This window comes from Cupressus sempervirens, chromosome 8 (assembly GCF_028749045.1).
Source record: "Cupressus sempervirens isolate cs-2001-9-10 chromosome 8, ASM2874904v1, whole genome shotgun sequence".
NCBI classification, from domain to species: Eukaryota; Viridiplantae; Streptophyta; class Pinopsida; order Cupressales; family Cupressaceae; genus Cupressus; species Cupressus sempervirens.
This window is the reverse complement of record NC_143125.1, coordinates 259,179,973-259,324,151: the sequence shown is the minus strand read 5'-3', so window position 1 is coordinate 259,324,151 and position 144,179 is coordinate 259,179,973. Positions and strand designations below refer to the sequence as shown.

The 144,179-nt window shown below is 35.0% G+C and overlaps 2 protein-coding genes across 2 annotated transcripts; both read left to right on the top strand.

Annotated features, from left to right (window-relative positions):
- Positions 1–48,571: 48,571 nt before the first annotated feature.
- LOC149542450 (pentatricopeptide repeat-containing protein At5g27460-like) lies at positions 48,572–121,090 on the top strand. Its single transcript, XM_089797394.1, has 3 exons — positions 48,572–48,766; positions 48,862–49,174; positions 119,245–121,090. Exons 1-3 carry the CDS (start codon positions 48,732–48,734, stop codon positions 120,481–120,483), a joined length of 1,587 nt encoding a protein of 528 aa, XP_089653520.1. The 5' UTR covers positions 48,572–48,731; the 3' UTR covers positions 120,484–121,090.
- A 4,843-nt stretch (positions 121,091–125,933) lies between these two features.
- LOC149542449 (uncharacterized) lies at positions 125,934–126,604 on the top strand. Its single transcript, XM_089797395.1, has 2 exons — positions 125,934–126,428; positions 126,511–126,604. Exons 1-2 carry the CDS (start codon positions 126,132–126,134, stop codon positions 126,580–126,582), a joined length of 369 nt encoding a protein of 122 aa, XP_089653521.1. The 5' UTR covers positions 125,934–126,131; the 3' UTR covers positions 126,583–126,604.
- The last annotated feature ends 17,575 nt before the right edge of the window (positions 126,605–144,179 follow it).

Here is a 144,179-nt window from a genome sequence, read left to right as displayed (position 1 = left end):
CTACAAGAACATTCTTGGAGGAAAAAATCAAGGCAAGATAGCTCATATAAAAATAAGAGAGGGACTATAGTTGATTAGATAAGTAGAATACTCAAGATAGATAAATGCTTATTAATTTAATAATGTCAAATTTATCAAATCTCTTTATTAGATAAAAATATATTAATGATATAACGACCTTATGTAACCTATTTTATTAGAATGTGAAAAGAAAACTTTAATAATATACCATTACTTACATTACAAGGTTGGTGTCCAAATCCTTACCTTACTCTTGCTTGGTATTTGTTTTATATTATAATATGAACTTCACTGCCATTCATTCCTTATGTTCTATCTGAGACACTTCTGATTGTCTTTTTATTCTTATGCCATTTGTTCAAATATACAGATTTGATGGATAAAAGGGAACTGAGGTCTAATCTTAATTGTTGTCCATACAAATCTGGAGGTTCTTATCTCCCTCCCATTCAATAGACATTTGATTGTCTATGAAAATGGATCTGCTGAATGGGTATTTAAACTTATAGTTGATCCCACTATGTAGTTCTGGGATTAGTTTCAATATATATGTTCTAATGTATATTCTCTTGCAGGTATATATATTGTATATGTTTCTATATCACAATAGAATTATGCATGTTTTTTATAACACTGTGACCTCTATTGTGATCTATGAGCTATTGCCTCCAAAACTGGATGTAATTCATCTGTTCCGATCTCAATATCTTTAGATATATATGCGTGAATTGTTCACAATATAATCTCTAGCGTCGATGCCCTTTATTGATCTCAATGCTCAGTTTTGTTGTGTTTGTTATATGCAATACAAGTTCAGGTCTCATGATGTTCAACAATGACTGCATGAGAGACTCTACAATGATGTCAAATATGACTATGTCGAGTTGGACAAATTTGAAGAGCTATTGACTAGTGCAGAATGAATTAAGACTTATTAATTGATTGATATCTTGACTTGTACGGGGTTCAATTTTATCTTATTCTTGTAAGATTAAAGACTTCCAATGCATATTAATTCCAACTCAGCGTTGATGTCATTTTGTCTCCTCCACTGAGTATATATAGTATACACATGATAAATATTGTTGCAGACACAATCATTGGTCAATGGAAGGTCATTGTTTTCTCCGTTAGGAGATAGTTCATTCTTCATCTGTTGATGGCATGATTTTGTCTCGCCTTGCAACCCGCAGTATTTGAAGTGCCACCAATGGTGCCACCATCTATTTGTAAGTCCCAGTGTGGCATTATAAACTAAGACTCTCTTGTCTTTGTGCTTATCTAATCTTGGTAAATTTGATGATAGTTGCATCCTTTCTTCGATGGGAGGATAGACTTTATGTCTTAATGTCTTGTTTGCAAAAGTTATCCTATCGATCCAAGTATACAACATAAATTCTATTGACCTTCGTTCACATCTTAATCGTTTTGAAGCATCATTGTTTTGATGATAATAATTTATCGATGATTATCAAAATGATTAAATGTATTTCATTGACCGACAGTCTTTTGGTGTTTCTTCTACTTTGTTCCTCTTATATTTATATGCCCTGTCGAACTTTGACCTGTGAAGTTTTACAAAAGAGATTTAGTTTGACGACACTATTCCATACGCTTGAAAAAAATTTCATTCATCCAAATGTATGTCCTTCCCTATTCTGTTCATATCTCCCTGCTTGGACGTCGGTGTTGACAATAGCTATCACACTCTTGTGTACATATAAATGTAGTGATGATTCTTGTACTCGATGTGAAGTAGGGTTCATTGATTACTGTCATCGATGGTATTTGGATTTCCTTCTCTGCCATCTTCCTTTGATCAGTTGTTCACGCCATTCCTCAGCTTATTGTCTCTTCTTAATATCAACCTTTTCTACATTTGCAAGCTTGCTCTGATACTATGTTAGTTTTATGATCTCTGCAAATGTAATAACATTGTCATTGTAATTGATGTGTTCCAATTGCAGATTTGCTTCTCGTATAAATATGAGAAGGATGAGACATGTCTCATAAAGAGACATGTCTCTATAGTTAATCATCATTAGTTAGTATATTTAATATAACTAACCATATATATATATATATATATATATATATATATATATATAATTATATATACAATATAATATGTAATATATATATTATATATATAATAATATGTATCTATAAAGAATATATATCTAATGATGATTTACCATTTATAATGAATCTTATGATTATATCAATCTGACTGAACTACAATTTAACATAATGTGCTATCAGCAATTTGATTACATACAAACTAATTACATTACATAGATTCTTAATATAATCTAAGTATATATGCATATGTATAATATATATATATATGTATGTATGTATGTATGTATGTATGTATGTATGTATACAATTAATGAATCAGTTATGTAATATTAACTTGAGGATAGACGTAAACAATATAGATTCAATTTCACACAAGCTAACTTCTTAACATTGCTCACTACACTTCTGTAAGAATAATTATTACAATGGCAGCATCCAAAGGATGGAAGATACATCAAATGGATGTCAAAATCGCATTCCTAAATGGTGTCATAAATGAAGAAGTATATATTGAACAACTTAAGGTTTTTCTATAACAGATGAGGATAAATATGTATATAAACTCAAAAAATCTCTCTATGGCCTCAAACAAGCACCTTGAGCTTGGTATGAAATGATAGATAACTATCTCACCAAACTAGGATACTAAAAAATGAAGCTGATCCAAACATATACTTCAAAATTTCTATCAATTACATGTTAATACTTGTTTTATATGTTGATGATGTGTTCATAACAGGTAATTATCATTTGATTGAAAGATGCAAACAAGATCTTATAGCTGAGTTTGAATGAATGATCTAGGCCTTCTACACTATTTCTTGGGCCTAGAAGTTTATCAAAAGAAAGATCACATTTTTCTAAATCAAGGGAAGTACACTCAAGACATTTTAACTAAATTTGGAATGATGGACAACAAACCTCTAACAAATTTGATGGAAATCAATCTACACAAACTAAAGGATGAGGCTATGAATTCGGAATCTATTGATCCCACTCTTTACAGACAGATCATTGGATCACTTATGTATCTTGTAAATATTAGGCCTGATATATGCTATGCCATAAATGTTTTAAGTCATTTTATGTGTGAACCAAAGAAGATTCATTTGATGGCTACTAAACATATTTTGAGATATCTACGTGGTAATGTTGGTCTTGGGTCGAAGAACAAAAATATAGAGATCAAACTTGAAGGATATATTGATTATGATTGGGCTAGTTGTTCCATAAACCATAAAAGTACCACAGGGTGTTGCTTCAGTCTTGGATCAGCAATGATATCCTGGTTCAGCCTAAAACAACCTACAATTGCCTTGAGTTTCATCGAAGCTGAGTACATTGCAGTCTCCATGGGAGCATGTAAAGTAGTATGGCTGAGAAAGATTGGGCTCTTTGGAAAACAATTAAGTCATACATTAATTCATTGTGATAACCAAAGTTGCATCAAACTTTCTACAAATCCTATTTTTCATAATTGATTGAAGCACATCGAGACTCCTTATCATTACATAAGAGACATGGTTGATAGACATATTATCAAGCTAAATTATATCAGTGCAAATGAGCAAAATGTTGGTATTTTCACCAAGCCTCTTGCAAAGTTGAAAATAGTGTACTTCAGAGGTAAACTTAGTATGACAATTTTGTAAATGCAATGGTAAATTATTATATTCATGAACAAATTAGATGTTTACAAACATGTGTTATGAAAGGTGACAACTTTTCCTATGTGTAAGATCACTATTGTGAGGTGACAACCTTATTTATAGTTGATCTATCTTCTAACACCAAAAGTGTTGAAGTATGTGTTACCATTGTTCTTCGGGCCAGATTTTGTCGGACGCCATAATTTGGTTTAAACCATTTTTTCTAAATGGTGCATAACCTTGTATTATATTTTCTTCAATTGCCTCATTGCTAAAGAGGGAGTGTTAAGAAGATTAACTTCATGGAAATTGAAGTAAATTATATATATGTTTTTATATATTCAATTAATATATTAAATCTGATTGTACATACACACACACACACTTTGCTTTCCTTATAAATATGAATCAAATGCATTACTGTCAGAATGCCTATAATGATTTAAATATTGATCTTGTAATAACGTTTGGAATTTGAAAATTTGAAGAATTAAACGTTTGTAATGTGATTGTTCATATCAGTAGAGATAACCCAATACATTCATGGGTGCAAGTCTTAGTGAAGACTAATGTAATTGTTATGAACGGATATGCATATGTTTGGTTATGTTAAGGGAGTAATAATATAATTAATATATATTGAGGTATGGTTATGTAGGGTCGCAACCCTACATAAAGATATCTCAATGCATATATATATACACACACACACAGTTGAAATAAATCTAAACATAGTTATTAAAGAAGAACAAAAATCTCACATAAGCTTCATCATTTTTTAGTTCAAGTCTCCACCAATAAATGATCATAAAACTCTACAATTACAAATATGGTATACCTCCTATGCTATCCACAAAAATGTGAACCACACTCCCATTGCTCCTTGATTTCAGCCAACTTTTTGAACCAACCAACCATGAGAAGTTCAACAAAGGCAAATCCCCCATTGTATGGACCCAAATATGGATTATGAATATAACTAAAAGTTAGGCCTTGGCTTGCAAACTCAAAAGAGTTCTCTAACTCTTGCATTGGAAATATTGTTGTACTATTGCTTAAAAGATTAATCAAGGAACCATGGAGATGTACTAGATAGAAGCTCTGATTGAGATGGACAAAATAAGGGTGCGAGAGAAGAAGAATCATCATGATATGGCGGAAAATGAGATACATCTCTATGAAAGGGATCCATAATAAAGCATTCAGGTAAACAATGCCATAGAAACATTAAGGAAGCATGGAAGATCAATATTGATCTTAATAACATGCCAACACTTGTACTACTTGAGAACAACAAATTTAAACTCAAAGTTACCATAGTGCTCAAATGGGATGCCTCCAAAGGTTGATTACACTGAAAATAACACCCAAATTCTCATTTGATGGAACTTTTATAGGTCTATCAAGGGATTTCTTGAACTAATTTGATTTGTGTCTCATCAGAAGTGCCAAAAAATGTTGTCTAAAATGTTTGCACTCAAGCTTAGATGTTGGTTAGAGATCTAAGAGACCTTGTGAAATATTGAAACAATCTCTGAAGTGCAGGATGTGACTAGAGAGATTGAGTCTCCATAGAAGATTGACTTCTTATACAATCAATATGCACCTATACTAATTGACTTGAAGGAAAAAGGGAAGAAGGATTGTACAAATGGAAAGAGGGGTGGTTCACTAGATTAATTATTGTTACTCATTTTGCCTATAATTGTGATTAACAACACAAAAGACTCTAGCTACACTAATCTCAAGTTTAGTCTATCTCCCCCAAAATTATATGTAGATCAAAACTAATGAATGCTATGAAAAAGATGCACTCACTTTATAGCATTTATAACTAGATACAACATACAATTTAAGAAAACGTAAAAGAAACATACAACACAAGGCAAATGATATGCACAAAATGCCAGAATGGTCAGAAGAGGTAAAAAATAAAGGTTTAATTACATGTATAGAGCATAAGACTATTTTTTAGAATCAAAGAAGAACCCCTTAAAAAATGCACAAAATTACCTTTTAAAGAAAAAACATAGCTCTAAGTGAGACACTAAATTTCAAACCCCTACTTGGGTTAAGCTTAAAAAATATCACATGTCAATGAAATATAAGCTGCAAGTTGGACACCTAGAAATAACAGTTTGAGTTGCCGCATAAATGAAAGCCCCATCACTCTGCAAGTAAATGATCAAATTAGAATAAAGCTCTGATGGCATGTAGAATTTGTCCCTAAGGCCAACTATGATTATAATGACCATGAAATGACTAGAAATCAATAGTGTGACCAACCAATGTCTATTCCATATCAATGCAAGATCCTTTAATGAATCCCTATTTTGCACCAAAGTGGCTTCTTGGTCATCAGATATGGCTTCATCAATAACCAAATTCTTCTGTAGAGTGTAATGATCTTTTGTCCAAAACCATTGATAGTCTCCACCAATCACAACCTTCATGAATCAACACTCAAAGACCATTAGCAAAACCCCCATCAATGCCATTATCAACTTGCTCTTTAAAAACACCATCATCAAAACCTTAGCTGATGGAACACATTGTGTAGCATATACCATCAGGCCATGGGATTTGGTGTCTTCTGAATGCAAATGAACCACTTGATCAGAAAGACCACATTGGTATAATAAGTTGGAGGCTACAATGATGTGCCTAATATGAGGCATTACATAGGATTAACACTACTATCTGCTCAAGTAGAACCCTATGAAGAAGAGCCAATCTAAGGAACTAATGGTGAGAAAATTGTCAATATCAATATATCTTAGTACTTGCACAATATGTTTAATGAAGGAGAAAACATATTTATCAAGTACAAACATGTTAAAAAAACTAAAATCTTCCAAAAAAATAATGAAATTGTTATAAGTTGGAAACATTAATAAGTAAATATTTTAAAAATTAAAATACAAAATTAGCAATGCTAGTTTTCTTACATCATTATGGACCATAAATTTTCATTGAGGAAATTTTATTCTACCTTTTCCTTTCCATATGTTTGCTTTGATCAACTATCCTACTCCTTATCCACAACATTTAGTTGTTAAACATCTTGGACAAATTAATTCCTTAGAAATTTCTTGAACAAAGAAAGTGGAGTATGGTGGTTGTAAACAAACATTTGTACTTCTCGCCTTTGACACCAATGACCTTCATTCAATCTATCCTTCCAATGTTCTTTGTAGTTCAATTCGTGAAATAACATGAGGCCTAAGAATATATTTATAATCATCCTCCATGAAGCTAGTTGACTTACACACATGTTCTAAATTAGACATTGCTTATAAAACATTAGAGGCTCTTGCTTCTTTATGACATTTTTCAAAATTTAAAACAAGAAGTTTGCAACTAGTTTTTTTTCTCTTTGAACAATCAATAGATTTAAGAAAATAAAAGCTAATTGAACTTGTGAAATACTATTGATTAAAGATTGTTGCTTGATATTGGTCCACTCATCCATAATGTTGAAGCATCTATCTCTTATCCAAATTTGACTCATATATTCAATCAACACTCACCTTGAAATAATTTGTATCAAGAAGTGTAGTAGCTTATGTTCCTTGGGTGGAGTTTCCATATGGTATCCATATTTCCCCTATTTCTATGTATTTAGGAGAGTATTGAGATGGTGGTGTAGAGGAGGAAATGGTACACGAGCAATGTCCAATTCCTACCTCTGATAAAGAGATTGAAGCAATCTTGGAATTTCGCATGGCGGGGGTGGGGCGGGGGGTGTACTACAAATATGTAGTATGAGGAGTACCTAGTTAAGTGGAAAGGATGACCTATGGAATACTCCACCTGGTTATCCAAGGTAGAGGTTTACTATTTGGATTTTCTTCAACCAGCTGAGACGTGACGATGTCACTTCTCAAATTGCCTTAGATGTTTAATGTAGGAGCATTTAGCGTTGTTAGGGAAATCTTGTATCACCCAAAACAATGTCTATTGATAGTTTTTTTCTAATGTTTTTGCATTTCTAGAGACCCATTTGGGCAAATTAAAGACTCCAACTCCTAGATTTCTACTTTTAGTTTTTAGAGTAATCTTTTAGGTCCCTGTGATAAAACTTGGCACACATAAAAATGAGTTATTTCATAGTAGGGTCATAAATATAAATAAATGGGGGTGTTAGTTCAATGAAATGTGATAATTGAAATTTTAAGAACTCTGGAAAAGGAATCAAATCAAAATGTTTCACAGTTTGAATTTTATGGCATATCTAAATTTTTGAAGACATCCTAAAAACTCCTTAGAGCCAAATTTTAGGCACTGAATGGTCTCATACAACCCCAAAAAATGGCAAACAACATTGGAAATTATCAATGTTGTAGAGAAATTAGAGAGATTTTTGATATTGTAAATGGTGTCAATCAAATTCACAGATCAAAATTTGTGCTTCGCGAAAGTTGGACCACTTTTCCAAAACTTTCTGTTTTTTGTACTAACTTCTAATTTGAATTTCAAATCATCTATTTTGGTGCCCAGTCGCCAAATTTCAAAATGTAACTTTAATTCTTAACTCTATTAAACCCAAAATAGGCTATTTAAGTCTCATCATGGTAGTAAAAAGACAATTTTTTGGGAGAAGGCACTATGTGAATGGTTTATCTCTTGAATCTAATAATATTGTAGTCCATAGGGCATGTAATTGAGTTCGTTTGGATGGTATGAATGTAATAGATTCTTATTTTAGATAATAAAGAGTTTCCTTGTCTATTGTGTTTATTGTGTCTTGAGCTTTGCCCTAATCAATTTGTGAAGGTGAAGTTGTAAGTTATAGTTTGATGTTCAATTGTGTATGAAGATAAAATAACAAATAAATACCATTTTATAATTCTTTATATTTTTGATAAACTTTTTGATCTAATGAATTATTTTGATATTTAAGAATTTACCTTTTAGAGCATTGTTGTTAAAAGTTCCCCAACTTGTTTTTTGGTTTAAGTATAAGAGATTTTAGTTTTGTTATTTTTTAATCATAAGAAGGTATTTGTGCTTTCCAAAATAAGTAGAGAGTTGTTGTAGAAAGATCATCAGATTTGGCTCAATGGTCTGTTTACATTTCCACTTGATGGACACATTACATTGGAGAGTTAAGTGGCAAAATCTGAACTAACACAACCTAATATTTATGCACTCAATTTATAAATGTTGGATTCCATGGGGAAGATTATTCTACTTCTTTTATAGGAAAAAAATTTTACTACTATTTTTTCACGTATGTTTAACATATAATCACAAGATGAGGTTGATACATGAAATATATGTAAAAAATGACATACATAGAAAAAATTATACAAAACATATGCCCAATAATGCCATATAGGTGTAAAATGTACATCATTAGATATATACTCTTTCCAACTAGGGGAACAAAATAAATCCCTAATTGTCTTTAATTTCCAACAAGTGGGAGATGGTGTATATAACGAGGTCTTCCTAACATGCTCACTAGTCCATTAGTCTAGAATCTTCTATAACTCGACATGTTACAATCAAAATTATATATGAATTTTATATTGAATTTCAGTACTAATGAAATTTTAATGTAAACTCTTTCATACCTTAGTCATTGGCTTAGAACTAGTGAGTGCAATAAGGACTCGTTGATCAATACAATGATGAAGATGTAAAGGAATCTCTGATGTCAATAGCTGAAAATGATAATACATGAGACTTAAATGCAATTATGAAGAATACACATTTTCTTTTGTCTCCATATCAAATAAAATATTTTGGTACCTCTGCGAATGTAGTATGAAATCCTTCATTTTATAGTGTTGATCCCAAAGCTACAACACTTATTATTTATTACACATGTATGTAAATCTGTTAAGCATCAAATTCAACACCTTTGTGTGCAAAATAATGTACTATATGTTAGAGTAATAAATTCATTTTCTTAGTAATTAAATTATATTGATATAATTACTAAGTTACTTATTATATTGATATAGTTTACTTATAATTCCTTTCGATTCACAACTAATTGAAATGATTTCCCCAATTTTCCATCTAGTCACTAGAAAATTGGATTTGTTTTCTCTTTCTCTTAAAGAACCGGATCTACTAGTTCCTTTGGTCTAGAAGCCTTCCATTGAGATTGGGGTTTTGAAAGGTTCAAGGGTTGAGGAACATTTTATAGAATATCTTGAAGAAGGAGAGGTCATGTATAATGGTTTTGAGGAAGGCTAGAGTTCCATCCAGATGGTGTTGCAAAATGGCCAAGCGGAGGAGGAGGTAGAAGAATAAATAGAATAAATACATGAGAAGGAGGGTCATGAGGGCAATGGAAAATTTGGGGAGGGAAGCAATTAGGAGAATGGGTCAAATATTCTTCTCAACTAGAAGGAGAGTATTGCATTGGACACTGATACTAGTCCACCTCATAGCAAGATCACCTTGTTAAGGAGATCACTATCAATCAGAATTTTACCTATAAGCCTACAAGACTTCATCCCTTGATATTTTATAGAATTTCTTCATCCTTATTTTTTGTAGGTGCCCACTGGAAACTAATCTTTCCTCAAGTATACCATAGCTTATTCCCCAACTTGGAATTCATTATGCCTCCTCTTTTGATCTGCCTTAGCCTTATACTAAATTTTCATTATGGTGATATGCATGTGAACTTCCTCATCTAGGATCTTGAGATGTTTAGAAAACTCCTTTGCCTCCGACTAGTCCTGCCACCTTGATCCATCTTTCTCAATTCTGGTGCAGTCCTTGGAATACCCTCATACACAATATAGAATGGTGGCCTACCAATACTTCTATTCACAAAATTATTGTAAGTGATAGAATCAAGTTCCATCCCTTGGGCTTATCACTTACTAAGCACCTTAGAAGGTTTCACAAAATTTTGCTTCACTACTTCAATATACCCATTTGTTTGTGGTTGATGTACAAAACTAAAATTCAATTATGTCTTCAATTTCTTCTACAAGTTTCTCCAAAAAGACCCAAAAAACATGGTATCACGGTTGGAAACTACACTTTGGAAGACCATGTAACCTTACTAATTTGAAAAATAAATCAACAATGTGCATTGCATAATGGGTCTTGTGTTAAGGAATGAATGAGTCGTCTTCAAAAACTTTTCAACCACCACAAATATTGATTCATTGTCCCTTTGTGTCCTCATATAACCAAGAATAGAATCCATACTTATATCTTCTAAGGTTCTTGATGGAACATGCAATGGATGAGAGAATCTTGTATTCTAACTAACTCCTTTAGTTGTCAGTCACACTCAACAACTCTGCAAAATTTCTTTATGTCTTGTGACAAATGAGTCCAATAATAATGTTCAGTGACAACGACCATGGTTTTATCTTGACCAAAGAGGCATGTCAGTCATCCACTATGTTTCTCTTTGATCAAATTCTCCCCCATGGAACTCCTTCGAATGTTCATCTAACTCTTTCTAAATAGCATGCCATCTTGGATCATGTAATAGATGCCACCTTGTCCTATCTAGAGCAATAAGTTCCTTGCATGTCTTTGCAAAATTAGGATCCCTAGGGTAAAAATCCCCAAGTTCATTAAACCCAACCACCTAAATCTAAATTTTTGTCATTATTATATGTATCCTAATTAAGACATCTACAACCTTGTTAGATCGTCCACTTTTGTACTTCAATGTAAATGTATTGCTATGCAAGAGATCTACCCATTTATAGTGTCTCTCATTTAATTTACCCTAATTATTTAGGTATTGCAATGTTAGATGATCAATATACACAACATAATCTTTTGGCAATAGATAATGCCTCCATTTATTTTATGCTTGAACTATTGCATATAACTCTTGGTCATAAAAAAAATACTTTGCATTTGCATCATTAAACTTCTCACTAAAATATGCAATACCCTTACCTTCTTGGCTTTACACAACTCCAATGACATTGTCACTAGCATCAAAAATAACCTGGAAGACCTTGTTGAAATTATGGATTGCTAACATAGGTTACTTCGTCACCTTATTCATTAGAAATTAAAGACTCATTTCATCTCCTATAGTCCATTTGAACTCTTTTTTATCCCCCCTCATTTTCTTAGTTGGGGATGCACAAATGCTACTAAAGTTTCTAATGAATTTCATGTATAAACTAGCCAAACCATGCAAATACTTTATGTCAATAGCAAACCTTGTAGTAGACCACTCTAGAATGACCTTTACCTTCTTTTGGTCCATTTTGAGACCATCGGGTGAGACAACAAACCTCAAGTAGACTAATTCCCTTTTTACAAAGATACACTTTTTCAAATTAATCAAAAATTTCTCCCCACTTAACTTGTTAAATACTCTACAAATATGCAATAAATGCTTATCTATTGCCTTACTAAAAATCAAAATATCATCTGAATATACAATAACATTTTTTCCTATAAATTTCTTTCATACCTCATCTATTAGCCATGTGAGGGTTCTCAATGCATTAGTCAGTCCAAAGGTCATGAATGACCTTCCTATGTATTAAGTGAGGTCTTCCATTCATTTCCCTCTCTAATTTAAATTTGGTAATACCCACTCTCAGGTCTATCTTCATTAAGTATTGAGGTCCACTCAAGCAGTCCATAAGATCATCCATCATTGGCAAGGCAAATCTATATTTGATGGTTATCTTGTTTATGGCCTTCTAGTCTATACACATCCTCCACTCTCCATCTTGCTTTGGTGCCAGTGTTATAGGTATCGTGCACAAACTCAAGCTCTCCTAAATCATAACCTTCCTTTGTTATTCCTCAACTTGTATGTTCAAATCCTCAGTCTCAGTAGGAGTTTATGTTTCATGCCATCCAAAAATCTTCTCCCTTAAAAAATACATACCCTAGCAGTACTGCATACCTTTTCTTCTTCCTTCATCAAGGGTTTCATCTTGTGAAAAACTCTATCCTTTTTTAGAGATTAGGTGTTTGCACGACCATAATGTATAACACGCTTGCCATACTACCACAAACTTCCTAAATATATATGGCATGCATCCATAGGTATGATCTTATGTAGTACCTCATCATAGTAGCTCCCAAGCTCTCTCTCTCTCTCTCTCTCTCTCTTTAAATTTGTGACCATATCCTCTAATACCAAATCACTAGTGCTTACACTGTCGATAATCACATCACAATACTTATCCTTACACTTGCTCCTAGTGAAAAATAGGCTCTGATCTAACTCATTTTCTTCATTTATCAAGGTTCTCCTAACAATGAGAGTCTTTCCCCTCTCTGCATCATCTGCATTATCATCTTGGGCTTTGTTATCGATGTTTACCACTCTTGTGTGGCCTTCAACTCTCCTATTTGTTCTTCCTTAGCATTGATGACCTACATATGCTCAATGCCCTTATTCACATCAACGGAAACAAGGTAATCTAAAATCTCCTCTCCTCAATCCTTTCTAGGATTTCATCTTCTTATGCCTCTTTGGTCTGCATTGTGTTGATCACGGAAGCAGTTATAACCTTCATTCCTCTAGTTCTGGTTGGTATTCACATCTTCATTTTTCCTATCATCCTTATTTCAACTTCCAATGGACTTGCCACCACCCCTTCCTCCTTGGTCTCACCCTTTTTTCTTTCCTTCAAACCTATTATTTAGCTTCTCCCCAACCATAAATGTATATTGGTATGCCTCTTCAGTAATTCTAACTATACTCAAATCCTCTTGGATGCTCAATCTTAACCCATTAAGGTAACATACAATCTTCTCCTTATTATCTTTTGCATGACTTGTCTTAATAAGGACTCCATAGAACTCATTTGTACATTCTTGGAAAAAAATTCCCTCCTTCAACCCTTGCATCTTCTTGAACAAATTGAGCTCATAGTCAATGAGAATGAATTGTCTCTTTATTTTATCCACCATCTAATCCCTTCTTGTTGTCTTCTCCTTTCCTTTTCGATTCCTATCCTTTTGGACCTCTTGCCACCAAATTTTGGCATGACCCTTCAATTTGACATTCACAAACTTGACCCTCTTAAGATATTATACATCTTCATATTCAAAATACTCCTCCATATCATTGATATAATCAATCAACTCTTTTGGATTAAGGTTTCTAGAAAATGTAGTCACTTCAATCTTGGTTCTTTTCCTATTTTAGAAATAACCCTCAAAATTCTATTAGTCTCTGGATCTGTATCTTCTTCTTAGACTTGTTTGACCTGCCCCTCTTCTTCATAATTTCCCATGCTTTCATCTCCTTCCCTAATATTAATCCATGTTTACAATTCTTTTAAGGCTTTCACTTGCCTCTAAAAGGCTCTAAACACTCTTATGTAACACCCACATCTCATCCAACATGGTTCCTTGATGGAGGCATTTAGCCCACAACCACAGTCCTGGTATAAGATATCTTATAGTTGGCAATCTATCTTCACAATTAGAAACTCTTGCTCTGATAACACTTGACCAGGGCTTAACTCGAGACACAATGAACACAAATGAAAAGGAAATTTTATATTATCTTAAATAAGAATCTATTACATTCATTGCCATCCAAAAAAACCCAACTATATGTCCTATGGGCTACAATATTATTAGATTTTGGAGAAAAACTCTTCTCATGATACCTTCTCCAAAAACTCCCAAAAAACTACCTTTTTACAATAATGGGCCTTAAAATAACATATTTTAGGTTTAGGGATAAGAATTAAAGTTACATTTCAAAATTTGGCAATTGGGTGCCAATATAGAGGATCCACAATTCAAACTAGAAGTCAGTGTGAAAAATAGAAAGTTCTAGAAAAGTGTTCCAATTTTTGGTAAGCATAACTTTTGATCTAGAACTCTGATTGATGAACCATTTACATTGTCAAGAAGCTCTTTGAGTTATCTATAGCACTATGGACTACCTAAGGATGTCCCCAATTTTTTGGGGTCATACCAAACCATTTAGGACCTTAAGTCAGACTTTAAAGATTTTTTAGGAGGTCTACAAAAACTTACAAATGCCATAACTTTAAAAACAATGAAACTTTTTTACCTGATTATTTTTCCAAAGTGTTTAAATTTGAAGTATCAATTATCCTTGAAATCACACCCTCCAAGTCTTTATAATTAGCCCTCCTACAAAATATCTCATTTTTATTTGTGTCAAATTAATTTATGTGTGCCTGAAAGATGACCCACAAAAGTAGTAGTGGAAATCTGAGAGTTAGAATCTCTAATTTTCCCCCGTGGGTATCTAGAAATTGAAAAACGTCAAATAAAAACTACCAGTAGACATATTTTTAGGTGTTACAACATTTCCCTAACATCGTTGGATGCTCTTGCATCACAAATCACTTCCTTGCATATCTAATTGATGACATCGTTCAATAACTCATTCAACGTAGGAAGAATGAATCCCAAAAATTACAATGAATTGTTAACAAATTTTAGGCTTACTTTCAAATACTATTTTATTAAATCATGCAAAAGGCTTTTATGTTTTCTTCATTTCTATTGTCTAAACTTAACACCAAAATAATCTAGTACTGAATTAACATCCAATACCTAACTTTGGTAACCACCAACTTATTTAGATATTAACACCCCATAGATTAGTCAAAGTATTAACATTAATCATAAAAAAAACTAAGGCTTCAAAACTTATAATTTTTAGATCAATATTTTGAAAACTAATCAATTTTCATTGGTTCTTTTTCTTCAACTCCATGGGCTTCAATTCCTTGTACCACATGTCCTCCTGTATTTGCTTGTTGATCTTGAGCTTCTTATTCTTGTAACTTTGTCTAGTAAAGCCTATACTTAGTAACCACTTCCATTAATGTCAATGATTAAGGCTTACCTATTATTCTAATTTTTACCCTATATTTTTCCATATTTCATTCTGCTTAAATGATATTGGGGTAAAGCTCCAACACTTTTCTTTAAAGCTAGATATATGATCTACCAAATACAAAAAATGATCCTTTGCATCTTCATATGGATTTTTTTCTTCCAAGAGACACTCATGTACCTTATTCCTAAATTCACAAATCATTGTGCCACTTTTATTTGATTTCCCACTCCCCTCTTTGAAAACTTCAATCTCCAGTAATATGGAACAAGATACTAATTAATAATCATTTTTTTGTAATTGGTCCAAGGATTCCCTTATGTGTTGCAATTATTCTTCATAAATTGTCACTTTCCATTCAAATACATCTACCCAGGTTATGAACTCATGATCAACAGGTTTATTTGGTACTCCTTCCCTTGTTGTAGTTTTAGGGGATGCATTAGGATGCTCCTTTGATTTCATACAAAAAAATGATAGAATCCTGCATTTCCCTTTTGGAGTTTGCAATTCATTCCTCCATTTCTTAGCAATCATAGTATAAATTTGCATTCCCTCTTTAATAGAGAATATGGAATCGATTGCAAGTTCCCCCACCTACTTATCTCCTAGTACAACAACATTATGGGTTCTTTTAAATTTATTGAATGTATTAAAATCTAACCCTTAAATGTGGGGTGACATGCTCAATTGAAAGCTAAATATCCCTAATGCATAATAGACTAAATGGAAGTTACTAGAGAATTTACCTGCCTCAATAACTCTAGGTTCTTTTGTTATTCTTCTTTTACTTTCTTAGCCAAAGCTTCAAAAAATAAGTGGATTGATAGATATATCCTTCACAAGTGAGTGCGCCCATGTCTTTTCTATATAGGGTGAAGTATTTATCAGCAAATTTAGTCTCATTCTTATGTCAATGGAAACTATAATTTCTAGGAATCTCTAATTGATAACTAAGTCTATCACTATCCCAAACATTCTTCTAGATATTTTTGGTTTGTGACTCCCCAACACCAATTTAGTAATAGGGTCTACTGTTGCCTCAACCCTAGATATATTTCTCTGTTTCTTCTCAACAACCTCTTTAACCTAGGTGGAAGAGGTAGAAACTATGGAATTAGGAACATTAATGATGACATTTACTTAGTGGGCGAGCACAAATTGGGTGAGACAAGAGCTACTAAGTACATCAAATTGAACGTTATAAAAAATAGAAGTAGTAATATCATCCCCACTATCATAGTAGAAGATTAGGGTATCATTTTATTGGGTATTGACAATGGTGCAAGATATATTAGGAAAAGGAAAGATGAAATAAGGGAATTTTCAACTTTACTCTTCTTTAGAGAGGACGAAGTGCTTGTACCTCACGCCTTGATTTCAAATTTTATTTCCTCTCTGCTTCATCACCATTACAAGTCAACTTGGAATCTCCTTCTAAGGGTGCACACACTAAAATTAGGAGTGTCAGTAGGGATGGAATTTCATAAGGCACTTTGTTTAGTACTTGTGAAACCCTTGGGAACTAAAGAACCAATACATTAATTAGTCTTTTTATCAATCCGTCTTTTATTTCTCTTCACCACATGAGGATTTATTTTCTCCACATTTGTATCTTGTTTATTATTCTAAGTTAGCATAAACATGTTGGATAGTGAAATATTTTAATGTTCCTTGTCAATCCATTATGAGCCAACATTAGCCAAATCATTCGGTACAGGGAGTGATAACTCAAATCTTCCAAATTTTTCGAAAGTCATCCTCATAAGATACTATTTTCATACTTAGATTATATTAATACATTCTATCCAGTAACCTTCAACATAGGGTTAATGTAAATAAGATTTGCCTGCATAAAAAAGTATTTTGTAAATCACTTTTTTCTACCAAAGGGATCTCTCAAGGGTGTGGACTCAATTGTATGTATGCTTAGCCAAAATCCTTTCTATGGTGGTGGCAACATTAAGAATTTTACAAGTGATAAATGAGAAAAGACAACCCTTTCTTAGCCAATCTGGTGACATATTTGACATTTATGACTTTATTTTTCCTACAAAGCTTCAAGATCACACAATAATTGGACACGTGCCTAGAGAGTTTAGAGAGACTCTATTCAAACCCCTCGATCTTGACAATAAAAGAAATTGTCAAATTGAATGAAGAATCCATTTCATCGCATAATGAGGTAAAAACACTATTGTATAAATTATCCTTTTCAATAACCCTTCAATTTTCTTAATTATTAACCACATGAAGATCTAACACTTTCTAACCCACTTCTATAGTTAAGGAAAAACTTTGAAGATCAACAAATTTTGTTGTAGAATTGAGGGTTTTGAGATTTGTCCATGTAGCTTGAGTCATTTCCATTACATATACCAACATGAAGGTGTCATCTCACCTAGAACATGCTAATTGGTCATACAAATTTTTTTGATATTTATCTCCCCCACAATTGAATTGATTACCATAATACATAATAGTGATAAATTTGTACATCCATCCTAGAAACTCTTTGATTTTATAGTTCCCAACAAGTCGGGGGAACAAAATAATAGAATCCTTGATTCCTTCAACAATTTTTTTTTCTCCTAAGAATTAATGGGAGATAGAATTGACCCTTGTGCTTAAAGTTGAACTAGGCGACAACAATTTTATTCAAACACTAGTCTTCTTTATTGAAAATATCTTCAAGATCCACCAATAGATACACTCACAAAAAATTCCCACTCTAGTAACCTTGGAGCATGAGCTATGATTTCAAAATTGAAAGCTCGTCATGGGATTCAAGGTCATCATGATTTATACGGGTGAAATAGTTCCCAATGATAGATTTCTTTGGGAAAACTAGCATATTATAGAAGACCATTGACAACAATTTTCTTTGAAATGGGTGGATTAGATTTCTCTCCAAACCTGTCAATAATTTCCTAAATGTCTTCAAGAATCACTTTTTTATCAAAAATACTAACCAAACCATTATCTATAACTATAAACATGATGCATGTGAGGGCTTCACACCATAAGTACAGGTAAAAGACAAATGTGATCTTCCAATATCCATATTTTTTGGGTATATAATGCAAGATATAAGCATATAGATGTCTAGATAAACTCATAAAGGGGGAAATTTTGTTGGTTTACGACAAATAGAAAACTACAAAAATATAGAATTGCACTTTGAACTATTACAACAAAATAAATATTTGATAGCCTAACTTGGATTTCTTACCCACATGCAACTTTTTATTCTTCCAAGGCTTGGGTTATATGAATTGTGCTCTCTAGGTTATACATAATGAATGTCATCTATGCCCACACAACCTTTTTAAAAGATAAATTTAATCTTGGTTGAAGTTAGCGATGGTAGTGGATTTAGCTAGAATTGCACATCAAACTATCAAACAAAAATAAATATTTAATAGCCCAACTTGGATTTCTTACCCACATGCACCTTTTTCTTCTTCCAATGCTTGGACTAGATTATACATAATGAATGTCATTTCTACCTTCATCACCTTTTTAAAAGATAAATTTACTTTTGGTTCAAGTCAGTGATGGTAGTGCATTTAAATTCACATGAATTTGATTAAATGTCCTCCACAATTTGAGGAACATTTAATATTCTACATGTGCCAATTTTGTTCCCATATATCTTTTTGGAAGTTGTACATCATTCATGGTTGAGTCATTGACTAACCCAAAGCTTCACAAGACTTAGAAAATCTTGAACTCTGCTTGACTTATCTACTACAAATGGGTGAAAGAGGAATGGTTAGTGAAGTCAGGGACATGGTAAACTTTCTTTCCAAGTGAAAAAGTAAGGGAGTTTGGGAAAACATAAGACATTGACAAAGAGAGACTTAGATGGTGAAACACAAGACTCATTTAACATGGTCGAACAAGTTGGCAATTATATGAACTTTATAAAATGTGAAGTCAAAAACTAATTTTCTCAAGAGTAATTGGCATAACATGTGGATAGACAAAAATGAATGACTTTTACTAAAATATATGGTTTCGGTGAAGACAAGATCAAGGGTAAACATAATAGTGGGGACATGTCTATGAATATATGAGCTAGGAACCTAATGTAATAGTAACAATGCAAAAGAAATATACACAAACACTTCAAGTATACATATACAAACAAAGTACAAATATATGAGCTAGGAACCCAATGTAATAGTAACAATTCAAAAGAAATATACACAAACACTTCACGTATACATATACAAACAAAGTACAAATTTCATTCCTTGAGGGTTCCTTTGTGTTGAGTCACATTTAAGAATTATTAATTAATTAGTTTAAATCTTAAGTGCAATGTCATGATCACAAGGAAATAACGAATAGATCATCTCATAAGAAAATGCATGAATACTATTAATACAATGAGATACATCTAATGAATAACATCCACTACACATGTCGCAGGGTATGTGAGAATAGATACAAGCACATCTAAATGCAAGATGGATGTTAACATATATACATCAATTGAATAGGAAGTATCCAAGATAAGAACAAAAATGATAAAGGTACATTCACATCAACGAACATCCAACATCAATTTCAATCCATGGTGGACCCAATTGGTAAGAAGTCACTACCTCCCAACCACATGGTTACCTAGTTAGGTTCCCACTCCCACCATGCAAGGAAGATAATGAACGATTCGCATATGGATAATCAAAACATAAAATGATCCTAGGCAAGGAATCTTGATGGCCAATTCTATCTCAAGGGTAACACAAACTACTCAAGAAGAAAATATAATCAAAATTTAAAAGACACTCATTCCAATACCAACACCGCATACAAAGTCAAGATACAAATAACATGTATTTATCAAGTATCAAAACCAAAAGATACAATACTAAAAGAATAACCATTTCCAAACTAAGTACCAAATGTCAAAAGTGCAGTAACCAACAAATCACCAACTGACATCAATGAAAGTAAATCACCACTTAACAAATACAACAGTTAATACACCACCAGAGGCAAATGCCAAAAAATTTATGGAAGAGACTTAGGTTACATACTAGGGAGTGTCATTGCATGGTCAAACTAGTTGAGTTACCATAGACTAGTATCTCATTAGACCCCAAACCCTCAAGCATTGAGTTACCCTAGACTAGTCACTCTAGACCCTGAACCCTCAATGTGACACATGGAACCAAAATACCCTCTCATGAAGAGAAAAACCAGTCATACCTCTCACTAGGTTTCATTTGATTCCCATCCTTAGCATATACAAGCACTCAAGGCATGGGCAAGACAACATCTCTAACTTATCTTCTTAGTGTGTCTCAAGGAAAGGTCTAGGCAAGATATATTAATTACCATATTATCACTTGTTACACAACTTGCAATAGGTTACCTTGGTACTAACCACTTTGGGTCTTGAACCCCTAATGAAAGCCACTCCCATAGACATGTACCTAAACAACCTCCCCTAAGCACATAAACCATAGTTGTATCCCATACCACAACACCCATAATGATCTAACTCAGTTCCTTAATAGGCAACCTGACAATAAGTTGGTTCTGAAAACCCAAGTCATCGTAAATGCTCATAAAATGAATCTCATAAACATAAGTTTCAATTTGAATCATAAAACACATCATGATATATAGTCAAATAATCATAAAAGAAAATCAAAGATGCCTCTGGTGCACATCCTAACCTTGCCAACTAAACAATCAACAAAAAAAACCATCACAAAAATAAACATCTCAAGACTATAAAGAGAATATAAGAAAATACATAGCTTTAAAGTTGTATGGTTTAATTCCATCATTTTCTACGTTTAGATCGAGCCATAAAGATGTGTTTAGAAATAAAATAAGAATATACATGTTTATATAAATTGTTAAGTTAATATACCTATTTAAATGTCAAATCTTTTTGTGCATATAAAATGTCATACAATTTTATTAATTTAAATAATTTTATATCATAAATGAATAAATTAATAATATAAATGTATTTAATTAGATTTAAATATTACAATCAATTTCATTTTTAAAATATTAATATGACTTCTATTTAGGTCTAATATTAATATTTACTTTTCCATTAATTCATAATGCAACTAGAGACAACTCAAACTTAAAATTAGAATTTAATTTAATTATTTATAATTTCTCTTATAATAATAATAATTATTCTTAACTAGATGATTGCATAGTTAACTCCACTACAACTCCTCTTAAAAATATAATTAAAATCACAAATATTTATTAACTTTCCACTTGCATTAATAAACATATAATCACTTTATGCAACTAATCGTTTAACTAGACTTAAGAAATCATTAATATTATCATCTATAGGTAAATGAGTAATATTTATTTAATTTTTGAAATTTAAAAAATGTATTTTTCCAAAATAAATATATTTTTTTAAAAAAATGAAAAAATGAATACATATATTTGTTTAAAAAAAGAAGAAGCTTGCATGCCATTTTTTTCACGTCTATTTAATCTTAAACATGCATTTATTCTTTTTCATGTACATAAATATACTTATTTATATTTATTCCTTTGCATGAATTACTACATTGATTTACATGCATATCTTTATACATATATATTTTTCTAAAACATAATTATTTTCACAATAATATATGAATAATTTTTGTCATATAATTATCTCAATTTTTTAAGTTTTTTTTTTTTTTTTTCAAATATTAAATTTAACTTTTAACTTGCATAATAATGTAATAAAATACACATACATTCAACAAAAGTTACCGAATGATTTTGGGAAACCTGCGAGAGTGAAGAGAAATGGTTGAAGATCTGGTGAAAAAGGCTAACAAAGCCTTTGTGGATGAGTATTTCAATAAGACCGTGGACCTTTAGTCATAGGAAATATGTCTGGACTCTTCCAACGTCGTGTCTTTCGTCAACAGAGTGCAAGCTAATATTAAGCTTGAGAATTTTACAGGTTAGCGAAATTCAATGTCATCCAGAGCAAAAATTAAAGGTGTGAAATATGTGAAACAAAAAAATCAATTAAACACAAGGGCTCGGATAAAACCTAACCTGCAAATAGCTTCGCATTCATACCAAAACCCTAGCAAAAGAAAGGAAAAACAAGTTGAAACATGCGGTGATCCTCCTTCCTGCAAATACTCTCATCCCACAACATGCATTTATGCTATCAAAAAAATGAATTCATTCTTTGTCTTAGATAAGACAAATAGCCTGATTTAATCGGTCGAGAAGTAACTAAATGTCCAAAAAATAGGGGTCATTCAGGAAGAGAAGTCGGTAAGAGGTGCAGAGAAGACAAAGCCTCAGATTCTGTCAAAATCTAAGGAAAATAGTAATGCCCGAGTAATTCTGAAGTCAAAGCAGGGTTTTTTCAGCTCTCGGTTGATCATTTTCTCTACTTTGAATCTTGACAAACAAATTTATTTCTTTAACCTTACCAAATATGCAGATAAAAATAAAAAGACTTTGTTCTCCCAACAGACAGGATCTCTATCAGATTCCTTCTCAGAGCCCCCAAATCTACTTAATAGTCTCCCTCCCTTGCCTTCTCCTAAAGTCTATATACCACCTCATCACAGGAATCCTGCCTCAAAACATCTTGTTCTACCTAAGATACAACCACCCATGGTTCCTAAACACATCTCACCTAAATTTGAAAAAAGATCATTATTATTAGTAATAAAAATAATGAAGATCGATGGCAGGAATGCCAAAATGTTGGTATCTTCGCATTCTGGAATGGGCTTAAATCAGAAATGTTCAATCTCATTAACTGGTTAGAGGAATTCGACCAAAACTAGGTAAGTATCTCTCACCATTCTGATAGATTAGTGTATCTTCATTACATTAATGAAAATGTTTAAAAAGATTTTATTTATGTTTATGATTGTTACTTCAAAGGATTTGTTGTTAAATTCTTTGAGTGGATTCCAAATTGTAAGGAAGAAAGGCTAGACTTTTTAATTCCAACTTGGATAGCCCGTCAATCTCTTCCTCCAGAATTAATGCATATAGAAATTATCAAGAAGATAGGTTTTTCTATGGATGATTTGATTGGTATAGATGCATCTTTTAAATATTGTAATAATGTTAGACTTTTGATAAACTATAAAGTAAATATCATGGAATTTAAATCTATTAAAGTAATAGCAAACACAACTATCTATAACTTAAATTGCCTCAGAACTAAGAGTAAAATTTCAGATATAATTAGATTAAACAATGAGAGGAAAATAATTTTTAAAAATATTCAACTTACTACAAATCTTGAAGACACCTTTCCTATGATAAACATTAGAAATCATAGAGAGCACTAGAGGAATGCCATTAATGAGAAAAACCTCCTGAAGACAACTCTGGATTTAGTAGGGATAACAAAACAAAATATTGAAGATGGTATAGCAAGAAAAGCCAAGTCTTCTCGATCAAGCTTTCCCACTAATACTAATAATAGCTCACTTCCTATTCCCAAGAAAGATTTGGAAAAAGTGGTAGAGCCAACACATGAGGGTCTATAGAAGACAGAAACTGGGAAATCAGAAAGTTCATAAAATAGCAAAGGATCTAATAAAATGTTATGTGTAGAGGTCAGCAAACAAATCAACCCTAATGAATAGAGTACTAGTGAGGATCATAGACCCAAATATCACTCCAGAATTAAAGAAATTCTTATACAAGATATGGATAACATAAGGCAACAGAGTACATGGATCAACAATAAAGAGGTTAAAAAAAGAACAAAGAAAGTAAAGAAGGGCAAAAGCATCAAATTAATCAATGAGGAAGGCAAATCATTAGGTAAAAAGTCAAAGGCCCTGGATAACTCGAGCAGTAGTATTGAAGAATTAGAAAATAACTTATTGTTCTCTAATGAAGGCTCTGAATTGGTAAAGCCCATATATTCAGAAGGAAAATTGGAGACTCTAGAAAGAAGAACATTTGTGGGACAAAATAATCCCCAATAAAAAGGAAAAAGGAAATAAATAAATTCACAAAATTTTGGCAAACTCCACATTCTAATAAAGAACCCCCCAAGCGTGACACTAGTGAGCAAAAGGTAAAGGAAAGTGTCTAAAGCAAGATTACTGGAACTATAACACAGGACTTTCATGACTTTCTGAACAATGATATGATCAGGGATGTAGATTTGGAAAAGGAAATTTCAAATGAGATTGAGAAAGAAAACTTAGAACTATTAATCGATGAACTAATCCAAGTATTCAACTGTGAGAATATAGACAAGAGCAGTGAATCACAAAAAGAGAGATTATTGCAAAGAGTTATAAAACTTGGTGGAGACGATTATACTTTTGAAGATTTAAAAAGAGATCTATTAAGCATAGAAGAGGAAGACAAGAATAATAAATACATACAAAATTTCAAGTATAAAACAATGATAGAACAAGGCAACGGGACCGAGGAAGGTAGTGTCAGAAAGATTCTAGATAAATATGATAAATCTATAGAGGATCAGACGACCATTACAGAACAATTATTGCAAGAGCTGGAAAATGAAGAAAAAAATGAGACAGAAGGAAAACAATCTGAAATCATCTTAAATACACATGAGAACATAGAGCAGTTGGGTATTTTAATGAACCAAGAAGGGATAAATGTCCCTAGATATGGTAAATTGAAAGCTAAAAGAGGTAAGAAATCTTTTAACTAAGAGAAGCAGATGGGCTAGCAAAAGAGCAACAAAAGATCAATCAATTATTTAATCCAGGGAAGGGGAAGATCCTTCCCAAGTCAGCATGAAGATCTCTACTTGGAATGCTAAGGGTTTAAATGCTCCTAGCAAGAAATGACTACTAATACAAAACCTAAAACAATTTGAATATGAAATTATTATGTTACAAGAAACAAAATTGAATAAGGAAGAAGTCAAACTAGATAAGAAATTAGGCTCAACCTACAAGAATCCAGAGGAGCTTCAAGGGATTTAGGCATGATATGGAATATTAGGAAAGTTACCCTTAATATATTAAATTCAAATAATTATTGGATGAGCAGCAGAGTAAAAAGCTTAAAAACTAACATACAGTTCATCTTAGTAAATGTATATGGTCCAATCTACAACATAGACAAAAAAATCCTATGGGAAAAATTAGTTCATTTATTAATGAACACAAAAATGAAATCATTCTTTTAGGCGGCGATTTCAATACTATCTTAAACATAGAGGAAAATTTTGGAGGCTTACAGCAAACCACCCAAGCAACTGAGGATTTTAAAAATTGGGTCGAAGGTAATAATCTAATTGATGTTCCTGTAAATAATGGGAAATACACTTGGAATAATAAAAGGAAAGATTTTCTCCTATAAAGCTAAGAAATTGGATAGATTATTTATCAAAGGAGAACTCGGAGATTTTAATTTCAACATTCAATCCTCAATTCTACCATTAGCAAGATCAGATCACTACCTTGTTCGAATGGTTTTATCTGAACCAAATAAACCTATTAGGAATCCTTTTAAGTGTGAAAAAATGTGGTTTTTAGACAAAAAATTTATGGAACTTATTAGAGATTGGTAGAAGCAAGGCAATTTTAAAGGTTCTAAAATGAATATCTTTGTTACCAAGATGAAAATGATCAAAGAAAATATACTTAAATAGAATAAAGAACATTTCAATAACATATTTAGAGAAAAATTAGATATTGAGGAAAGATTAAAAGAACTAAATATCGAAGTAATTATAAAGGGGATGAATAATAATAGCTTTTATTTAGAAAAAGAATTACTTGCTAAGCAAGAAAATATATTAGCAAAAGAAGAAATCTTTTGGAGACAAAAGTCAAGAGAAAAATGGTTAGAAGAAGGAGATCGAAACACAAATTTTTTTCATAATAGTACACTTCATAACAAAGCAATTAACAAAATAGTAAAAGGCAAATATCCTTTGGGCATAACCATAGAAAATCCTGATAAAATAGCCAAGATTTTCATGAGTCACTTTCAAAATATTTTAAATAACTTTGATAGCTCAAATATGGTAGCTCAAGCAAAAATGCTTGAAGCTATACCTAAAGTGGTCTTGCCAAAAGAAAATAGAATGTTAAACAAACCCATCACTATGGAAGAAGTTAGATTAGTGTTATTCAACATGAATCCTAACAAATCTCCAAGACCTGACGGATTCTAGACTTCCTTCTACCAAAAATGTTGGGATATAATCGGTCTAGATCTCTAGAAATCCATTGAAGCTTCAAGAAATGGTGGCTCATTATTAGCTGAAATCAATTTTACTTTTCTTACATTGATACCTAAAAAAGGGGATCCCAAAAATCCAGGGGACTTCAAACCTATTGCTTTATGTAATATTATATATAAAATCTTATCTAAGATCTTAGCTGATCGGCTTAAACTTATTCTTTCTAAGCTTATATCCAAAGAACAAATAGGCTTTGTCCCAGGCAGATCAATCATAAATGGATTACTAATTATTCAAGAAACAATTCATTCAGCCAATAAGAATAAAGTGGCAAGCATGTTCATGAAACTGGATATTCAGAAAGCATATGACATGGTTGATTGGAGATTTTTATGTAAAACCTTAGTAGCCTTTGGTTTCTCACATCAATGGATTAATCTTATCTACCAATGTATTTCTACAACTAAAATTTCAGTCCTCATTAATGGAACACCTGAAGGCTTTTTTGAAACTTCAAGAGGTTTAAGACAAGGAGATCCCTTATCCCCGTTTCTATTTATTATTATGGAAGAAGCCTTTGGGAGAGCAATAACCAAAGCTCATTCTAAGGGGAAAATAAATGGTATCACTGTAACTGAAAATGTTCCCAATAGATGACACTATTCTGCCAAGCGAAAGCTCCATAAAAGAGGTCGTAAATAGCAAGTCAATCATCCAACTGTATATGGAAGCATCTGGTCAAAAAGTTAGTGCAACAAATTTGAAATTTATTTTATTAACACCAAACCTGATATTGAAAAACAGATTTGTAACATTTTGGGTTATAAAAGAGGCACATTTCCACACAAATATTTAGGAATAGAGTTAGAGAAAGGAAGTAAATATAAAAAGGAGTGGAACTTGATTCTTCAAAAATTGGATGCAAGGATAACAGGCTGGAAAGAAAAATGGCTGACAAAAGCTGGGAAAGTCACTAAGATCAGAGTAGTTTTGTCCACATTGTAGGATTTGAGCAAAAGCACATAACAAATCCACGAAGCCCAAGAAAACTTGCATGCAAAAAACCTGTTACAGAGAAGAAAAAGACAAGAAGAGGCAAGGGTTTGATCTAAAAAACTCAGACGAAGAAGAAAAATATTATTCAACGAATTCAATAAATTTACAAAGAGATCAATCCTTATAAAGGAGATCGAAACTCGAAAAGGGTAACCTAAAGCCTAAAAAAGCTAGGGTTACACATTATAATTAATAAAATATTAATTATATGCACCTACAAGATAGCTTAAGCAAACTAGAGCAATAAGCAACTTAATTAATTAAATCAAAGTGATTTAATTAATAAGTGAAAACAAGTAATTACTCTAACACCCCCCCTTAAGCGAAGCTCAGGAGGAAAGCTAACCTAGCATAGCTATGAAAGTAGAAAAGTGGGTCCCAGCAACAAGGCCTAATCAGGTACCCAATACAAGGAACAAAGAGAGATCATGAAGAGAACCACTGAAGCATGAAAAACTGCAAAACTCTGTCAAAAGGTATTGATCTAAAGAACCTCCACGAAAATAGAAGGCATGAAATGAGCCTGTCTATATGGTAGATGATCCATCTCACCGAAATGCATAGGTAGCCAGCCACTACAATCGCCTAGTATGTAGGATCAGGTACTAAATACATAGCTCACACTAATGAACCATCGAACCAAGGAAGCATTAAAACCAACAATATAACCCCCCCTTAATGCAGATGGGGTGAGGTGACAGGCAATTGAAAAGATGGGCCAAAAATCTCCTAAAACACAGGAACCAAACACATCAAGAGTGAGGTATAGACACCTATAAAGGCACGTGTCATCGATACATCATGGGGCTAATGTCATGGAAGGGACACTCACTTGACAAAGAAAGAGGGCCTAAATGGCTATCAACTATCCCCCCCATGGCACTTTATAAAATAGTGCGAGTACAACAAATCACAATGATGAAAAGAATCTCGAAACGCAAGAAGTGGCACTTTATCTCAGTGCATTTGCATAAAGATTCTTACAATGAATATCAACAATGATTAGAAAAAGCATAAGACTGATACAACAGAAGGTACAACCCAAAACAAAGCATCTGAAGCAACAAAATCGATCCCCGAACTTGAAACAACCATGATATCCACCAAAATGCAAAAATGCATAAGACTAAATAAAAAGTTCTTAATGCATAATCTGGAACAACAAATAGCATCGCTAGAAAGAGTGCAAAAACAGCTTTCCAACGATATAAAGAAGTCCAAAAATGGAGATCGGATGCTCAAGATATGCCTCCTGGAGTGCAAAATAGAACATCCAGCTTTAACTACCAAAATAAGCAACCAAACTACATCAAAATCCAAAAACACCTATACCAACATCTCTATCTTGGAACTAGCTTTCCGACGCATTTTTCAGATTGAAAAAATACATTCGTATGCTCGAGTTACAAAAAAAAAAACCTCCAAGGCCTCTATAGATGCATTACAAAAAAAAAATTATTATTATTTTTAATAATAAAAATAATAATAATAAAAATTTCAAAAAAAGGCTAAGCCACGGCCGCAGTGGTGGGCGGGAGGAGGTCTGCTTCGATGGAGCCGCCATAGAATCGCAAGTGGAGCCACCGACGGAGCTGCTAGTGGTGGCCGCTAAGCGGGCCGCCAGCAAAGCCGCTAGCGGTTAGCTAACCATGGCAGGCTCAAAATGTCAAAAATCAATTATTTTCTGATTTTTTTAGCAAATTTGTGTCTTGAAGTGCATGCAGAGGTTGTACGACCTTGCTCGACAATTTTTTTTGCCTCCCAGATCAACTTTTTCCAAATCGGACAAATTTTATATCAAACTAGGGGTTTTGACACCTTCTGAATCCATTTGTGACGTCCGTTTGGCCTCAAACTGCTCCAAAAATTGGTGACCCCCCTATTTTTCTCAGAAAAACTCAAAAAAAACACCATATATGATCCGCCAAACCCTTGTTCTCCCTTTTTCTTGAAACACCGAACAAGCTACAACAGATCTGGCTCTGATACCATGTAGGATTTGAGAAAAAGTGCATAACAAATCCATGAAGCCCAAGAAAACCTGTCACAAAGAAGAAAAATACAAGAAGAGGCAAGGGTTTGATCTTAAAAACTTAGACGAAGAAGAAAAATATTATTCAATGGATCCAATAAATTTACAAAGAGATCAATCCTTATAAAGGAGATTGAAACTTGAAAAGGGTAACCTAAAGCCTAAAAAAGCTAGGGTTGCACATTATAATTAATAAAATATTAATTGTATGCACCTACAAGATAGCTTCAGCAACTAGAGTAATAGGCAACTTAATTAATTAAATCAAAGTGATTTAATTAATAAGTGAAAACAACTAATTACTCTTACACACACTTCCAACATATCCATTATCATGTCTTCCTCTATCTAAACACATCAATGAGAAGTTTGAGGCAAAGCTTAGAAATTTTCTCAGGAATGACTTTGATGATTCAAAAAAATTAGCTCTCATAAAATGGGATAATATATGTAAGCCAAAGGAGTTGGGAGGCCTAAGGATAAAAAATTTAAGTTGGCAAAATAAAGCATTAGGGGCTAAACTAACCTGGTGCCTTTTGAAGAAAGGGATCATAAATGGGCTAAAATCATGTATAAAAAATACCTTAATGTTGATGATCCTTACTCAATATTTAGAATGAGGTCCCTTCCAAAAGGATCTAAAAGATGGAACTTTATAGGTAAAAGTTGAGCCCTTATTAGTAAATTTCTCACATGGGATGTGGGTAAGGGTGATGAAGCTTTATTTTGGGAAGATTCGTGGGATGGTTATCACTCAATAGATAGTATGAGATTCCCAAAGAGTAGTAAAGAGCAATTCATCAAACTTTGGGGGAGCAAGGTCAATGATTACATAACAAGGAAAACTATTAATGGAGTCTCTAATTAGGAATGGAAATCTGTAAAAAAATTGGATATGGATCCAACAGTAAAAAAGGCATTTGAAAAGATAATCCAAAAAAGAAAAGTAAAGCAAGTAGATAGAAAAGACAATCTCATTTAGGCAGCATCGAAGGATGGCAAGTATAGTGTCAAAAAAGGATATACAACTATCACTAATTCCCAAAGATGGGAAGAAGTGAATATTCCACTTAAACTCCATTGGGATTCATCCTGTCTGCCAAAGGCAGGATTCTTTTTATGGTTGGCATTTCAAAAAAGGATCCTAACTGCTAACAGACTCCAAAAGTTGGGTATTGAGGGTCCATCTAGATGTGTACTGTGTAAGCAAGATAGTGAAGATTTTGATCACCTCTTATACAGTTGTACATATTCACAATATTGTTGGGATTGGCTCAAACATATGATGGGCTAGACTACTCCCATGTTGAAATCCTTAGTGGATTTCCTTAAAGGGATGGCCAACAGAGTGTAGTAGTGGTATTTATAGTAAATTGTGGAATATTTTCCCATCGATCCTTACGTGGGGAGTGTGGAAAGAAAGGAACAAAATATTTTTTCACGATTAAGATAGGCAGATAGAAGAGAATATTAAAAAGATTGAAGCTTGCATAGTTGAGACTTTAAGTTCTCATCTTAGGAAATGCTAGATAAAGGAAGGATATTTTCTAGGTGGGATGGAATAATGAAAAAGAAGTGGGTAAAGCTAATTAATCCTCCGCTTATATATAAAAAGAAGAATAAAGAGGCTAGAGAAAATTGTAGATGGACCCCTCCACCAACTAGGTGGGCCAAGTTAAACTTTCATGGAGCCTCAAGAGGTAATCTTGGTTCCCCAGGAATTGGATGTATCATTAATAATGAGTGAGGTAAGTGGATTGCTAAAAGGGCTAAATCTTTAGATCCCACTACTAATAATGTAATAGAATTAGAAGCCCTACAAGAAGATCTTCAAATATGCTTAGATATAGGTTTACCTAAGATTATTATTGACAGAGATTCTTAGATTGTCCTAAATGCCATTAGGAAGAGAAAGACGCCTAATTGGGTTGTAAACTCGAAACTGGAAGAAGTGCTTAATATTCTGGATCATTTTTTAGATTTTTAGATCCTTCACATTTTTAGGGAAGGCAACAAAAAGGCAGATTAGTTAGCAAATAAGGGTACGAATGGTGAAAATATTTTAATATATAATGATCAAATAAGTAGTCCTACATAAAGTAAGATAAATAATTAGAATCCAAGTTATTGTTCTAATTATGACTAGATAAATTTTCCAAATGAGGCCTAAGGAGAATTTAGAAAATAATAATTAAATAATATAACGTTTATAGTATTAGTAAATCCACTTAACATTGTATTGGAATTTTGCAATAATTAGTATTAGACTTTAGATGCCTTTTGAATATATATGTATCATACTGATCATGTAGAAAAGATAGAAAGAAACAATTAACAGGAAGGTTGGATTCAAGCAATCCTCTACCATTTGGTTAAACTTAGAATTTTATTATCTTCAATCCAGAAATTTGAGGATTTTATTTATTAATATTATCACTAACTAAACTAATGTGTTTGTTAAGTGTTATTTTTTATTAGCAGGTTAATAAGAGGAAATTATTTCCTTAGAAGTGGATACTATCTAAGATACTAGATCTGGTCGAATTTTTTAATTCTCATTTTGATCAAAGAAGTTTGATTAATCAATTTTATATTATGTATCTTCTTGTACTCAAAATAAAAGATTGAAATAGTCAACTGGGGTATGCCCCTTTTAATTATGTAATAATATAGGACTATGGTCTCGGGCAAAATTAGAGGTTTTCTTCTCCATTCTTTCCTACCAGTGCCCATTTGAACAAAGTTAAATTTATGGTATTTATTATTATAATTAATATTATCAAGACCTTGGCCGTTTACTGATTTAAAAAAAAAAAAAAAAAAAAACTTGCATAATAATGCCTAATTTATCTTTGACTTTCAATTTGTTTTAATTTTATAAATGATTTGCAAAAGCTTTTAATCAAACTCTAAATTGAATGAATATTCATACTTTCTAATTATTTTGCATGTAAGTTTTTGCAATATGACTTTTGCTAAATTTATAACAAGGGTTTCTAGATTTTACTTTTACCAAAGTTTTCTACATAAGATCAGTAAATTATTTTCTCCTAATTTCTCAATAATAATATAATTAAGAAGTATTTTCTCATTTAAATTTCACAAATAAAATCCATGCATATATTTTAACATTCAGTACAACACAATTTATCTACCAAAATTTTTCCAAGACAACAAAATCTCAAAATATGTGATCCAAAAAACTCCTATGCTTGTAAAAATTATGTAACTTTGTTCTCCACAATTGCTCTACTCAAACCTGTCTAACTCTAAAATGACCCTAAAAAGACTAAAATTCTTTTTTGCTCAAAATCCAAAAATTTCTCCCCAAACCCTCTAATATAGAGTCCTAACTCCCTCTAGGGTTTCTATTTCTAAAAGCCCCAAAAGATAATTATTTCTATTTAATTAATCCATTCATGCATATTTAACTCACTTTATAATTAAATAAGCTCTTTTATTTTATTTTTCCACTTTACTATTTAATGAAAGCATGTTCAAAATAATTATTTATTATTTTAATCAATAAAGATAATTAGAGTTCATGATTTTATTGCAACTCTAATTTTAGTTAATATTAATTAAATATTCACTCTAAAACAATATTTAATATTTAAATTATTTTAATTTGATTTTCTAAATTAGAACTTTTAAATTAGCCATATATTCAAATAATTCTAACAAATAAAATATCATCTTATTTTAATATTTTTCTTTTTAAAAACAAATAACATCTAATAATTCAAATATCAATGATTAATCCAAAAATCATAATTAAGTATTCGACCAAGCAAATTGCAAAGTCAAACCACATGAAATGCATAAGAAAAACTAACCAAAGCAAAAGTCAAACAACATATGCACATAAAGACTCATAGGTTTTAAAAGGGTAGATAGTCAGTTACGAGTCCTCCTTGTAGGACAAGTATTTAGGCTATGGTTGGGCTTGGATCTGATCATTAACTTCTCATTCTTACCATTGAATAGTTGCGATAGGGCACACTCATCCTAGCAATTCAAGGAAGTCGATGCCAGGTACCTACAAACTGAATTAAAGACAAGTATGTACATACACATATATATGTCTAAGCTAAATACGGAATGGCAGGGAATGGTACATCATGTAGATCAAGACTATCAAATGACTACGATTCCCTCCCTTAACCACATCAAACACGTTAGACAAAAAAGTAAAACAGACATGCATATCGTACAAATGCAAGTATTGGATAAGTAGCATATTAAATCATAGGTCAAATCGTCAAATACTTAGATATAACAATGCATCGCTATTAATATAAGATAATCATAATTTGGAGACCTATCATATGACATCATCATGAGAGCAATCACACATACTAACTAAGAATAATTAAAGCATTATTAATGTGTTAGAAATCATAATCATCAATCAACATGTGAAATATAATCAACTAAGTAATCATCTCTGATATATATGTAATCCAAGTCATGAAATAATGTCATGTAATTGTGAATCAAATATCTATGAAACTAACACATGCATGAAATATACCTAAAAGAGTTTGGCAAACATAACAAAAAAGCAAACTAGGGGTGAGCATTACACCCAAAATTTTAAAAAATGGGTACCAACTATCTTTGAAGAGGGACAATGACTAAAAGGATACGAAGAAACTAGAAATACGGGCAAAGGCTTTATTTTCATTGGGATACAAAGTCACACCTAAAGAAACACTCAAACCGTTATCCTAGAGAAGTCAAAATTGGAATTTGTAAAGAGGGGTGATAGAGTAATTATTAATTGCCCAACTTCAAACCATACCCATTATAGGAAAGAGGTAAGTGTATACCAGTTGGATAAGCTTGATAATAAGTTTTTCAATATCCGATTGTTGCTTAGATAATGAAGGGTCCTTGTAAAGAGAATCATTTTTATTATGTTTTCCTTAAGCTCTGTTCTTTCTAGAGTGAATATAAAACAATTGATGGACTCGCCTATTTCCTTTTTAGAGTTTGTCAGTCTTTCCTCCCCTTTTCTATTTTTCTCAATGGTCACTTAATACATTTTCATAACCTCTTGAATAGAAAATATGTCATCTATTGTGAGCTTCTCCATTTTCTTATATATTGGCACAATAACATTTTGGGCTCTTTTAATTTGCTTTGATTTATTAACATCTAATCCATCAATGTGGATCAATATTCTTTGTTCAAAGGTAACATCTTCCTTATGAAAAACATAGTTTAAATGAAAGTTATTAGAGAATTTACCTATCTCAACAACTCCAAGTTCTTTTGTTCTTCCACTTTTACTCTCTTAGCCAAATCTTCAACAAAGGTAGTTACATGATAGATATGTCTTCCAAAATCGGGTGGGTCCATGCCAATTTTACACAGGGGGAAATCTTTATCCACGACTTCATTTTCATTCTTATTGTTGATGGGTTGTGTAGTTTCTATGAATCTTCAATCTATGACTGAGTCTATTACCATCCTAGATATTCTTCTATCTCTTTTTGGTTTGTGAATCCCCTATTACAATTTAGTAACATGGCCTAGTTCTTTCTCAACTATAGAAATATATTTCTTTTATTTTAAAAAATCTCTTTAACTAAGGGGGAAAAGGTAGATGTGATTGTGGAGTAGGAAACACTAATGATGACCTTGGCCAAAAAGGGACTGTAAAATTAAGTGAGATGAGGGTCATTGAGTACATAAAATTGAACATTATAAAAAATTAAAGTACTAATATCATCTTTACCAACTTGGTGGATGACGAGGTCACCATTTTCTTGGAAATTTCTATAAGTACAAGCTAGATTAGGAACAACATGGGAAGCATAAACATGAACTTTTTCACCAATACTTTTTCCAAAGAGGAAGAAGTTCTTACTTGGCATATTGATTTCAATTTATCTTGCCTCTCAAGTTCGTCACCATTACCATTCAATTGGGAAGTTCCTTTTGAGGGTGTAGGAATTGAAGTGGTATGACTGTTGGTAGGGTTGGAGTTTTGGAACCCTTAGGGACTAAATAATCAACACATTCTTTATCCTTTTACTCAATCCATCTTTTGGTTCTCTTCACCACATGGGTGGTTCTTTTCTTCACATTTGTATTTTGTCTATCATGATAGGTTAGTAGTTGTGTGATGGATAATATACATAATGATATGCCTCATTAATGAGTTTTGACCCTTCATGAGCAAAATTAATTGATAACTCAATTTTTATGACAAATTCCAAGGCAATTCTCACAAGGTCCATTTTCTATACTTCTCTTATATTAGCACAATACCCAACAATCTTCAACATGGGCTTGATGTAAATAAAATTCACTTGAAAAGTATTGTGTATATTATTTTTTCTATTAAAGGGAGCTCTAAGGGGTATACGATCAAATTTATGTTTAGACATAAGCCTTTCTATAGTGGTTACAACATCAATACTTTTAAAAGTGAAATGAGAAAGAGAAATAGGAAAATAATACCCCTTCTTTTTCAATCTTGTGACATATTTGACATTGGACTCTCATATTTTCCTACAAATCTCTAGAAGTAGAAAATATTGCAAAACATACTTGGAAAGACTATAAGGACTATATTCAAACCCTTCAATCCAAAAATAAGAGAAACTTTCAAATTGAATGAAGAAGTTATTGTGGTGGATAATGTGGTTGAGAACTATAGTAGAATTTCTCCTTTCCAATGACCCTTCAAATTTTGTAATTATTTCTCACATGGAGCCATTGACATCATCAAACTCACTCATTCCAACTTTCTTCTATACTCAAGGAAATTTGTTGTGAACTGATAAATTTTGAGTCAAAGAATCTAGGGTTTTTTTACTTGGCCAGGTAGACTAAATTGTAACTATTGCATAGACCAACAAAGAGAACATCCAGAAGGTGCTAGGTAGCTTAATATTATGAACAAGTGGTCATGCAGTCGTTGATTGATAATCTCTCCCTAGTGAATGCATTGATTATTGCTCTAGATAATAGTGATAAATCTATAAAACCACTCCATATAATCTATGACTATCTAGTTATCGCCAAGATGATTGTACAAACCAATATCATCCTCAATTTATCTAACAAAGTGATAGTTATTGAGAATTGAGGGGATTTGATATTTTCCCTTACACTTGACTTTGAACTAGGTCTTTAAAATTACATTCAAACACAAGTTTTATTTGTCTTGGAAATGTTCCTAAAATCCATCAATAGCTACATTCATAAATACTTTCCCCTTTGTTTTCCTTAGGGAAAGAGATATGGTTTCAAAATCAAAATTGACATCTACCTTGCCTTCAAAAGGTTGGGTTTCACTAGATTTAGGGTGATAATAATTTACGTAGGCGAAAACTAGTTCTCAACAACAAATTGCTTTGGGGAAACCACAACTTCTACAAAATGGATATTGACATTTTTATTCACATAGGTGAACTATATTTTTCTCTATATTTTTTGAGAATTTCCTATCTATCTTCATGTATAACTTCTATATAAAAAATTCTTCCCAAGACATTATTGATAAGCGCAAGTATGAGGGGTGTGAGGACTTTAAATAGTAAGTGCATAGAATAGATAATGCAATCCTCCAATATTTGGGTTGGCAAGGTATGAGAACATAAGATACGGGGAAACAACTATTTGGATAAACTTATCAAGGGGGAATTCAAATAGCTAACTAGGAAAAGCTAGAATTGCACTTGAACCTATTACAACATAAAGAAAGATTTCATAGCCTAACTCAAATTTAATTCTTGCATGCACATATTCTCTATTAAGAACTCAAATGCTATGAATACCATTCTCCAAATCATACATAATGAATGCCAACTCTACCCATACCACCTTTCTAAAAGATGGATTTAATTTATTTTTAAGTTGGCGATGGTATTGGTATATTTAAATTCACTCTAGTTTGATTAATTATCCTTTGCAACTCAAGGAACTTTAAATGTTCCACATGTGCCTTTTTTTTGCCCATATATCTTTTTTTGAATTTGTGCATCATTCATAGTTGGGGAGTTCGTGACAAACATGGAGCTTCACATAAATCAAACAATTTTGAAATTTGCCTTATTTTTTACTACAAAAATTTTGAAAGGGGAATGGTCAATGACGTTAGATATTTTATAAACTTATTTTCTAGATTAAAAAGTAAGGGGGTTTGGGAAAACATTCAACAAGGGAACAAAGATAGAATTAGATTGCAAAAGGAAATACCCATTTGACTTGGTTGGGTGGTCGACGAGCACATGAGCTTTATGAAATACAAAGTTAAATATTGATTTACTTAAGACTAACTAAATGAACACTTTGGGAGAGATAGATGAATGAATTTAATTAACATAATAATTTGAATGAAGATAAGACCAAGGGTGCAACATGACCATGAATATAAGAATAGGGTACTCAAAAATTTTAAAACCACGTAGCAGGATGTAGGCGTTCAAATGGAACTTATTTCATTCTTTCCTTGCCCTCCATATCCAAGATATTTGCCTCAATATTCCCAATTAGAGTTATCTACTCATAAACATTTCTCCCTAGACCATATATTTTAAATGGTGGAAATAAACTCTTGTATAGTTATCTGCATATTTTTTATAGCACAAATGGAAACACCATACTTTACTTCCCTTTGGTTTTATTTATCATTCCATCAACTCATGATGCAAATTACAATATATATTTCTAAGTGTTAACTGGGCCATTTACATTGATTTTGAGGATTTCAAAAGGTCATTCAAATGGTTCTCAATTTGTTGGTATTGTTACACTTAAACTCCTTGAAGAATCCCTAATGCCTAACATACCCTTGTGATTTCTAATTTTATTATTTCTTACAATTAAGCTTAAATATCTCCATTTTTACTACTCATTGTTGCTCGTGATGTTTTGGCTAAGCATTCAAAACAAAGTTGCATGTACAAATAGAAGAAAAATAAATTGACAATGTCCTCCCTATTTTAAAAAGAAATGGAAACAACTTGAAATGGTGCAAAATAAATTGAAAATACATTAAAGATGTAGTAATAACCTTTAATAAAGAGGACATGATTTCCCAATCTTCTCTTCCTACTATTGTTCTCTTCTTTTTTCAACTGCTTTTTCAAACAAAAGTTTCCCAAATATCAATATAAGTTTTTTTTAGTTTTTTTTCATTTATGTTTGTTTCAATTTATGAATTATAATATTGTATAAAGAGGTAAGGGGATCCATGTGTATATTTCCATCCTCCCCCCATTTTTTTAACATGTTTTTTAACTTCATATCTAAATGTTGTTGTGTTATGGAGCATGGTGATGTAGAGGTCTTAGAGTTCTAGAGATTAACTAATACTAGTTAGGGCTTAACCCTTCAAACCATCCAATGGTTCCTTCCTCCTTTATTATTTCCACCAACATTGGCCTCCAATACCCTCTCCACAATGTTCCTCCTAGGTATAGTTGGGTTGATTCTAGAACTTACTCTTCTTGTTTAGGAACTAGTCCTACTAGCACTTATATGCCTTGTTCCTTCCCTTAGAACTCTAAACCCCTACTTAGGATCTATCACTTACCATTCCTAGGCCCTTCCTAATGTTGAATATATCCTTATAATCATTCATAGTCCTTTCAAACACCTCTGGTTACATCAACAAGCATCTAACTGTCACTATCCACAAACAAGGTTAATTAGGCCTAATTGTATTAGGTCTAAATTCATTATTTTGGTCTATTTCCCCAAATTATTCCACAAAAATGTATGTAAGACCATATTATTCTAAGAGCTATCACCTATCACTTCAAGAATCCCAAACTACAGAGCCCCAAATCACCCACAACCCTATTTATCTCCAAGCCCTAGTTTGTAAGCTATCTTTTAGGCCTCTAGACTAGTTTCCACAAAATGACTCATAAAAATATTCAAGATTCATGGAAACCATTTAAATAACTTGTTTCTTTGAGGGATAATTCTAGGGATTCTAGCCATGGAATTAGGATTGCCATGTCAGATCATGGGTGTGCTATGCAAACATATCTTCTTGTTGTCCCAACTCACTTACTCCTAGGAATCAACATAGCGCATCACTCCACACCTAGAAGATTACTCAAAAAAATAAAAAAAATAAAGTAAAAAATTTATGTACAAGGTCTAAGATATTATCCCACAAGGTTTCATGCATTTTCAATTGTGGATGATCAGGTTAGAGCCATTTTTGTTTCAGCAACTATGTGAATGGAGATCACAGTCCAAGCACTTAGAAACCTTCGTAACTTTTCAACCGAACAACTTGAGATCAAAAATGAGTATGAAAAAGAAAGCTAGGACATAAATCTAAAATTCCATGAAGTCATATCATGCATCCCAATCCATACACAACTGTACAAGAGCACAAAATATCTACAAACACAAGGGAAACACACAGAAAAGGTTTATACAGTCTGCTCACACATGTGGTATGCAACAAAAATTCATTCTAACCTTCAAAAATATTCATCCCATGCTCAAATACATGAGAATGGGTGGTTACAACCACCCATTCCTTCATTTGCAACTTTCTTGTAAAAATTGCAAAAGTTGCTCAAGCAACTTTTGAGCAATTTTTCTCCTTTGCCTGTTTTGAGCAAATGGGTGTCTCTAGACCTAATATAGGACCTTAGTTAGGACCCTTAGGACCCCATAAGGGATAAAGTTCCCTGATTGCTTAATCTTAGCAACTTTTGACCCATTTGACCACATGTGACGACTTTTAGACCTTATGAGCAATTTTTGCTCTATGCAAACAACCTAGGACAATTTTGAATCCAAGGACCATTGGATCTTATTAGACACACACGACTCTTAAATAACACCCTAAAAAATCACAAATCCAAAAAGGGAGGTGCACTACACCATACTCCCCTAGGACAAAGAACTCAAGTCCCTTGAGTTAGAAGGTCTTCAACGGTGAATCCATGCTTCAAAATATTGGCTTCAGTCATCCAAGTGACTTTAGCATTTGGAAATCCTCTCCATTTTACCAAATAGGTTTTGTAGTTGTCCTTCCTAATCTTCTTAATCACCTTGGAGTCCACTATACTGTCCAATTGTAGAGGTTGGGGAGTGGGTAAATCTTTGATCCAATCATCATCTTCCAAGTCTGAAATAGTGTGCTGACCAATTTTAGAAGGAGGACCCTTATAAGGAGACAGATCACACACATTGAAAATGGGTGAAATACCCAAATCAGGAGGAAGTTCCACTTCATATTCATTATTGCCAAACTTATACACGATTTTTAATGGTCCTATGTTCTTCGTCAGCAACTTGGTTGGCTTCCCTTTGGGAAATCTCTCATTCCTAAGGTGAGAAAGGACCAAATCTCCCACCTTAAATTGTAAATCTCTCCTTGTCTTATTTGCTCTAGTTTTGTACTTCTCCACTTGGTGGTGCAAAGTCTTCCTAACCTGTTCATGAAGTTCCTTCATATGCTCTGCAGAGGATTCCCCCTGAGCACTCCTCTTATCCTTCAAGTTGAGGTCTCTCAACTCCACAACTCCTCTTGGAGTAACTATATAAACTATCTCAAATGGGCTCTTTCTATTGCTCCTATTAATGGAGTCATTGTAGGCATATTTTGTCTCTCCTATAATGTGATCCCATGTCTGTCCATGTTGCTTAGTTAAGCACCTTAATAGATTGCCTAGAGACCTATTTACCACCTCAATTTGTCCATTTGACTAAGGTGATAGGTTGAAGAGAAAGACAAGTTTTTCCCCAACATTTTCCAAAGGGTTCTCTAGAAGTGGCCCACAAACTTATTATCTCTATCACTCACTATGTTGAGTGGAAATCCATGAAGTCTTACTATATCTTTGAAGAAAAGTCCTGCAATGTATGAAGCATCATTGGTTTGCCTAAAAGGAATGAAGTGTGTCATCTTGCTAAATCTATCCACCACTACAAATACATTGTATGTCCCCTTGGTGTTTTAGGCAGCCCCAAAACAAAATCCATGCTTAGGCACTCCCAAGGTCTCTGTGGTGTGGATAGAGGCTGATAGTATCCAGTTTTTCTACTATGTTCCTTAGCTCTTTGGATTATCTAACAATGCTCCACAAATTTCCTTACATCTATCTATAATTTAGGCCATTAATATTGCCTATTCACCTACTTAAGTGTCTTGTCCACTCCAAAGTGCCCACCCAAATTGCCTTGGTGTTTCTCCTTGATTATATTCTCCCTATGGAGCTTTTGGGTATACACAACAAGTGTCCCTTGAACAATAGTCCCTCCTACAACATGTAATCAGTAAACTTGACCTTAAAGCCATGTTTGAACTTCTCACATGCTTCATAGACATCTTTGAAATCAGTGTCTTCCTTGTAGAGGTCTTTAAGGTCATTCATTCCCACACTTTGTAATTGTATTTCCTAAATAGCCAACACTCTCCTGCTTAGAGCATCTACAACTTTGTTGCTAACACCTTTTTTGCATTTTATGACAAAGGTATATGCTTGCAAGCAATCTACCCATTTCAGGTGTCTATGGTTCAACTTGTCTTGTCCAGTCAAGAAGCTAAGAGCATGATTATCTGTGTAGACTAAAAATTCCCTTGGTAAGAGATAATGCCTCCACTTTTTGAGTGTCGGGACCATTGCATACAACTCCAAATCATAGATGGAGTACCTTTTCTTGGCTTCATTCAACTTCTTTGAGAAGAATTCCATAGGATGGCATTCTTGATTCAATACTGCCCCAATGGCTAGTTTGCTGGCATTACACTCCAACACAAATAACTGATTGAAGTTGGGATACCTAAGAGTAGGTAGCTCTGGTATATTTTTCTTCAACATGTCAAAACTTTTACCTGCTACCTCTATCCACCTAAACTGACTTTTAACTCCCTCTTTGATGGTATCTAGGATTGGTGTACACACATGACTAAAATTCCTCACAAACTTCCTATAATTAGAGGCTAGTCCATGTAAACTCCTCACATCCCCTATGGACCTAGGTAGTGGCCATTCTAATATAGTCTTGACCTTATCAGGATCCATATTTATGCATCCATTAGAAAAAAAAAAGTCCAAGATAGACTAGTTCAATTTTCAAAAGCTCACATTTGTCTTGGTTAGTCATCAACTTTTCTTGATGTGGCCTCCTTAAGACCATATCAAAGTGCTCCATGTGCTCCTCCTTAGACTTGCTAAAAATCAAAATGTCATCTAGATAAATAATTACAAATTTACCAATGAAGTCTACTACCACTTCATTCATGAGCCTCGTGAATGTGCTAGGTGCATTTGTCAAGCCAAAGTCCATCACAAGTCACTCATACAGTCCTTCATTTGTCTCGAAGGTTGTCTTCCATTCATCACCAGGCCTAACTCTGATTTGATGGTACCCTAATTTCAAATTCACCTTGGAGAAATAACAAGAACCTCTCAACTTATCCAGCAAATCCTTAATCTAGAGCATGGAAAATCTGTATTTGATTGTTATCTTGTTAATAGCCCTGGAGTCAATACACATTCTCCATTTTCCATCTTTCTTAAGTGCAAGGATAGTGGGTAAAACATAAGGAATTAAGCTCTTCCTTATAAGGTATTTCTCTATAAAATCTTGTACTTTTTTAGCAATTTTTACATTCTGACTTGGAGTCATTTTATATGTTGCCTTGTTAGGTAGATTAGTTCCTGGTATTAGATTTATCTGATGAATCACATCCCTCATAGGGGGCAAAGCATTTTGTAGTCCATTATCTACTACCTCATGATACTTTTCCAAAAATTGTTTCACTTTTTGAGGCATCTTGACCCTCTCCTTAGTCTCCTCTCTAGGCTTCACTATCACTACACAACAAACTCTCTTCTCCTTCTTGATGACCTTAAGGAACTCCTTTCCACTCAAGAGCATCATAGTAGACCACACATGTTTCTCTTCATTAGGTTTTCCAAAGGGTCCATATGAAATTTCTTACCTTGCTTAGTAATTACATAACTATTCCTTTCCCCATCATGAATAGCCTTTACATCATATTGTCATGGACGTCCTAATAGGAGGTGATAGACATCCATAGGCATTAAGTCACATAGTACTTTGTCTTTATATTCCCCTATTTCAAACTCCACCAAAGCTTGTTCATTCAACACTATCTGTTGTCCCTTGCTTAACCATGACACTCTGTATGGTGTAGTGTGAGGTATCCTCCTAAGCTTTATTTTGTCCGCCATCTCTATTGACACTATGTTCTCTATGGAACCAGAGTTCACTATCACCCTGCAGATCTTCCCATGTGACCTACAAGTAGTTTTAAACAAGCTCTTCCTTTGGGGTGGCTCCACAACACTAGGAACCTTCAATAATGTCCTCCTTGACATAAGATTTTCTCCATCCAGCTATGGCTTGCCTTGGACATTGGTGAAGTGACACTTTGGGTGTCTTCTTCCTACACTAGTTGAGTTCTTCTCTCTCCCATGGATGAGGTAGAACCTTTCTCGGGACACCTAACCATGGTGTGGTCCACTTGGTTGCAATTGTAGCATTTGCCAATGAAGACTTAATTGCCTCTGCCTTGAGGCTGAAACCTACCTCTAGGTGGTCCTCTTCCTCTACATCCTCTGCTCTAAAATGTGTCTTTATTTTGATTGCCTCCATTGTTATCTACAAACTAAGCTTCTTCTGGCCTACTTGGGCCTAGTCCTCTTCCAAAGTTATCCCTACCTCTATATCCTCTATTGCTTCTTCCTCTTTGTTGGGAATCATATCTCCTCGTAGCCTTCTCCTTTACTCTCAAGGCTAACTGAAATCACTTGTGCATACTGTTAGAGGCCATCATACCGATCTCATCTTGGATTCCTTTTCTTAACCCATTGAGATACCTTGCTACCCTTTCTACTTCCTCTTCATGTCTCCTTGTCCTTAAGACTCAATTTATTAAATTCCTTAGTATGGGGCACTTAATGTTAAATCCCTTTGTCTTAGGTTCTGTAACTTTTGATATATTTGTATCTCATAATTAGTGGGTAGGAATTGTGCCCTCAACTTAATCTTCATTCTATCCCAAGACACTATCTTCTTCCTTGTTGTCACCCTACCACCCTGTGTCATATTTCACCATACCAATGTTGATCCCTTGAGCGTAGCCTTGGCATAACTGAATCTCTTCTCCTCTTGCACCTCCTTATAATCAAATTGGTTATCAATGGCCTCTAGCCAGTCTACCAACTCTTCCCCATTCAAACTACCACTATAGTAAGGAATATGTTCCATATTGTCCTTATCGATAGACTTGAAAGCATCCAAGAATACCTCTATTCCTTCTCCATCTCTTCTTCCTTTTCTTTGTCAGATGTCTCCCCTGTTTGACTTTCATCTTCTTCCTCGCTCTCATCTCCCCATTCTATGACCTTCAATTAAATTTTTGCTTTTGTCAAATTAGCATTTGCCAATAGGTCTTTGACCAAGTCCACTATAGCACCCTTGCTCATTGCCTTGGGTGACATATTGTCAACCTCTTGACTTTCCTCCATGTCATACATACACCAAATTGAATGTAGTTTAGACTTTGATACCACTCGGATGTATAGGGCTAAGAGTTTTAGAGATTAACTAGTACTAGTTAGGGCTTAACCCTTTGAACCATCCAATGGTTCCTTCCTCCTTTATTCTTTCCACCAACCTTGGTCTCCAAAACCCTCTCCACAACCTGCCTCCTAGGTATAGCTGGGTTGATGCTAGAACTTAGTCGTCTTGTTTAGAAACTAGTCCTACTAGCCCTTATATGCCTTGTTTCTTCCCTTAGAACTCCAAACCCCTGCTTAGGATCTCTCAATCACCACTCCTAGGCCCTTCCTGATGTTGAATATATCCTTCTAATCATTCCTAGTCTTTTCAAACACCTCTATTTACATCAACAAGCACCTAATTGTCACTATCCACAAACAAGGTTAATTAGGCCTAATTATATTAGGTCTAAATTCACTATTTTGGTCTATTTCCCCAAATCCTTCCACACAACCCTATGGAAGACCATATCACCCTAGCCATCTCATTACCAGCAGCTAGAGCCCCTTAAAGGATGTCCTCCACCATCGAACCAGGAGTACCTTCAGTAGCTTTCTTTGTACTTTGTTTGATTCTCTTACTAGGGCTACCAATCAACTGTTCTGCAACAAGAGAAATGATTTCCTTGTTGCTTCTTCTACCAATGCTCACAACAATTGCACACAAACTTGAGGTAACCATATCCATCCTTTGATCATTGTCCTTAACCAATTGACACAACTCCATTTCATAGGCCTTTTGCTTCTCAAGGATATTACCCACTTGAATTCTTTTTGCTCTCTCTTCATCTAGGTTATTCTGAAGCTCCCCCATCTTTTTCTTGAGAATAATAATCTCATTTTAGAGCCAATAATCAACCTAGAGAGAAGCATCAACTTTCAATTTAGCCTTGTGGAGGAAAGTAAGCTTCCCCTTATTATTCCCTTCTTCATTGGCCTCATCTTCAAACACATTCTCCAAATTGTAGGTAGCATCCTGGGTCTTATCTAACTTTAATTGATTTTCCTTGTTTAAACCCCCCTGGCCAATCTTTTCCTCTTGGTTTTCCTTATTCAAATTTTGATTATTAATCACAAGGGCATTTTTATCAACACGCTTTTCCTTTTCTAAATCAACCAAGAGCTTCACCTCTTGAGTCTCCATCCAGGTTGGTCCTTCGCCTTGAGTTGTGATACCTTTATCCTCATTAGGGCCTGAGGGATTAGAATGATTCTTGATCACCATTTTCATGGACCCATCATCACTACTTTCTGTTGGCAGTGGGCTAGTGTCCCTCACAGGATTCATGACATGGCTTAACCACCTCTTGTGGTTCTATAAGACTATTGGTTGTATTGGGCATTAATAGGTCGATCTTTTGGTTTATCGAGAACACTGTCCTTTCTAACAATTGGTATCAGAGCTTGGTCATAGGTTCGAATCCTGCTGGCCACGACGAGTGACGCTGGGAGGGGGATTGTTGGCAGTGGGCCAACATCCCTTGTCGGATTCGCGACATGGCTTAATTGCCTCCTATGGTTTTATAAGACTATTGGTTGTATCAACCATTGACAGGTCGATATTTTGGTGCAACGACAACCCAGTCCTTTCTAACACTTTCTCCATCATCTTTAGTCGAAGAAGCTCCCCAACTACCAAAATACCCATCAAAGTTGGAGTTGAGATCACCAATCTCCATCTCACCCTCCTCTTCTTCTGCGCTCCTAGAATCCATTGCATCCTTGTTAACCTTCAGAATATTTTCAACCTCAGTATCCTTCTTATTAGCCTTCTCAATCTCACTACGAACCTCCTCAATTTTCACATTATGGCTTTTGGTTTTTTTGGCACTCATTTTATCCAGATGCTCTTTCCCAAAAGATTCCCTCTTCTTATCCACATCAAGTGAAAGTTTCATGACATTCTTTCAACAATAATATTCAATTAACAAAATAAGACCTTCATGAGGAACATGCCTACTATCTTTCTTTCTATAGCCATGGAGGCTATTAAGCAACAAATACTTCAAATAAAAGGGAAAAGATAACCTATCCTTATACCGAAAATGGTTTAGAAAAACAAAATAAAATGTATGAACCATTTTCAGCCTACCATCCAAAATAAAGTACTCATGAACACAAGACAAAATATCTTGCCAAATTTCCTTCATCTGATCCAGCTCATAGAAATCTCGATCCTTCACCAGTTTCTTTTCCTCCTCTTCATTTTTGGAGAACTTCTTGAAAGCTGCATTAGATATATTGGTTTCCTTCTTGAACTCCATACCCTCTATGAGAAGACCAATAATTTTAGCAATGAAATCCTTTGTCAGGTCCACAGTAACCCCATGAAGAGAAACCCTTTCCCCAAACCAATTCTTGAAAAAATAGTCAGTAATATGTGGTTTAAAACCATGCAACTTCTCAATATATGCAGTCACCTTACCCTTGTGAAGAATTTCCCACACTGTGTGTTTCGCCTTCCATTCTTTACAGTTAGATGGCTCTTGCTTCCTTGGCTCACCACCCATGATACACCCAATTTTGATAACTCTGCAACAAACAGTAATCACAGAAGAATAGTTTTCTTTAAACTCAAAGAAACTTTTCGCCTAAAATACATGCCCTGTCCTATTGGTTAAGTTCATGTATGTTACTTTAAAATTTAAATGTATAACTATATAACAAAAAATTACAAAAAATAAATTTTAAAAAATTATTATATTCTATTTCAACAAGATTTTAAATTAATAAAAGTATACAATCATCAAAATAGAAACATGTCTAAACATAAATTTAAAAATTTTTTTAAAAAAAAAAAAAAAAAAAAAAAAATATATATATATATATATAATACTGTAGGTTTATCATACATATATTTTATACATATTATAAAATTTGCTAATATGATCATTAATTTTTTTTTTTCGATGGAGGGTTTAGACCTGCAAGACAACTCAGTGAGACACGCAACCTGTGAGCTACCAACCAACGAAGGCCACCACATAAATTCAACAATATGACCATCAAATTTCAAACTTACCATACTCCATCTTTCATCTTGATGATAGATCGTAGTCATATATATGATCTAAATAGATCATAGTCATAAAGTATGATCTAAAATATAATAAAATAAATGACACTAAATATTTCATCTTGAATTGTAAAAATTTGCTCTCACATTGGTATCTCTTGACAAGTAAGTCCAAGTAAGTCCATAGACCGTTGAGTTCAAATCTTCCAAGATTAAAATAAATAAATTTTTTGAATAAACGGAAAAGGCATTCTCCCTCCCTTGACGGGTTTAGGGAACAAAGGCCAACGCTGCCAAAACCCTAGCACCAAGCTTAAACCCTGACAGTATGCTTCTGTTCGAAATCGGAAATCGTCACTTCTGATCATTTTGCAGGGGTCTGTAGACAAGATGAGGTCGGCTCTTCTTATTAATGCCTTCAAACGGTAAGATTTGGTAAAGCTAAAACCAGGGGAAAAACAAAGAAAAACGATAAGCTTATTTCTACTTGTAATTGGTCGTAACAATTTTTTCTTTGTAGGCTTGGAGCGCAACGGTTGAGTAGGTCAATTTGCCAGCAAAGAAGCCCGTATAATGATACCAGAGCAGTTTTCCCTTTGTTTTTCAAAACATTTTCGTCGGCAGAATCAGCTTCCGTTGAGAATACGGAGGAGCCATTCAAGGAATCACGTCGTAAGAGTGATTTATTCTGGAATATCTCTGATAACTGGAGAGATTCAGCGGGATCGGTACTTGAGAAGTGGGTAAATGATGGGAAGAAGTTGGCGAAAAGCGACTTGCATGGCCTTGTTCGCGGCCTTCGACACGTTCGCAAATACAATAAGGCTTTGGAGGTGCGCGAAGTTTAAACGAAACAAGTTATAAATGTTAACAACGTTATATTTCCTGGTGTATTTTTTTGAGATTTAAAGAAACATCCACCACTCTGTTTCCTAGTTAAAGCAAGTATTTTTCTATTTGTTTTTATATTCAATTATAGCGATCAAAGCAGGTTACATTATAAACAGTTTTGGCAATTTCGACAATGACTAAGCAGATTACCAGCGCAGACCACACAAGTGTGTAAAATATACGCGGTGCAAGTAGAACCTATCACAGTATCATACAATAAGTTAAGCGAGGTACAGGCTCCGAGCATTTCTTGGATGTCTGGTTGCCTAATGGGAAGTAATCGAGCTCTCTTTGAATGATCCGAAAAAAGCAGTGAATCCTACAGTTACCTACGAACTAACTAGAAACCGTACTTAGTTGTGGTGGTTGCTTGCATTGAGTTGCAGACAAAGCTTGACCATTTGTTGATGGGCAAATTTCTTGGCACATAAATCATTTGCAAGTACCCTGCTTGTTTTAAAATTATGACAGACAGTATGACTGAAAAGTTCATATTCATCAACAGATTCAGGAAAGTCATAAAATTTTAGAATGATAAGCGTAAACAAAACTAAAATTACCCAAGAGGAGGCTTACCATACATCACGACATCAGTTCTATGACCGGGTTGAAAGGAGACCTAAAATAGCAACACTAATCACCAACCGCATTAATCCATGATTACTTCTGAGCTCGATAATGAATCATGGGATGGTTTCTGGAGTGCTCGGGGAGTTGAATGTTGTTTACCTTGAGATTGTATCTCCTTCATGTATGTTATGTAATAATGCAGTTTCGAAGGTACAAGGACTGGCATTTGTATCTGAGATATGTATGGCTTCTGGTATGCCATTTTCAAAGAAATGAAGAAGGGATATACTTTTTTTGGAAAAAGATGGAGATTGTTCCTTGAAGATGGCAAAATCAAAATTTTAGTGATATGTTTAATTTAAATTTAGGAATATGTAATGTGCGACCTTAAACAATTTGTAAACTATTAAAATGTTCAAAAGTGAAAAATGTTTTACAGGAATAAAAAAAAATCTAAATGAAAGCCACAGTTTAATTAAATTGATGTTTGATAATTATTATCATGTTGTAAACAATACAGATTTAAACCATAATCACTTGGAGACGAGAATAAATGCTGGGAGCGGAATGCTATTGTTTTAATAGCATCAGATAGGCTCTCTGAATGTGAATGTATTTTCCGTAAATAATAAACTTTAGCACCATTACAGAACAAATCACAAGTTCTCATGCACAGAAAATAAATTATCTCTAATGGTGTATTTTTAATTGTTTTTGCTCTTGTTGACGATATTTCAGTTTTGAGAAAAACCTAGTGTAGTTTAGAAGCCTCAACAAGAAGTTTCTCAATTTTAAAGAGATGCTTCCAATAGTTGTATAAAGACGTAAAAGTTATCGTTTGAAAATAAGTGCAAAGGCTAAGGTAAAAAACTCAGTAATTATGGTCATCCACAACCTTTTCTTTCCAATTTTATATTATGTTGGCTTGGAATTTGTTCATTTATTTAAGATAAAGGATACATTTTAGTTGGTTACAATTAATTCCCAAACATTCTTTAGGTTCACTTGCATTTTAATAATACCTTTTATTCCACCAATGGCTATCCAAAAAATCCACCCCTTTTGTCCCAACATTGTTCTGTTAGGATATTTGTTTAGATATGTTGTGCATCTTGCAAGACATAATATTTTGATGCTTACATTGATTTGTAATACTGGCTCCTCCTTGAATGGGGTGCCTCCCTCGGAGGAATCCACAAGATTACATGATTTTCACAACTTGTTAGTTGGAATTTTGGGTGTAACATGTAAGCTACTTTGTAAGAGAAGGATAATAGGACTTACACAAATGGAATTATAAGAGAATCTATTGCAAATAAGGAGATATGTGTAAGTGAAAATGGGCTATTGAAGTCAAGAGAATAAGGAATTGGACTCCCACATTTTGTGTTGACAAGTGAACACATGGGTGGATGCTCCTTATGGTCTATTTATGAATTGTTGGATTTGTTTAGGTATAAAATGTAGGAAGTTGTGATGCCCCCTATTAGATCTTTACTCCACTTTGACCTAAAATTCTCGAATAAAGTATGGTGTATATTTAGGAATGTAAATTGGTAACTTTATATCATGATTAATGTTAAATTTGAACCAGAATAAGACAATAACAAATAAAACCAAAACAGAGAACCTATATGTCCCGGGAAAAACCCTCCTCTTCAAGGGAAACAACCCAACCCCACAAAAAATGATGCCTTTATTCAATAATATTTTTTCAAGGTCTTTCACAATATGAATCAGCTTCATTCACTTATGAAGATTACAACCTCTCACTATAAAATCTCAATTGAGAGTGCAAGAAATAATATGCAGATAAAGTCTTTAATAACAAGACCACACACTGATCGAAGCCAACAAACAAAACTTCACAATCGGAAGTAGCAATCTGAAAAAATGATTATAGATGCAAAAACTCTTCCATATAGCTTGAAAACAAACTCAGAAATCTAAGAATACGCAACTGCAGAGTAGGAATAGAATAAATATGATCACTATAGAATCAACTTGAACATGCTAGAAGGAATGAAAGCTTCTGAGAGCATGAGCACCACAGAAGACTGAACACATGCAGATTTATAAAAATTGTGATAGAAGAAACACCTGAAAAACTGCGAACTTTCTCTTTAAGGTTACGCTCAGAATGAAAGAAAAACTTCACGCACATGGCAAACCTGATGAAGATTACATCTAATAAAGTTCATAGACAAGCAGCCTCTTGGGAAGAGTAATAATCATAATAGAAGCTTTGAACATGCAAAAACAAAAAGATGAGAAAGATGTAAGTTTTCTGCAAATTTTGAAGAGATAATACTGATGGAGAATTAATACCTTGCTGCAAATCGATCTACTACAATTCTGGAAATTATATTTTATTTCTGTACTAAATTGCCAAGGAGCAGATTGCTAGAAGAGCAGACGTAAGATTGTATTGTATGTTCTCTATGCACAATCTTGCTCCTACTTATATATTAACCAAGGGTCTTGTCTTTTCATAAGACACAACCCTTTCTAGGTCGGCCTCCATGAAATAGCTTACTCCTCTAAAAATCGGCGCCCTTGTCCATTAACTAATAGTTAATTATTGATTAACTACAATAGTCAAATACAAGGTATATAAATAGGCCTAGCAAATCGCTGATATGTTCTAGGGAGATGTATTTAATATTTATCATGAGGCCATATTTAAAGGAAATTACATGCATTTTAGGTCTGTCTAATCTGAAAAATTAGAACATTAATATGATCAAGTTAGTGGGATTTAACACTCCCTCTCAACTTGATAATAAAAATGAGAGAAACATATCTAGCAACATTGTTAAGCATAGATTTGTAATCTATATCAATCTGATTCTTCCAAGCATGTAGTATCATGGTACACATGATACTTTGTCATATTACTAGACCTGTAACATGAATTATCACTAATACTTGTGATAACAATATCACATGTGATGCAATACACAAGATAAAATTTGGAGAATGATTAAATTCTTCCTTTATCCAAATTGTGACTCATAGGCACTGACAAGCCTATATCACAATATGATCCTGAATTAAGATCTGCCAGTACACAGGATAAAATCCGGGGAATGAGTAATTTCTTTCTTTATCCAAATTGTGACTCATAGGCATAGAAATGTCTATAACACAATATGATCTTTAATTCATCCAGATCTGCTAGTAGTTCCCTACTGTTTTAGAACATTATCTCAGAGATCGTCATCTCCTGTAATGTCTATTCATTATCACAGAGATCGTCACCTTTGTAGATAATAAACACAAATGGCGAAGCCCATAACAGTCAATAGCCTAACAATAATAATTTAACACAAAATTGTTTTATTAACAATCAAAGAATACAAACGAGTTATAATTCAACCTTACCAAGTACTTTTCTGAAGTGATCTATCTTCATTCGAGAGAGGTTTGGTAAGAATATCTACTGTCTGATCTGCAATACAAATGTATCTTAACTTGAGAGTATTTTTGTCTACCATATCTCTTACATAATGGTAAGGAATTTCAATATGCTTGGATCTGTCATGAAAAACTGGATTCACAGAAGGCTTGATGTAACTTTGATTATCACAATGAATGATAGTGGGATACATGGGTTGACCAAATAATGCCACAAGTAACTTTCTAAGCCAAATTGCTTCCCAAGAAGTCATTGCAGCTGCAATGTATTTAGCTTCTGTGGAACTCTGTGCAACTGATGCCTGCTTTCTGCATATCCATGATATCATTGCTTAGCCTTAATTGAAACAACATCCTGAAGTGCTTTTCCTATCACTAACACTTCCAACCCAATCTGAGTTTGTGAACCCATGTAAGTCCAAGTCAACTTTCTTACACTTGAGCCCAAGGTTAAGAGTGCCTTGTAAGTATCTCATAATGTGTTTGATTGCAACCAGGTTAATCTCATTTGGTTCACACATAAACTGACTTAAGGCATTAATTGCATAGCAAATATCAAATCTTGTATTTACCAAGTACATGAGAGACCCAATCATCTGTCTATAAAGAGTAGAATTTATGGAGGGTGATTTTGCTACTACTTCCTTAAGTTTGTGTAGGTTAGTCTCCATTGGAGAAGACATACGTTTGCAGTTCCACATTCCAAATCTCTTGAAGATGTCTAAAGTATACTTTCTTTGATTAAGTATGATGCTGTCAGAGTTTTGCCATACTTCCAATCCTAGGAAGTAATGAAGGAGTCCTAAATCTTTCATATCATATTCTCTGATTAGATCTTTCTTGCATTGATCTATAAGATGATCATCACCTGTTATTAGTAAATCATCAACATATAGTATCAAAATTATCATATCATCTTTATCCTTTTTATAATAGAGATTTGGATCAGCTTCATTCTTGGAGAATCCTAAACTTGTGAGATACTTATCGATTCTTTCATACCATGCTTGAGCCTGTTTAAGCCCACAGAGAGATTTCTTGAGCTTGCAAACAAAGACTTTAGGGTTATGAGTTTCAAATCCTTTGGGTTGTTCCAAAAATACCTCTTCAGTAATCTTGCCATTCAAAAATGTTATTTTCACATCCATCTAATATACTTTCCATCCCTTTGATGCTGCAATAGCTAGGGCTGCTCTTACGGAGGTGTATTTGGCAACTGGAGCAAAGGTTTCTCAATAATCAATCCCCTCCTTCTGAGAGAATCTTTTGGCTATGAATTTGGCCTTATATTTTTCAATGCTACTGTGAACAACATGCTTGATTTTAAATATCCACTTAGAAGAAACAACATATTTTCCCTCAGGCCTTGGAACAACTTCCCAAACATCATTCTTAATAATGGATTGGTATTCTTCTGTCATAGCATGCTTCCAAGTTGTATGTTTAATAGCATCTGAAACATTGGTTGGTTCTGATTTAGATAAATCACTCATTTTTGCAGCATAGCTAGAGAATCTTTTGGGTTTTTTGCATTCTTTGAAGGTTCCTTCTGGTGCAGAGTAAGTCATGTGCTTCTTCTATAGTCTTAGAGGCTCAAAGTGGTCTTTTCTTAGGATTTTGAGTTTCTTCAAGATTAAGATTTTGAATTTCACCTTCAATTTCTTCAATGTTTTCCCTTTGAAACTCAGGTTCATGATTTTCTTCAGAACTAGGTATATATGAAGGATCTTCATAACTTAGGGCTCTTTTGAATCCTAAATCTTCTTCAAATATTACATCCCTACTAAGTTCAATGTTTTTCTGACCAAGTATGTAAATTCTATATGCTTTGGATGTTTCATTGTATCCAACAAAAATACCTCTTCTGCTTGAAGGTTCAAGTTTAATACTTTTCTCTTTAGGAATATAAATATAAATATAAATAGGACACCCAAATATTCTAAGATGGCTGATATTTGGTTTAGAATTAGAGAAGACTTCCTTAGGAGTTTTATCTCAGAGGTGGGAGTGAGGGCATCTATTTTGAATATAGACAACAGTACATGTGGCTTCTTCCCAAAGATAGGATCCTAAATTTTGGTCAAGTAGCATAGCTCTTGCAACTTCCACAATTGTCTTATTCTTTCTTTCTGCTACCCCATTTTGTTGAAGACTGTAAGGAACAATACACCCTCTTAATCCCTACTTCTTTACAAAAATCCTTAAACAAATCTAAAGTATATTCCCCTCCATTATCAGTCCTAAGAGTTTTAATTTAGCGTCCTGATAGATTTTTAGTTAAGGATTTGAATTCTTTAAATCTTTCATGGATTTCTTCTGATTGTTTACCTTTCAAGAAGTAAATCCATGTCTTCCTAGAGAAGTCATCCATAAAGAGTACATAGTACAGAATTCCTTTGAGAGAAGGAACAAGCGTAGGGTCCACATATATCTGAGTGGACTAATTCTAAAACATTGTTAGTTTTTCTAGTGCTATTTTGAAATGGACTTTTGGTGTTCTTACCTAGTGCACATCCTTTGCATATGCTTGAATGATCTTTGTTCAACTTAGGTAAACTAGTAACCATCTTCTCCATAGTTGATAAGGCTTTGAAGTTTAGGTGCCCTAACCTTTTATGCCATACTTCGTTTATATCTGCAGCTTTATGAACTAAGGCTTGAATAGGTTCCGAACATAGTTCATATAGGTATCCCTTCCTTTGACCAATCAATTTTGATTTCTTAATAGAATAGTTTTTAGGCCAGGTCATTACCTTTCCATCCATAGATGCTACCTTATATCCATCATCCTCAAGTGCTGTGATTGAAATTAGGTTCCTCTTGATTCTGGGTACATATAGTACTCTTTTGAGTTGTAAGGAGATGCTTGATTTTAGTTTTAAGGTGCATCTTCCAACTCCTTTGACTGGATGTGCAGAACTGCCACCTTTGGTAACTTCTTCATCGGTTTCCTCCATCATTGAATCAAATACTTCTTTATACCCCATAATGTGTTTGGATGATCCACTATCAATTGCCCAAGAGTTGAGTTTGCTAGATACATCATTTGATAATGTTGAATACAATACATAATTTTCAGGATCATAGTCTTCTTTTGTCTTAGTTACCTTTGTGAAATTTACTTGCTGTTTCGTATTCTCAGGGCAGTCTGACTTATAATGTCCAAGTTTCTCACATTTGAAGCATTTGACTTTAGATATGTCCCTTTTGAACTTGTTATTGCCCTGAGGGGCCTTTGTCTTCTTAAAGTGTTTCTTCTTTCCTTTGTAGTAATTTGTGTTGAAAACATGAAGTTCTTCATCTCCAGTTTTCGATTTCAGTCCTTTCTTAAGTTGCCTAGATTCTTCTTGAAGGCAGTCTCCTTTAAGTTTGTTGAAGTTTGGGGGTTTGTCTCTAGCACTTACTCCTTGTTAGAATGTTTCCCATGAATCCGGTAACCCATCTATAACCATAAGTGACAACTCTTTGTCTTCAATTATGGTCCCTATACTTGCAAGTTCATCTCTTAGACTAGCCACCCTTAGGAAGTATGAATTCATAGATTCTCTCTTATTTTTATATGATTTAGTTGCCTTTTTAGTGCAAGGGTTTTAGTTGCCTTGTTAACCTCATATGCATTTATTAATGCACTCATCATATTAAATGCTGTCTGATGTTTCATTAGCATAGGTACTATTTCATTTTTAATTCCATCTAATATGATTTTCATGGCTTTCTTGTTTCCTTTAATCCAATTAGTTTTATGAGGATCAACATCAGGTTGCTTGGATTCCTTATCAACAAACTGTATTACATCATTGTCTTCAAGAGTCATCGTAATTCTGATTTTCCGTGCAACGAAGTGTTCTTTTCCATCAAACTTGTCTTCGGGTCTAATTGTGTTGGCCATTGGAGGTAGAAGGATGTTGCTTGGATATTTTCAAATCTGATTGTCAATTTGCAGAGCCTAGGTTCCACAACTTGGCTCTGATAGCATGTAAGTTTTCTGCAAATTTTGAAGATATAATATTGATGGAGAATTAATACCTTGTTGCAAATCGATCTGCTACAATTTTGGACTGAATGTTATTGCTCTGGAAGTCTGCAATAAATTCTGGAAATTATATTTTATTTCTATACTAAATCGCCAAGGAGCAGATTGCTAGAAGAGCAAACTTAAGATTGTATTGTATTTTTTCTATCCACAATCTTGCTCCTACTTATATATTAACCAAGGGTCTTGTCTTTTCATAAGACACAACCCCTTCTAGGTTGGCCCTTCATGAAACAACTTACTCCTCTACAAATCAGCGCCCTTGTCCACTAACTAATAGTTAATTATTAATTAACTACAATAGTCAAGTACAAGGTATATAAATATGCCTAGCAAATCGCCGATCTGTTCTAGGGAGATGTATTTATCATGAGGCCTTATATAAAGGAAATTGCATGCATTTTAGATCTGTCTAATCTGAAAAATTAGAACATTAATATGATCAAGTTATCAAGATTTAACAAAAGACTATTACAAGAAAGTCTATAAGCATCGCTGAGATCAAGAACATGTGAAATGGATTGCACCCGAATTGCACTCGATAATATGGATAGCACCTGATAGGACATGGTGGAATAGAGAACATACATGATAATCATAGATGTCGAGAATAACTAATGCTCAACTGTAGAGAACGCAACAGTTGTAAGAGATTTGACTTCAACATACCAAAAATTGCTAGAAGCGTAGCACACCAAAATTACTAAAGTGAAGCACACCAAAATTGCTAGAAGCGAATGACTTGCAGTAGACATAAACAGAGAGAAGATCTTTCTTGTAGCTACATCAGATTTTCAACACTCCCTCTTAGCAAGAGAGAGATCTTCGATTCTTCTTTATGAGACAAAGGCAAGTAGCAGTCAAAAATGGTTAATCCAATATTTCTCATAAAATTTATACTATTGTCATCACACTATAACAATAGATTAATGTTATCTCAACATAAAAATAAAACATAACAATTGCATTCATAGAATACTGTTGTTATCTCCTCATAACAGTATTCACTATACAACAATTGTTATCAAAACATATGTCATAATAGCTACTCCTATAAGATGAAAGCAATGCATCATGTTTCCATCTTGCCTACTTGCAGTGGATGGAGTACACCATGCTTACTTGCAGAGGATGTTTGAATGATAAGTTTTACCTCAATCTTCTCCTTGAGAAGATTTTATTTATACCATGATTATGCACAGAGGTTAAGTCCACCATGCCTACTTGCAGTGGGTGAAGTATTTTCATCATGCTTACTTGCAGAGGATGAACACAAGGAGTATCATTATATGACTTCCCTCCCAGGGAAGTACTCACCAGGAAACCGTTACTAAAGCTGAGACTCTTTCTTAGCAAGTATATCATTTTCCATTAGGTCAAGCTTCTTTTGGAAGTAGTTAGACTTCGTCCTAGGCAGAGGCTTGGTAAGAATATCAACAACTTGTTTTTCAATAGAAACATACTTGAGTTCAATAACTTTCCTTTGAACTATATCTCTGAGATAATGATATTTAATCTCTACATGTTTGGATCTGTCATGAAAAAGAGGATTAACTGAAAGCTTTTCAGTGCTCTGATTATCACACATAATCATAGTGGGTTCAGCCATTTGACCAAAAAGATAAGAGATTAATTTGCAAAGCCACACAACTTCTTTTGCAGCCATACACTCTGCGACATATTCTACTGCAACAATGCTTTGGGCTACACAAAATTGCTTCCTACTACACCAAGAAGTCGTTGCTGAACCCAGGCTGAAACAATATCTTGAAGTACTCGTTTTGTCAGAAGCACATCCTGCCCATTTTGAATCAGAAATATTTGTTAGAGTTAAATCAACTTCTGAATTAAAAAAACCAAAACTCAATGTACCACGAACATATCTCAAAATATGTTTGACTGCAATTAAATGAATTTGCCTTGGTTCACACATGCATTGACTCAAATTATTAACAGCATAACAAATATTAGGCCTTGTGTTGACTAAGTACATGAGGGAACCAATGAGCTGTCTATACATGGTAGGATCAATCAAATCTGAACCAGCTGCATCCTCATAGAATTTCTTAAGATTTGCTTCCATTGTATTGGTCATGGATTTACAATCCAGCATACCAAACCTTTTCAAAATATTTAAAGCATATTTACCTTGGCTTAGAAGAATACCTTTAGGTGATTGCCATATCTCAAGACCAAGGAAATAACGCAAGAAGCCAAGATCTTTCATTTCAAATTCTGATGTAAGGTACTTTTTACATTTCATGGTTAAATCATCATCTCCAGTAAGGAATAAATCATCTACATAAATCACAAGGATCAAAAAATTGTTATCACTCTTTTGAAAATATAAAATTGAATTAGCACCATTCTTTTCAAATCCCAAGCTAGGAAGATAATTATCAATTCTTTCATACCAAGCACGAGGGGCTTGCTTAAGGCCATATAAGGCCTTTTTCAGTTTGCATACAAAGGAATCTATGTCATGAATAATGAACCCTTCAGGCTGTTCAATAAAGACTTCCTCTTCAATAACACCATTAAGAAACGTTGTTTCAACATCCATTTGATGGAGTTTCCAGCCCTTTACAGCTGCAATACTAATGATATCAGATAGATCGAATAGAGGAATAGCGAGCAACATGCGCAAAAGTTTCCTCAAAATCTATTCCCTCCTTTTGAGAGAAACCTCTAGCTACAAATCTGGCCTTATATTTCTTTATACTACCATCAGAAGAGTGCTTAATTTTAAACAACCATTTTGAAGAAACCAGACTTACCTTTGGATCTTGAAACAATATCCCAAACATCATTTTTGAGAATAGATTGATATTCTTCCATCATTGCATCTTTCCATTCTTGCCATTTTGAAGCTTCTTCAACACTAGAAGGTTCTGAAGCAATAAAGTGATTCATTAGAGCAACATAGCCAACAAACTTATTAGGCCTCTTACTCTCTCTAAATGTGCCACGAGGAGCAACAAAGGGCTCACTCTCTTCCATGAGATTTCTAGCCCATAGGGGACGTTTCTCGCTAGAGAGAGAGAGGAGCCAGGACCTGCTGAAATATATATGAGATCTGGAGGATCAGAATTAAAATTTGCATTAGGAGACTCCCTCTCAACCTCTACGAGGGATATAGGATCAGAAATGAAGGGAACTTGAGAAATATCAACATCTTCTTCAACATTTTCAGAACTTGAGACATTTGAAGGTTTACAAGCTTTCAATTCATCAAATGGTAACGTCTCTACTAATTATAATCTGTTTTTGTCTTGGGATGTATATCTTATAAGCTTTAGATGAATCACTATATCCAACAAAGATGCCACTTTTTCCTGAAGGTTCAAGCTTAGATCTTTTCTCCTTAGGAATATGAATAAAAACTGGACAACCAAAAATTCTGAAATAACTTATTTCTGGTTTAATACTTGAGAAAGCTTCTTCTGAAGTTAAGTAGCCAAGAATTTGATGAGGGCACTGATTCTGAATATGCACTGCTGTTTTACAAGCTTCAACCCTTAAGAAGATAGGGAGGTCTTTATCATGAATCATAGCTTTGGCTGCTTCAATAACAGTCTTATTCTTTCTTTCAGCCACACCATTCTATTGAGGATTATAGGGAACACAAAATTCCCTCTCAACCCCACTTTTGAACCAAAATTTTGAATACTACATGACACATACTCTCGACCATTGTCTGATCTCAAGGTCTTAATACTTTTGTTGGACAAGTTTTTTACCAAAGCTTTGAAATCTTTGAAACAAAACAACACTTCATCTGATTCTTTAGTCTTAAGAAAATAAATCCAACACTTACAAGAAAAATCATTAATAAATGAAATGTAATACCAGAATCCAATAAGAGAAGCAACAAAAATAGGACCACATAAATCTGAACGAATGATTTCTAAAATTCCTTTACATCTAAATTCACTACTATGAGAAGGACACTTGATGTTCTTACCTAAAGCACAACCTTTGCAAACTTCTTCGTGATCCTTCTTAAGATGAGGAAGACCAATAACTGCATTCTTCATGGATGATAGAGTTCTGAAATTCAAGTGACCAAATCTCAGAATTCAATTGAAACGAAGCAGAGCCAACACCTTTAACATAATAGCTACCATCATCACCAATAATGACATTTAGATGAGAATCTTTTACCCTAAAATTTGATAATTATCTTTGAAACCAGTATTATGACACAAGGCTCCACTATCAATCAGCCAAGTATTACTGTTAGAGGGGATATTGCTAGAAAGAGCAGAAACAAAAAGAAAACCTTCAGAATGTTTGCAAGAATCCTTTTTCAGAAAAGAGTTCTCCACATCTGCAATAGCAACTCCATGAGACGGTTTTGGTTTCACATGACAATCTCTAGCATAGTGGCCAAACTTATCACATCTGAAGCACTGAATGTGAGAGAGATTTCTTTTTGTTTTCTTGATGTCGGAGGAGGAATCAAGATCTTTCTCTCTGAACCTTCTAATTTCCGTTCTTCTCTTTTTCCTGTAGATGTATGAACAGAAAGTACATGATCATTTTTAGAGAAGGATTTCCAATTAAGACCTCTTGCTTCCTGCCTACATTCTTCTTCAACACAATTTCCCTTAAAATAATCAAATTTAGGAAGTTCACTTCTAACATTGATACCTTGAATGAATGATTGCCATGAACGAGGAAGTTCATTCATAGCAATCATTACCAGATCTTTGTCACCAAAAGATTCATCTATGGCAGCAAGTAGATCCTTTAGATCTGTAATTTTCATGAAGTAAGAAACCACAAATCCTCCTTTAGACATTTTCACATGTAGCAGCTGACTTCTTAGGCCAACAGCCCTGCTGATATTATTGATTTCATATAACTCTTTCAATGTACCAAACAACAACCTGACTTTGATAACATGTTAATTTTGAATCAAAATAAGACAATAACAAATAAAACCAAAATAGAGAACCTATATATCCTGTGAAAAACTCTTCTCTTCGAGGAAAACAACCCAGCCCCACAAAAACTGATGCCTTTATTCAATAATAAATTTTCAAGGTCTTTCACAATATGATTAAGCTTTAACCACTTATGAAAATTACAACCTCTCACTATAAAATCTCAATTGAGATTGCAAGAATTAACATGGAGATAAAGACTTTCGCAACAAGTATACACACTGATTGAAGCCAGCAAACAAAACTTCACAATCAGAAGTAGTAATCTGAACAAATGATTATAGATGTAAAAACTCTTCCAGATAGTTTGAAAACAAACCCAGAAATCTGAGAATACGCAATTGGAATAGTAGTAATAGAATAAATACGATCACCATAGAATCAACTTGGCATGCTAGAAGGAATAAAAACTTCTGAGAGCACAAGCAGCACTAAAGACTAAACACATGCTGATGTATAAAAACTGTGATAGAAGAAACACCTGAAAACCACGAACTTTGTCCTGAAGGTTATGATCAGAATGAAGGAAAAACTTCATGCACAAAGCAAACCCGATGAAGATTACATCTAATAAAGTTCATAGACGAGTGGTTTCCTGGGAAGAGTAATAGTCATATCGGAAGCTTTGAAGAGGCGGAAACAAAAGGATGAGAAAGATTATTACAAGAAAGTCTATAACCATCGGTGAGATCAGAATGTGTGATATAAAATTAATTGTATCCAATAATCATAGCTGCCGTAAATATGAATTGTACCTGAAAATATGGATAGCACCCGATAGGACACATTGGAATAAAGAACATATATGACCATCATAGATGCCGAGAATAACTAATGCTCAATTGTTGACTTCAGCAGAGAACACAACAGTTGCAAGAGGTTTGACTTTAGCATACCAAAAATTGCTAGAAGTGTAGCACACCAAAATTCCTAGAAGTGAGGCACACCAAAATTGCTAGACTCAGATGAGTTGCAATAGACATAAACAAAGAAAAGATCTCTCTTGCAGCTACATCAGATTTTCAACAATTAACTTGTGACAAGGGTAGTTATTATTATGAAAATATATAACCAACAATGTTATAAAGAGGACTATAATTATCATCATAATTTACAGAATGTACATGTGGGATTCCATAATACTTTCCTAACAACCTATCCTCATTTTGAGTCCCTTGGAAATACATGTAAGACAGTTCTAGCTTATTTCTTTCCATCAAGCCTAAGATCATTGAATGGTATCCACCATTTAGCCTCTTGGCCTCAACGTTGCTTTACTATGATTATACCAAAGGGAGAGATTGTTGGTACTTGGATATGTTATTTATGTGTTGTACTGATAACAAGTTTGTCATTGATGTCAACATATATGTGTTTACAATCATGATTTGTAGGGATTCTGTACATTGTAGAGGTTGGGTTGGTTAGTGTAGATGGGATATAACAGAGTAAGCTATGCGGGCTTAGAATCATGTCTAGGGATGTGTTCAGATACTACATTTGTGCTCGCGGATGTTTACGTGAAGAATTGGATGAGTTACAAATCATTAGTGGAGACTGTAAGTAGACCAGTGTGTAGGAAAATAGGTTGGTGATACTTTGACTATATCTTGTGAGCGGGGTGAAATTTATGTGAGCTAGCTTGGATCATGGTTGAAGACATGTTTGTGTTAGCACATCTTGAGGATCATTTCGTTGAGGCCTCTGAAGCATAACTTGAGCTTATTTTGGAAGTTGTAAATTGTAATGTAACGTGTGGGAACTTAAGTGTAATATCTTAGAGAGGTCCTGTGTAACTAACTGTGCATTGGGAAAGCCACAAGGCTGATCTCATTAGTTTTAAGGACAAGGTATAAAGGAAAGTTGCTTCCTTGTATTGTGTGTGATTTTATATCATTCTGATGTAATGTTTGGATACTAAGGATGTGAGTTTGATCAAAGCAGAGCAAAGGATTGAGTCGATGTTGGTTGGAGAACTTCAAAGAACCTGTATTGGCAATTGACTAGTTGTATTTGTCAGTTCATCTACTTGGATTTGTTATCCTAAAGATTTGTTATGTAACAGTGCTTGGAGCAATTTGGACAGTGGCTTCAGTTGTATTTCATAGGGCTCCTAACAAGGCTAAAACCTTCTAACAAACAATAATCTGTCCTCTAATACGGACTATTGTACTGATTGTATTGAATTCGGCTCCTAACAAGGTCATATCCTTTCACAAGGAACTTTTATATTAGTACATCATTTTGTGGATATCATCCCCATTGAGGTTTGCCCTCTGATCAAAGGTTTCCCTAGTCTTTTTTTTTTTTGATTGTGGCAAGTGCTTTTGATTGGAGCTTTGAACCAGTGGGGTCACATTAAGGGGGACCCCATCCCCGATGAGAATGTGGTTGCTGAGGCCTCAACGCCTCCTAAATACACCTATATCTATACTGCCAATGAGAATGTGGCTATTGAGGCCTTGATGCCTCCTAGATACGCCTATATCTTTACTGCCTATAGCTTTGTTCATGGCTGAATTCCACGTCAACGTTGTCAACATCAACTAGTGGGCATGGACAATGGTTGGCCGACGGGAAACATGGGCGAGATGAAAATCATGACACTAACGGCCCCATTGTAAATCAACAAACACCTCGCCAAGATTCAAACACTTGACCTCGTACAAACGAGGCTCGTGATGATACCGTAACACTACAAGGTCATCCCCCAAGTGTTTCCCTAGTCAACAAATCATCGTGTCATTGTGCATGTTCTATATCTTGTTATTGCTCACTATTTTGATTATTGAAGTTGGATTGGATAAGTTTAAGTCTAATGTGAATAAACGCACAATTGATATTAATGGTTCAGTTCAATAGGATATTGATTGCATCATTTAGCCATACATCCAACATGATACACTTGCTTATACATCCAACATGATACACTTGCTTGGTCACATGCATGGAACATATTTCCATATAAAGGGGACATATGAGAATGAAAGTAATTGTCAAAAAGTAAGTGGAGTTAGCTGAATTTTTATTTTGTATTGGTTAGAGGATATATAACCAGGCTAGATCAAAAGTTGAGATTCAAATTTCAAGCCTTGGATTCAAAGATATCATATATTTTTTAAAGATATTTCTCTATAATCGTCAATTTGTATGTCACCTATCATCAATTTGGATTTCCTCTGTAAGCAAGTTTTCATTTTCATTCACAAATGCATAAATGACATAGAAACCATCTTTTTTGACCTTTTTAGTGGTCACTTTAGAATTCGGAAGACCGAATAGACCAAATTAGACAAAAGAAAACACTTCAAAATAAGTTTAAACAAATATTTTGTGATCAAATTCAGCCAAGGTTTGGCCTCTAGATAGCAAATTCTTCAAAATTCGCTGCAAACTCTGCTCGGGTTCCTTTGACAGAATTTGCCGCAAATTCGTAGCTTTGCAAGAGAACTTGGAGAGAATTTGACAAGGACCAGACTTTGTAGAGATTCGATCCAAAATTTGAGGATTGTTGGAGAGAATTTGGTAACTTAGCTCTTCCCCATATAACTCTGAGGACTACAAAAGTGTTGTTTTAGTTGGATTGTAGATATCATTGTCTTGTTTACTTTCACTGCTGTCTCCTTTCTTTGCTGTACCAATTTTCTACTTGATTTGCATTTTTTTTGTTGTTTGTGTTTGTTTTGCCTGTTTCTATAGCCCTATTACATTTTTTCCTTAGTTGCCGATTTGTGAAACGAATCCGATTCAGGCACGTGAATCGGATCTGTGGATTCATGATTTTCTTTTCCCAATTATGATTCGTGGAGGATTTGTGCATACATATATACATATACATATATAAAATATATATGCATTATACATACTAAAAAAAAGAGAAATATTCATAATCCTAAAACTAAATCATTTCATAGTATGAATGTAGTATGCATCTATGAATCTTGTATACTTGATAATTGATCTATTTTCACGATTATAAAGAAAATCAGCACAAACACATTGAATTACTGAAAGTGAAAGTTTGTAACATTGAAAATATAGATCATTAAACTTAAAGTTTGTAACATTATTTACTCATAAAAGAGTCAAGAGTCAAGACTAAAGTTTTTGATTTTATCATCAAATGGATTTTCAAAAAAATCCGCATCAAAGGGGTACTGATGAGTTGCAAGTGCTATATCTGTATTACTAGAGGAACCCAAACCACCTCCACTAGTAGTCGAGGTGATTGTGAACTCATAATTGTCCTCCTCATCATCCACATGAAGCAAAGTGGATCTAGCAAGATCCCGAATGGTCATATCTAAATTAGGAGTCTCGGGTGCGACATACCAAAGCTTTTCGGGCCCCTTCTTGTACTTAGGATCCTTCCGTGACAACAAGTGCAAATTGTGTTGAATGAATACAAGGTCTTTTACGTTTTTTGCAGCCAACCGGTTGCGTTTGACTAAGTGCTAAATTTTACAAACTTAGGGATAGGGTTTATGGTAAGAGGTTGGAGGTATGTGAAGGCTTTCCGATGAAGGTACCACCAAATAAATGGTATCTTGGTCTGCTATAGCAATAGGGTGGAAATTATCACCTGAGATGAAGGCAGTAAATTCACTCCTCACAATTGCCCTAATTTCTAGATCTTGGAATATGTTAGCTGTTGCCCTCTTATACCCATTTGTAACCTCTGCATCTCGAAATGATGGCACTTTACTTGGAAGGCAAAGCATATCTGCACTATAGTACCTGGGATAACGAAAGACAATTGAACACTATCAAATATCAATAGCACAAACATTGGATAATATAAGCACAAGCATTTGATAAGCACTACATTACCTCAGGGATAAAGCATATGCAAAGAGGTACAAAGGTGTGGTTATCTTGTTCCATCAATGATGAACAATTGCTTCCACCTTGTTCTAAAAGGTGTGTAGAGGATTATTCTCCCTCCTCTATATGACCTAGGATATGAGATATGAATAATAATTATAATTAGTGATTATGTCAATTTAAACTTTAGAATCTAGATATCTCTCAAATAAACAATTGTTTTAAAAGAGCGTAGAACTTACCATTTTAATCTATTCCAATATAGTGTCTATGGAATCATAAATATCCCCAAGGCATGGTTCATCACTGCCTGCAAAGCGAGGCATTGCCATTGTTGGATCAGTGACTTCCAACACATAAGTCAAAAGACCCCACTAATCCTCATCTAGTATCATTCTTCTCAAATTTAAGGTCCTCGCTAGTTGGAATTCTTCCAAATGCCCCATTGGGGGCTAGTGACCATCTATTTCAATGCTTCCTTTACCTTCACAAGTCGTCTCAAGACGATTGTGTAAGAGGCAAAGCGGGTTTCAACAACCTAAGAACATGTTAAACTCAAGTTAGTAATGCATTTAAAAATTAAAACATGTTAATGTAAGCAACAAAAAATATATTATGGAATCCAATAATATATAATTAAAAATCTACCTTCAATAATTCCAAGTCCGAGAAACTCCTAAAAATTGCTTGTGATATGTGGTGATTTGTCACAATCATTTGAATCTCTTCAGCTTCCTCATACATCTTTTTCACCCAATCTATTTCAGTGTCAACTGATTTCATCACCAAATTGAGAGAGTGGACGGTGCATGGTGTCCAAAAGATATAATCATATCTAGACTCTACAATAATCCCTACAGCCCTGCAAAACTTTGCATTGTCCGTGACTACTTGGACAACATTATTAGGACCCACTGACTCTATGGCATCAATGAGAATGCATGAAATAAATTCTAAATCTTTCCCTTGCCCTTCACAATCAACTGCCTTCAAGAACAATGACCCCTTAGGGCATACAACAATAACATTGATCAATGGATGATTTCTACAATCTTTCCACCCATCTGAAATAATATACACACCCGATTGAACTCAAGAATCTCTTATTGGTTGAAGTTCAACCTCTACAGATTTCCTCTCATCATGTAATATGGTAGTGCGCAACTTCTCATAACCAAGTGGTCTGTAACCACGGGTTGCTTCATTTATTGCTTGCACCATCTCTCTTAAATAAGGCAATTTCACAAAATTAAATCAAATTCCATTTGCAATTAAACGTCCAATTTTGTCATCAACAATGTCTGTCAATTCATTTTGGAATGCCCTATGTAGTGGGCCTCTCTTGTAGGTGAGTGGAGATGGGTCTGCATCTTCATCATTTGTAGTTGGCATAGCCAAAAAAGGATGTGTTCTTGTTCTTCTTTGATTAGATGGTGGTGTTGTTGTATTTGTTCTTTTGGAAGCACCACGTTTTGCTTTTGCAACTGCTCTATCAATATCTTCTTGCTCTTTTGCTAATGCTGCTATTTGTGCGGTTGGTAATCCCTTCTTATCTGGCCCACTACCCTCACACATGTTAATCTCAAACAGCTTGATGCAACTTTGATTGTCGTAGTGTATCACAATAGTCTCAACCCTCTAACCAAGCAAGGCTACTAGCAACTTTCAAAGCCTTATAGCTTCACATGTTGCCATGCTAGCTACTATGTATTTTGCTTCTATAGAACTTAGAGCCACAAACTTCTTGTTACACCCCAATTTTCAGACCAATTTTAAATGTGCTTTATAGCATTCATTAAAATATCATAGTTCATTGAGGACGATGAAACATGAGGGGAAGGGTATGTTACATCCCAATTTTTGACACAATTTAAAAATGTTAATATAGCCGTTGATGTTTGATGTAAAGTTTGTTGACATTTAAAATTAGTTATCATCATGTGAAATGGTAAGATGGTTAATTGTTAAAACTTAATATGTAGATGATATCTTAGTTAATTGTTATGATGTGATTATATTATTATCTTGAATCTTGGAAAGTTGGTTATTCATTATGGGAAGTGGAGTGGTGGTTAGCTGTTATGATGGTTTATGAATAATAACTTGTTATGGTAAATTATTATTATTTTGAGGAATATGATATAAGCGTGGAGAATTTCCTTGTCAGCGCACGTTGAAGGGGGGGAAGCATTACCAAAAAGGAATTGGGCACATAGGGGCACCACCATCACTGGGCAAATAGGTACATGCCTTGAACCACCATGGCTAAGGGTAAATAACTTGGCAAGTAAGAGTGTACGTTGGACAATCATGAGCTACCCTATTAAATTATATTACGTTTAATAATAAATGAAATCACTAAGCATTAATTAAAATTTGAGCAAGTTGTATGTTTGTAATGTGTTATTAGGTTGTAGCCTCCTAGTGTATAAGCATGTCTTTTCATATTGACTTCATGATACCTAAGTATCTATACATGTGCATACATGCAGATGTGTATATACGTAAACCAATTATATATATATATGCATACTTGATATTTGGCGTATATGTAAGAAATATATGGTTGGGTTTGACACATATACACGTATATACATATATATAGGTATCTATAGATACCATGATGTTATAAACTAAGCCAATATTATTGTTTCTTTCACCTTGGCTATGGTTTATTATTATTTTCATGTGTGGCCACCTTTTGTGTTTCTATATTATTTTCCATCGGGCCTAATTTGAGATGGCCATTTTAAATACTTTTACCATTGACTTCTTGTTTGCATTATAACTCTCATCACCACCCTATTTTGTGTAATCGAGGGAACGTGCTGGTGATCCATTTAAATCATTCCTCACTGTCGTAGAATGTTCCTTGCCTTCTCTTTTCGCATTTTGGCTTTAAGTTTTTATTAAGCAAAGAATTCATTTCCATGGGTAGAAGTTGATTACAACTTCCATCGAAAGCATTCCATTATTCTTTGTCCCACATCATGACATCCCAAGCTCCAATTCAAATGTCATTCTTTGTGTTGGAGCTCTTGATCCCGAGCCGTGATAGACTGAGCATAAATACCATTCTTAGGTCATGCAACCATTTCCTCATATTTCATTATTATATGTTCTCTGTTTTAGGTTGTTTCAATATGGTAATCTTTAATGTGATTGAATGACTTTAGTATCAATATGCATCCTCAATCACGGATTAAGCAATATTGGCCGTGATCGAAGGCCATGGTATGATGATTTAGAAAGTATAGAAACTACTTCATCTATTTTATTACCTTGCTTATTGGGTGCTGACAATCATACAGGCCCGCATTGTCATCAAATAGATTGTCACCACTGTGAACGTTTAGTGAGCACATATTTGAATGACATATTGTGTACATTATATAAGAAGTTAGCACTGATATATATAACATGAGGCATCAATCTGATTTATACAATGGTATTGCCCATATGCCATTGAGATAAGATCACATTGGATGAAGTAAATCTGATTGTTAAATTTAAAATTGCATTATACATGACTTTGAATCTCCCAGGATACACCCAAAATTGGAAGGGTCAAACATTAATGGGTGGGGAGAAGAAGTATCCCTGCAAGAACAAACGAATGTCAGAAAAGAAAGTAACTAAATGATAAAGTTGTATATTGAGTTAGCTCATGGTGGTCCAATGTTTAGATGTTGTTGTCTAGTCGAGTAGTGGGTTAATACTCTAAATACCAGGATGCTAAGTGGTTGGATAGGGCGTTTCGAGTCTAATTCTAGGTAGGGAGGGCCTTTCTCGGTTGAGATTGTGTAAGGATATTTAATGGTCTACGGTTGGGAGGTTAAGTCCTTGACAATGCTTCTCCTCTTCTAATTCTAAGGCTTGCACAAGATAGAGATACGGGCTGTATTCAATATCTTCTGGTAACAAGTATTTTAGTCTTATAATATTTGAAGTTACAAGTTGAAGATATGATTAGAATGATTAAAATTGTTGAATCAGTTATTCCTTTTAATGATATCAACTTTTCTTCTTCAATGTAATTGGTAAACAGTAAGATCAATTGATCTTCCAAATTGAATATGAAATATATCTATATGCTTGAGATAGGCCTACTTGATGGATGTTATAATTGTTCTTTTATGTGAATAATGAAAATGAACATATCTTTTAACTATATGTTATTGCCATCATTAGCAATAGAAAAGGGACGATACAATGATATCTGATGCCCTAATAGTATTGGTCTTTTTGATATTGTGGTATTTGATGCCCTATATGGTATTGGTCATTAAGATACATCGGTTTAACTATTTGTGCCCTAGGTGGTATATGTGGACTAACCTAGTTTTTGCAGATGCTGCCCTAGGCAGATTTTATGGAAAACTTAAATCTTGTATTTAGATTTATTGATCATGCCATCAATTATTACCCATGATATTTTGGTTAAATTGATTGTATCCTTTAATCTCTCTTGTATGAGCATAACTGTTGTAACTGCCTTCTCGTGAATGTAAAGTAGTATATGTATTTCGATGTTGTGTTAGTTGTTAGCTATGACATGGAAAAAGGGGGTGTTACACTTTTGCTTCCGACTAAACCAAGAGACAACTCGTGATCCCAAACTAAAACAACACCCTGAAGTGCTCCTCTTGTCCATTTTACTTCTTACCCAATTTGTGTTAGTATAGGCTATCGACTTGATTCCTTCACCTTGAACATATCTGATCCCATACTCAACTATACCACACAAATATCACAACACTTGCTTAGCCGCTTTCCAATGCACTCTCTTTGGCTTAACCTGAACTAACTAAGAGAGTTTACTGCAAATGCTATATTTGGCCTTGTGTTGACCAAATGCATGAGCAAACCAAACAATTGCTTGTTTAAGGTGGGATCTACATCCTTCCCCATGGATATATCTACCTGCCTCAAATTCATGATCAGAGGTGTAGACTAAGTCAGAGGGTTTGTCGAATTTCAGCCGTGAAATTCAAAATTCGACGTACTTCAAAACCCTACTAAAAAATTCATTAAAATACACCCCATATTCGTACATAAAGGGCACATTTTTTAAAAATAAAATATATTTAATGAATGCATTTTCTAAGGCTTTTTCGAGTCAAGTGTTGTACATGTATTCATCTGTGAATGTTTTTATCAGTGTTTTTTAATCTGTGAATGTCAAGTCTGCAAGAATTTATTCGACACGGCCACGATGTCGTTTTTTTGAGCCCTTCTGTAATGCCAAACATGATGTCATTTTTCTGAGCTATTCTCAATGACGAATGGTGTAAAACTAGATTGGGAGCAAGCCTCACTCTCAATTACGAATGGTTGAAATGTTGAGTAAAATAGATCGCTTGATAAGCAAATTAGAGAATTAGCATAGAAATTTTATTCTTTGTGACCTTAACTCTAGGCTACATCTTCAATATTTAACATTGAGATTTGATTTTTAAATATAAACTTCTAGACTTGGTAATTAAATTTTTCTTTTCATAAAATAAAATTTAATAATTTTTTATGAAAACATCTAGATTTGTTATTTAAATTTTTTTTACTAATATATTAAAATATAATATATTAAATATTAAAGTAATAGCTTAAAATATAACAAATTTCTCATTTCTCATTTTAATATTAAAAAAACAAGCTTTATATATTAGATTTTTTTTGGTTTGTGTTTTATTAAATGGACTTAGTTAAAAAAATCTTTTTTAAATCATAATATATTTATATTAGTATATAAACTATTAGTTCATGATTTTTCAGAGTTGCCATTTTTATTCTTTATTTTTGGTTCACTCTTGTTTTTAAGCGTTTTACGTTTGAACCATTGGTTCTATCAAGAGTCAAATACAAAATGAGGTATGATAACATTTTCATCTTTCTCCAACCTCATTTCTTCGATCCATCCTTCCCCCAAGCTAATTGTTGACCAAGTCTTTCCCTTAGAGAGCCTTGATCAGGAGTGATTTATCTCGAAACCATCTTTCAAAAATTTTGAAAGTTTCTTGGTATAAAATGTAAACTTCTTTGTAACCCTTGAACCTTTTGTACCCTTTGTACCAAGTTCAGATAGCACGAAGCCCTCTTGAACCCTTTGTACCAAATGAACTAGTTCACAAGTTCAACGCCTTGTTTGTTTCTCAAAGACAATGTTTCTTGGTGGGCCCAATCAACATGTCGTGTATACACATTGTGTAGAGAACACACAACAGCTAGATGCTTGGTCACGTATGACACGATAGTGGGTGATGTCATAATTGAAAGGTAAGTGCAAGCAATTAATGGTTGAAGTAAAGTCATCATAAATGATTGCACCGAAACCTTGATTTAAGAGTGCGGAAATAAAGATTTGGCACATGTAAAGGGCAGTAATCATTTGAAGTACTTGTCTCTTGGTTTAATGTCAGTCACTAATTTGTCCCCTCACCTTACCTTCATGGCATGCCGAAATTATTTCTATCCTCCACATATTAATGATCATTTCCTATTTTTGAGATGCATATAAAGAAGGGTTCACCTTTAAAAAGAGGGCATTAAATTTCTTTTCTTGTCCGAAATAATCAATCCCAGGAAAATCGGAGAGAGCAAGCCTTCTTCCATATCTATAACGGTCGTCGCTCTTCAGGTAGAAGAAGATCCATAATCCCCCTCTTGTGCAAGAAGCTCGTTCTATGAAGAAAACTAAAATGTCAGTGCCGGTAAAGCTCCACCAGGTGATCTAGGTAGATGGCGAGCTAGATAAAGACCTAGGTGGTGAGCTTATTGATAACAACCAGAGAGTTTAGACGACTGTGGGTTCGTCTCCCCTGAGGATGCAAGTTGTAAACACTCCTGAAAAAGGTACTGAGTCGCAACAGGATGCTACCACTCCTAACTGGCTCGTAGCTTCAATAAACAAGAAGAGGAGTTTGGTTTCGGTTTCTTTCCTTGTCGATGACATTGTGAGAAAATATACCAACAAGGCTCCTAAACCCAAGAGGACTAAAAGCACAGCCAGGATAACTTTTGATAGTGCAACAGGGAGGAGTATAGCTGAGGTAGCCACCTACAATCAAAATGGGGGAATTGATAAGTTGGACCTAGGCAACTTTGAAATTACACACATAGATTTGGGGGTAATGAACCGTGAAACAAAAGAACACTGAGTGGAGACATCTACCAAACAAATTGTGCTACAGTCGTAGAAAGATGAGATTGAAAAGAAGAAATTGAAAGCTAAGAATAATGCAATGGCCAAATAGATAAATTCACTAAAGGGTCAGAGTTCGGTTCCTGGTAACCACTCATAGCTTACCTTTGACTCCAGTGCTCCTGAAAATCAACAACTGTTAGAGGATTTAAAGAAAGGGAAGATGATGATGTCTACCGTGTTCAGTTGGATTAGCCTAGTAATAGATCAAGTCGCTAAACTCATGCAAAATTTGCTGCATTAGATTGTTTCTTTGGTTGGGGCCGCACTTGATGAATCTCGCATTCAGTTAGCGATTTGGAAAGGTGAAGTCGAGAAATTCTCAACCATGGTAACCCAATTGGTAGAAATAGAAGATTTCAGACCAGAAAAGTTTCTAAAAGAGAACCCGCTATAGCATGTGGACGCAGGATTGATTCAAGTTTTGAGAAAGAATATAGCTTGGAGGGAATCCAATTACACTTCTACTATTTCCAGGATGCAATCATGTGAAAAGGAATTTAAAACATTGCTTGAACATGTAAGTACGGATTTTCAATCCATCGGCTCAACCCTTTCCAATCCTCTTAAGGAAGGAGGTTTTGATGTGTAGACTATGATCAAACAGTATGAAGAACACATGAAGTCTGTGAAAGATAAAATTGATCTCACATCGTTCGATTTCTCCAAGGTGGCCAAAAGTGAGTTAATGTCAGGCATGTGCACTCTGAGACTCCCTAGTTACTTGGATACCGTGAATAAGATGAGGCTGGATAAAGATATCTGGAAAAACCGACTGCAGAGCATCAAGAGCCCGAACACTACTGCCATGACCGAATTCATGAACGCGTTCAAAATGTGGAAGCTGGCATGTGGATAGGGTGATGCTGAAGATGAGAGGAAGAAGAACCGTTTGACCAATCGGCGGATGATTAGTGTTATCTTTTAAATCCTTTCAAGACTTTTAGTTTCTGTTTTTAAAAGTTAAACTCTGGGTCTGCGTACCCTTATGTTGGTTTTTATAACTACTTTTAATTATCTGAGAATCGAGTTTCCAGGGAGATTCTCAGATAGTTCTCTATTTAAGTTTGAAACTCAGTAGCGTTTAGGGTTGGCAGTTTTTGATGGTTATCATACTGTGACCATTTCTATCTAAGTTTTATAGCTATGCAAATGTTTTAAGTTTCCAGTATTGTTCTTTTGGAAAGGGAATGTTTGAATGTTCGAAGATGTTATGCTTTGAATTTACTATTTATTGACTTAGTATTGAATCAATATTGAATCGTTGAAATTCTTTTGATGTTGGATAATTCTTTTTATGTTAGATGATTATTAGTTTTGAAAGTTTTTTAAGAGGTGGTCAATAGAGAAACTGTGCGTTCTCTCTGTTGTATGTATTTATGTTTAATTAATTGCTGTTTAGCAGATTATCCCCCTATCTAAGAATAGACGGGAAGCCTTAATACTTTCTGGTTAAAAGTAGTTCTCGTTTAAAAGGTAGTTTTGATTGAATATCAAATAAGGAAGCTGAACCTTACCAAAATTTAAAGAGGAATTGAAGAAGTTGAAATCCCTCAACTATTGGAAAATTGCATTTGTCTTGTGAATTTGGGCATAGAAGTTTTCTTTCATTTCTTTTTATTAAAAGACAAATTTGTTCACCAATAGATTTTGGCGACTCTATTGGGGAGTCGATCGGAGAAGATCTAGTATTCCACTATTTAAGAAGTTGATATTATGCTCCAATATGGTACTCCCGCATTATGATATCTTTCCTATTCTTCAAACCAATCTTGGCTTTAATGACACCCAAGAAGATATCATATCCGATTTGAATGCAGTGGCTTGGAGAGAAAGGACAAACAATCAACAATACTTTCAAGTAGTTAGAACCCTAGAAAGAGAAGAGGAAATTGGTGAACAAATGAGAGGAGTTCTTGTAATTCAAGAAGCTGCAATAGTGGATAGATTGGCTCAATAGCCAGTGAGGAACTGAATAAAAAAGCCAAGAAAGCTGGCTGAAAATAGATTCACAAGAGCCGATAAAGAGAGAGGTTTTACTAATGATGACTTTGAAGCTTTAAAATTGATTGATTTTAAATCTGATCTCACTCACAAAAGAAAAAAGAATGTACAGTCAGTTAGCAGGCCTACTTCCCCACCACCATCACAACCTTCCTAGGTTCTACAAGCTCTTGATATTCCTAATATTGTTACCTCCTTTGTTTTAAACATCCAACCTCTGAATATCATCCTTCCAGATATGGCTTTTTGGGGCCAACAAAATGGACCTCTCCAACTTGGAGCGAACCTTGGAGCCATGCCCAAGGGTGCTAAAGATTTCTTGCCCAAATTTAGTGGAGATGGTAAAATTCTAGCCAAGGATCATCTAAGCTCTTTCAAGGCAGCCTGCGGAATCGTAGATGTCCCTACTGAAGATGCTGTTGTCCGACTCTTTGTTCAAACATTTACTGATGTTGTTGCCGATTGGTTTAACCACCTTCCTCATGCCTCTATAACCAGTTGGGATACCATGACTCAAGCTTTTGAAGTGCGTTTCAAAATCCCTAGTGATGGAAATTCTCTTCTTATCCAATTATCTCAACTTAAGAAAGAAATGCACGAGCCTATGAGAGAATTCATGGCTAAATATAACAAACTCTTAGAAAGGATTCTCGCTGCTTCAAGACCCAATGCTGAAAATCGGAAGGTTTTCTTTGTAGGAGCAATGCCCCCTGAAATCTCTTTTCATATGAGAAGAAATGTACCGATTGATTTGGCTGTTGCCCAAAGATTAGCCATTGAATTAGAGTATGACTTAATAATCACAAGGAGATGGAGAAGAGATGTTCAAACTTCGAGTCCTCAGGTTTCCACAAGCATAGATCCTGTAGTCTAGAGGTTAGTTAATGATGTTATCACCCTGAAGAGACAACAAGGCAAACTTTGTATTTATCCAAACCAATATCAGAATCAGTTTGGACGAAACACTTTCCTTGTGCAACAAGGAAGAGGCACTTATTAGCTACTTGGTCCACAGAATAAGTTGCAGATTGAAGCCCCTCCCAATAAAGAGGTAATGTGTTCTTTTCATCTTACCACGGATCACAATGGTGAAACATGTACAAATTGGTTGAGGCATTTGCAAGCGAAAGAGACCGAAGGTCAACATGGAATTGTTACCGAAGTAGAATCAAATCCACTTGAAATGAGTACTTCGCATGCATTCTTTTTGGAATATGAGTCCAATTCGGATAAAAATGGAGATGTTTTGTTAGCCACGAACAATCCTTCATGTTCTATGTTAACAAGAGGTCAAAGGGCGTTCAAATTTTCCCCTAGGACAGGCTCGAGTTCACAAGGTACGAAGGCGAAAGATTCATCTCAACCTATCAAGGATTCCCCCAAAGGTATGGAAAATATCGCCCCTAGAATTTTATTTGTAAATCCAAGTTCTTCTGCTTCCTTTGATACAGTTCAGTTTTGTAAATCTTCTACTGTTACTATATCCATTGTTGATTATTTAAAAACAAATCCTAAGGAATTAGATAGACTAGTGGAATTAATCAAAGGCGAACCATGTAATAATTCACAGCTCATTGGAGAAACCTATAATTCTATTGAGACACATGTCCCAATCAATAACATACCCCAGAACAAACTGTAGATCTTGAGAATCCGATGATCCTATAGACAGATGGTCAAGACAAAAAACCTTATCCTTTTTATATTTCTCTGTTGCTAAATGGAAGGAAACTCAGTAATTGCATCATAGACTTTGGTGCGTCTAATAATATAATGCCTTCTTTTGTTGCCAAGGCCTTAGGTCTAACTCTTACCAAGAATGATGGGAAATGCTACTTTATGGACGGTTAACAGGTACCTCTAATAGGCCAAGTGAAAGATGCACATGCAGTTTTAGCGGCGCACTCAGATAAAAGATTGAAATTGACTATCTTGGTGGCCGAGATACCAGTGAGTTATGGGATGTTACTCAGTCAAACTTTTTGCAGAGACATGGGTGGTGAAATAAAGATGGATTGGTCTGAAGCAATTATTCCTGTTGGTAACAAGAAAGTTCGTTTGACTCCTAAAGAGAAAAATAAATACACAGTTTTCCCTTCAGATGACCCCAAGTCTCACATTTTGTATCAAGAATGTCAATCTGGTAATTACTTTATTCAATCTGAAGAAGAGATAAATCAATTGAAAGAAGAAGAAATGTGGAATATGGAGTTTGATGGCAGCTGCTCTAGTTTTGGATCAGGAGGAGGTGTTATCCTAATTTCCCCTAAAGGAAACATGTCAATACACTCTTTCAAATTGGATTTTCCTAATACTAATAATACTTCCGAGTATGAAGCTCTCCTTTTAGGATTACATGAAGCAAAGCTAAAAGGAATAAAATCACTCACGGTGAAGGGAGACATTGAGCTAATTGTAAAACAAGATAGGGGTCTCTATGCTGTAAAAAATGAGCCTCTAAAACAATACCGGAATCTAGTGTGGGACAATATTGAGTTTTTTGATGCGTTTAATATCAAAGCAATCCTTAGAAGCGAGAATTCTGAGGCAGACTCCCTGGCAATGTCGGCTTCATTACTTCTTCCGCATCCAGAGTTTGATCTGAAACAACACAAGATTGAGATGGTCTATCGTCCTAGTGTGCCAGATAATGTAAATCGTTGGCAAGTCTTTGACAATGATAAACAAATTGAACAATTCATAACTTGTGCCAGATGTTTTGTTGATTCCTATTTTGAGGGTTCTTCGAAAATATTAGATGAAGTGCAGTTATATTCTTGTAGTGAATAGGAGATAGTTCAATTAAAATGTAATAAAATTCCTCGTGGGTTGGTTTCTCTTGAGAATATGTTTTCACAGAAGAGCGAGGGTTTTATACCAAAGAAGGGGCCAAATCCTAAAGTGAACAAAGAATATGATAAGATTAACGTTGAAGACAATGATGATAAAAAATGGATCTCCATTGGGAAAACTTGTTCCTTAGAAGAAAAAGATAAACTCAAAGCATTATTAACTAATTTTAAAGACCTTTTTTCTTGGAGTTATGATGATTTAAAAAACTGCAAGAATGGAGAGTACAGACATTCTATCCCATTGAAGCCATAAGTTGTTCCCTTTATACAAAAGTTAAGAAGTAACAATCCTAAAGTTTCAGAAGCTATCTTCAAAGAGGTAGAAAAGATGCTCAAAGCACGAATTATTTATCCTATTCATCATTCTACCTGGGTGGCTAACATTGTTCCAGTGCAGAAGAAAAATAGAGAAATAAGGATCTGTGTAGATTTTCGTAACCTGAATCAACCTAGTCTCAAAGATAACTACGCACTCCTCGTAGTGGAACATTTGTTACAAAAGGTGGCAGGAGCAGAAATGATGTCCATTCTTGATGGTTTTTCTAGTTATAACCAAATCAGTGTAGCAGAAGCTGATCAACACAAAACAACTTTCATAACTCCTTGGGGTACATTCGCTTACAATAGGATGCCTTTTGATCTCATCAATGCTGGCTCCACATTCTAGTGAGCCATGAATTCTTCTTTTAAAGATCTGAGGGATAAAAATATTGTGATCTACCTTGATGACCTGACGGTGTTCTCTAAAAGGAGGAAGGATCATTTAAAAGACCTACTTATGGTACTCCAGAGGTGTAGGGAAAATGGGATATCTCTGAATCCTAAAAAGTCGATTTTCTTTGTTGAAGAAGGAAAATTGCTAGGACACATTGTGTCAAAGAAGGGAATTCAGATAGATCCTGAAAAGGTGAAAGTTATCCAACAACTAAGTCTTCCAGTGAATAGGAGTGGAGTCAAATCTTTCTTTGGCCAAGTTAATTTTCTTCAGGCTTTTGTGCCAGATTTTGTTGAACTCACCAAAGATATAATAAAAATGATGAGTGAGAAAGAGGTTTTGAAGTGGAATGGAGAAGGTAAGAAAGTATTTGAAGAGATTAAGAAGTCTATAGCCCTAGCTCCCACTTTGGTTACTCCATATTTTAAAAAAGATTTTATCATTTATTTTTATGCGTCTGAGCATACATTGTTGGGTATCTTAACACAAAAAGATAGTCAAGGTAACAAATTCCCTATTGCATTCATGAGTGCGCCTTTGAAAAAACATGAATTAAAATATCCACTCATTAAAAAACAAGCCATTGCGATAGTAAAAGCTGTTAAACGATTTAGATACTACATTCTGCATTCTCATTCTGTTGTTTATGTTCCTGAAACTGTTGTGAAAAGTATTTTAACTCAACAAAATGTAGGACTGAATAAAAGGGCTACTTGGTTGGTTAAATTCCAAGAATATGATATTGATATAAAGCCGACAAACTTAGTAAGAGGGAAAGGTTTGTGTAAATTGATTATTGAAAACATTGCTGTTACAGATGAGAAAGAAGAATCACCTCAAGTTTTGTTGGTAAGTCTCGCCAACTCGTGGTTTTCCAAAGTAGCATATTACCTAACACATGGAGACTACCCTGAGGGAATGACTTCTAAGGAGAGAAGAGATTTGAGGTTGAAAGCCACAAAATATGTAATTGCTGAAGACGTGTTATACAAAAGAGGGATAGATGGAACTTATCTGAGATTGTTGATGAAGCTTAGCAAAAGAAATTACTCAAGACGTTCCATGAAGAAGTGTGCGGAGGTCATTTTTCTTCTTTTGTCACAACCTTTAAAATTTTGAGAAACTGTTTCTACTGGCCCGGTATGTTTTGAGATGTTTATTTGTATGTCAAGGATTGTGAAAAATGTACTATTCACAGACAAGCCTCAGTTAGCAACACTACCTCTTAGACCAGTGGTTATTGATGAACCTTTTAAGCAATGGGGCTTAGATTTCATTGGACCTATAAGTCCTATATCTAGTGAAGGGCATATGTTTATCCTGACGGCAACCGACTATTTCACTAAGTGGATTGAAGCTATTTTGACCAAGAAAGCAAATACTCAAGTGACTTGTGACTTTCTTATAAATCATATTCTAGTGAGATTCGGAGTACCTACCAAGATAGTTGCCAATAATGCCTCTTATTTTTCTTCTGAAGACATCACTATGTTCTGCTATGAAAATGGAATCACCTTAGCGCATGCTTCAAATTATTTCCCACAAGTTAATGGCCAGGCCCAGTCTAATAATAAGAACTTGGTCTCCATCATGAAGAAATTGGTAAGCAGTAACGGTAGAGATTGACATAAGAAATTATATGAAGCGCTTTGGCTAGGTAGGACTTTTCCTAAGAGGGCTATAGGTATGTCTCCATTTGAATTGGTACATGGAATTAATGCACAAGTCTCTTTGCCGTTGAATCTCGCTGCTGCAAAATTAGAAACAGTCATAGAATATTCCTATTTTCGGTCATCCCTAGAGAAAAGGATTATGCACCTGACAAAATTGGAAGAAGAAAGGAATTGAAAAAGATTTTTGATCGGAATGCAAGACCAAGGAAGTTTATGCCTGGTGATGAAGTTCTCTTATGGAATAAGCGAAATGAGAAGAAGGGAAGTCATGGCAAATTTGAATCATTATGGAAAGGTCCATTCAAGGTAATCGAATTGATTAGCCCAAATGCTGTGAAATTGTCATAGCTAAATGGTGAGATCTTGCCATATACCTACAATGGACAGGATTTGAAATTATTCAAGTTTTGAAGGTCCTTTTTTTGTATACATTTAGCCTAGGTTCCTACTTTGTCTTTGCTTTTGTTCTTTTGTTCTTCATTTTTTTTCCTTGCTTTAGGTCTGCCAACCAAGTTTCTGAGTTCTCTGTTTTTCAAGTGAAAACCAGTCCCCAGATAGAGCTGATGTTAGTTCGTGATTTAGACTGGCCATTTTTATTCTTTATTTTTGGTTCACTCTTGTTTTTAAGCATTTTTTGTTTGAACTGTTGGTTCTGTCAAGAGTCAAATGCAAAATGAGGTATGATAACATTTTCATCTTTCTCTAACCTCATTTCTTCGATCCATCCTTCCCCCAAGCTAATTGTTGACCAAGTCTTTCCCTTAAAAAGCCTTGATCTATATAGTAGTATATAAACTTAACATATGTATTATTTATATGTTATAATTATTTTATTTAAGTTTTAGAATATTAAAATATAAATAATTTTAAAATTTTATTTATTTATATTTAAATTGAACATAATATTCTTTCGTTTTAAAGATTTATTATTTATATTTTTAATAAAAAAAAATATATATATATATATATAAGACGAACTTAATATCGAATTTTATTGGAACTTCTCATCCAAGTCGAACTTCATCTGAATTTTATTGTTGTCGAACTCGAACCTTGTGAAATAGGGTGTAGACATGGCTTTGCAATCCTCCACCGTGAACCTCTTCAAGATTTCGATGCAATATTACTCTTGACCAAGGAAAATCTCTCCATATGTTTGCCATGCCTCCATGCCTTGAAATATATGTATTATTTATATATTATAATTATTATTTTATTTAAGTCTTAGAATACTAAAATATAAATAAGTTTTAAATTTTATTAATTTATATTTAAATTTAACATAATATTCTTTCATTTAAAAAATTTATTAGTTATTTTTTAAATAAAAAATAATACATATATATTGGAAGAACATAATGTCGAATTTTAATGGAACTTCTTGCCCAAGTCTAACTTCATTTGAATTTTATTGTTGTCGAACTCGAACGTTGTGAAATAGGGTGTAGACATGGCTTTGCAATCCTCCATCTTGAACCTCTTCGAGATTTCAATGCAATATTTCTCCTGACCAAGGAAAATCTCTCCATATGTCTGCCATGCCTCCATGCCTAGAAAGTTGTGCATAAGTCCCAAATCCTTCATTTTGAACTCTGTTGCAAGGTCCCTCTATCAATCCTCTATGAGCCCTAGTGAATTTGTAAGAAACAAGTCATCTACATATATAACAAGAATGAGAACCTCACCTTCAACAACTAATTAGTAAGAGGTTAGCATCTTCCTCAATTTTCACAAAGCCCATTTCCAGCAAGTGTGTCAATGCATTCAAACCACACCCTAGAGCCTGCTTGAGTCCTTATAAAGCTCTCTTCAATCTACAACCATGGGTCTCTTTGCTGTGTACTACAAAGCCTTTTGGTTGTTCTAAACTTCTACATATACCACCTCGTTCAATTCACCACTAAGGAATGCTATCTTGACATCCATTTGATGGATCTTCCATCCCACCTGTGCTGCAAATGAGATCATTGCTTGCATAGAAGTATACCCGACCACTAGAGCAAATGTCTTCATATAGTCTATTCCCTCCTTTTGAGAGAACCCCTTGTCATGAATATTGCCTTATATTTCTAGATGCTACCATCTTCTTCTTGCCTTACCTTATAGAGCCAGTGTGATCGAATTATTGCCCTATCTACTAGTCTAGGCACTACCTCCCACACATCATTTTGCAATATCGAGATATATTTCTCAAACATTGCAACTCACACACCTGATGCTGTGTAGCCTCCTGATAGCTGGAAGGCTCTCTATCTACCAATTGATAGACTAATGCCACATAATCATTGAACTTGGTTGGTTGTCTCCGCTCTCTAGTACTCTTAGGAGCTCCCTTAAAGCTCTAGAGTACCCCTATATGGTTCTTGTTGTCAATTGTAGAGGATGAAATATCAACCTCTGTCTTTTTGATCCATTTCTTGCTGCACTGGATGCTCCATATTCTACGAATCTTCACCACCTGAGCCTACGCTTCTACTAATAACTGTACTTGAGCTTTTCTACCCTTGACTTGGTTGAGTTATCCTTGGAGCTTCTGTTGGCTGCTCACTCTTATCAACTATTGGAAAATCTTTGGACCTTCTAACTAGCTTGTCCACCATGAACTTGACATCGTGTCTAATTATAATTGTTCCAGTCCTGAAATAAAAATTCTATATGCCTTTGAGGTTTCATTGTATCCAACAAAGCACCCCCGCTCTGTTGTTTGATCTAACTTGGTACGTGTATCGCTTGGAATTTGACAATATGCCAAACTTTTAAATATCTTGAAGTGACTAACATTTGGCTTCTTCCATGTGAAAGCTTCCTCTGGTGCCATCCTCTTAGTACCTTGTGTGGAACCTTGTTCAGTATGTATACTGTTTGCTGTACTACGCAATTTTGCCCATAAGTAGCATGGCATGTCCTTGTCATGTAGCACAACCCTTGCTGCCTTTGATATAGAATGATTCTTACTCTCAAGAACTCCATTCTACTGTAGATTGTAAGGAACCGTCCACTCTCCCTTGCTTCCTTTCTTGGTCCAAAATTCCTAGAAGTCATTTCCTTTGTACTCGCCTCCATTGTATGGCCAAAGAACCTTTATCTTTCTTCCTGTCAAGTTCTCCACAATAGCCTTGAACTCTTGGAAGCAATTGAAAACCTCATCCTTATTCTTCAAGAAGTATACCAAGGTCTTCCTGGAGATACGTCAATAAAAGTAAGATAGTACTCATATCCTCTGAGAGACTTTGTTGACATTGGACATTGGTCCACATGCATTAGACTGAAGTAGATCAAGAACACCCTCAGAATTTGGTGTCACTCCTTGGAAAAGATGCTTGTGCAAACATCCCCAACACACATCCCTTGCATACACGATTATGGTCCGTGCTCATGTATAGAACACTTGCCACTATCTCACAGAGCAATCTAAGTGCTCCGTGATGAATATGGCCTATCCTCCTATGCCTTAGCTCTCCAAGATATCTAGAATTATTGCTGCTCATGAGTGCCTTAGGCGTATCAAAAAGCAATCTATAAAGCCGACCACTCCTAACACCAATAGTTTTTCCAATCCTTATGCTTGATCAACACATGTGCTCCTATAAAGAGTACATTTTGTGTAGTGCCCCCTTTTTTGGGACATTAGAAAAGTTAATGTTATATTCATATAATACTAAAATTGACTTTGAGAGCGTGGACTCAAATTATAAAAGGTCAATTTAATATTATAAAGTAAGACGAAAAGCCAAGAAGGGAGTCAAAGAGTCACTGCTGTGAGAATAAAAGGAGAAGAGACTCATTGATTTGGTATCCTTGATTTATGATTCAGATTTCAGTTTCTCTTTTGCGAGAGTTATTCGGAAAGCTTCAACTTTCAGCCAATGTGAGGACGTAGCCCCTTGTGCCGGCATATAGTGGACTCAAACCCATTATCTGTGGAGACGTCACTTCAGGTGTCTCGTATGCGTTTACAGGTTCTTCTCTTAGTGTTCCAATCTGATTGTAAAACTGTGTTTAAGATTGGATTTTAATGCTGGTCATTGTATTGCTGTTGTATAATGCAATAACAGGTTTTAGGGAGTTTTATGAGAATTAATTGGTTTTTTATACTGCTGGTTTGTAACGAAATTTCATATGTTTGATTTTTGACTATTATATTCAAGAAGAAACTGGATAAATATCTATTGGGGATATTTTTTATGGTTTACATTACTGGTTTATTTATAATGCGATTTCATGGTTTATGATTTGAATGTTATCTTGAGAAAGAAATCGGGTCAATATCCGTTTGGGATATTTCATTGTGCTCTTTATTGTAAAGGACAAATACAAAAGTCAAATTCATACCTAAGCCTGACACATGCAGCACATGATGAAGTGGAATTATGTTTGCATTCTCCTTGAGAATCTGAACAATCCTTTTTCCAACTGGGTTGAGTTTGGACAAGGTCCCCATAGAAATCTCGATATTAGTGTCCGTATAATTGGAGAAGTACTCTGTTAACTCTTGTCATATGAAATGATGACACTATCTATGTACCAAATGCTTTGCAAGGTTGAGCTAATCATACCACTATGAGTGCAAACTCATCTTCCATTACACTAAAGGGCTCTTTTGCACTTGTCGAAGCTGCCACCTGCTTCTTTCCCTTCCTTTCATCCTTCTTCCTTTGTGGATAATCACTGACATAGTAGCCAAGCTCATGACTACCAAAGCACTAGATCTTAGATAGTTCCTTCATCTTCTCACTTTGTGAATTTAATCCTTTTCTAGACTCCTTTACTTTCCATTTCCCTGCTAGGGTAGTGTTTTCCTGTTCCATCTCACTTTTGTGACTCTTGTTGGCACATTGACAATACTTAGTCTAAACTCTTCCTGAGTGAAATCACTTCACAATCAATCCCAACTCTGCAAGGTGTCTCATCCACTGACAACATGGACAAAGACATCCCACTGCCTAGTGAACCCATTTTGGGCTATTTGTAGCTTATCATCATTTGTGGATATCTCTAATAACTACTAACTCATCCTTGACAAGTCTAAGTCTAGTGAGGAAACTTGTACCGTCTTCTCCCTTGTTCATTCAATTATTCTTCAACTTTTCTTTGAGAATCAGCTTCCTGACGGTACAGATTCAGAATGGCATCACACATCTTCTTCGCTGTATCTAACTCTGGGATATGTGGAACAATATGGTCCTTGACACCATCAAAGATTATCCTCCTTGCCTTGGCATCGTCCTTCTTGTATGCTGCAAGTTGTGTTGGATCTTTAGGTACAACTACGACATTAGTCCTTGACATCATTCTCTTCTAGCAAGAAAGAAATTCTGGCCTTCTAGACACAAAAATTCAAGGCATCATCCACAAACCAGCTGAAGCCAACTCAATGGATACAAGCCATAATTATTGTAAAGAGGTCGAATTAGGTTTTATAAACCCTCAATTTTCTTTCCAAGGGCAAAACTTTTTCTACCCTCAACACAGCTCTTATACTTTGTGAAAATTCTATTGCAGTCACTGATTATTAATTTCCTATCTTATAGAGATTAATTAACTGCCCAAAATTAATTCACTGCTAATATTGAAAATTAACACAATTGTAATTTCACCAATAAAAAATATGGATTGAAATATGTAACACAATGGCAAAATATTTTTGGACAAATTGTCCTTAGAAAAACCCTGAAGGGAAAACCAGTAGTGCAGATGAGAAATATATTAAACTTCAGGAAATTAAGAGATACAAAATTCTTTTCCTCTTGCTGGCAGAATTTTGACAATCTCCCAATTCTTCCTTCTGATCTTTCCCTACTGCTATCTCCCAACGAAATTATGGTGCCCTTGCTAAAACTACAAGACTATTCGCTATCATTGCAAATGCTTCTACAAGTTGTATTACCCAAATGCCCCTTGACCCCTTTTATATTACTCTCATTGGAAAACTGATGGCTAAGAGTCTAAGACCGATTCTCAATCAACGGCCTTGATAAAAAACAACTTAACAACCAATAACAAAATTGGTTGCATGGTTGCACTAAGGATATCAATTAATTAAATAATAATTGTTTCACAATAAAACAATTATTATCTAAGTTCTAGGTATGGAAAAACAACTTTTGAGCTACCCAAAACTAACAATACCTTGGTAATGCAGCAGACCAATATAAAAAATCCCCTCTGTCTAAGTCTTGAAAGTTCAATAGCTCATTTGAACTATGTTTTTGATGAGATTCATTTTCCTTCTTTCCGTGCTTCTCTACGTGAGTAAACTTTGTTCCTTCTGTCTAATTTTATGTGCTCCTTTGCCTGCTGCTCCCTTTCTACGTGAAAATTTTAAGGTTTTACATAACATTTACCCCCAAGTTACTCGTTTGAACTGTGAATACATTTGTTGGGCTAGATTGTGTCCAGGTATGCCAATATCCCCTTAAGCTTACAACTTTCACTTAATTCCAACGTGGTCTTGAAGCTATCGAGCAAGGTTAGAGAGGTTAGAGCCTTGGAATCATATGGGAGTTGCAGACGTATTGAGAAAGAGTATTGCTATCGTGGCTGGGTATTGCCAATTGAGTTAGCTTGACAAGATTAATAGCGGGCTGCCCCATCACTTCTGGCCATTGCACAAAGTCGTAGATATCTGCAGATTGTTACTGAAGGTTGCGACGTCACTCATTGATGACCTATTCATGGGTCTTTGGGCTAGATTAAGTATTGGAGTTGATGCACTGCAAAACTAGGGGTCACTACGCCAGAGGTTGAGTTCAAAGTGGGCTGGTTGTGTTCTGAAAAAGATTCTACAGTTAGCGGCTTGTGATTCTCTGCTAACAATTTTGAATAGGAGTATACAACAGAGACTACACAAGTGGTGGAGTATCAATACGATGTCAAGTCTTGGCATGGAGTGGATATTAGTACATAGGCAACAAAAGGATGATCTGAAGCTTTACGACGCTGTTGGAGGCTTCACTGCACAACCCACATACTGCAAACCACTCTTTGCAGGTTGATTAGACCATTGGTGATTCATTGTTTCTAATTTTCCTGTTGATATAGACATGAATTACTGGGAAATAATGTACTATAAACTGTTGATCATTCTGTTGATTAACCTCACTTAGAAGTGAATTGTTATACTGTGCAGATCTCCCATCTTTTCAAAGAAATATAACTCTGAGCAAGCAACCAAACAAAATACTGCATCAAGCACAAACAAAATCAGAGGAAACATTTCAATTGTTAACAATTCCAAAAACTTGAGTGACAAAGAATTGAAACTAAATGAATAGCAACAGGGGAACGACATTACAGTCATAGACTATGACAATTGACAGATTTGAAGGAGAACATTTGTCATAAATAATGACAACTTATGACAAGTTGAATGCACAATTAGAAATTAAAGATTTTAAAAAAGGAAATTTGTCATAAACTATGACAAATTTGACAAAAGGAAAAAATAAATTATGGGTGTGGTTCTCTTTGGGAACAATCCTTTGTTTGATATGAATGCTGCATTGTCTTATTACAATCTGCTACTTGAGCTTGATGCTGGTCCCCCCTCTTGTGATGAGTGACGACGATGTTTGGGATCCCAATAGTGCACCAAGATTCCAAACATTCCTAAAGAGTAATTTTCAGAGGTGTACATGGTGAGGAGTGCGTGTATCTTTATTTTTTTATCCTCATGTACAAGATAACTTCTGGGTGCACAGTTCGCCAGCACACGAGCTTGATGATTGGTACGATAACTTATTTTGTGTAGAGAAATGGTGTAAATCTAGTCTACTTGTAGAGAGGCTTCCATGTGATGTTCCTGCTACAAAATCACCAATTGTGCCTTTGAGTTCAGTTAGGTAGGTTCTGTTTATATATGGATGATGTTATCATTACAAGAGATATTTGGCGAGGACAAGGACATTACACTTATTTACCTGTGGGGTCCCCATGGGTGAGACTCTTTTTCAGGTGTACATTGGTGAGATTAGATGCGAGATTGCTTGGGGACAAGCAATTTCAGGGAAGGCGGACTGTAATGCCCTATTTTAGGGATTAGCCTATCAATGATCTTTATATTCTAATCTTTTGTGTAGTTCTTGGTCAAGCTTGAGGCTATGCTCAATGCCGATCTTCGTTTGAGTCAGATTGACACTCTATTTATAATAAGTTACTATATCAGGAAGTCAGGGTTGCTATTTTGAGCAAGGCACTTGAATAGTTAGTAGTAACATGGAGTTGGGCTTCGATAGAGCTTTCGTTTTGAGACTTACTCTTTATAGCAGTCAAATTATGGTGAGTGCTTTCTTTGGTAGCGCACCTTGGCATTTGGGTCAAGCAATGAGCACCTAGATTTGGAATGAGTCCTTAAAAGAATTTAATGGGCTATTAGATTCATTCATAATGATTAAAGATAAAAGTTTATAATATAAAATGTGCTCAAGTACAAATGCTATTTAATTGTAAAGTGACTTTTTCCTTATTATTGGAGGGACTTGCAATAAATTGTTATAATTTGAACTTTTAAATTTGCAAATGAGTTTTAAGTCACGTGAACTGTGTCTGAGAAGCTGCTAGTCGATTTGTCTTGAGGGTTATAAATGCATCCAAATGAAAAGATCGAATCATCTATCGAGTGATTTGTTTTTGCATTCGATTTTGAGAATTTGTGAGAAGCATTGTGTCTGGGGTTTCAGGCTTTTATCATCTCTTGAAAAAACAGTTTGAAAAATATCTCTTGAAAAAGGTAGTCTAAATGCATAAAAACAACATCTGAAAAGCACTTGAGAAAGTGAATGGACATGAAAAAGCATCCATAAGAGAAAAACTCAAATATGTAGAAAGTTTGGAAATATCATTGAAAAAAGCTTAACAAAGCAAGAAAAATCTTGAAGAAGCATGGAATTTCCGTAATTCCGTAGAGCCCCGTATCGTTAGTGCCTTAACTAGCAAACTTGAAGTCAGCAAAATATTAAAATTGGCAGTGTGTCAATAGAAGAACATGGGAAATGTAGGAAAACATTTAAGTACATGAAAATTACTACACTACTACACTTATGCTTAGATGCACCTATGAGTGCACTTTCAATAGGGTCAAGGAATTCATTAGAATTGGATAAGTCCTTAACATGGGGTAAAATGCTCCCAGAGGCTCCAATCCTTGAGTCTCAAGGAGTTATGCTCTAGAGTAAAATTCCTCCATTAGAGCTCAAATGTGTCGAAGGGTGCCAACCTTGGGGTGGTAAGGAATTGTACCCAAGATGCAAAATCCTTAGGTGGGTCCCATTTGCACCCAAATTTTGAAACAGTAACATGTAAATATGGCTAAGTAATAAAAAATCCTCTACACAAGGAATACATTATCTATCTTATTATTGTTGGGGAGTTCAAGCTTGTAAGCCACTTCTCTAACTCTTTGTAGTACTTTATATGGTTCGTAGAACCGAGGCTTTAGTTTCTTTGCACCATTCTTCTTGATTGATGATTGTGTATACGGTTGTAATTGTAATAATGCTAAATCCATAACCGTAAAGACTCTTTTTGTTTGTTTCTTGTCCGCATATGTTTTTCACTGATTTTGTGTTTGATGCAAATTTTCCTTTAAGGTTTTGATGACGTCCATAGTTTGCTTTATGAAATCTTGTGCACTTGGTATTAAGCTCTCTTGGGAGATTAGATTCTCGAAAGCTATAGCTTCATATCCATAGAGTGCTTTATATAGGCTCATTCCTATCGACATATGGTGAGTGGTATTATAGCAATACTCTCCTATGTACAACCACCTAAACTAGGCATTTTGTTGTCCTGTAGCATAGTTCTTGACAAACACTTATTAAATACTTTTGTCTGCCAATTGGTCTGAGTCAAGGTTGTATCTGCTAAGCAGAAGAGTTCTTGCCAAAATTTGCTGAGAAATTTGCCATCTCTATTGCTCACAATATTTTGAGGGAGCCCATGGAGTCGAAAAACCTCTTTAAAGAATAATTCAGCTATCTGGTGTGCCTTGTATTCTGTGGAGATGGCAAAGAACTGAGCATACTTTGCAAATCTATCTACGACCACAAAATATGCTATCCTTTCCTTGGATCTTTGGAAGTCCTGTAATGAAATCCATTGATATGCTTTTCCATTTTTGGCTCGGAATAGGTAATGGCTGTAGTAACCCTGTAGGGTGTTTCAATTCTACCTTATTTGGTCGACAAGTCATGCATTCTTTTACATATTTTAGTAAGTCCTTTAACCCTTTCCAAGAGTATTTTTCTCTTATGTGCTTATATATTTACAGTATCCTTGATGACCTACTAGTGGGTTGTCATGATGTTCCTTTAATATTTTGCCTTTAGTTTTTGATTGTGGAGTTAAGTATACTCTTTCTTTGTAAGGATTATGTCATCCCAAATTTTAAAATCTCCATTGGGTAAATTACCTTGTAATATTTCTTGTACTTGGTGATCGTTGGCATACTTTGTGATGATGTCTCCTTTCCAATCCTTGGAGATGCTTGTATTATTATTAATATGGGGTCTTCTTGAGAGAGCATCAACAACCTTGTTACTAACTCCTTTAATATACTCTATATCAAAATCGTAGGCTTGGTTTTGGCTAATTCACTTTTGTTGTTTATCATTAAGGTCTTTTTGATTGAAGAAGAACCTTAAGCTGTTATGATCCGTCTTAACAATGAATCTTCCACAAATGCAGTGTTGCCAAAACTTTGTTAAGGCATGCATGATAGCTAACATTTCCTTATCATATATTTAGTAATGTGTTTCAGCCTTTGCAAGCTTATGACTTGTAAAGGCTATTGGATGTTTCCCTTGCATGCGTACTACTTCGACCCCTTGTCCTGATGCATCACATTGTAGTTCAAAAGGTTTGGTGAAATCGGAAATAGCTAGAACAGGACAAGAACACATGGTTTCCTCGAGTTTTTTGAAAGCTTTTTGGGATGTATCAAAAGGCCTTTTTTTGTTAAATTTGTGAGAGGGACCGCTATTTTAGAGAACCCTTTTACAAAATGTTGATAGTAGCTATGTAAATCGATGAAACCCCTAAGTTGGGTTAGGGTATTGGATCTTGGCCATTCCTTTATAGCTTTGATTTTTTCCTCATCTACACTTATGCCTTTTGCACTGATTTTGTGTCCTAAGTATATAATCTCTTTTGCCCGAATTCACATTTTGAAATTTTAGCATATAATGATTATGTTTCCAAAATTCTCGAAACCTCTTCAATATGTTGAAGATGTTCTTCCCATGTTTTTTTGTAAATAAGTATATCTTCAAAGAATATGAGTAGAAATTTCCTTGGTTGTTGTTTGAAGATGTGATTCATACAAGATTGGAAAGTTGTTAGTGCATTGGTGAGACCAAATGGAAGGACTAGAAACAAGAAATGCCCATAGTGGTATCTGAAAGCAGTTTTTTGAATATCTTCCTTCCTCATTTTTTTCTGATGGTATATTCGTAGATCGATTTTTGAAAAGTAACATGGTCCGTGTAATTCATCCATCAATTCATTAATCCTTGGAATAAGATACCTATTTTTTATTGTCTTCTTATCAGGGCTCTGTAGTAAATACACATCCTCATGGTGTCATCTTTCGTTTTGACCAATACTACTGACAAAGCAAATGGACTACTATTGGGTTGTATATGTCCCATTTCCAGCAAATATTTTATTGTTTTTCCAATTCTTTGAATTTTCTGGGGTGCCGATATAGAGTGGTTATCATTGGTTTGGCCCCTTATTCCAATTGGTTTGGTTTTCCTAGTTAAGATTTTTAAGCATGGCTTTTGAAATTTTTCTTCAAGAAGTGTGTCCTAGTGTTTTCTAACAAGTGAATACTTTTAAATTGAGTTACCGGTTTGAGTTCAGTTCTAAGTTCAAGAATCGGTTCGCAAGTTCGTCAAAATTTTAGAAAGAGGTTTGGATTCGTTTGGGTTTGTTACTACAAAAACATGTAAAAATTATATATCTACGTATTAATGAAGCATAAGATAAAATTAGATCATAGCATACTAGCATAAACACATTTAAACAACAAAAACACCATAAACTCGTAATTATATTGATCATAACATCATATAATTTAACATCAAAGATTCAAAACATTAAAAATAAATCATAGCATCAAGTTGAAGTATCATTGTTTAACGTTCATTGTTCAACTAATGGAATACAAATCTATTAATATTCTAAGTTCTTCAATCGTCATCTTCTTCTTCATATTCATCTTCTTCATCTTCTTCTTCTTTGTCATCTTCTTCTCTGGCATTAGTTGACTCAACAATAGAGCCAAGCCCAATTGGATCAGCAGCAACAGTAATGGTATTGGCATCAAATTCTTCAAAAAATGACAATGATGATGAGTGGCCACAAAAAATGATAATGACGATGAGTGGCAACAAAAAATGACAATGAGAATCCATCGAAAGCATTTCATAACAACCTTTTAGGGTTGTGGACACCAAAAAACTTATTAAATTTTGCAAAAAAAGTGCTTTATTGTTGTTCATGAGGCCCAGAAAGTACGCAGTTTGATTTTTTTGGCTTGGTTAGTCTGAGTTCAAACTTAGTTTGAACCATATCAAACCAATAGGCAAAAATTGGAAATGGGCCCGAACCAAACTGCAAGCCAAACCCAAACTTAGAACTAGTTCAAATTTTTGCAAGTTCGGGGGGTCCAGGGATGAACCACGGTATATATTTTAAAAGAGATATCCAAGTGTCAAAAAACCCTTGTTGTTTGCCCCACCCTTAGCATGTTATAAATCTAAGTTACTTAAGGTGAGGGTCTCATATCGTCGTGAGGGCGCCCCTTTAATTTCCTAGCATTATGACCTCGTGTGTTTACCGATAGGCGTATTTATTTTCCAACTTCCTAAGTCCTAAGTCACTCGGTGTTATAACCTTCGAATTGAGTGGGTCCATAGGGAATCACATCAATAATGGTCATGTTTTCGTCAGTCTGAGAAATCTTCTTAGGAAAATGCAGGATCCTTCTAACTGGTTGTGTAGGGCTTGTGTTGTTTAAATCTTTGTTGAAGCTAGTGGAGGAGATATGATGGTCCTCCCGTTTTCCCAAGGCTTACATTCTATTTTTTGAAAACACGAGATACATTTTGCTTGTATCAAGTGCTGCAGGTGTGAGACGAACGGGCACGAGTTCCAAACTTTCTCCTATTGGCTACAAGCTTTGACAATGTGCACAAGATTATGCCACGTTGCAATGATCTACGATGAGGCAATACCTTGTCAATAGGTTTGAAGTCGTGAAAGATGAAGGGTGGGCCATTTGATTGGATGACTATCATATTTTCGCATCTCTAAAAAGATTTCTCATGAAAACGCGAAATGTTTACATGTGGATTAGGGTTGAGGTAAAGGAAGCGGCAAGTGGGACTCATCTTTTCAATGGGACTTGTTTCTCATTGGTTCATGCAGAGTCCATGAGGATGTTGTTAGTGGGCCAAAGTAAGGCTTATGTGAGTGGGGTTGCAACATAATGATTTGATGGTTCTCGTGTTTTCGTGGTATTGATGTTTTGTTTGGTGAGAACACGAGATCGTTCTTATGTTTTGTTTGGTGAGAACACGAGATCGTTCTATGTGTCTCAAGGGCAGCCCACAACAACGAGTAAAGGACAAGCTACTAAAAGGATGGGAATTTTGCATGTATTGTAGATGGACGGTGATCTTTTAACTGAGGGTTAAAAGGTGCTTAATGGTTAACACTGTCACAACAAAGGATTGTTATTTGCTTTAGAGGAGGATCAATGGCCCTCGTGCTTTTGCAGCCTTGCCAAGGGTTCTCACGGAAACGCGAGATGATGCTACGTGGCCTCTCCTCCAAATGAAAGTTGAATTTTCAAAGGAACTTGTGCGGCAACATTCTTTGCTCCTATTGGTCGTAAGTTAGGCCTAGTTGTTGACACAAATTTTCAATGTGGGTCAAGCCATTTGAAAGTAGTCGATATTTCGAGTTGATGAGATTGACGATGGAGATTCAAACACATGACAATTTCATCAAAGGACTGTTGCATTAATTCAGCCAGTTATTTCACACACTTCATGGCATTAAAAGCTTCTTTATGTGTTCTAATGCAGCCAACTCAGTAATCTTTTCTATTTTGTTGCATCTATGCAATCATCAAAAGTGAGGAGCCATCTATAATTGGAGTCCTTGTGCAAAGCTGGTATAAATTTGTAGAGGGAGAATTCCAAGTAAGTTTGTTGTTTTGGCCTGGTATTTTCAAATTTGCATTTTCTTTGTGAGGATTCATTGAAGGAGTTTTGGTGGTAGAATTTTGTTGTGTTCGTAGTCAACCTTGAAACCCTAGTCGAACTGTGAAGTATTGCCAAGCCTTAGATATCCTGAAATTAAGAAAATTGTGTCACAATGCTTCCCAAAGCACATTATGGTAAATTAAATTACTTGGAAAGGTGTCTCCAAGATGATACTCTCAACCAATTACAAGGGTCAAAAGAGAAAAAATCAACCCTAGATGAGTGGAAGAACTTAGGGGTAGAAGTGTGCAAGGGCTTGAGAGATGAATATGGTTTGATTAAAGACATTTACATGCATAAGTTAGAGTTAGAGATTTTTAGAAAATGGTACCGGCAATCAAATATGGGAAGCCCTCTATACAATGTATGATAGTATGATCTGGGTAAGTTGGTTATTGCAAATGTTTTCATGGATGTGGATCTATTATTGCAATTGGTTGAAATATGACCCTATTACTTAGACAATTAGGGGTTTGATTGGAAATGTCCTGTTGAAGATTGATGCTAAATCAATGAAAAAGGCATTTGATTTGCATTCTGCCACAGATACCACAGATGACATTGATTTTAAGGAATTTGAAAAGGCAGATTATAATATTGATGTCAAGGTCATAAAAGGAGTTACTAATGCCTTTTTGAAGACTGTGGATGGAGTGAAGCTTACAACTGAGGCCTTAGGGACTGTATTGTTTAATGTGGACAACTTTGATGAGACTACGATAGATATCCACACCACAGGCATTTGATTTGCATTCTGCCACAGATACCACAGATGACATTGATTTTAAGGAATTTGAAAAGGCAGATCATAATATTGATGTCAACATCATAAAAGGAGTTACTAATGCCTTTCTGACTGGATGAGTCAAGCTTACAACTGAGGCCTTAGGGACTGTAGTGATTAATGTGGACAACTTTGATGAGATTACGATAGATATCCACACCATCTTGTATCAAGTACTAGGGTTGCCAAATAAGGGGAAATTTGTTAGAGGAACCCTTTGGATGTGTCGCAGAATTCAAACACGTGATTTTATAACCATATATAATTATGCCTCTTACTTGGAGGAGAAGATCAGTAAAGGGTTGGCAACCTTGCACAAGGGAGAGACACCAGAATTTCCAATGGGGGGATAAATATTTCTACCCTCAAACCACTGTTTTCAGAGTGTATGTATTTCCAGGGAGATCTTTGGTTATGCCTCGAGTTGTTCCCTTGACAATTGGATGGTTGGAAATAATGAGGCAGAATTGAGAATTGCAGGATACTGACCTCCCTCTTGGAGTAGGTAAGGGTAATCTTTTCCTAGAGATAATTATATTTCATCATTTTGCAATGATCGAAGGGGGGTGGAAGCAAATTTTCTCCTTGCTCAAGCCTTACAAGATGGGGGTTAGTGCTAAAAGGATCAATGATGCAGAGGGTTTCTATCAGATGTTAATGAAAAGGGTGAATTTGAAACTCCGAGGGCCTCATGAATTTGATGTACCTGAAGATATAATTAGGAATGAATTTGATCTTGACATTTAGAATAGAAATAAAAGAAAGTGGTATGCCTTTGAGGACATGTTAGAAAAGATTCATGATTTGATCCTTATTATGATATACTTCCATTTATAGAGCCAATGACTAGAGAAATGCATGTTCTTTTCAATAACTTTGTTGATATATATGTGACTATAAAAGAGAAGCTTGAACAGTCAAAGAAGACAAATACCACATTTGCTGAATCTGCAGAGGGCTTAAACCTCTTACTCCAAGCATCAGATATGATTCCTCAAGAGGACGTTGGACAAAAAAGACCAAGAGATGAGGCAAAAGTAGGGGATGCTAAGGCACCTAAGAGAAAAAAGAGAGATTATAGTCTTAAAGTCTATTAGAGAAAGAAATCTACAAGGGGATGTCGTGCACTTGTCATATATCTGAGGCAAGAAGCAGAAGGTCCACCTAGAAGGTCACCTTTCCCTCCTCCTCGTCCACCTCCTATTCCTTCACCAACAGGTCACCATCATGATTTATTGCTTGAAAAAGAGGCCACTCAAAAGTGCGTGATAGCAGCTCAGGGTGGAGATAGGGGGGAGCAAATTGAAACATAGGAGTCTAAAGTTGAAATGAATATAGCCCTTGAAGAGGAAGATGAAGAAGAATACATTATCTATGTGTCTAATGATGTAATGAGGAGAGGGATGCCACTCATACCTGTCGCACTTGTGTCGGATATATCTTCACAAGAGGTGAAATGCTTAATACCTAGGGATGATAGAGCATAGGCTTCTAGAGAATTCATGGAAGATGATAAGTTTGTGAAATCCATCCATTTCAAGAAATTCCTATGGCAGAAACATGCACAAGAATTTCATCAAAAGAAGGAAGAAAGAATGACATAGAGGCCAGATTGCAAGGAGGAGGAAATTATGAAAGAAATTGAAGATAAGATGATAGAGAAATCTGATGTCATCACCCTTGAGGAGTCGGGGATGTTAATTTTACCAAACATGGACATATTTGATGCCTTTGTGTTTGACTCAGTTATACAAAGTCTAAAGACACATTACTTTGAGGCTTGACCATCAGATAAATTTATGAAGGGTACATACTATAGTACAGATTATGACACATTTGCAATTTGGTCTTTTTCTCATATGGTGATGATGTAGCCAAGGAATTTGAGAAGAAATATGAAGATCTATCTGTGAAATATAGACACATTTTTCAATTATATGAGAAGACAAATTGAGAATGGATGTTAATTTTACCAAACATGGACATATTTGATGCCTTTGTGTTTGACTCAGTTATACAAAGTCTAAAGACACATTACTTTGAGGCTTGACCATCAGATAAATTTATGAAGGGTACATACTATAGTACAGATTATGACACATTTGCAATTTGGTCTTTTTCTCATATGGTGATGATGTAGCCAAGGAATTTGAGAAGAAATATGAAGATCTATCTGTGAAATATAGACACATTTTACCAAACATGGACATATTTGATGCCTTTGTGTTTGACTCAGTTATACAAAGTCTAAAGACACATTACTTTGAGGCTTGACCATCAGATAAATTTATGAAGGGTACATACTATAGTACAGATTATGACACATTTGCAATTTGGTCTTTTTCTCATATGGTGATGATGTAGCCAAGGAATTTGAGAAGAAATATGAAGATCTATCTGTGAAATATAGACACATTTTTCAATTATATGAGAAGACAAATTGTTGCGTAGCATTGCAAACCAAGGTAGAAGCATTGGAAAGGAGGGTGGCGGAGCTTGAGGCTGCCAAACCAATAGATACCACTCTTCCAGGCCCATCAAATCAGCTAAGTTTAGTGCAGACAATAGAGAAGGCACCTCTTTTGCTAGTACAAGAAATTTCGACTAGAAAAGATAACGACACGGAGGCAATGCAAAAGGAGATTGTTGAATCGAAAAGTGCAGCTGAAAAGGATCATAAAGATTTTGAAAATGAAAAAAGAGGTATTGTTCAAACTGCCTTAGTGTTTTTACATGAGAAAATAAATTCTAGAATGTATAGGATCCATGAAGTTTATTCTTTAATTCATTTAGCCATTAGTAGGTTTGAAAGTGATCGATTATTTGTTAAGCCGATATTTGAGAAGTGGGTCTAGAGGATAGAAAAATGGAGATGATAGGAGCATGTGCGAGGATTGATAGTGCTAGGCCACTCAATGCTATTCCCATGGCAAAGTTAGTTAGATAACTAACTAGTTTTATAATTTTGCCAGAACATATTAAAAATAAGATGATTGAACTAAGGAACAACTTTGATGGGTATGATGATACGTTGATGCCTTCCATTCTAGACAAAGACAAAAATGTAAAACCATTTGCAAATTGGCGAATTGAGGCTATCGATAAAGTATATGAGGTGGCAGGTGAGTTCAGTAAAGATATGAATATGGAACTTTTGGAGGTTGGCATTGGAAAGTTGGTTAACTCTTGGCTCTATTATGAGAACTTTGAAAAGGACGTCACACAGTGTACCGTTAAATATAGTCCTTATAGATAGGTGGTTGATCAAATTATGGTACGTAGATGGCGAATTGATGAAGAGTATGAAGAATGGTTGCATAGGTACACATTAATTGATGATTCATCTGTTGAGGGCCCACAAGAGCAACAAGCATAAGGAGTTTTTGTTGAAAAAGACAACATGCGGTTAGAAAGAAGGAATAACATGTCACGGGTGCTAAAGATGTCATCATCAACCTTTTGAAAGGCCTAATTGTGCACATATTTAGTTTTTGATCAAGTTTTGTTGTTGTAGATATTTTGTATCAAATTATAAGTTGACGTGTTATTTTTCCCATGTATGAAGCTTGTTGCAATTGTTCATTATAAAAGGATTTCCAAGACTAGGATAAAGGGTCTGAGAATTCATTTTGTGAATGATATTCCACATTTTGGTTGATCCATGTATTGTGTTAATAGTTGATGTCAAGCTTGTACTGAATGACAGGTGAATCAAAGTGATATGTCGTCTGATTTTGTTGACCTTGTTATGAGTTTTGGTCATATAGTCTGATGTATTACATTAAAGAAATTAATACAGAAGTGTTGCAAGGAGTTTCGTGGTGTGAATTTGTCTCCCCTTCTGATATTTTATGACTTTCTGTGTTTTATGAACAAAGAACATAAATCACAATTACAATTTGTTTTAAGTTGTATGTTTTGTTTTGCTTTGTTGTTGATCAAAGGGATCAAGTAAATGCTTAGTTTGGTTTGATAGAGTTGAAGAATTTCAAGAGAGGATTTCCCTCAGAAGAAGATTCATAGTGATTTATTGATTTTCATTTGCAATGGAAATGAATAGATTGTTGAATTGTGGTGTATGATCAAGTTTGAAATATCCCAATGGACAGGGCACTGATTTTAGTGTTAATTGTCAAGCAATTATTTATTCATTTCATAGTCTAAAATCAAATTGAAAATCATCTTAGTTTCATTTAAAATTGTAGATCTGAAATGTTAACGCTCACTTTGCTTATGGGTAAATAAACAATGCAAGTAGCTCTTACATCCTGTGTTATATGACACAAGTATAGAAGATCATGGGGTTATTTGCTTTGTTAAAGGATTAGAGTAGTGATGCTGTCATGGAGAAAACAGACCTAATCCTAGGTATACCTGCCTGAATTTTGTAGAGTTCAGAAGCGTAGAAAGCTGAGCTGCTTTGTCAATTTGTCTTTATTACTATTTGGATGCGTTGACCATGGAAATTGGCCATTTCCTAGGTATATCTTGTGATTTATAAGGTAGTTCAATTTTGTTCCAATCAGAAGCCAACACTTCCAACTCTATAGAATGTTAAAAACCTCTTTTGAGGGAAGACTTGGGCGAATTTCTTTAAAGACCTTTTTGTATCTTCTCACTATTGGTTTGATATCTACATGAACGATTGGTCCTTGTGGAATAGACTTATCCATTACCATACATTCTGCAACCCATTCACCTTGATCATGACCAAGTATTTTGGCCATTTTCTTACAAGAGACCACCTTTGGGGGAGGTATCTAATAACCTCTTAAGTGTAATTTCTTTTCCTTCATGTTTGAAGCATATTTCTGAATCAGGATTGTCCATTATGAATTGCCCTAGGATAAGATCATTTTGGATAATAGTTACATAAAAGTTCCTCTTTAAAGTGTGGTCTCCTAGGTTGATCTCCCACTGGGGTACTATAGTGGTGCAATGATCTATGGATCCATTCGCCAAGGCTACTTTGAATCCCTTAAATTCTTGGGTTTTCAGCTTCCTTCTTGTTATTATGTATCTTCCAATGAAGTCGTGTGTAGCTCTTGAATCCACTAAGGCAATTATTTTTTGACGTTTGAGTGTCTCCTTAATTCGAAAGTTCTATTTTAATTCTCGTGTAATGACAATGAATACCCCATGCACTTGCTCTTCAATCCTTGCCTTTTTTGGGGATATGTTTTCTTCATGCGTCTCCTCTATATATTCATTTTCCCTCTTTTGCATTGATGGCCACGACTCCATGTTGCCTTACACTTAAAATATAGGTTCTTTTGGTATAGATCTCTTTTCGAACATCAGTGCTCTTTGCTCCATGGTTCTTTAAATATATAGCAAGGTCTTCCTTGATTTCTTCTAGGTCTCTCATTTTGATAAGATGTTTTATATATAGGATTTCGATCTTTCTTTAGGTGTATTGATCTTAACCTTTTTTGCTTTTATGACAACTTCCTCTAGATTCTGTGGTTCAAGAGGTTTTACTGAGCTCTTAATAGGATCCTTAAGTCCTTCCATAAACATTTGAGTAAGCCTTTTTTGAGGAAGATTAGGAATAGTGACATAAACTCTATGAATTTGCGTGCATACTCTTCCACGGTTCCAATTTGTTTAAGGTTGGTTAATTCTCAAAAATGATTCATCAAATCTGTTAACGAGCCTTTGTGTGAATTCATTATAAGTAGTGATATTTTGACGTCTTAAAGTTTTGCGGCCATAATGCCACCAGTTTTGGGCTGGTCCTACTAAATGAAGTATTGCAAATTTGATGGCACCTTCTATCATAGGGCTAAAAGATAGGTATGTATTGAATTTCAGGAACCATGATTGAGCAGTTCCTTTCCCCAGTTCGTCAAAGTGTGGTAGCAATACCTTATCAATCTTTGTTTGAAGATCTTTATTTATATAGATTTCCTTTTTACTTTCCAATAATTTGCTTTCATATTATGCTTTAAAGGGAATAAGGTTCTTGACTTGGAGGTCTAATCTTGTGTATATTTGTGCAATTTCCTCCACACTAGTCATTGCTTGGAAGGAATGAAGTGTGTCTTGGCAAATTGAATCTTTTGTTGAAGCTACATTTTTTGAATGATTAGAATGAGTGTCTTTCCTCGAATTCAGATTAGTTCTTTTAGTCTGATTATTACTGCTCAATTTTTGTATAGCTTTGAGGATCATTTTTTTTTGTTCTCCCTAATCTTTTGTTAGTTTGCTCCATAAAGATTCTCAATTCTTGTGCTAGTTGTTTTTCCATAGTTTTATGATCTATTGATGTTTTGTATGAGCTAAAATTCACAGGATAGTAGGATTATGCTCTGATACCATTGTAATGTCCCCGTTGACTAAGACAAGAACACCTGCAAAACCGATGTTGTCGGTAAAAACTATATTATAGTCGACGAGATGAGTTAGTGTTCGAAAGGTTGCGTAACGGTTGAGTCACCCCTTCAGGAAGTATATGTACATCGTCCGAATGGATTTATGATTCATCATTGGAATTGGAATTGCATATCTGCTTATATGAATAAAGTATCTATTATGTATTACATTCTAATCTCTTAATGCAATAAACATCTGTTTACCCTGTATGGTAACCAACCAATGTTGGCATTTAAATAGTTATATATCAAATTTCATTATTCTACTCTGTATCCTATCCCTAACTGTAACATCCGGCTCTTTCGGGTCTAAATTAACATCTAACATAAGCATAGAATACAATTATAACTTCGATTTCATAAGAAGGCAGTTACATCATTCGTGTTCATGTCAAGAAGATTACCGTTAAAATCAGTTAAACAAAATTTCTTAACTAAATACTTGAAAAACCTTTTAATGAAATTACTTCAAAAATTGAAATCACATACCTCGGAAAACTGAGACTGAAAAATCATCTAAGTATGCTTTTGCAACCATTTGGGTTAGTCCACAAATAAACTATAAAAATTTCTCAAATCGATTGCTATCTCAAAATTCATTTGATGATTACAACTATAATTTAAATTAGGGCATCACATATCATCTTACCAATTAGGGCATCAATTACCATCAGTTTATTTAGGGCTTCTGATACTGCTTTACCACTTAGGGCTTCTGCGACCACGGATTCAACTAGGGCTTTTGATACCACGGATTCAGTTAGGGCATCCAATACCACTGTATCAATTAAGATTCCAGCTGTCACACAATCAATTAGGGCCTCGGATTTCTTTTCCTTCGATTGCTTATCGGTGACAGTTTCTCAAGATTAGATAAATACTTATATTCAATATTCATTTATATGAAAGTAAAATGATGATAACAATGAAATACTTCAATTAAATCTTACGTTCTCATAAACAAAAATGATAATACCTATTTCTGATAAACAATTGAATGCACGGCTTATCTCTCTTTGACGCATATCTGACATCTTGAGAGAGGTGAAACATTGTCAGGGGCTTTAACCACCCAACCTCGAACCACAACAAATCCCCACACGATCTCCAATGAGAAAGGCCCTCCCTACCCGAAATTGACAGGAAACATCTTACCATCCACTGGGCTTATGGTAAATAACTCACCGTACAACTTGACAGTAGAAGATCACAATAACAGGAGTATGCATGAGCTATTAATTGATTCATATTAACTGATAAATTTTGAAATCTCACAGCTATTATGGAATCAATCATCATAGATTCCTCTTTTTCACCTCACCACCCTTTTTGTTGGCTACATAGCCAGGCGAGTTCCAGGTATTAGGAATTCTCAGATTAACCAGTTCTGTCAATTATACGTTTATCCAAACATCTCACAAACTATGTTCATACAAAATGAAATAACATATACGAAATCGAGCACATTTCTAGGATATGCCAATACCATCAGATGGTTTTGATAAAAAATTCCAAGGCATTTAAATTTATGTTTCCAAATTGGAAATAATGAAAATAGGCACTCATATAATAATATTTACATAACCTAGTTCCACACGAAAAAGCCTAAACAGATCCAAGAAGTTCGAGTTTGAATTCGACGATCATGAAGTTCGGATGAAGTTTGACAAGGTCCAAAAAATTGAAAAAATTCAACATAAAATTCACCCTGGATAATTTTTAAATAAATAAAATATATAAGTAATTATAATAAATTAATTAATAATAATAGATGAACATACCAAATATTAATATTTTACTAATATAAAACATAACTAAATTCTATATTTATATATATAAATAATTATAATAAATAAAATAATAATAATAGATAAACATACAAAGTATTAATATTTTTTATTAATAAGGCAAGAGCCTACAACGCAATGGTAAATTGCGAGCCTCTTGTTCAAGAGGTCTTGGGTTCAAATCTACACGAGATTAATAAATAATAATAATAATAATTAACCACAACTTATAATAATAATTAATCTTGGCTTCGGCCTCTTACCGATAAAAAAAAAAAAAAAAAAAAAAAAAATTATTAATAAAAAAACATAAATTAAATATAAATTAAAAACTAATGAGTTTTTAATAAAAAAAATATACAAATATTTTGCTACTTATAAAGAAATAAAAATTACTTCCATTATAATAATATCATAAACCACATTATAAATATAATAAACCACCGATGCCCAAAAGTGAAATAGTTGTTTTAGAAATATCTGTCGGGGCTTCTTAACTACCGATGGGAGATCGTCGAGAACTTGCATAAAATATTCATGGAAGCCCAATGAAGGCTCACTACAAATGTAGATGACTGCAAATTAAACGGAAGCGATGCATGAGTCATCAAAGTCAATGTCGTTCTGTTGGTGAATATATAGAAGCTACCATTCATTGACTGGGCAGATTGCTGTGAACCTCTTTCATGTTTGCGCATCGGCTTAAACCCTCGCGTCGGCTTAAATGTTCTTTCCTGTTCGTGCCAGACAAAGCGGCCAACAAAAAGTTCTATTAAAAAATTACATTTGTTTAAATATGAATTTGTTAGCGAATTTGATTGAACTTTTTTTAACCCTTGAATATTCGATGAATTTCAAACTTCATCTTTGAAGTTCACCGAACCCTGTGACATAGTTGACAGGTATGGCCCTGATTAATAAAAGCATTAAGTGTCGAATTTATATTGCTACTTGTCTACTCACTTCACACGGACACTATAATTTATATCATAAAAGATAAGAATTACTGTCTAAAAGATAAGGATGTGCCTCTATAATTTTTAGATATTCATTAAGTAACAAACTTATCAAATGAAGATATAATGACTACCAGTGAATCACTAGGTTTATAAGACATCAAAATATACCAGTCTTCTCCATAGGTTCAGCAGCAATACACCTGATCGAGTTATTTCTATTGACGAAGCATGATGACTTCTCTACACGATAAGGGAACTGCGAAAATGCCTTGCAAAACTTGTTGACGTTTGTATTAAATAAATGTAAAGGCAGAGAAAGAGAATAAAGATTCAAGGCAGCCATGATTGAGCTACAGTGTTCTTACAGGTTTCTAGATTGAATGCAAAATGTGACCTAAACTGAGAACGACATGTGCTAGTTTAAATTCGCCAATCCTGTTGACTCGGCCCAAATTCTGATTAGAAGATAACCTTGACGTTTGGTATGAGTCTGCCTATTGGCTCAGAGATCTGTGGCTTGGTAGATTCTAATCGATGGTATAATATGAATTCGGGTTCACTCAGAACTTTATGAAAATACAAGGGTTCGATTGCCAAGAGAATTGAATTTTTTTGAAAGAGGAAGAAGAAGAATGGATGTCGACAACCCAAGAAATCCATAATATAGAGTAAGCTTGTCTCTACGGCTACCTACAGTAATAAAGAAAACCATTTGACTACCTAAGATGACCATTCTGTGAAGAACCTCCTTATAGCAATATCGTGAGAATGCTCGAAATAACAGAATACAAAGTGATAGCAGAACTCAGAATGAATCTACTGATCGCAGGCCACTTCGAGGGGGTAACCTCCTTTGAGCAAGCTCAATACAATAAATTCGTCCGTGCCCATCAAGGGCCTCAACCTATTCTTATATACTGGGTACGATCTAGAAAAGTAATACTACCTATGCATGTGGGATAATAAAATATACTCACGGGACGACTTACAAAGCATATGCGTCCAACAACACTACTCTAACAAAATAAACAGAAGGAACACACAGGTTCCTAACATCCCCTCTCCCTTAGAAAAAAGCTTTGTCCTCAAAGCTTAAGGTGTGGAAATTGTTGTTGAATCTGAAGAAGGGGTTCCCAGGTAGCATCCTTTGGTTGCATGCCATGCCACTGAATCAAGACCTCAGAGATGGAGCGAGAGCGAAGCTGGCGAGTGCGCTGGTCAATGATTGCCACCGGCTCCAGGATAATGGATCCTTCCGTATCCATTTCAGGGAGAGTAGTTTGTGCTCTGACAGTGGTACCCAGAACTTTCTTTAGACAAGAAACATGAAAGACTGGATGAATGCGAGAAGAAGGAGGAAGTTCCAGTTTATAAGCAACTGAACCAATCTTCTGCAGAACCTTATAAGGCCCATAAAATTTTGGGGCCAGCTTATGACGCCCTTTCAGCTTTAGGGAGGATTGTTTGTATGGCTGTAGACGAAGAAAAACCATATCCCCAACTTGAAATGAGCGCTCAGAACGGTGTTGATCTGCTTGCTGTTTCATCCGATTACGGGCCATGTGAAGATTATCCTGTAAGGTACGAAGAATCTGATCCCTGCTGCGGAGAACTATGTCAACTGCCTGGACTGGTGAGCTGTTGGGAGTGTAGGGAAGGAGCACTGGAGGTGCCTGACCATAGACTGCTTCATATGGAGTCATTTTAGAGGCAGTGTGGTAAGAGGTATTGTACCACCATTCAGCTAAAGGGAGCCACTTGGCCCACTGATGTTGCTGTTCGGAAGTGAAGCAACGAAGATAAGTTTCCAAGCATTTATTGACAATTTCAGTTTGACCATCAGTTTGTGGGTGATAGCCCGAACTCATCTTCAGTTTGGTGCCAGTTTTCTGAAACAGTTCAGTCCAAAAATGACTGGTAAAAGTTGCATCACGATCAGAGACAATGGAAGAAGGGAGTCCATGAAGACGAAATATCTGGTCCATGAAGATTTGTGCAACAGAGGAGGCAGTATAGGGGTGGCTGAGGGCACAAAAATGACTATATTTCGAGAGACGATCAACCACAACCAAGATCACTGTCTTGCCACCGGATTTAGGAAGCCCTTCAATGAAATCCATAGAAATATCAGTCCAAATCCGTGTAGGGATGGGCAATGGTTCGAGCAAGCCAGGAAGGAGGGTCGTTTCACCCTTGTGGCGTTGGCAAGTATCACATTCAGCCACCATCTGTTGAATCGTCTGTTTCATCCCTTTCCAAAAGAAGTTTCTCCTTGCTCGCTCATAAGTTTTGAGGAAGCTTGAGTGCCCTGCTGAAGGAGAAGCATGGAGTTCATAAAAAATAGCCTGATGTAGAGCTGGGTTCTGAGGAAGCACTAGCCGACCCTTGTATCGAAGAGAAGCACCATCCCAAGAGTAATGTGGTATAGCAGAAGGATTATTGGCTAGCTGGTGAATGATTTGAGATAAAGAAGAGTCACTGTCATAGCCCTGCTGAACAGACGCTAACCAATTGGGAATGGGCATAGAAATAGCGGAAAGGGAAGCTTGATTATCAAATGTGCGAGAAAGAGCATCTGCCACAATATTCTCCTTACCCTTCTTGTAGGTGATCTCATAATCATACCCCATGAGTTTGCTGACCCATTTCTGTTGTGTAGGAGAGGATACCCGTTGTTCCAGGAAGTATTTCAGACTTTGGTGATCGGTTCTGATGCAAAAATGACTCCCTAAGAGGTATGGCCGCCACTTCTGTACAGCATGCAAAATAGCCATCATTTCTTTTTCATAAGTAGAGAGGGCTAGATTCTTACCAGAGAGGGCTTTGCTAGTGAACGCAATAGGATGGTCATCTTGCAGGAGAACAGCACCCAATCCATTGCCGCAAGCATCACTCTCAATAGTGAAGGGTTTGGAAAAATCTGGCATCGCGAGAACAGGTGTACTGCACATAGCCTGTTTCAGTTGTTCAAATGCAGTCTCAGCAACAGGGGTCCAGGAGAAGGCATCCTTTTTTAACAGAGCTGTCAATGGTGCTGCAATTTTCCCGTAATCTTTGACAAACTTGCGGTAGTAGCCAGTCAACCCCAAAAAACCCCGAAGGCTCTTGAGAGTTTTAGGATGCGGCCAAGTTTTCATGGCATCTATTTTTGTAGGATCCACCCGCACTCCATGGTGTGCAACAATATGCCCGAGATACTCCACTTCCTCCTGGCCAAACACACATTTAGATAGTTTTGCACAGAGTTGATGATCAGAGAGAAGTTGCAAGACAAGCTCCAGATGATGGAGATGCTCAGCCCAAGTTTTGCTATATATGAGGATATCATCAAAGAAGACCAGAATGAATTTCCGGAGGTATGGTCGAAATATGTTATTCATCACTGCCTGAAATGTTGAAGGAGCATTCGTGAGGCCAAAGGGCATGACTAAAAATTCATAGTGACCATCATGTGTGCGGAAGGCAGTTTTAGGTATATCCTCCTCATTAACCCGAATTTGATGATACCCAGAACGAAGATCTAACTTGGAGAAAAAATGAGCCCCATGAAGTTCATCAAGAAGTTCATCAACAACTGGAATGGGAAACTTGTCCTTTATAGTGAGATTATTAAGTGCTCGGAAATCAATGCAGAGTCGCCATGACCCATCTTTTTTGCGAACAAGCAGAACTGGAGAAGAAAAGGAACTGGTACTAGGGCGAATAATACCTTGCTTCAGTAAGTCACGGACAAGTATCTCGATTTCGGTCTTCTGATGAAATGGGTAGCGGTAGGGCCTGATGTTGGGCGGAACACTGCCAGGAAGGAGCTGAATACGGTGGTCCTCTGGACGAGAAGGAGGTAATCCCACAGGTTCAGCAAATATACCAGAATACTTGTCCAAAATGTGTTGGAGATCGGCAGGAGTGCTAGAGACTGCTGATGGCTGCATCTGAATGAAATGGAGCTGAGCGATGACACCATGTGAATTCTTCTTAAGAAGTTTTTCCATACGGTGTGAGCTGATGATGCTGAGAGACCCTGGTTGTAAGCCTTTCAAAGTGTGTTGGTGCCCCTCGGCTGAAAACTGCATCCAAAGTTCAGCAAAATCCCAGAGAATGGGGCCAAGAGTGCGTAACCATTGGGCACCCAAAACCACATCACAGCCACCTAAGGGTAAGGCAAACATGTCAGAGCGCATGTTATAATCTCCAATAGAGAGACGCACATTGCGACATTTCCCTTTACAAGGTAAAGTGCCCCCATTGGCAATCATGACTTCAAAGCTAGAGCAGGGATGGATAAAGCAATCAGCCTGTTTGGCTATTCGTGGATCAATGAAGTTATGAGTGCTACCAGAATCAATGAGTATAGTAAGAGGGATCTTCTTGAAGAAACCCTGGACCTGCATGGTTTGTGGAGTAGTGACTCCTGCCAAAGCATGGACAGATATCTCTGGTGGAGCTTCTGGTGAAGGAGGTTCAGGCTGGTGAGGCTCAACCTCATCATCCACTGTTTCCTGAGCATCTACATATTCTTCCAGTTCCGGTGGAGAATCCACATCCAAGAGATAGAGCTTTTGCTGAACACATCTATGGCCCCGAGACCATTTCTCATCACAATTATAACAAAGCCCTTTGTCTCGCCTGACTCGCATCTCTGTTTCAGACAAGTGCTTGATCGGAGTAGTTCTGGGAGCTGGTATGACGGGAGGGTTGTGAGAACCTGTATTTCTGAATGGAACAAAATTAGATCTGGAGCGTTGTAGAGCACTAATCTTGTCTTCCGCTAACTTAGCCAACCCAAGGGCTTCCATCATTGTAGTAGGTCGAAACATTTTGACTTCTGAGCGAAGTGCATCCTTCAGACCACTGACAAAACAACTACGGAAGAATTCATCAGACAAGCCCTCTGTGTAATTAGCTAATTTTTCAAACTCTGTCTGGTATTCTCTTACAGTGCCTGTTTGACGCAGTTTAGTGAGTGCTCCTGTGAAATCATCAAAGGAACTAGGGCCAAAGCGCTCCAAAATGAGGGTGCACAATTCGCTCCACGTTGGGCCTACATTAGCCTTGATGTACCAACGGAACCATTGAAGAGCTTCATGTTCCAAATGAAAAGATGCAAGGGAGACTTTGTGGTTATCCAAAGTATTATGCAAGCTGAAATACTGCTCTGCCCTATAGATCCATCCAGTCGGATCAGAACCATCGAAGCGTGGAAAATCAAGCTTTGGTCCACGGAAATTGCCAGAAGAGGACCCAGTATCTCCTGAATGGTTTCGGCTCATGGCTGACTGCTGAAAGTTAAGACCCAGAATTTTGTCATCCAGATCTTGAAGTTTGGTTTTGAGGGATGCAATTTCCTCTTCCATGATTTTTGCTCCTGTACGCGTAACAACCATAAAACAAGGTTTTTTTTTTTTAAATTTTTTTTATTTTGTTGAAATGGGTAGAAGATGAGAAACAAAAACTTTTTTAGTTACGGCAAACTTGGATTTGGGTAAAACTCATATAGGAAATGGGTGTTCGATGGGTGGTGGGAGACTATCTAGGGACAAGGGAAAAAGAAAAATGAGGGTTTCAAGGGTAGGGAGGCGAAATGAGGCGAACAGTCCAAGAGGGATAAGGGAGCAAAATGAGGAATTGAATCTTGTGGCTCAGTTTGGTGGCGATTGGATGAGAGGTGAAAAAGATAGGGCAAACCCTAAAATTAGATAAATGAGGGATTTAGGGCTTTGATATGTAAAATTTGGGGTTGGGTCGCCAAGGAAGGAAGTATGCGAAATGATATTGCAGACGTTCTGCGGAAGTATGAGCAGAAACAGAAAGCAAACAAGGAAGCTACGACTAAAAAACAGAATAATTTTTACTCTTTTTTTTTTTTTTTTTTTAGAACAGTCGACTTAGAAAAATTCACTCACAGACAGAACAACTGAAAAGAGTTATTGCAATAACAAGAGATATTAGAAGTGAGAGGAACCTGAAGGCCACGACAGAAAAAAAATTTGATGTAATTTCCACCCAGCGAGCCCAAGAGAGTGCTCTGATACCAGATGTGAAGAACCTCCTTATAGCAATATCGTGAGAATGCTCGAAATAACAGAATACAAAGTGATAGCAGAACTCAGAATGAATCTACTGATCGCAGGCCACTTCGAGGGGGTAACCTCCTTTGAGCAAGCTCAATACAATAAATTCGTCCGTGCCCATCAAGGGCCTCAACCTATTCTTATATACTGGGTACGATCTAGAAAAGTAATACTACCTATGCATGTGGGATAATAAAATATACTCACGGGACGACTTACAAAGCATATGCGTCCAACAACACTACTCTAACAAAATAAACAGAAGGAACACACAGGTTCCTAACACATTCGAATACCAACTATTAAATCGACTTTAAAGAAAGAAAAGAATAGAAGAAAAATAAATAAATAAAAAGTTGGAAAGAATTGGAAGATTATAATAACAATTCAATTATAATTCAAACATTATTATAATGTACAATTTAACATCACTTATACAAATTATTAAATGATAATAGTGCCAAATCATTTTATATTTATATGTACGTTTATAAATATTTTTTAAAATGATGTGAATGAAAGATAAATTAAAATCCTTGAAATACGTTTTATATTTCAACTCAAATATTTTAATTAAATTATTTATTTAAATAACTCATGTAGTTCCATAGATGTAATCTGTTTCAAATCACTAGGTCGTTTACTCGTCTGCCCAGTGATGGTGATGCTTCGCCGAATTCTTTTCTGACAATGCTTCCACCCCCTTCAGCATGCTCCCTGCAAGAATTTTCTCCGTAATTAAATTATAAATTATACAATCATAAATAACCATAACAGTTAGCTTTTCATCCTAATTTCATGAATTTCCGATTAACGATCAACTAACATGTCATCTGCACTTGAAATCATAACAACCAACTTACCATTTCGCTAGATTATATCAAATTAAACTGCCAACTGACTTCATGTGAACTTCAACGGCTATATTTCAAACTAGGTCAAAAATTGGTATGTAACACTAACCTTAAAGACATCTCCATATCACGATCGATAACTCTCGTGAGGATTTCTAGGTCATCGGTTACTTCTTCGCCTTCTATAAGTACTCCCTTTAAGGTCCTTCCTAGAAGAGACATTCTCTGTCCAAGGTCCTCATCACATATGTATATTTAACCTTCAACAGAATATTCCAGCCTTATATAATCATATTAAGATCACTTTCTTCCCTATAAGGGACTCTCTTGATCTTAAACCTTTAACCATATTAGGATCACTCTCTTCCCTAGAAAGGGACTCTCTTGATCCTATATCTTTAACCATTAAAATTTCTGTATATCAACATATGCCTATGTAGTTTGCATATATGCAAAAATATAATTTATCCTAAAAAATAAATTCATAATAAATTCATTCACATCTTACCTTGGACTTACCTTGCTTGATCCACCTATTTCTAGATTGGTTGGAAAAGAATCTCCTCTTAATATATTCACACACTTCACAATCTTGGTTTACCTTTGTATTTGCGAGAGATAAGAAAGTATGAGTAAAATACTTTTCATGGTTTCTACATTAACATAGTCTCCTTAAATATCGTCCCTAGGGTCCACCGAGTGGTGTGACCCTTGGAGTGCATCGTTTATTTATCTTTCTTAATTATTTGTTCCCCTCTTAAATGTGTTGGTCCTCTTATTCACTTATTTGATCAGTTGAATCAGTTATTAACAAATTTCTTTGGGAGTGTGGTGATCGAGTTAAGACCAACACACCCCTTATTTATAATTTATTATATTTTAATGAGTTTTGCATTAGTAAGTATTTATTACGTTATTGTATTATTATAAGTATTAAATATTTTTGATATTAGGTGTAAGATTAGAATGAGTAAATATATGTGTATATATATATATATATATTTTTTTTAAAAATTTTTATTTTATTTTATTGGAAATATATCTGATAAAATAAATTTGCGTAATTAATTTAACAATTATTAATCCTTATGAGCACATCAAGTAATAGTACTTGTTTGACTAACATAGATAATGAAGAACATATGGGTCAAGCGCCATTAATGTTTTTTATTGGTTAATATGCAACTTAATCAAGGCTCATTGCATGACATTTGGTTATAAACTTTGGAAATAAATTAATAATTAAATTCCACACTCTTCAAGTAGACGCCCACAAAAGTGTGTCGACAAAGTAAAATGTTCAAAAATTAATCTTTTGAATAGAATAAGAAAAAACGTGTATGCACCTATGAAGGAAGTGCGTCGATAAAGTTAAATGCTTGAAAAAGGATCTTTTGAAGAGAATAGGGAAGAACATGACACGTGTTGATTAGCATATGAAATTAATGGCGACTTTTAAGTGATAGAAAGGAATCTATCCTAGAATGGAATGATGCAAAGAATTGAAGGAATTATTTATTTTAGTTGCCCAAATTAACTTGATACCAACTTAGCAACGTTGGGGCATGGTCTCTATATTAATGAAGTTATTTCATTTGATTCTCCACATCGACAATGAAAGAGTTAGTCAAGAGGAAATTTGTGAAATCAAGGGGAATTTGGTGGAAAAATTTGAAAGCTTTTTCTCTCTCCAGAAAAGTCTGGATGAGAAATGCAAGCCCTTTCCATAATTTTTTTGTTTTGATTGCTTGCAAGTTCTTACTTATTATTTTGTATTGGAGGGAAAATATCTCAGAATCATGAAGGGCGCCACCATGTCAAGACAAACCTGTATCAAAGAGGAGTTAAAGAATTTATGCTAGAATAAAAAATCATACCAAGATGGAAGGAGATTAGTGACACTTAGGCACTTTGAATTTTGAGGAATTCGAGAGGAAAATGTTTGGCTTTGCTGATCTTCCATCATCACCCAAAGCAATTCATTAGAAATGGGATTGTGGCTGCATCATGTTTTCTCTAGGGGGATTATGGCTGCATCATGTTTTCTCTAGGCCATCCAGTGTTATGACTTGACCATTCACTGCACAAGATGTTATGAGTCATAGCAGAGAACAATTGTGACTCCTGTGGGCAAGACACTGGCAAATCTCACTCTAGATGCAATTCTTGAATCATTTGGAATTCCAATTTGTAAGGATATGTATACAAATTGAAAGGAAGTGCTGAGAGTATGTACGAGGCATGAGCGGATGAATGCAATGAAGCTACGTGTAAGTGGCTACCAAAGTTGAGACCTCACCACTCCAAGATGCCAAAGTACCTTGTTGGAATTAATTTTAAGGTTGCATATAGAGATTTGGTTATGATGATGAGCATAATCATGGGATGTTCATAGTTGTGCTACATCAAGCCATGCATGTTTACTTTATTGAAGAAGTAATGCCTCGAATCAAATTCATAGATTGGTTGATGTGGATAAGTGATAATTTGGACTGGCAGTTGCAGAATTTGGATAAAACTCAAACCCTCTATATGAGTTCTTACATTGTTTATATGCTGACAAGAATGACTACATATGTGGGTTTAATAGGAAAGGAGTCCATAGGCTATAGAAATGGGAAACTCAAAGTATATGGCTGCTACCCTCAGCTGCACTTGCACAATATTGCTAACTTCAAATAATCTAATAATACATTTCTATTTATAGTGTGCGAGTCTCCAATGAAATATGCACTTACATATTGGACATTTATTATCACGCCGCTCTCTTGCTAAGTGGACTTATGCAATGGGTATTTATTACCCCATCTTATTAGGCGTGTGCATTTCCACTGGTCCATGTAAGCCTACTTATTAATTGTAGATTCTCTTTGCAAGCCTTAACCCTAGTAAGGGGATGGGGTGGCAAAATTTTCGTCACTGCTGTTGTTGCAGTCCTGGCCATCCATTGTAATTTGAGACCTGTATAAAGAGCACTTCTTATTTGTAAAGGAGCATTGAGATTGTTGTCAAGAGCTACCAAGATATAAGGTTTTTATTGTTGGTTTCATGGTGATTATTTGAAGTGTTTTGATGTTTGCTTGGTTTCATTATTCCCTCATCTAGAGTAGATTTGTTTTTCAAGTACTTAGAAGAATGCAATTGATAGTATTATTATGGTGACATTATTTGCTCATAGCTTTTGTTCTTAGGTGATTCCTAAGCACGGTGTAAGATTGGTTTAAGATTTTATGTGGATGCTTCACTTTTATCTTTGATGCACATTGTTAGTTATGATGTTATTTAATTGGGATATGAAAATACTTTGCACAACCCTTGAAGATTGCACTAGTTTTGTGTAGTTGTTGAATTTGGTGAAGCAAAGTTTGGTAGATTTCATTGTAGCAGTATTCAACTTTTAATTTCTTAGGATTACGATAGAACTCTGGTAATCTTATTTACTTTATGCATATTTTGTGAAAATCCCAAGAGGTACTTTTATTTCCATATCATCCGAAAACTCCCATAAACCAGTATTGTTTGAAGTCAACTCAAGGAAATCATGTAAGTCAACATGAATTCAATTTTCGTTAGGAATATTGCATTAATTAGGTCTGTCTCTGGATTTTTCAATAACAGATCAAAAATTTGCTTAATTGTAAGAATTTCTTTTCATCACACTGGGTGGAAGTTTAACAAATGTTTACATTACAAGCAAATCGGAAAATTCATGTGCTTGGATAAGTCTCAAAAGGATGGTTTTCAAGTTGATGCCCATTCAGAATGTTTTTAAGGCTGTAGGGTGAAAATTTGACAAATGTTACAGTACAAGTGAATTGGAAAATTCATGTGTTTGGATAAGTCTCAAAAGGGTGGCTTGAAAGTTGATGCCCATTCAGAATTTTTTTAAGGCTCTAGGAAATTTTCATTCAGAATTTGCTCAAACCTGGCTCTGAAATTAGCAAGGTGTTAGGAGTTTTTATCACAAGCAGATTGGAAATTCTATGCTTGTTTGGACAGTTCTGCTCATATTGGTTGGAAACTTCGTGCTTGTTAGGACAAAATGCATTATCAAGTTCGGAAGTCCACCACGTGTTAGGAATATTGATCACAACTACAACCACAAATTTTAAAATTGTTTTGAATTCCTCCAAGGCTGGGTGGAAATGCACGTTTTGTCAGGATTTTGTCCAAGGCAGGTTGGAAATACTAGGCTTTGTTAGGATTTGCATCAAAGCCAGATCAGAATTCACCAAGGGTTTGGAATTCCTTCCCAAATGCAGCTTGGAAATCAGGTTTGCCTTGGGATTACATTCAAAATACAAATTGGAAATGAGCACTCTGGTAGGAATTTTATTGGATTCTCAATCTGCTTTTCAACTAGTTAAAGATATTCATCCATGGTCAAGAGTACAATCACCTACGATGAGGACAAATCAAAATGCTGGTAAAAAATGCAACCTCCATCAGGATAAATACCTGAGTGGAAATCCAATAGCTGTAAGGATTATTCATTGCCCGTTTGGTTCCAGGCATAGGAATAGAGAATAAGAATGCAATATTGGGAATAGGAATGGCTATTCCAATAACAGCTAGTTTTTGGAATGGGTATAAGCTCATTTTAGAGGCAAAACGGGAATATGTATTCCTATTCCCTATTCCAATTGACGAACCAAACGGAAAATAGAAAACATATTCCCTATTTTCTATTCCTATTCCAGCAACCAAACGGGCCTTTAAAACGTGTATGCCCTTTTAGACTTGATAAGGATCATCATCACAACCCCATATAGACATGTATTTTAATATTAGATCACCTTAAATGGAAACATAGACATTCAATTTACTATCTTTGTTTGTCAATAATGTTACCTAATAATAAATAATAATATTGAATATCTAAATATTATTCAAAAAATAGTTATTAATACTATATAGGGAACAATTCTATAAGAATATAATGCATATAAAAACAAATCTAATATATCAACATACTAATTATTGAACGAGTAGTGAATCAATCATTTAACATTATAATGGGATAATATTAATCAACTAAACTATTCAATGGTAAGATCAAACCATTAGATAATAAAATATCAAACTGAATATGCGACCTTTCTAAAGGTTGTGACGTGGCAGGCCACTATATTTAACAAATTTCACGCGAGGTTCAAAGAAACAAGGATCCTATTCAGGGACTGAAAGTGGGAAAAAGCACCTGCAAACACTGCAGGGAAAAACAAGAAATAAAGGCAGCAACCGGCAGAACCAGGTCACGTGGAGTAGGCGACCACACAACCATAAACAACCATAAACCTTGGCATAGATTGTGTGAACAAAGTACAATATGGACCCTGCATTAAGGTACTGTCAAAAGTCAAAGGGGAGTACTTCAAGTGCAGTCTAGCATGTCCAGCATATACGCACAGTATTGAGTAGGGGATAAGACTCCCTGCCACGTATAGTGGAAAGAGCTAACAGGGTATCAAAAATACTGTGGGCTCCGTGCAATAGTAAGGTAAAGTAATTTTGCATTACATTATTATCGTTATGATATCAAGCTAATGTATATTTCTTTTACATTAATATGGTTATATCCCTATTTCTATTGTGATATTAAATATATGGTTTTAGATAAATATTCAATGTATAATAATATGTGAAGGTATTGATAAGGTATTTTAATTAAGGTATTGATAATATATATTGTCTTATTATTATTTAATCCTAATATCTATTTTGCAGGAAATAGTTGTCTCAAGCTAACTCTAATAGTGGGGACATTACAATCATCTCCAAAGCAGATCAGAATTTTATTGCGTGCCAGGAAATGTTTTTAAGCAGGTCATCAGAAATTCACCACTCATTACGAATTTTCCTTAAAATCTGAGTGTATTCAATTATGCATAAGGAATTTGACCAAGATGATGCTTGCAAGTGAGATTTCTCACAAGGACAAGTCCATCAAATGAAATCAGAAATTTGAGATGTCTTAGGACAAGCTAGATCAGAAGCTTACCTTGCTAGAAATTTTCATTGAGCACTTAATTGAATTTCTCATCATTCCGAGGATTGTAAACTAGGAATTCCTTTGCACTCTTTATTAGGCACCTTCTGAAGTGTTCAACCCCACACATTCATGCACCTCTATGTTTCCTAAATTTCAGATTTAATGAACACCTGAGACTTGCAAAACACTGCCAAGCTGAGACTAACATAAGCAAACCAATAAACTACCTGGCACGAGAGGGGCGATGGTGTGGAAGATCACAACAACTATGCTTTGTTAATCTCCGTTGACTGCAAATTGTTATGGGCTTCCTGTGTTATTGGGTGGGCTCCTGCACTAAATTAATTTCAGCTTTTAATTTACCAATAGGGAAAAAAAAATTATTACTCATCATTTCAATTTTATTCCTTTCAAGTGCCTTCAGCCTTGATGTCAACGGCGTAATTAATTCTTTGTAATTAAATTGAATCTTGTAATAAATTGGATTATTCATTATAGCAATGCTATCATTCTTATTCAAATGGATAAATGTTTAGTTTACAGTATTCATAATCAGGCTATTATTTTTCACAAGCGCTTTTGCCTTTAGGAGAAAAATTCTGTGTTTTTCTAATTTGTTTGCATGCCAATACTTGAAGCAATTGAGTCAGCATATTTTCCAACTTATTTTTTCATTGTGATTTCAGATTTTTGAATGGATGCAAAATCATCCTAAATTTGTCTTCACACCTGGTGACTATTGTCTCCAGTTAGATTTGACCACTAAAGTTTATGATGTCGTTAGAGCTGAGAAGTATTTTCAAGATCTGCCGGAGTTTGCAAAGAATGAAGTCACTTACCGTACTCTACTCAACTGTTATGCCAGAGAGGGATTGATTGAAAAAGCAGAGAATTGGATGAAAAAGATGCAGGAGTTGGGATTTACTATGACTATAGATCATTATAATACGCTGATGGCCTACTATTTGGCAAGTGGCCAGATAGAGACGATTATTTTAACAATCAAGCGTTTGAAGAAAATGGGTGTACAGCTAAATTCAAATACTTATAGACTCTGGATCGATGCATGTGCTGCTATGTCTAGCGTTGATGATGCAGAGAAGATAGTGGATGAATTAAAATCAGCTAATGATGATAGCATAAATTGGACTGCGTACATTGCTCTAGGAAACATGTACCTCAAAGGTGGTCTTCTAGACAAAGCAAAATCTGCCTTGAAAGAAGCAGAAAAAAAGATTGGTAAAGGTGAGCAGAAAGCATACGACTACCTTATTACCACAAATGCTTCTATTGGTGATAAGGAAGAAATTTACAGGATATGGAATTCCTTAAAAACGTCCTTTGTTAAATTGAATTATGATAAGTATATATCTATGCTTTTTGCACTATCAAAGTTTGGAGACATTGAAGGAGCTGAGAAGATATTTGAAGAATGGGAATCATCAAGATCAAGTTATAATTTCAGAGTCTCTAACATACTTCTGGGTGCATATGTGAGGGAAGGTATGCTGGAAAAGGCTGAAAGTTTTCACAGCCGTATCATAAAGGAAAAAGGCGGTTCAATTTGTAGAACATGGGAAATTCTTGCACAGGGCTATTTAAATAGCAAGCAGATGGATAAGGCAGTTACAGCCATGATGAAAGCTTTCTCAAATGCGAGATCTAGTAACTGGAAACCACGTCCTGCAAATGTCATGGGCATTCTGAAATATTTGGAGGAGCAAGGGAATGTAGAAATTGCAGATTCTGTTTTAAAACTTCTTAGGGATATTCCCTTTGTAACTACAGAGATCTACAACTTGCTTCTTTCGACTCACGTCAAAGCAGGTAAGGATGCTGATGACATATTTGAGCAAATGGTGATTGATAAAGTAAGCGCTGACGAGGAAACTGATAGGCTGCGTAAAGCTATCAGTAACAATTAATCTTCAGGTTAAATGCCAGTAATAATATGAAAGTGGCCACACCACATGGCTTCAGGTTATGATCATTTTCAACTGGTCATAAGTTATCAAAGATAATAATCCTTAAGTTTAGCAACCAGCAAGCTCGTTTTGGGCACCAGGCCTAGTAATTATTTTCAGCTGGGCATAAAGTTGTGTCCACTACGTTATAATTTATTATTTTTAGCTGTTCTTCTACAGGATGATATCTTAGTTATTTGGCAAGATACGGTTTTTATCTGCAGAAATATTTAAAAACTTAAAACGCATTATTTGCTAGTGATTGCATGGCAGATGATTTTTAAAGAGAAGTTCTATGTTTGTGGCTTTATTGCAAGGCATTCTGGGAGATGATGCTAAAATTGTTTATGCTTTTACAAGGAAGCTATTCTGATTTTTCCTGTATACGTATCAATGATTCAATATTGTTTCTGGCAAATCTTATTTTGCTAATTGTGGCCTTTTTCCTAGTGGCCTGAATAGGCTTAAGAGATTTGTATATTTTGCAACAACATGATATTTTCCCATGTCATCAATCATGGATGTATGAATTTTTTATGAAGAGGAAGAAGAATGAAGTTTGGATGTAGATATTGTAAATTGTCAGGATCTCTGATAGAGACTCTAATTGCTCTTGTTATTGTTACCTAATAGATAATATCAGAATGTCTATTATATTGATTTCAGACTGAATGTCTGATATACTATTCATACAAGGAAGCTATGAAGCTATATGATCAAAAAGAAAGTATGATGGTTGCATTGAACATTTGCCCATCTTGTACTGGACACCACTGCCTTGGTTCAATCTATTATTCCAATGTTACATGGGTGTTGTTCAATGCTGAACATAACGCATTGCCCAAAATTTATGTTTATAAGCATCCTCCATCAAGCTAGTTAACTTACATACATGGGTTGAACTAGTCGCTACCTATAAAACATTAGACTCTTAGGGCCTGTTTGGTTGCTGGAATAGGAATAGACATTCTAGAATATGTTTTCTATTCTCCGTTTGGTACGCCAAATCAGAATAGAGAATAGGGTTTCGTATTCCAATTTTACCCCTAAAACGAGCATAAGTGTGCCAAAAAAAACCTGTTATTCGAATAGGCCATTCCTATTCTCAATCCTATTATCCCAAATTTCATATTTTTTCGGGTCCGTGAGTGAGCCCATAAGGACAAACGGTTCTTGGCGTCCAAATCATTTTAATCTGCATTGGCAACATTTTGGCGGGCAGGGTTTCTTCTCCGCTCTGCAACGGCTTCACTCTCCATTTGGGGGTTTCATTTGCAACGGTACTCCGCAACGGCTTCACTCTCCATTTGGGTTTCATCTGCAACGGTATGTAAAATCCTGAATGGTTTGACATTTTTAAAATTTTTTGTTAGGGATACTCATCTGTATAACCATGATGTATGGAGGTTCGGATTACTTCTAGATCCCCGGTTTTCTTTTATTTGATATTGGCAATATCCCGAGAGGTCGAGAGTTATGGTGTTGCAAATTGCAATGGCTCCACTTTAGAGGCAGCAGTTGATTCATTCTTGACGGCAACAGCAGTGTAAGACCTCGAATGGAATTGAAATCTGTTGAATGCCATCTTCTTGTTTATCTTTTTCTTGTTATCGTAATTTAAGAATCTTATGGAGTTACAAGTGTAATGGGCAGTTCTGAAACAGTCCGCTTCCATGGTTAAGATAATTGAGAAGCGAAAAGTAGGACTGGAGTTGAAACTGAATCAGACAGAATGGAAAAGAAATGTTTAAGAAAATCATAGAGGTGATGGCATGTAGAACAGAAGAAAATCATTGACGTTTGCATCATGAGAGATTCATGATTCTTGAAATTAGAAGAAGAGCATTCATAGGTGACCTTGGACCTTGTATGTCCAAACATTGACTTAGCTTTGATTGCTTTGATTGTTGCACTTGTATGGCATTTGTTAAAGCCTACGCTCTTGTTCTGCATTATCAGTGCCTTCTTCTCCAAAGTCTAGACAATATTTTTAGGATGGGAAATCTTTGAAACCATTTTGCCCTGGCTGGTTTTACATCTTGCATTTCATTTCGATCATTGAGAATTCCATACTGCAGACATGGCTCTGATTCCCTTTGCTTTTGGTAGAGCTGCAGATGTGTAACATGGACAAAATAAAAACTGTTTCTAGTGTTAAACTTTGAGGAAGCAAAAGCTTCCAAATAGATTAAATAACAGTGACATGTATGTAACAATTGGAGTTAGCTGTCACAGATTAGACAATTTATACTTTCATCTCCATTGTGGTTTGATATCATAAAATTAATCAATCTGTTTTCTCCATTGTACTTAATTTTATGAAATTAATGAAATATTTTTTACCCATTGTATTTAATATTGAATTGACTATTGAGGTGTATAATTGGCTATACGGGTGTATCCTTACGCGGTATGTGGATGGAATGGTGAGGGATGTTCTCATTTATTTGAAGTAAACCTTCCATATTGTGTATGGTGCTTGTTTGATCCTAAGTGTGTATAATGTGTTCTTGTGTAATATTGTTACTGTTTTGTCTTGCTGGGAAATTGCTTATAAGCTTTATCGCTGTCTTCAGTTTTCCTCTTAATGAGGGAGTAGTTTTCCTCTTAATGAGAGTTTTGTGAAGCCTTAATAGCTCTGCTGTTATCCATGTAATTACAGCCTACAGGGCTTCTATAGTTGCTTTTCTTTAAGAAGTGCCCCTTTTCTATTAGTTTGTTGATAAACTGAGAGCAGTGCAATGATAATCAATAATCTTTTCGAGTAATTTTCCTTGTGTCACCATTGCTTGTTATGATAAAACATTTATAACTTCTTACCTAAAAAAATGGAGTTAATAATATGCAGCACTCAATATCTTACTTGCCTCCTCTCCACTCTCCTACCATGTAACTGACCACTTCTGGATCTTTCTCTACATTCATTCATTATGTGTACATTTTTATCTTAAATCCTATTTAGGAGAGAGTATTTCCGATTTGTTTTATGCATGGTGCTACTAGTTGAAGTAGAATCATGAACTAGCTTTGAATTTAAATGGTCTTACAGTGTTAATTAAACATTTGATTAGTAATTAAGCTTGAAATTCACAAATAGCTAAAGATAATTGACGCAAACCATATAACACAATTTTGTACCTGAATCCATCAGTGTGGGGAAAACCAGTAAGAGTGCCAATTGCATAGCTTGGCTGCATTTCTTTATCAATACACACAATACAAAGAGATCTAAGGAGCACATCTCATGCTTTTTAATGTCTCCAATCTTCCTAACGCCGCTAAGGAAAGATTGTAAGAGTATTGTCAATTGAGTAAACATCAAACATTAGCAACCGACTACTGGCTACTACCCACTTATACATTCATCAACTTAATCAATTATTCCTTTCAACCTTGCCTCTAGCTGCTTCTCATGATTCTTCTTATGCATTCCTGGAGATGCCCCTTCAAAGTCTAAAAGATTTCCAGTTGCCAAAACAAGGAAGATAGCTTACTTTGAATGTTACTGAATTTTCTATTTGAAATGAGTGGAACTGCCAGAAACTGGAGGATTGAATTACCAAACATCAAACATTAGCAACTGACTACTGGCTGCTACCCACTTATACATTCATCAACTTAATCAATTATTCCTTTCAATCTTTCCTCTAGCTGCTTATCTTATGACTCTTCTTATGCATTGCTGGAGATGTCCCTTCGAAGTCTAAAAGATTTCCAGTTGCCTAAACAAGGAAGATACCTTACTTTGAATGCTATTGAATTTTCTATTTGAAATGAGTGGAACTGCCAGAAACTGCAGGATTGAATCGCCATCACAAATTTACACATGAAAAATGCCACATGGGGAAGAGTCATGGCATATGCAAAAGCTGCATGACAGTAATGTAAGGGGCAACCTGATGTAACTAGTGGGCTTTCCTCAGTGCTAACATAGTACATTGTTACTCATCAACTTGTTTCTTCTGCCTTGGTTATTTTTAATGTCTTCTGAGAGTCTTAAGAAGATTCTTTTACTTTTATGATCCTAATGGATCACTCTTTCCTTTATAAGTTTGTCTTTGGGTCCCATAAAATCTTAGCTGTTTTAAATTTCCAGTGCCTCTGCTTTTGTTTCTTTGCATCTTTTTGCAAAATTGGCTTTCTCATACCTTCCTCTCCCCTACCAAGGTGATGTTTCCACTTAAGTTCTTTTACCAACAAAATGCCCAAAGTAGTAGGTAAGGCAATCCTCAGTTATTGGAAATATCACAAGGATGTATACATTCCAAAGAAATTATCCTTTAAATTTATACTTGTTCCTCCTTCCCACTAAAGAAAAGTGGCATCAATTCTTTCTCATTTAAAATTATTTCATGCCAATTTTTCAAAATTATTTGAGCTTAGCCTTTGTTATATCTGTGCAATGTGGTAATTGAGTGGCAAAGGCGGAGCCACCACTTCATCTAATTATTTTCTGTGTTATTGTATTGACAAGAGTGGTGATGACTCAAACCCCTACTCATCTAGTTGTTATTGAGAGGATTGCATATGTTAGGTTATTATCATGCATGTTATTTGAAGCTAATAATCAACATTTTGGTTTTCTCTATGTTGAATATTGCATCTCCATGGTTCCAAAAAAAATTCAAGGACAATTATTACATGGTTGTAGGTTGTGGCCCCTGCCAACACCATTGGTAGGTATTTTCTGTTCAATTATTGCATAGCTAGTTACTGTTACATCAAATTTTTAGGTTCTTTTCTTGTCCTAATTGAGTGCACAATTTTCCAAGATTCTCACTTAATTGTTTTGTTTGATCAAGCACATATTTAAGCCGAAGTAATTCCTTGATTGCATTATTACTTTCTTTCAACCTATTTTCCAACACATTTTTTTCTTGTACTAGTTGATTGAGCAATCTTTGGACAAGATAATATCTGAGATTCATAGCAGATGTGATTTAGGCTAGTGAATACTATTACATGAATAAATGAAAGTTGTAGAATGCAATTTATGTTTATTTTTAGTGTCATCTTTATGGATGAATGCCATGATTGGAGGCTTTTTAAAATTTGGTTGAAGACCAATAGGAAGAATGATGTAGAACAATAATGAGTGATCTTGAAATATAATAGTAATGGTGTAGAATAGTACTGCGATATGTTGAAATTAATTCAAAAATGAAAATCTTGTCTTCCTTACAGAATTGGAGGTTATATTTGATGGATCTTAATGTTGACTGTATCAGCATCTATGTTTTGATATATATTATGTAGTATGTTATGATATATATCTATGTTTAGTATGTCTATACAAGGCCATGCGATTAATGCTTGCTCTACATTTTATATATTTATATATTATTATGTGAGTACACTAAACATTTAATCCATTATGTGGTTGTAGGTCATTCGATGGATCCTATTGATGATATAGAAATCCAAGGAGCAATTGTTAAGAAGATCAAGGTCATGCGCCTACTCGTCGTTTTGCTTGCCAGCCTTGCCGTAATCATAGTAGCATCTTCTGAAGAAGCTAGAAGTCAGAGACGTAAGCGAAGAAGACCTTTATGTCCTTTTTATAAGCGCATTATCCATTCAAATAATATTGATTGCCATGACAAATACGCATGAGTAGAATTGCTTTCTTTCGCTTGGCCACAATTCTAAGGCAAAAAGGGAGAATTGAAGATATGCCAAATTTAACATTAGAAGAACAACTTGTTATGTTCCTACATACCATTGGCCACAATCTAAGGAATTGTAAGATTGGTCATAACTTTGGTCATTTTGGGGAGACAGTGAGTCGACACTTCCACAAGGTCTTGAAAGCTATCTTAGGGTTGCATAATGAGTATCTTTTACCCTTTGTTGCAACCACTCCTTCAGAAATAGCTGGGAAGGACTGTTTTCATCCGTTCTTCAAGGTAAATATACTAGTGCCATTATTTCATCACTACAAACTTAAATATATTAATATGTATTTGATAAGAATATTGCTTATTGTAGGATTGTATTGGTGCAATTGATGGAACCCATATGCCAGTTATAGTTGATGTGGACTTCCAAGCCAAATATTGAGATAGAAAAGGCAACATGTCACAGAAGGTTTTGGGTGTTTGTTCGTTTGACCATAAGTTTCAGTACATTCTTGCTGGTTGGGAAGGGTTTGTTGCAGATAGTCAAGTGCTTGCTTCGACTCTCTCTAGAGCGGATCTGTAATGCCCCGCTCAGAGATCCTTGGAACAAGGATGAAATACAAGCCAAGCTTTTTTTTTTTTGAACAAGTATGAGTGCACATGTCAACATCATATATGGATCACATCGATCGCAATGGAAGACTTAACCACCATCCCGACAACCAACGAATCTCCAAATGCTACCACCCAAACTAACATACACACAACATGAAACATAAAGCCAAAAAGACAACAATACAAAGAATCTAAGATCTGTAATTTAAGTAAACCCAAAGGTACTAGAATCACTAGAAAATGATCCCCAAAAACTAGTGGAGATGCCCCTTATTTTCCGCATGAGGACCACAAACTGACAGATTTTTGCACGAAGATGTGTAGCATGCCTCGCGAGAAAGTGCATTCTGCGCGAGGATGTGTACCAGGCGATGTGAGGAAGTGCTTGGCCAAATAGCCCAAGCACCCAATATTGGTGTTGGGTTTCGCGTAAGAAAGTGCTCCACCATGCAAAGAAACCGAACATGCCATGCGAGATCTTGCATCCTTGTGCGAGGATGCACGATTTTGCACAAACTCTCAGAACAAGAAGCAAGGAATTGAAAGATAACAAAGCTAAGGGATAACGTTTCTCCACATCGGGGAGTACTGGATCCACATCTCGAGGTAAGGACACTCGAACAGTAATTGAAAGACAGAAACACAATCTAATCATCTAACAATCAGTGAAGGGAAAGTACAGAAGGTAACATCACAGTATACTTTAAACATCGCAATAATTGAAAACAACATAGAAATGTGTAGAACAACCAAACTAAGTACGCGGTTCCTCTCAACTATAATAGCATCATAAAGCCATCGTGGACCCTAGCCATCCCCCATGCGTAACATCCCAAGCTACCGATTGGATCGTCAGTACTATCATATAAGGACGTCACTACTAAAACATGCTACAATCAGAAGCATAAGGAAATCTAACATGCTAGAAGTAAAGCATAAGATAATCCTAGAAAACTAGATAACATCATCCATCATATGCTAATCACCATAATAAGGAAATGTGCCAGTAACTAACATCATCTAAACATGATATACAAGCATTCTAATGAAATCATAAACCACATGAAAGCATACTCTGGAACCCGAAGTATCAAGTGAAAACATCCAGCAATGGTTGCACTGGGATAGAAGATTGTCTCTGTACACCGGTTTCCAGTAGTGATATGGGTAGCTACGCCTACCAACCACGTGGAACTCGTAGGTCCACACCCGTTGTGTTGATGGAGATAATGATCCAACCACAAACACATCAAGCACAACGTCCATGGCTAACACTCACGCTAGACAATATGATGACTGAAACCAAGAACAAAGATAATGCATATACTATAGGTCCAGGTTAGAGACTCAATGGACTACTAAGTAGGGGCTAACATCATGGAGAGTCACTTGGCATTGACAAGCCCAAGCTCAGATTGTGCTGATTCAACTCCCTCAACAATAAGGCTCAAGCACATACATTTTATTCTCTTAAGTTTTATTAACACTCACACATTTTATTTAGTTATCACTTAGTTAAAACTTTTGCGCCAACCCTCGGAAAATAGGCACCGGGTTGTGGAAAAAAAGCCCCCTCCATATGCTACCCTACCCTACTTATGCCCCTCCAATGATGAGTGCACATAGGCATGCAAATTCCCAACCCAACCCCAATGATCTTATTTATGGAAGTACCACGGAATATCAGGACTCGCAAGTCGCTTGGTAAATGTACGCGCACGTACTCGTGTGTGGCGCAACACCATTACGAAGATCATAGCACAAGGACTGGATGAGAAAACAATGCAAAAGATCACTCAACTGAAAATAACTTGGGAGGACGGATTCTACACGAATCCCCAAGAACAATAAAACCATACATAATGAAATCACTCAACCGACCTCAATCTGAGAGTATGGATTCTACACGAATCCTTGTCCATGAAACAATCACAAAGGTCCAAAGAAACCATAACATTAGGAATAAAATCACTCAACCAAACACAAGGTCGGGAGTACGGATGAGACATGCATCCCAATGTAAACATAAAAGTGAAACAATGGTGTGACTGACATCCTACAGATAATCCAAGTCCACGACCAACATCATGCCAATAAAATCAGAGAAAATTGGGTGACACGCAAACTGAAGCGAAAAACCTCAAAACTCAAAAACTTCAAAATTAAAACCCATTTGGTCTTAGGGCACAACAACCAAAAATGTCAAATAAAATCTAGGTTTGGAGTTCGTATGCAAAAACGATCAACATAACGGTGCAAAACCCCAAACCCTCAACCTAAAAAATAGGGAAATGCTCATACCTGCCCAATCGGGTAGAGCTAGCATACAAAAATGGAGAGGAACACTAGTTCTCAGCCTCCTAACAAATGGCTACCAAAAACAAAAGCGAAAACAGAGTTGAAACAATACAACGGGAAAGCCCTACCTCACAACCAAAAGGACAAAACGAGAATCTGAACCATAAAATAAGAAACCCGTAGAAGTAGCTAGAAATTGTGGCAATCCAAGGTCTCCTTGAGCTGGATCCAACAAGCTCAACCTCGTGACGATCCCACGGCCGCAGCACCCACAACGAATAGAACAATAAATCTTTATGAAGAGGATTTTGGGTTTTACTCTCAAACTTTCTAATTCAAAAGTGAGAAGTCAGGAATTATATTCCTTTTTGGATACTTATTCACTTTTTGAGTGAATAATCGATTAGGGCAATTAACCGGCCAACCTAGTTAAACCCCAAATTGACCCAAACGAAAACAGGCTATTTCTAGTAATATGAATTCATCTATGACAACGCTGGCAAAAATTAAAATAAAATAAAATAAAACCCAAAAACCCAAAAACATAGGAATTTCCTTAACAACTTCGCGACGATGTGAACCTCTAAATGCACAGACTGATCTAATCACGTAATGCAAATGAGTTTGGATTTAATAATTATCGAAAGGATTAATCAAACAATTAAAATAAGGATACGTAACCATACAGGGATGACATTGGTAAAATATAAACGATTGAATCACCAATTCCATGTGCCACTGCCAGGGATATAAATCTTGCACACTAAACAACACGATCAAGTGCAATTGCATATAATAATATAGCCGAAGCAATAAATTTATTTTATTATATTTAGTTAGGCTTACATTGATCACGATGTTTTTTATATTAAAAGCAACCAACCCATTAGAGTATCAACATCATAATAACAAGACCTCTAGTGGAGCTTAAGTCCTTGTCTTTTGTAATATATAGAAGATAGGTTTCTACAATTATTAAATAATAGTTACTAAATAGTTAAAAGCATAAAGGGGAATAACACAACTTAAGCATCAAATATTGATTTTATGGTTTAGCCAATTAGATAAGGTCAATGTTTCTATACTTCCACGTTCGTTGTTGTTGTCCCAGTCACTAAGCTTACCATAAGGGTGAAATCAATCCGTTTGAGAAGGAAACGTCTTCTAGAAAGTTTTTTTAAAAGGAGGTTTAACAATACATTCAATCCCAACCATCCAGTAGGCTACAGGAATGACAGGCTATGAGAAGCATTGGACAATTGTACAAGTGTTCAACTAATGTAAGGCTATCCAAGAAAAGACTAGGAAATGGGATGTGAAGTTGTTTGGGCATTTTATTCACCACTTTGATGCTTTTTCTCAAACTTCCAACTTCCCGTCTTAAGAAAATCAATCTATTTTTGCCTTGCTTGGATCCTTGAAGCCCTTTTTCTATTTTCTTGTACAGCAGCATTTGGACCCTATTTGTATTTTATTGGCATTGGATTTTTTAGATCTTCACGTTAAGGCATTCATGGGGAAAACAATTTCTTGAGATGTTTAGTGAGAAAAACTATACTTCAAGAGGGATGAATGGTCATGGGGATTGATCTTTTTGTGAAAGTTGAAAAGGGCTCCAACAACTCCTCTAGTTATTGGAGTTGTAGGAATCTAGGAGGAAGTTTTCGCTTGAATTTATTGCTTCTAATAAATGATAACAATAATGGGTTTCAAGATACCACACATTTAATGACTATAAACCTTCATGGCTTTGTGCAAGTGATTGGTCAACTGTGGAAGATGGTTCTTGGGTTGTTACACTGTTAAATATTAAGTAAGTTAGTAGGCACCCAGGCATCCCAACCAAGATTCGAGGTTAGAACAATTGTGATGTGCACCATAGAAAGAAACTATATACAAAATCTACAAGGACCACTTTTACTCTTTCATAAATATTCATAAAATATAAGCCATTGTCAACTTCACAACCATCAAATTAAGCAAGCATTATTTAGGGGACAATGAATGAATGAATGAAAAGTTTTAATGACGTTCAGAAGACCAAACAGTCTAAGGGATCACACTAAGGATTGATCACTCTAGTTGGTGCAATTTCTCCAGGTTGTCCCTTTTTTTGTAGATTTGCATTAAAAAGATAATTGCCTTGTGCATTCTTGTCTGATCAAAAAGTTCTTTTATGTTTTTCACCTGTAATGCATCCTTGTATTGGCTATGAATACCTTCATCATCTTTACATTCTTTAATAAAGTTTCATTATGTTTCTAGCACTCCTTAAAATTCTTTATCCCTATGTTCCCATATGGGATTAAATTCTTTGATGTAGAAGACTTTTTTTCTTCTACCTATCTGATTTGTCCACATGACAGCCCTTTGTAAGGAAACTCAGGTGCAGAAACAACTTCCTACACTAATCTCTTAAGAGACGTATGGTGCAAATCCTATTAAAATCTTTTACACTTACATATTCAATATCATGTAAACAACAATATATCAACCAACCAAGCATAAAGAAAATAGATAGAGAAAGAAACACATAACACAAAGATTTGCCGGTGGGGAAAAACCTTTCGGTAAAACAATCCCACCCCTCCAGAACCTACACAATGTATTATCTTCAACACAAGGTTACAATACACTTGCAATGCAAGTTCAACAGCGACGACAGAAGACTCCAGTAGCAACACACAGTACCAACAATACACTATTTCGCATCACTACTCTTCGCAACCCTAAAAACGCTTATAACATGCGCTTCACTTTTAGGGCTACTCCCAAAGGTAATTGTATTAAGGTTTTACCATTCTCCGAGAAAATAGGAACCCTAAAATTTTTTTCAAGGTGATGCCCCGAACCCCACTATTGGGGTAGAGTGTACAGTACTCAAATTTATCAATTGCCACATGTCTTCACCTATCATTGAATCTTCCTGACATAGCTCTTACATGTCATAGGAATCCGTCATAACTGTTTTAGTGATGATCTCCTTAAACACAATTCAAGATGCCGACACATCAACATTATTTGCAAGAAATACATTTTACAAAACAAATAATAAGAATAGGAATTATCCAAGGTTGAGACACCTTATTCCTAACACCCTTAACTTCCCCATCATTCATTTTTTTATGTCTATATTAGTGTCAGGGCACTCTTGGGAATTGATGTTCCATTTTTTCAGCCACTTGTTTAGCTTCTTTCACTTTTTGTTTTTTTTCTTTTGCTCTAACTCTTCCTTAACCACCATTTTGGACCAACATTGCTTATCCATACTTCCCACTTTTTTTTGCCAATGAATATGCTAGCATCAAAATGACACTTTCTTGTTTTTAATAATCAAATTAAAAATCAATTTAGAATTGAATATTAAATTTAATTTTAATTTAAAAACAATATTTTGATGCTGGCATAGACATCACCCTTGTTTTAAAGTAGTTCAATAGACCAATAATTGTGCGCCTATGCTATATCACATCCAAATTTCCAATTCCTTATATGCTTCTTAATTGTCTCATTGTTGATGTAGCCCAACCCACCAAAAGTAAATTACTCTCATAGTACAAAGAGTAAAACTACTCGCTTTTGTTTCACTTTATTTTGTTTGAAATCGCTCTTGTTTTCTTTGCGTTCACCAAATCTTGCAAATCTTCAATCCATTGAAAGAGCTTGAAGTACAACCTAAGAGCTTAGATTGCGTGTACACCGTGCCATCCAAAGTAATTTAATTTGTTTGAGGAAGTTTTGCGGAATTCAAAGTAATTTAAGTTTAAGAAAATTTATCAACGATGTGAAACCCTAGGTCCCAACACAAAGATTGGCAAATGATGCATAATCTCAAAAGAAGCAACATATTTAAACATCAACTGAAATTAAATTGTGTAATGAGAAGCCAAGAGTAATTCAAATGACTAGTACAATCAGGCTGCAAGATTTGAAGGAAGAGGTCACACCTTCTGCCAAATTTTATCAATATCAATTTTCCCCATCATGATTGAGAATATTATTTTTAACAAACGAGTGTGGCAATTCTTTTGTAGAGGAAACACTAGGGGTATAAGAAGTTGAATTTGTTAAAAAAATTAAAAATTTAATCTCATGAATAATGAAATACATAAGAATATTGTTTTACTATTAATTGAAACTAGATCATGGAATTAGTGTAATTAGTGTAGTAATTCAAGCAAGCTAATACATAGGGGGGACATCTGTGTCTATCTTCTCTAGGAAAATAAATTCAATGTTAAATTTTCTAGTCATCGCTAAATTTATCCTATTGCTAACTTAATTTACCTCTCACAACTTCTCCCAAAGGTAACAGAGAATTTGAACATTTCCTTTTTCAACAAAATGTATGGTGGTCTGCCAAAGGTAAAAGAGAATTTAAACATTTCCATTTTTGACAAAATTTATGGTGGTTTCTTCAAAGAGGAGGCAATCCACTTGAAAGACGAGTTATTAAATAGATTGTATTGTGGCTTATGTGTTGATGTCCTAAAGGGAAGAAATCTTGGTTGAAGTACTTAAGTTTCTAAAAAAAAAAGAACTTTTATTTTTATTATTTTCTAAATTAAAAATAATAATGAAACCCTTTCTAAAATTAGTACCTATCAATAGAAAAATAACAATTAGTGTATTAAAATATATTTAAAAAACAAAAGATTTCAAACTTTAAAATGTTAAAAGTTTTTTATTGTAAAAATTAATATAATAGATTTATGAAAACATTAGTTCCATGTCTATATATATAGGTATGGACTAATATAAAATATTAACAAAATGCAACCACCTAAACTTGACTCTATAAAAAACTATAAACATACTTACAATAGATATTGAGATTGTAAACACCTAATCTGGACAACAAAGTAAGTTTGCAGATCATGTTCACTACTACTTTCTTACCATTGTAGCAAATAAATGCTTTGATAGGGTAGACCTAACTATCTTATTGTAAATCTCTTAATCGAGTGCACATTTTGTTCAATGGTGAAAAATCCTTTAGAGAGGGGGATCCTAGCAGATCCTATTGTATTATTTCTAACAGAGTAGGTCACTAGAAGTAACACACATTGTAGCACTAAGAAGACAACCTCTTACTGTAGTAGTGATGGATTTGTGGGTGTCATCCCCACCACAGTTTTCCCTCTAACTAAGGGTTTCTGCATGATAAAAATCTTTGTCATATGTGATGATTTTATGGTTTATGTTTACATGCATATGATAAAGTAGAATAGTTAAGTTTATTGTAATATCAGTTTATGAAGCTAATGCATATTTACTGAGTTGAGATATCATAGGGGAAAATCAGATTTGAAAAGAGTTTATAAGTGTTTAGGGATATTGATTCATCCTTCCCCCTCTCAGCATCCTGTATTTCCTATATATTCCAACAACATCTAGTCCCAGGGTGATGGTAACTCTTTATGGTTGAACCCACCATATAGTTTGACTACTTTCTCATCTTTGTGGAAGAGCTGATTGAGGATTGTGGTATCTAAAATTCTGCTCTATTTTTTCCTTTTCCTTCCATCGAGAGGCTCGTTGCTTGAGCTGCAATCTCCTTGTTTATCTCAAAAGAGATACCATCAACAATGACTCTTTTATCAACCCATGAAGCAAACAAATTGCTTGGAGAGTCTTTCTCGTCATATTCCCTATGAATTTATTAATACCACTCTTAGTGCACATGAAAGAAAAAATGTGCTTGGATTTGAAATACTTCAACTTATTAGGTTCGATATGGATTATATCGCCCCCATATTTTCCTTCATTACTGTAGCAATAATAACATAATGCAGAAAGTTGGCATTGTAGAGCCACAAAATATCGATGGAAATGTCTTGAAGAAAACCCACAATGTTTTGCAGTAAACCAAGGCAATAAACACTATAATTATTACATTACATGTTTAATAGAACCCACCAAAGTTAATGTACATTTTGTCCATGGGATCCTTTAGTCATTTGTGTATTAATGAGACTAAAAAAATCCTTTTCCATTATCAAATCCAATAAAATCCACCTGGATGAATAAATTTAACCTTTCCCAACATTGGTACGTTGTGAATAGATGGATTCATTTCTGAGCAACATAAGTTGATTTGGGATTAGTTATAATGACTAGGCATGAGCGTGCCACGTGTATACCCCATCCAATTATTAATGGGCTCCAAGTTCAAATTCAAAATTCAAAATAAACTAAAGACAACCCCCATTCTTATTATCATGTAAAGAGTAAAATTAATTTAATAATTGATCATTGTTAATTAAGTTCATTTTTTTCCTTTTAAAGGACATCCTTAGTAGTCTTTAGCAGTGGATCAACATTTCTCTAGCATAACTTTGTAGGTCCAACCAAACTGATTTTGATTGAATGGGTTTTTGTCAAAATTGGTTTGGTTGAAACCATGTGGTGTCAAATGTACACTACACAATGTTGATAAATAAGAGGTGTTTTAGTTGAACCAAGGTGTTTTGGCTAAAATAGGTTCGATAAAAAATGCCAAAATCTATGTAAACCCCAAAAAAGCCCCTAAAGGGCTCATTTCAACTCTAGTGATTCCAATATTTCTAGATTTAGAGAGAGCTATTTTAAAATATTATTGTTTAATCATTTTTAATAGTTCATATATAGTTATTAATGTATTTTTTTATAATATTTTGTAGATGTATTTTATTAAATATAAAATATACAAGCAAGAGCCTACAACACACCAGTAAATTGTGAGCCTCTTATCTAGGAGGTATTGGGTTCAACTCTACTTGAGATTAGCTAATAATAACAATTAATCACAACAAATAATAATAACCTTGGCTTTGGCCTATTACCGATCAAAAAAGATCTACAAAAGTACATTTTTATTTTTATGATAATAAATGTTAGAAAATCTTAGGAAAATATTATAAAACTTTAAAAAATATTGTACAAAACCTTAGAGATAATATTATAAATAGTACATTTTAAAATATATTATTTAAATGTATTTTATTTTAAAATATATGCAAATATGTTTATGTTTTTACTAGAAAACATGTTGCAAAAATCTTAGAAAACCTTACAAAAATGTATATAAACAACTTTAAAAAATGTCTAAAATCTTACAAATAATTTTAGAAAACCTTTTAAAAATGACTTAACATGACTTAATGGGACCCTATATGACATAAATTAACATGACATAACAAAACTTCGCATACCATGTCATAACCTAATATAGTGTAATATGTCCTAATATGACCCCTTAAAATCTAACATGACGTAATTGGACCCCTTAAGTCATATAAGGATCCCTTAATAACTAATATGCCTAATATAACCTCTTAGGACCCCTTAAGACCTAATGTGTCTAACATGACATAAGAGGACCCCTTAAGCCATATTAATACCTTCAAGACCTAATATGCCTAACATGACCTTTTATGACCCCTTTCAACCTGATATGACTTATTAGGACTCCTTATGACCTAGCGTTCTTACATGACCTATTAGGACTCCTTAAGCAATATTATGACTAATTTTGATCTAAAATGATCTAATAGAACTCCTTAAGTCATATTAGGGTCCCTTGAGCCCTAAATGGCCTATTTTAACCCCTTTTTACCTAACATGACCTATTAGGATCCTTTATGAGCTAACGTGCCTACCCTAACCTATTAGGACCCCTTAAGGCCTAACATGTCTAACATGAATTATTATGACCCCCTTTGAACTAACATGACCTAGTAGGACCCCTTATGACCTAACATACCTATAGTGACCTGTTAGAACACCTTTTATCATTTTAGGACCCCTTAAGCCTAAGATGACCTATTATGACCTCTTTTGACCTAACATGACCTATTAGGAACGTTTATGACCTAATGTGCCAACATGGCATATTAGGACCGGTTAAGCCCTAACATGTCCAACATGACCTTTTTAAAAAGTAAAGTCCACTAATACAACTGAGAGGGAGGAGGGGTGAATCAGATGTATGTTTAATCAAACTTAAACCTAACTTATCAAACCCAACTCCAATAATCACTAATGAGAACAATGCCAAGAGATAAGACATGCACAAAATCAATGATTTGCTAACTATGGAAACCCTTGATCACAAGGAAAACCCATGTGGGGATGATACCCATAATATGATGTACTAATATAAAAAAATTCCTTGTAAGACGATATGACCCTATTAAAAGAAATTTCAATACAATTAGTACATATGAGTCTCTGTTAGGAGATTTTGAATCACTGCCAAAATATTATAGCCCTGTTAGGAGCAATAAAAAAGTCAACTAAACCCACTATCCAAATTGCTTCAATACTATTACATAATATATATTTAGCATAAGATATCCTAGTGCATGAATTGACCAATACAACAACTCCTTTTCCAACATAGTTTCTTTGAAGTTCTCAAATCATCAACAACATAATCCTCTGCTATGTTCTGACCAAATTTGCATCCTCAACATCACAATTACATAGTCGTTTTATATCACAATGTCACACTTACAACCCAAGGAAACATCTTTCCTTTATACCTTGTCCTAATAGACTAATTGATTCAACCTTTTGGCTTCCCCAATGTACACTTGATAATATAGGACCACATTAAGATATTACATTACTTGTTTCATTACATTTACAACTTCCAAAATAAGTTCAACCAAAAAGTCAATTGACATTGAATAAATCACATGTTACGCTTCAAGAACCTCCAAAAAATTATCTCTAGCATCTACTACCATGAATTTAGAATCACAAACATGTCTTCAAACATGATCTAATATCACTCATCTTCATTCCATCTCACTTAACAAATATTGCTAATTTACCAGTAACTTATATCTTGCACACTGATCTTTAATTAGTTTTCAATAACTTGGCTGCAATTGATCCATTCCTTCATAATACCACACACGAACACAGATGCAATATCTAAACACATCCCTAAATATAAATTTAATCCCACATATCTTAACTCACCTTATCCCAACCTCATTAATTAAATCTTCTACTGCATTATACATTAACTATGTCTGTCACATACCCAAACACATATATGTTGACATCAATGAAAAAATTGTGATGAGTGTAACACATAAGCATCCAATACAAGTGCCAACCACTTGAAATCTTCACTTAATCATAACAATCTCATCCTTTGGTTTTAATGACAACATATGATGAAAAACCATGAATGTCAAGTGATATTTCTTGTTCAACAATCTCCCTAGTAGTGTTAGTTATCTCTTCAACAATTTTTGAATATCTTCAACATCTAAAACCTAAATACTCTCTCTCATAAGTATTATTCTCACCCTTCCCCATTGACATCGATATTTCTTCATTTATTACTCTCCCCCATTCACATATGGTTTTTCATGTGTTACTCCTCCCTCATTGACATCAATGACAAAGGTGTCACTACGCCAATCTAGAATATGAAGTTCTCTCATTATTTACTCGTCAAACCAATCTGCAAATACCAAGTGCCAACAAAAACTATTATAAAAAACATTTCATAAGAGTTCTTGAATAACTATGCTAAAAAAAACTATTGCTCCACATATGAGTAGCATCAAGCATCCAATCTAGAATGAATAGTTCTTTGATTATACTCGACTGATGCACTCTTTGTATCAATTTCTCTAAAATGGGTTGGGGCATTAACCCAAGCATACCTCTAAGGTGATAAAAAGTATCCCTAGCCAATGGTTTAGTAAAGATATCTTCTATTTGTTCCTTTGTGCTGACATACTCCATTATGATTTCCTTGTATGAAACCTTCTCTCTCAAAAGATGATACTTTACATTAACATGGTTTGTCTTTGAATGTAAAAGTGGATTCTTTGGCATGCTTATTGTGCTTGTGTTGTCACAATGAATAATAATTATTTCTGGAAACTTAGTAATTATATCTTGTTGGAATATTTAGGAAAGGTGGGATGTTGGGTGAGGGGTTGAATCAATATCCTTAAAAACTTTTCTACTCTTTCAAATCTAATTAGCATTTAGGATTTCTCAACTTGATTGACATGCAAGATCATAAATTATTGAACTAAAAGGAAAGTAAACATAACTATTCTACTTCATTATAAGAACATAAAAATTAACCATTTGATCATCACACATGGCACAAAGATTTTGGTCACATAGAAACCCTTACTTAGAGGGAAAACTACAGTGGGGATGACAACCACAAATCATTCACTACTGTCATAAGAGGTTGCATGTTAAGGCTTAAAAGTTGTCACTTTTAGTGACTTACTATTTTAGGAGCAATACAATAGGATCTGTCAAATCCACCTTTCTCAAGGATCTTGCAACACTTAAAGAATGTGTGCACTAGATTAAGAGATTTATAATAGATATTGTTAGGTCTATCCCGCTAAAGGATTTTGCTTGCTACAATGGTAAGAAAGTAGAAATGAAATGATCTGATTGAATGCTACTTACTTTTTTATTTAGATATCTCTTGTTCTCAACACCTTATTACCTCCTATGATTGATATATCCAATCCTTTCATTTCTTGTTGCATGGTACTCTTCTTTGCAGTGGGTTCACCTCTTCATTCCTTCAATATATCCCCTTCTAATTCTAACATAGCAACAACAACAACAACAAACCTAAAATTCTCAACATTAGTCCTTATAAACAAAACCTTTGTTTCTTCAATCTATGACCTAATTAGGGTTTAAGAAACTTTTGAAATATGCCAATAATCAAAATCAATGATCTAGCTCCATTCTTATCATCTAATTTATCTTCCTTTATTCCATTGGTTTATATTCTTCCTCTGGATCATCATCTGTCAAATCTCTCTTCCCAATAATTCTAACCAAATATTGTTCTTGATCCTTGTAAACAACCTTTCCTAGTTGGTAGAACTGAAATACATAGAATTATTTGACATTAAATTTTTTAATTTTCTTTCTATATAGCTCAATGTACACTATGTTATTGATGCTAACCTTCAATAATAACATGCCTCAATAATGCTTTCCTTGCTTGGTGAAGCCTTCGCTCAGTGTACACATAACTATTCAATGTATATGGTACTTGGTTACAATTATCCCATTCTTATAATTTTATTATGCCTTGACTAAGTCATTATACTATGGCTCGGTGAACGCCAATATCCTTTGTAATCACTAACTAACCTTTTAGATTCATGACAACATTTGATACATATAGGAGTAACATTCTCCTCATTTGGAATTAGTGGAAAAAACTTTTGTATGTATGCACAAAAATGACTAAGTGAAAATTTGCATCTCCCCTAAATATATACTTCTTTCACATCATGTACCTATCCTTAGTTTATCATGTATTTTCTCAAAACTATTTTTTTCCACATAACCTTATATCTCCCAATATGCATACTTATAAACTCCACTATTAGCATATATATATATATATTTCATGTGGTGCCTTTCTTGTTTGCAGTCTGCACCTTGTTCTATTTTGATTTGAGAGATACTTGTTACTCATGTTATTTTTACATTTGAGATGACCTTATGGTTAGATGTTATACTTTAATTTCCAGTATCATATATGTTAGATCACTATGATGTTCAGTTGATCATATCTTCATGATGATGCCTTTTTGAGATGACAATATGTTTTATGATGATACCTGGTTATCCAATTTTTAGAAATATCTTTTGATTATGTTATATGTTGGATTTTATGTTATGGTTATTTACTTGATTCTTTCTTTGTGGTGCTTTATGTGAAAGTGAGTGATGTAAATGGATTATTCAATATAATTAAATAAATGGTTAAATTATGTCATTTAATGCATTTATTGCTTCAATTATGTTATTGTATGTGATTGCACTTGATCATGTGTTGTAGTATGCATGATTTATATCCCTAGTAATGACACATGGAGTTAGTGATCCAGTTGTTCCATATTTATCCTTGTTCTAAGGATCTCTGGGCAGGGAATTACATATGGTATCAAAGCCCATGTTGCAACATTGGGATCTTTTTGTTATGCTTCCACTATGATGTTGTTATGTTTTTTTATTTTGATATCTTGTTGTGGTTCATTCTTGTGACTCTTATGATTGTCATGTGTGATTCTAACCCTTATCTTGTTGCTTCCATAGTGATGCCTCCTGCACATAGACATGGTGGTCAAGGTAGTAATTGAAGGAATAACCATGAAGAAGAACACCATGAGGAGGAATGTAAGGTGGCAGGGAAGAACAAGGTAACAACGATCAAGGTGGCATTGGGGCATTGATGTCTTTGCTACAAGAGATTGTTGCTCAGTTGGGACCTCATGTAGAGGAAAACCAACAAGATCATGGCTAGGAAGAGGGATCTCATCATGGAGATTCCCATATGTCAGATAACAGAGAGGAGCATGAGCGTAAATGTTCTCGTACACCACTTGGTGGTAGAGGGCACCATCGGGGAGGTCGAGACCATGATGGTGAGGATTCCATCCATTTGGACATTATGAAATCCCTTTAGCAGTCTAAACTGCCATACTATGATGGTAAGGGAAGTGGCCTCAGTGCTAAGACTTGGTAAATGAATATGAAACATTGCTTTTCCATGTATCTATATGCAACCAACTTGAGAGCTTGTTGTGTAGTCATGCAACTAAGAGACCATGCATCCATTTGGTGGAACATCAAGGGGCAGAAGCTCCAGATTAGTATAGCAGATCTTACCTGGGAGATCTTTGAGGAGAGATTTAGAGAGAGATTCCTATCTCCTCAATTTAGGGAGGCTTGAGCTAATGAGTTCCATGAGATTAAATAAGGAAACATGATAGTGGATCAGTATGATATTAGATTCTTTGAACTCAAGTAGTACTCATGCTATAATCGTGATGAGATACTCCTTACTCAACATTTTTTCTGAGGTCTTAAGGACTACATCATTGGAGAGGTTCAAATGCATTAGCCTAGGACATTTATTCTTACTGCAAAAAAGGCACAGATTGCAGAGAGCAATTTGGTTAAGGGGTTTAGTAGAAAATCAAGCTCTCAGAGCCATAATGTACAGACTTCAGGGCAGGATGCATAGGTTCCTTAGTCCATAGGAAAGGGCTAAACCCAATCAACACCCTCACATGGTGGTAATCATTGTAGAGATCAACAATGAGAGTATTAAGGTTGGACAAAATTTAGATGCCTTAGGAAAGAAAGGCGATGACCAAAGTTGTGGCCAAAAGTCTCAACAAAATTGCCCCTCTTAGAGTAGTCAACAAAACTCTAGTAAGGGAGTTACACCATTTTCTAGTACTACCCAGGGTGGGTGTGGACTCGGTTACAACTTTGCAAGAGAATTTTTTTCTTGTGACCAACTCGGACATAAATCAGCAAAATGCCCTATTAAGACATCTTTAGGACCTAGTAGAGGTGCAACCAGATCAGAACCTATCATGGGAGATGCAGGTAGAAACGATCAATTTTTTGCAGTGATTGATAACCATCAAGTTGAGCATCAGGGTACCGTAGTCAAGGCTACAAGTATGTTATGTGGTATTTCATCTTCATTATTATTTGACACATGTGCTTTAGATTATTTCATTTCTCCATCTCTTGTTCAACAATGTGGGCTGGTGGTAGTATGTTAGGTCGATCAGTTGCAAGTTGAGTTAGCCACAGGATCCAAAGTGGTTGTGGACTCCTTGGTCAGTGGATGTGTTTTGGACTTGGGTATCTTCACCACCATAGTGGATCTTCACATCCTACCTCTAGGATCATTTGACATTGTGTTGGGCATGGATTGGTTAGCCCCCCATCAGGAAAATATAGATTGCTCGCATAAGTTGGTGCTTTGTATTGATGATACAAGTGGGCAGGTGGAGCTTTTAGGGGTCTAGAGACTAGTCTCACTTTGGATGATCTTAGCTAACCAGTTGAAGCGGAGTGTGCAGAAGGGATGTCAGATGTTTGATGTCTCTATCAGTGATCTTGAGGAGGTCAAGAGCCGTACGATGACACTTGATGATCACCCACTCCTTCGTGAGTATATAGAGGTGTTTCTTGATGAGATACTAGGTATGCCACCACAATGTGTCATTGATTTTTGGATTGATCTCATACCAGGAGCAGAGCTGATTTCATGAGTTCCTTACCGCATGACTACTCAAGAGTTGAGTGATCTCAGATTGCAGTTGGAGGAATTATTGGCCAAGGGCCATATTTGTCCTAGTGTATCCCCGTGGGGTGAACCATTAATCTTTGTGAAGAAGAAAGATAGATTATTGTGTTTATGCATTGACTGCCGATAGTTGAATAAGGTGACAGTGAAGGACTAATATTCTTTGCCAAGGATAGATGACTTTTTTGATCATATGAAGGGAGCGTGAGTGTTCTTGAATATCGATATTAAGTTAGGATACCATTAGCTTCGTATTCATTAGGTCGACATTCATTGAACAACTTTTTGTACATGTTATGGACATTATGAGTTCATGGTTGTACTCTTTGGGTTAGCCAATGTGCCATTAATGTTCATGCGTCTGATGAATGGAATATTTTACACTTACCTCTATCAGTGTGTTATTGTATTCTTGGATGACATATTGATTTATTCTAAGACTATAGAGGAACATGAGGTCCATTTATGCCAAGTATACAGTGCTTGTGAGATTATTAGTTGTATAGAAACTTGGGTAAATGTTGATTCTTCCAATTGGAGGTGAAGTATTTTGGGAATATCATCATTGGTGATGGTATTGCGGTGGATTCAAACAAAATATGAGCTATCATAGATTGGTCAATACCCACTAATATTTCTGAGGTTCATAGTTTCATCAAATTAGAAGGCTACTACCTTCGATTCGTGAAGGATTTTTCACATGTGGCTCATCCCATCACTTCTCTTCAGAGGAAAGGGAAAAAGTATGATTGGTCAAATCAGTGTGAGACAACTTTTAATTCTCTTAAGGAGCGCTTGACCAGTGCACCAATCCTTGTAGTGCCTAATCCTATAGACAATTTTATGGTTTTCACAGATGTTTCATTGGAAGGCGTGGGTGTGGTGTTGATACAAGATGGTCGCGTGATTGCACACGAGTCTAGGAAACTCAAGGACCATGGGATTAATTGCCCCACTGGTCATTTGGAACTTTCGGCTATAGTGCATGCTCTTGTGCATTGGAGGCATTT

Bases quoted from the DNA above. Each gene is read 5' to 3' on its own strand.
- LOC149542450 (XM_089797394.1), top strand. From the start codon at position 48,732: ATGAGGTCGGCTCTTCTTATTAATGCCTTCAAACG. The intron at 48,767-48,861 runs GTAAGATTTGGT...TTTTCTTTGTAG, and splicing joins CTTATTAATGCCTTCAAACG to GCTTGGAGCGCAACGGTTGA. The intron at 49,175-119,244 runs GTGCGCGAAGTT...TTGTGATTTCAG, and splicing joins AATACAATAAGGCTTTGGAG to ATTTTTGAATGGATGCAAAA.
- LOC149542449 (XM_089797395.1), top strand. From the start codon at position 126,132: ATGAGTAGAATTGCTTTCTTTCGCTTGGCCACAATTCTAAGGCAAAAA. The intron at 126,429-126,510 runs GTAAATATACTA...TGCTTATTGTAG, and splicing joins GTTTTCATCCGTTCTTCAAG to GATTGTATTGGTGCAATTGA.